Source organism: Caretta caretta, chromosome 13 (genome assembly GCF_965140235.1).
Source record: "Caretta caretta isolate rCarCar2 chromosome 13, rCarCar1.hap1, whole genome shotgun sequence".
Lineage (NCBI taxonomy): Eukaryota > Metazoa > Chordata > Testudines > Cheloniidae > Caretta > Caretta caretta.
Genome location: NC_134218.1, coordinates 35919893 through 36062305, shown reverse-complemented (window position 1 = coordinate 36062305; position 142413 = coordinate 35919893). Strand labels below are relative to the sequence as shown.

Here is a 142413-nt window from a genome sequence, read left to right as displayed (position 1 = left end):
TGCAATACGACTGCTAGCAATCCTCATCTCTTGCCTGCCTGGCAGAAGATGGTACAGTACGACTGCTAGCAGTCCGTATCGCCTGCCCTCTCACCATAAGACGGTTCAATAGGACTGACTGCAGGACTAAAGAGAATGACCTGGTCAAGTCACTCCAAATTTAGTCCCTGCGCCCATGTCTGCCCAGGCGCTCCCAGCCGACGCGGCCAGGAGCACCTCGGACACGATGAGGACGACTACCAGTCGTATTGCACCGTCTGCTGCCAGAAGGCAAGGGGTTGCTGCTACTGTGCAGCAAAGCCGTACCGCATCTGCCAGCACCCAGGAGACATAGGGTGACGGTTACCTGAGCGGGCTCCATGCTTGCTGTGGTATGGCGTCTGCACAGGTAACTCAGGAAAAAAGGCGCGAAATGATTGTCTGCCCTTGCTTTCACGGAGGGAGGGTGGGAACGGGGGCCTGATGACACGTACCCAGAACCACCCGCGACAATGTTTTAGCCCCATCAGGCATTGGGATCTCAACCCAGAATTCCAATGGGCAGCGGAGACTGCGGGAACTGTGGGATAGCTACCCACAGTGCAACGCTCCGGAAGTCGACGCTTGCCTCGGTACTGTGGAAGCGCTCCGCCGAGTTAATGCACTTAATGCACTTAGAGCATTTTCTGTGGGGACACACACACTCGAATTTATAAAACCGATTTCTAAAAAACCGACTTCTACAAATTCGACCTTATTCCGTAGTGTAGACATACCCTTACAAATATAACTAGGAAAGAGCCCACTTGGAAATGTCTTTTCCCCCTAAAATCCCCCCAAGCCCTACACCCCCTTTCCTGGGGAAGGCTTGATAAAAATCCTCACCAATTTGCATAGGTGAACACAGATGCAAACCCTTGTATCTTAAGAACAAGGAAAAAGCAATCAGGGTCTTAAAAGAGAATTTTAAATGAAGAAAAAGTAAAAGAATCACCTCTGTAAAATCAGGATGGTAAATTCCTTACAGGGTAATCAGATTCAAAACATAGAGAATCCCTCTAGGCAAAACCTTAAGTTACAAAAAGACACAAAAACAGGAAAATACATTCCACTCAGCACAACTTATTTTATCAGCCATTTAAACAAAAACAGAATCTAACGCATATCTAATTAGATTGCTTACTGACATTTTATAGGAGTTCTGACCTGCATTCCTGCTCTGGTCCTGGCAAAACCAACACACAGACAGAGAGACCCTTTTGTTCCCCCCCCAGCTTTGAAAGTATCTTGTCTCCTCATTGGTCATTTTGGTCAGGTGCCAGCGAGGTTATCTTTAGCTTCTTAACCCTTTACAGGTGAAAATGTTTTTCCTCTGGCCAGGAGGGATTTAAAGGTGGTTAGCCTTCCCTTTATATTTATGACAGAAGGGACCTCAGGAGGTCATCTAGTCCAACCCCCTGCACAAAATAGGACCAATCCCCAATTAAATCATCCCAGCCAGGGCTTTGTCAAGCCTGACCTTTAAAACCTCTAAGGATGGGTAACCCACGGGTACCTCCCTAGGTAACGCATTCCAGTGTTTCACCACCCTCTTAGTGAAAAAGTTTTTCCTAATATCCAACCTAAACCTCCCCCACTGCAACTTGAGACCATTACTCCTTGTTCTGTCACCTGGCACCACTGAGAACAGCCTAGATCCATCCTCTTTGGAACCCTCTTTGAGTTCGTTGAAAGCAGCTATCAAATCCACCCTCATTCTTCTCTATCCAACAGATCCACAAGCTTTCATCAGAGTTTGCCAAGGTTTCACTGTGCTCACAGGCCACTGCTTGGCTTTGTTGCCTCTGCCTCTCTCTCTGTTCTTGTCTGGTCTCATTTTCTGTGTGTTCTCTCACAGGCTAGGTCACAATACCCAGTACAATCCTGAATGCCCACATGGTGCTACTTTCTGGGTAGAGCTTGTTGGCCTCTTGTCTCTTACAACTATCTTAAATGAAGAGCCCATTGACACATCAGTTTGAATGAGGTTTCACTCAACCTGTAACAAGTTTTCACCCAGCTCATAGCAATATAGTAGGAGTAACCATAGTTAGCAGGAATCATAGAATCATAGAATATCAGAGTTGGAAGGGACCTCTGGAGGTCATCTAATCCAACCCCCTGTCCAGAGCAGGACCAATCCCCAACTAAATCATCCCAGCCAGGGCTTTGTCAAGCCTGACCTTAAAAACTTCTAAGGAAGGGGATTCCACCACCTCCTTAGGTAACGCATTCCAGTGTTTCACCAACCTCCTAGTGAAAAAGTTTTTCCTAATATCCAACCTAAATCTTCCCCACTGCAGCTTGAGACCATTACTCCTTGTCCTGTCATCTGCTATCACTGAAAATAGTCTAGATCCATCCTCCTTGGATCCACCTTTCAGGTAGCTGAAAGCAGCTATCAAATCCCCCCTCATTCTTCTCTTCTGTAGACTAAACAATCCCAGGTCCCTCAGCCTCTCCTCATAAGTCATGAGTTCCAGACCCCTAATAATTTTTGTTGCCCTTCGCTGGACTCTCTCCAATTTTACCACAGGAGTGCTGTACTGCTGGATGTATCTTTTTGATGGATGTAAAATGAAGTCCTGGCCAATTGCTCTCATTAATAAGCTCAGTAATGGACAAAATACAAACATATAAAGGATTCTTTTTTAATGCTGGTCCCCCAAGGCATGTACTTAAGTTCAAAAAAATGCTAAAAATGCACAATATTGTAATGATTCCCTTTGGAAGAGATTTTCACAAGATCACTCAGAGGAGGTTTGCGCCTCCTATAAAGAGAATAGGGAAAGGGTAACATAATTTCTAGTGCTGTTTTTCCAGAATGACACAGGTTCTGGCCAGTGGCTGGTCTCCTTCCAACCAAACTCTGGACCACTTGAAAAAAGACTTGATGAACTGAAGACAGAGATGAATTGACACGATCCCATCAGCTGCTATCTGCATCATGACGATCCTACATTCCTGGTGAAGGAAAAAGGTAACATTTATGGTATATTAAACTACAATCATTTCCTTCGCCCTTCAGGCTTCCACGGTGCACTGAAAATGCATAGTGAGACAGAGGGTAAAATGTTCAAAAGTGCCTAAGTCCCTTCATCGGGGGTTCCTAAGTGAATAAGGTGCTTTTGAAAATGGGACTTAGGAGCTTTAAAACATTTTAACCAGAACCCCTTACTACTCTATAGGTGACGGAATGGATCACTTGATGATTGCCTTTCTGTTCATTCCCTCTGAAGCACCTGGCATTGGCCACCATCAGAAGACAGGATACTAGGCTAGATGGACCTTTGGTCTGACCCAGTATGGCCTTATGTTCTTATCTGTATATGCAAAAAATATCAGTTGGATAAGGCCAAGATTTTCAGACTTAACTCGTGATTTTGTAAGCCTCCTTTTTTCAGTGCCCAACAGGAGACATTTTACAAGGGCTTGATTTTCAGAAAGTGCTGAGTACCTACCCTCTGAAAATCACTAGTCATTTGCTACTTGGCATAAATTATTCAGTGAAGAACAGCAACATTTGCTGAAGAATTTTTGTTATCAAAGAGCATCCAACCAACTCCGTTTCTAACTGTGGTTGCTGCATTTGCTGTACATTGTTGAGAGGTTTTTTCCCAATTTTCTGCTCTGAGTGGCTCCTTCAGGGAGCAGTATGGCTGGGGATTGTCGTGTGGCCATGTGGATAGTCTTTAAAGAAGAATGGATGCCAGTGATAGGAAAAAACCTACTGGACTATTATTTGTCAAATAAATATTTGCCAGGATTTTAGGGAGCCCAATTGGAGACACTTTAAAAGGGCCTGATTTCCAGAAAGAGCGTGAGAGGCAGAAAGAAGCAGAAAGCAAGAGAGGCAGGGTGTCAAGGTTCCTTCCCCACTCTGAACTCTAGGGTACAGATGTGGGGACCTGCATGAAAGACCCCCTAAGCTTATTCTTACCAGCTTAGGTTAAATGCTGCCACCACCAAAGTGTCTAACAATAATAACAGGGGAAGTGCCCACTTGGAAACATCTCCCCCAAAAAATATCCCTCTAGGCAAAACCTTAAGTTACAAAAAGACACAAAAACAGGAATATACATTCCATTCAGCACAACTTATTTTATCAGCTATTTAAACAAAGCAGAATCTAATGCACATCTTACTAGATTGCTTACTAACTCTTTACAGGAGTTCTGACCTGCATTCCTGCTCTGGTGCCGGCAAAAGCATCACACAGACAGAGAGAACCCTTTGTTCCCCGCCCCCCTTCAGCTTTGAAAGTATCTTGTCTCCGCATTGGTCATTTTGGTCAGCTGCCAGCGAGGTTATCTTTAGCTTCTTAACCCTTTACAGGTGAAAGGGTTTTTCCTCTGGCCAGGAGGGATTTAAAGGTGTTTACCCTTCCCTTTATATTTATGACACTGGGGTTAGCATAGCCTTGGGATAAAACCAAGAGACAGAGCTACTTTTGGACACAGGACCCAATGGAAAGGCAGACTTGGATTGCTGAATGAGGAAAGTGCCCTCTGCACATTCTTTGTGAATAAACAGGATTCCCTACAAACATCTCTGACTTTTATCATTGATCTCTGCTACCTGTGCAGGCCAAGGGACAATGGTGTTTACATTTATTTCCCCATGTTAACTGCTGAAGCCTCCCTGCCCCACTTGTGATAAAGATTTCCCCCTGTTGGGGTATGACCCTATGCCCAGTGAAGACCCTTCACATTGTAAACTGTCCAGGGAAAGGACTTAGTTCATCCCTGTGTCTTGTACTTAATAAATAACAAAAGTGAGGTACAGAGAGGTTAAGGGACATACTCAAGGTCACCAGCAAGTCAGAGGCAAAGGCCAAAATTGAGCCTTTTGATACGAGAGGCCTATCCTGGCACACAGTCCCATGCTTTTACCTTGACATAGTGCTACCTATCATCAGTTATTATCCACAGTGTCCCGAATCCTCAGGGTTCACAGCAAAGGTTGGGCCTGGAGTTGTTCCACAATTTGCTGAACGACCAGTTTTCCTCTCAGTTTGCTGATTCAACAAAATGTAAATGTTTCATGGGAACATACCGATTTTGGCACATTTTTATGACAAATAACTGCTGTATTTTATTTCTGTAACTTCAAAGCATGGAGATTCGACTATCATCTCAAGTTTAATAGACTAGATAGAACAGAGTTGAAATGATAAAGTAAAAAGGAAGTGCTCCCAACAAAGCACGTCAACATTTTGATAAGGTTCTTTAACTGTCTCTGAAATGAAATTTGTCAGAATTTTGTTGGAAATGTTGCTGTTTCATTATGATCTGGGATGAAAGGCAATTTCAGAATGTCAGGATTGCCCATGGAATGGAAATTCTGAGTTTTGACCAGGTCACATTGTTGAAAGAAGAGAAATAAATGAAGCAAGCTTCAAGATACTTCCTCTTATTCACAATAGGGGTGGAGGGCCAATACTTTCCCTCTACCTTGCTAAACCCCATTGCCCTTCCAGACATAGGATAGAACCCAGGAGTCCTGATGCTAAGACCCCCTTCTCTAACCCACTAGATCTCAGGCCTTTCTCAGAGTTAAGATATAATCCAGGAGTCCTGACTCCTGGCCTCCATTGCTCTAACCATTAGACTGCACTCCTCTCCTTCACAGCTATAATCACTAGACAGCACTACTTCCCACAAAGACACATAGCTGCAGGTTTTATGGATAGTTTTCTCATTGTCTTATAATTATCTGCTGACTCTCTTTCCCCCAGACCCTCCCTATGCAGGAGATAGGCAGTGGAAACCTCACCACCATCTCCCACATCCTACTCCTGGGATTTGGGGACCTCAAGGAACTGTGGATCCTGCTCTTTACTGGCTTCCTAGCTGTCTATATCATATCCATGGCTGCCAACCTCCTCCTGATGGTGCTGGTGCTACTGGACCCCCATCTCCAGACCCCTGTGTATTTCTTCCTCTCCAGCCTCTCCTGCCTGGAGATGGTCTCCACCTCCAACATCTCCCCTGTGATGCTCGCTGGTCTCCAGACAGGCAATGTGATGATATATCTGGGTGGTTGCCTTGCGCAGCTCTATCTCTTTGACGCCCTGGCCACCGTGGAGTGCTTCCTGCTGGAAGCCATGTCTTATGACTGGTATTTGGCTGTGTGCCGCCTGCTCCACTACCCTTCCCTCATGGACGGCAGGGTCTGCGGGCAGCCGGTGGTTGGGTCCTGGGTGGGCAGGTTCCTGTTTATGGGGATTGTGTAGCTGTTGCATATAGCCTTGAGCTTCTGCGGGCCCTGCGAGATAGACCACTACTTCTGTGATTTCCAGCCCCTCCTGGAGCTCTCCTGCACCGACACCTCCGTGGTCCAGATGATCACGTTCTTCCTGTCCTTCATCCCAGCCTCCCCATTCCTCCTGACAGTCGCTTCTTACGTTTGCATCAGCTGGGCTGTGCTGAGGGTCCCCTCCGCCTCGGGGAGGCGCAAAGCCTTCTCCACCTGCTCCTCCCACCTCACCGTGGTGACGCTGTTCTATGGAATGCTGGTGGCTGTGTACATGTCCCCAGGGACGGCACGGGGCTGAACTCCAGCAAGGCCCTCTCCCTGCTCTACACAGTGCTCACCCCACTCCTCAATCCCCTCGTCTACAGCCTAAGGAACCAGGAGGTGAGCAAGGCCTGTGGGAGAGTTGCCAGGATAATGTAATCGGGGGGATTATGCCACTGGCCAGTCTCCAGCTTTGGCCCACTCAATAGCTGCTACTGCATGAGGGAGGCTTGGGGACACCACTACTGGGAATTCTAACAGGCTGCATTATCCTTATTCCACTGCTCCCTGATCATCATCCTCTGGGCTCTTCTGACCCTGTAGGACTGTAATAGTCTCTGATGGTCTCTACTGCTCTGTGTTGGAGTCTTTTGGCCTTCTGGTCTCCCTCCACCCCTGCTGCTCTCTTTTGGCTGCAGTGGGGTTCTACCAGCCCCTGCTGGTCCTACTGCCCAGCACTGGGTTCTACTAGCCTTTGCTGATCTGTGCTCGCCCCTGTTTCTCTCCATTGTCCACTGCTGGGATCTTCTGGCCTCTGTTGAGCTCTGATTGCTTCTACCTGCCTATGTTTGTAGCACTGGAGCCACTAAGTTCACTAGATCCATTGCTCCCTTCCAAAATCTGGCTGCCAGCTGGAAGCAGTTGAATTTCTTCCACTCGGATGGGGAGAGGGTGAACAGAGTGCATTCCTATTCATAGTGCATCCAAGCAGGAAGCTACTGTAATCCACTGCTCATGCACCCATTATGAGGTGCTTCATAGCCCAAAAGGGGCATGTTTAGGTGTGCAGGAGGTATAGCTAGGACTCCCCCAGTCCTGCATATTCACAAGCAGTGGAAGGGAGGTCCCGTACAGGGCAAGCTGACCTTCTGCTGTAGTTGTAGAAATTGCTGCTGCACCTGATTTTTTTCCCCAATGCCCTTAGAAGGATTTGTCCTTCACAAGCACATGTCAAAATTTGAGCTGGTTGAAAAATTTCTGATGGGCCATTTCACTGAAATCCACAGAAGTGTAAATTCTGATAAACATTTATTTAAAAAAAGAAAAACGTTTTGCAATTTGTTTTATTTTCTATTCTACTCTAAATTCGCCTCTGTGTTCCATTGACCTGAAACAAAGTTATTTCAAAAATTTCATTTCCAGGAAATGTCAAAATTCGATGGTTTGTTCCAATGCGAAACAAAAGCAGATTCAAAATCACAGGACTTTATGCAAAATGGAAATGCCAGGCATAGCCGTCGACTATTATTTTTCCCTGTGGGTGCTCCACCCCCACTCTGCCCGGAGGCTCCACCCCCACTCCACCCTTTCCCCCAGGGCCCCTGCTCACCCATCGCTCGCTGTTCCCCCCTCCCCCAACCCCCCCCTCAAGCTGCCAAACAGCTGTTTGGTGGCGGCACCAATCAGGTGTTTGGTGGCACCACCAATTAGCTGTGATTTTTTTCCATCAGTGCTCCAGCCCCGGAGTAACCATGGAGTCGGCACCTATAATTCCAGGTCCTGCACAGACTAGTCAGAATGCTTTAAATTGTCATCTGATTTTGGTTAACTTCTTTTTCTGAGTGCCAAAACTGTTGCACTGAAACTGTGCACGTTCACCATCTTTCAAAACCAGGCCTGACATTTTCCAGTTAGGGGCCTAAATTTAAAGCCCTAAATATAGGGCCTGATTTTCAGAGGGCCACTTCATTCAATGGGAGCGGTGGGTGCTCAGCACTTCTGAAAATCAGTATATACCTGGCCAATCAGTATTTAGCGCTCGGCACTGAAGTTAGATACTTCCTCACCAGGAGCCAAAATGTAGCCCTACATGAAGCCCCACAATGTGAACATAGGATCACGTCTGGGGCCTCCAGAGTTGAAAGTTCAAGCCCCAAATATATGAACTCAAGGTGTTGATGTAATAAATCCTCCAGAAGACTCCCAGACAGCTGCTACTGTGAAGAATGATCAGCCAGTGGCAGAGAGACTGAACAGGCATGTTAACGCTCTGAGTCATAGATACAGTGCTAGGGCAAGCTCCTTGTCTTCACTTTCATGGCCTAGCCCTGCCAGACCAGTTATCTTTAATTTGCTGTTGAGATGTTGACTCCCATCTCCGATTGGCCCAGGATGTCCGCCTCCATCACCTGCTTGTTACATCTTCAAATGAGACCCTTTGTGCTGTCTCTTGTGTTGCTACTCATGCTTGGGAGAAGCGCCTGGTAAACAGCTGAAAACTACTTCATTATCATCTTTCAAATCCCTCCTTGAAGCTCTTTTTTCCCGTGATATCTACAAAAAATGTGACAATGGTTAGGCCACTGGTTTGCCAAGACCACTGCCTGTCATGCTGACCAATACTGTCTCACAGTTGCCTTGCATTCTCCCATCTGTCTGTATCCATCTGTTCTCTCATCTTATATTTAGATTGTAAGCTCTCTGGGACAGGGATCATTCTTTTGTTTTGTGTTTGTACAGTGCCTAACACCAGGGAGTCCTGGTCCATGAATGGGGCTCCTAGTTGCTACTGTAATTCAAATAAATAATACCTGATCAGGATTGTGTGACACAAAGAAAGAAGGACCTCTTGCGACTCTGAGTCCAGGGGGAATTCACACTTGGCATGGTCAGACGGAATAGCGTGTAAGGCCAACCTGAGAGGATCATTTATGGTGGATCAGTGACATTATGGAACCTGATGTGAAAACAAGAGAGAGACTCGCCTTTGGGAAACAGATGTGTTGGCATAATAGTTGTGATTTAGTGTCCAGGAACCTCCAAAGCCTGGGAGATCTTCAAAGAGACTTAGGCGCCTAACTCCCATTGGTACTTTTGGCACCAGTGGTGTCCATATTTCTGGGGGCCCAAATTGAGATGACTTAGAGGCCAGATTTTCAGAGGTGTTGAGTGCCCGCAACTCCAGTTCAAGCCAATGGGAGCTGTAGGTGCTCATCACTTGACCAACGTCATAGAGTGAGTTAGGGACTGATCTGGGTATAAAACCCACGAACTCTGGTGCCAAGCACCTTCTGTACTCTCCAGACCTCCCATCCCTTCTGAGCCACAACCGGAACTCAGGAAACCTGCCCCTCAGTCCCATCCTGTAACCCAGTAGACTACACTCAATTCTCCAAGCTGGAACAAACTCAAGTATCCTGACTCCCTAGTCCCTCACGCTAACCACTAGACTACGTTCCTGTCACAGCCAGGAACATAACTCAGGAGAGTTGACTGTCAGTCCCCCTATTCAATAGGCAAATTCCCTCCCAAAATCACAACTAGAATCCAGAGCTATGTAGAAAGTTCAGTGAGCTTAGAGATGAAATGGAGGTGGGGAAAAAAGGACTGTTTGCTGGCAGGCTGAGAGACATAGGTATGAATGTCATCTAGCTGTCTGAGCCTGAATGGGTCATTAAAAGGACGAACGGAGGCAAGCCCCATATCAATGAAAAATTGGAGGAGACAATATCAAAGCCAATCTCTCCAGGACATTGACACCTAGCAGGCAACAACCCAGAGGGAGGAGATTTCCTCACCTCTCAGCAGGGAAGCTGAGCAAAGATCCCAGCTGGCGAACAAAGGACTGGGAAGGGAAGAGGGTGGGAGAGTCATAAGAGTTGGCTATTGCAAGGAGTCTGGGCTTGAACTGATCAAGGAGGTCAGACTTAGGCTGTGTCTACACTGCCCCTTTCAGCACTAAAACTTTAGTTGTTCAGGAGTGTGAAAAAAACACTCCCCTGAGCAATAAAAGTTTTAGTGCTGAAAAGTGCCAGTATAGTCAGTGTTTAATCGCCAGGTGCCGTGCTCCTGGTGATAAGTGACTTCCCCTCATTTGGGGTGGGTGTTTTTTACCGCTGGGAGAGTCTCCCTGTGACTACATTGCCCACGTCACAGCACTGCTGTGGCCGCGCTATATCATGGGCAGCGTAGACATACCCTGAGATAGACAGAGCCTGAACACCGGGTTTACTACAGCTTGGCTGGGCTCTGGGCTAGTGTCATAAATATAAACGGAAGGGTAACCACCTTTCTGTATACAGTGCTATAAAATCCCTCCTGGCCAGAGGCAAAATCCTTTCACCTGTAAAGGGTTAAGAAGATCACGTAACCTCACTGACACCTGACCCAAAATGACCAATGAGGGGACAAGATACTTTCAAATCTGGATGGGGGGACAAAGGGGTCTGGCTGTCTGTGTGATACCTTTGCCGGGAACAGATCAAGGATGCAAGCCTTCCAACTCCTGTAAAGTTAGTAAGTAATCTAGCTACAAAATGCATTAGATTTTCTTTTGTTTTTTGGCTTGTAAAATTCGCTGTGCTGGAGGGAATGTGTATTCCTGTTTTTATGTCTTTTTGTAACTTAAGGTTTTGCCTAGAGGGATTCTCTATGTTTTGAATCTGATTACCCTGTAAATTATTTACCATCCTGATTTTACAGAGGTGATTCTTTTATCTTTTCTTTAAATTAAATTCTTCTTTTAAGAACCTGATTGATTTGTCATTGTTCTTAAGATCCAAGGGTTTGGGTCTGTGTTCACCTGTACCAATTGGTGAGGCTCTTATTACCAAGCCTTCCCCAGAAAAGGGGGTATAGGGCTTGGGGGGATATTTTGGGGGAAGACATCTCCAAGTGGTCTCTTTCCCTGTTCTTTGTTTAAATCGCTTGGTGGTGGCAGCGTATCAGGTTTTTAACCTAAGCTGGTTCCCAAGGCAAGAAAGAAATCTGTGCCTTGGGGAAGTTTTTAACCTAAACTGGTAAGAATAAGCTTAGGGGGTCTTTCATGCAGGTCTCCACATCTGTACCCAAGAGTTCAGAGTGGGGAAGGAACCTTGACAGCTAGCTAGAATGGTCTTGGACTATGCTTTAACCTTCATATCTCTGTGCCAACCCAAGGGCTCTCTGTGTACCAGGTAACTAATACACCTGACACTGAGGGCATGTCTACACTACGAAATTAGGTTGATTTTATAGAAGTCAAACTTTAGTAAGCGATTTTATACAGTCAATTGTGCATGTCCTTACTAAGTGCATTAGGTTGGCAGAGTGCGTCCTCAATACCGTGGCAAGCATCGACTCATGGAGTGGTGCACTGTGGGTAGCTATCCCACAGTCCCACTGCCCAATGGAATTCTGGGTTAAGCTCCCAATGCCTGATGGGGCAAAAACATTGTTGTGGGTGGTCTTGGGTACGTGTCATCAGTCTCACCTCCCTCCCTCCCTGAAAGCAATGGCAAATAATCTTTTTGCGCCTTTTTTCCTGGGTTATCTGTGGAGATGCCATAGCATGGCAAGCATGGAGCCCGCTCAGCTGCGCACTGCTTTTGTGAGCATTGTAAACATCTCGCACATTATCCTGCAATATGTGCAGAGCCTGGCTAGGAGCTGCCAGCACCAGAAAGATTGTGAGGAGGACATGGACACAGATGTTCCTGAAAGCACAGGATGTGGCAATTGGGATATCATGGCGGCATCGGGGCATGTTGATACTGTGGAACTCTGATTCTGGGCCTGGCAAACAAGCACAGACTGGTGGGACTGCATAGTGTTGCAGGTATGGGATGATTCCCAGTGGCTGTGAAACTTTTGCATGTGTAAGGCCACTTTCATGGAACTTTGTGAGTTGCTTCCCCCTCCCTGAAGCACAGGAATACCAAGATGAGACCTGCCCTGACAGCTGAGAAGCGAGTGCTAATAGCCCTGTGGAAGCTTGCAATGCCTGACTGCTACCGGTCAGTCGGGACTGAATTTGCAGTGGGCAAATCTACCATGGGGGCTGCTGTGATCCAAGTAGCCAGGGCAATCAATACCCTTCTGCTAAGAAGGGTAGTGACTCTGGGAAATGTGCAGGTCATAGTGGAAGGCTTTGCTGCAATGGGGTTCCCTAACTGGGGTGGGGCGATAGACGGAACGCATATCCCTATCTTTGGCACCTTGCAAAATAATACATAAACCACAAGGGGTACTTCTCAATGGTGTTGCAAGCACTGGTGGATCACAAGGGCCATTTCACCGACATCAGCGTGGGAGGGTCAGAAAAGGTGTATGATGCTCGCATCTTTAGGAACTCTGGGCTGTTCGGAAAGCTGCAAGAAGGGACTTTCTTCCCAGACCAGAAAATTACCCTTGGGGATGTTGAAATGCCAGTAGTTATCCTTGAGGACCCAGCCTTCTCCTTGCTCCCATGGCTCATGAAGCCGTACACAGGCAGCCTGGACAGCAGTAAGGAGCAGTTCAACTATAGGCTGAGCAAGTGCAGAATGGTGGTAGAATGTGCCTTTGGATGTTTAAAGGGGCACTGGTGCAGTTTGCTGAGTAGCTTAGACCATTATTACTGCTTGCTGTGTGTTCCATAATATCTGTGAGAGTAAGGGGGAGACGTTTATGGCGGGGTGGGAGGTTGAGACAAATCGCCTGGTGGTCAATTTTGAACAGCCAGACACCAGGGCAATTAGAAGAGCACACTGCGGCGCGCTGCGCGTCAGAGAGGCTTTAAAAAAGTTTCATTACTGACCAGGCTATGGTGTGACAGTTGTGTGTGTTTGCCCTTGATGCAAACCAGCCCCCTTTGGTGAATGTACTTTCCTGTAATCCAATCTCCCCTCCGCCCCGCCCGTGTTCTTGGGCATCTGGGTGAGAAGGATATGGAACTTGGCGAGGAGGGCAAACAGTTACACAATGAATGCAGTGGGGGTCTGTACTCTAGTTGCCTTTCCTGCAGCTTCACCAGACACCTCATCATGTCTGTTTGCTCCCCCATTAGCCTCATTAGCATCTCCTCCTGCATGTTCCAATCATGCTCACTGTATGCTTTCCTGACCTCTGCCACTGAATGCCTCCATGCATTCAGCTGTGCCCTATCAGTGCTGGAGGACTGAATGAGCTTGGAAAACATGTCATCGCGAATGCGTTTTTTTCGCCTTCTAATCTGCGATAACCTCAGGGACAGGGTTGATGCGGGGAGCATAGAAACATTTGCAGCTGCAGGGGGGAAAAAAGGGAGAGTAGATTTTAAGAAGATACATTTCTGAGAGAAAAAGGGAGACTCTTTCACAGTCAATCAAGCAATTCACAGCAGACAGCACATGTGTTTTAGATACAAGTTCGCATTTTGCCTTTTATATTGAGTGCCTGCAGGTATGCGACCCATCACACACGACAAGCAACAGAATTTGGTTTCCAGGCAGCCATGGTAAGCCAAAGGTTACGCGGGGTTGGCTTCTTCTGCATTCATAACATATGGGAATGGTTTCAAACTGCAGCACGCTCCTTTCCCATAGGAACCAATGCCGGTTGGGTTTGCCATTTAAAAGGAGAGGCTGCAGTTGCCGTTTAAAAGAAGGGGCTGCAGTTTTGGTGTGAATGTGCAGCACACCCCTCCTCCCCGCCCCCATGGCTATTCTCCAGGATGATCCCTTTTAGCCAAGTGCAAACAGCCCAGCATGACCAGGGTCTAAAGTGTTGGGGATCACCAAACAGAGGGGATTACTGGTCCCTTACAAAAATTCTCCTATTTCAACCAGGTGACCATGAATGATATCACTCTCCTGAAGCTGACACAGAAAGATAAAGACCAAATGTTGCATGAATGTGACCAAAACCCAGGACCATTCACTGCCATGCTTTGTGCTGCAATGATCCCAGGCCACTTGCTACTGGCTTGGCATGGTAAAGTGTCCTCCATGGAGGACACAATAAGGCAGTCCCCCCGCAGAAACCTTCTGCAAAGACTTTCAGGGTACCTCAGGAGAGCTTCCTGGAGATGTCCCTGGAGGATTCCCGCTCCATCCCCAGACACATTAACAGACTTTTCCAGTAGCTGTACTGGCCGCGAATGCCTGCCAATTGTTCAGGGTCCAGGAACAATACGCCCTGGGAGGGTATTGCCTCCAGGGTGAGGAAAAGGTCCTGGCTGCTGGGGAGAATGGATTTGCCGGTTGCCTGCTGCGCATTCTCCTCCTCTTCCTCCTCCTCTTCCTCATCCACAAAATCCTCATCCATGTTGCAGGTATCCATGGAGAGTTGTGGGGTACCGGTAAGGACCGCTCCTAGAATGGCATCCAGCTGATCATAGAAGCGGCACGTCTCGGGCTCTGACCCGGAGTGATCGTTTGCCTCCTTTGTCTTTTGGTAGGTTTGCCTGAGCTCCTTAATTTTCATGTGGCACTGCTCTGTGTCCCTGGTGTAGCCTCTGTCCACCATGCCCTGTGTGATTTTAGCATATATATCAGCATTTCATAAAATCATAGACTATCAGGGTTGGAAGGGACCTCAGGAGGTCATCTTGTCCAACCCCCTGCTCAACGCAGGACCAATCCCCAACTAAATCATCCCAGCCAGGGCTTTGGGATGACAAAGCCCTGGCTGGGATGATTTAACTGGGAATTGGTCCTGCTTCGAGCAGGGGGTTGGACTAGATGACCTTCTGGGGTCTCTTCCAACCCTTATATTCTATGATTCTATGATTCTATGATTTGTCAAGCCTGTCCTTAAAAACCTCTAAGGATGGAGATTCCACCACCTCCCTAGGTAACCCATTCCAGTGCTTCACCACCCTCCTAGTGAAAAAGTTTTTCCTAATATCCAACCTAAATCTCCCCCACTGCAACTTGAGACCATTACTCCTTGTTCTGTCATCTGCTACGACTGAGAACAGTCTAGATCCATCCTCTTTGGAACCCCCTTTCAGGTAGTTGAAAGCAGCTATCAAATCCCCCCTCATTCTTCTCTTCTGCTAACTAAATAATCACAGTTCCCTCAGCCTCTCCTCGTAAGTCATGTGATCCAGCCCCCTAACCATTTTTGTTGCCCTCTGTGGGACTCTTTCCAATTTTTCCACATCCTTCTTGTAGTGTGGGGCCCAAAACTGGACAGATTACTCCAGATGAGGCCTCACCAATGCCGAATAGAGGGGAATGATCACGTCCCTCGATCTGCTGGCAATGCTTCTACTTATAGAGCCCAAAATGCCGTTAGCCTTCTTGGCAACAAGGGCACACTGTTGACTCATATCCACCTTCTCGTCCACTGTAACCCCTAGGTCCTTTTCTGCAGAACTGCTGCCTAGCCACTCGGTCCCTAGTCTGTAGCAGTGCATGGGATTCTTCTGTCCTAAGTGCAGGACTCTGCACTTGTCCTTGTTGAACCTCATCAGATTTCTTTTGGCCCAATCCTCCAATTTGTCTAGGTCCCTCTGTATCCTCCAGTGTATCTACCACTCCAGCGTATCTACCTCTCCTCCCAGTTTAGTGTCTTCTTCAAACCTGCTGAGGGTACAATTTACGCTACTCTCCAGATCATTAATAAAGATATTGAACAAAACCGGCCCCAGGACTGACCCTTGGGGCACTCCTCTTGATACTGGCTGCCAACTAGACATGGAGTCATTGATCACTACCCGTTGAGCCCAACGATCTAGCCAGCTTTCTATCCACCTTATAGTCCATTCATCCAGCCCATACTTCTTTAACTTGCTGGCAAGAATACTGTGAGAGACCGTATCAAAAGCTTTGCAAAAGTCAAGGAATAACACATCCACTGCTTTCTCTTCATCCACAGAGCCAGTTATCTCATCATAGAAGGCAATTGGGTTCGTCAGGCATGACTTGTCCTTGGTGAATCCATGCTGACTGTTCCTGATCACTTTCCTCTCCTCTAAGTGCTTCAGAATTGATTCCTTGAGGACCTGCTCCATGATTTTTCCAGGGACTGAGGTGAAGCTGACTGGCCTGTATTTCCCCAGATCCTCCTTCTTCCCTTTTTAAAAGATGGGCACTACATTAGCCTTTTTCCAGTCATCCGGGACCTCCTCCGATCGCCATGAGTTTTCAAAGATAATGGCCAATGGCTCTGCAATCACATCCGCCAACGCCTTTAGCACTCTTGAATGCAGCACATCCGGCCCCATGGACTTGTGCTCGTCCAGCTTTTCTAAATAGTCCTGAACCACTTCTTTCTCCACAGAGGGCTGGTCACCTCCTCCCCATGCTGTGCTGCCCATTGCAGTAGTCTGGGAAGTGACCTTTTTCGTGAAGACAGAGACAAAAAAAGCATTGAGTACATTAGCTCTTTCCACATCCTCTGTCACTAGGTTGCCTCCCTCATTCAATAAGGGGCCCACACTTTCCTTGACCCTCTTCTTGTTGCTAACATACCTGAAGAAACCCTTCTTGTTACTCTTAACATTTCTTCTGCTGGAGTGGAGTTCTGCCTGCACAGATTCTTCTCCCCACACAGCAATCAGATCCAGTGTCTCCCGTTCGCTCCATGCTGGAGCTCATTTGCGATTCTGGGACTGCATGGACACCTGTTCTGCTCAGCTCACCACGCTGACCAAACAGGAAATTAAATTCAAAAGTTCCCGGTGCTTTTCCTGTGTACCTGGCGAGTGCATCGGAGTTGAAAATGCTGTCCAGAGTGGTCGCATTGGAACTCTCTGGGATAGCTCCCAGAGGCCAATACCATCAAATTGCACAGTGCTGCATCTACACTACCCCAAATTCAACCCAGGAAGGTCGATTTTAGCGCTACTCCCCTCGTCAGGGAGGAGTACAGCAGTCGATTTTAGGAGCCCATTAGGTTGGCGGAACGGGGTTGGTTGTGTAGACGCATTTATTATAAAATCGACCTAACATGGCTTAATTCCACCTAACTTCATAGTGTAGACCAGGCCCTGAGTGTCACTGCAAATACTGGGTGAGATGCTGAAGAGTGGACAAATCTCTAACAGGAGTCTGTCTCGGTTGAACTTGCTGAACAGAGCTCAGCAGGAGAGCTGAAGCCCTCGAGGTTCAGTCAAGGCTGCATGACCTACCCTGGAGGAGGAGTGAGACTCCGTGGGGGAGTGGCACACTGAAGGGATTCCTCCTAGAGACCATTCCAAAGGTGGGAGCATAGCACAATTCCTGTTCCTCCATGACAAATTGTGCAAAGAAGGTTAATAGGGAAGTGTTAATAACCCCTTCACATAACACAAGAACCAGGGGTCACCTGATAAAATGAATAGGCATCAGGTTTAAAACAAACATGTGGGAGCACTTCATTACACAATGCACAATAAACCTGTGAAACTCATTGCCAGGGGATGTTATTGTAACCCTTCTGCCTGTCAGAGTTGGCAGCAACAAGGGCCGGGTTCAATATCTAGGGGATTCATTCCAATAACACAATGCAAACCGGCTCGAGCCCCCACCCAGTGACCTGGGACAAATATATACCACCCCCGCTGAGCGCCTCCAAGAGGCAATACTTCCCCTCTCGCAAGCACATAGTCTGAGTGTAGCAAAAAGCCTTTTAATAACAGAGAGAAACAATGTGGCATTATGTTGGGGAAACACCACCAACAGGATTCGTAACACAACCCATGAGCAAAAAAAAACCACCCCAAGCAAATTGGGGCGTGTCCTTTCCCTTTGGTTCTTGAATCCAGCAACCCCAAATCACCCAAAGTCCCAAAAGTCCAATGACCCAAAAGTCTCTGTCCCTGGTCAGAGCAGCCCCAGAGTTCAAAAGTTTATCTGCAGAGCTTTACCTCCCAACCTGGGTGGAGATGGGGGGTGGGGCGGGAAGAGGTAAGGGGCACCTTACATGATCTGAAGCTGACCGCCCCACAGCTCCATAGGCCTTCGCTCCGCCCCGCCAGCCACCCCAAGAACTGCTTCGCTTTGCTCGGCTCCGCTGCTCTACCAGCAGTCCCACAAACTGCTCCACAATATATCTTCAGGCTCCCCCACTACTTAACACAATGCCCAGTGATTTCAGCTCTTAGTCAGTTCAGCTCTTTGGTGAATTCAGCTTGTAGTAGGGGAGCCTCAGTGCTGGGGCACTATTAGCCCAAAGTGAGCTCAGCAGCTTGTAACTAGACTCCTAATGGAATCAAAATTAGCTCTGATATTCCACAGTGGAGAAAGGAGGAATTGCAATTAGCATGTAAGACCCTCACCCAGGGGCCCATACCACTAAGTATTAATACTTGTCCCCAGCCTCTCTCCATTCACACAGTTTTGGAACCCATGACCCTTGCCTAGCAAGTGCTACTTAGTTGATGGTGAATCCCTCTATCATAACAAAAGGCCAAGTACAGTTCCAAGCACAGTTCCCATAATCAGGGTAATAACAATTTATTCTTCCTGCCCCAATAACAGAGACACTGGGGATCCCACAGCGCCAAAGTGACCATTTGGGCAGCTATGGCCTCATTCTAGGTGGGGTGGGTGTGTCTATGCAAATGAGATCGGCCCCTGAAGTTCTTTTCCACAACTTGCCACACCTCACCACCAGATGTCAGGGTGGAGCTCATCCTGACACTGCCTACATTATGAAGACCAAAAATACAAAAAAAGTTCAAAAACAAATTAGATCAATTCATGGAGGATAGGTCCATCAGTGCCTACTAGCCAAGATGGGCAAGGCTGCATGCAACCCCATGCTCCGGGTGTCCCTAAGCCTCTGACTGCCTGAAGCAGAAACTGGACCAGAGGCGATGGATCTCATGATAAGTGCCCTAGTTCTATTCATTCCCTCTGATGTATCTGGACACTGTCAGAAGACAGGATACTGGACTGGACGGATCATTGGTCTGATCCAGTATGGCCGTTCTTATGTTCTTATTGTGAGTGGAAATAGCAAAAGGAGAGTGAGAGGCAAAGGAGAAGAGTGTGGGAGGGGATAAGAGTGGGTGCGAGGGAGATCGAGGGATGGGATTACTAGGGCAAGTGGAGGGGTTAGAGGAGGATAGCAGACAAGAAACTTCTGCATTTATGATGGGAGAAGGAGGACAGAGTTGTGAGGGAGAGGGGGGAAAGGAAGGCAGGCCAAGCGGAGGGGGAATATCACCTCTCAGCTTGTCGATTTTTGCGGTTCACACACAGTCAACAAAACAGTTGTCAAGCTGTTGCCCTTCCCATATTGCTAATTGGTACAGGGTGGACCTGTCTAGATCTCAGCTAGTGAGGTGCCGGAGTGGTATTGATGCAAACAGGAGATCACAGCGTGGAAAAGGAGAACCTATTGGTCCACAGCATATCTAATGTCTCCATCATTGTAGCATGTAGATGCCAGTCTGCAAGGCACCTCCCACTGCTCTGTCCTTCACTGGAGAGAGATGCTACCAAACTCCATCAGAACATCCTGGCCTCCCCATTTCATGGAAAGATCACTGATTTTCCCAGAGGAAGGCTGGGACCAAATTGCACCATCTGTTCAGAGGCCCCTGCAAGAAAAATCAGAAAACTCTTGGTGAATTCAGAGGGGAGCAGCAGCTGGTTACATAGCAGAGGAGAGAGAGGCTGCAGGCCAGTGCAAGGCAGATCCCGCACCCATCAGGAACGTTTCTAACCAATCCCTTGTCACCACAAGCTGTCACTCAAGCTCCTAACTTTACATACCTGATCAAATAGTATTTTATAGTGACTTTTCTTTCCTAAGCTACAGCTATATTATGCAACTACTGAGGAGAGCTGTGGGACAGGTAACTTTTTTGGGGAAAACACCTCTTCTTAACAACAGAATAGAGTTAGCCAGGCAGCCGCTGTGTGAGGGTCCTCTGAACTGCACACCTCTCGATGCACCTTGATCCTCAGCCTGCAGTGCCCCTGTAACTCCAAGCCTGTAGTGCGGTGTGTATGATTTGCACTAGTAGTATCTATCAGTCATCTATCAGTGGCTGGGAGTAGAAAGGGAGGGGGGTTATCCACACTATTCTTCTGGTCATGACCTCTGCCTCAACTTACCCAGCTCTGCACAAGGAATCAGCTTAGCCTGCAGCCCCCACTGCTATTCCTGTCGCTGACTCTCCATGCACACACCTCAGACCTGCCTCTCAGACCCCTACTATCTGAGACCTGGGCTCTCCTCCACCCCATAGCTCTGCTGACATCCCTGAACCATAGCAATGTAGGGCTGGAAGGGACCCCGAGAAGTCATCAGGCCCAGCCCTCTGTGCTGAGGCAGGATCAAGACAACCTGGACCATCCCTAACAGGGGTTTGTCCAGCCTGTTCTTAAAAACCTCCAATGATGGGGATTCAACAACCTCCCTTGGAAGCCTGTTTCTGAGCTTAACCACCCTTAGAGTTAGGGCTTCTCTACATATAAACTGCTGCAGTGGCATCCAGTGAAGATGCTACCTATGCCAATGGAAGGGCTTCTTCAGTTTTCTAAACTTTTGATCATTTATGTTGCTCTCCTCTGGCATCTCTCATTTTGTCCACATCTCTCTTAAAGTGCGGCGCCCAGAACTGGACACATGACTCCAGCTGAGGCCTCACCAATGCTGAGTAAAGCAGGACATATTACCTCCCACATCTTACATACCACACTCCTATTAATACACCCCAGAATGATATTGGCCTTCTTCGCAACTGCATCACATTGTTGGTTCCTATTCAATTTGCAAACCACTATAATAACCCCCAGATCAGTACTGCTGCCTAGCCAGTCATTCTCCAGTTTCATAGAACCATAGAATATTAGGGTTGGAAGAGACCTCAAAAGATCATCTAGTCCAACCCCCTGCTCAAAGCAGAACCAACACCAACTAAATCATCCCAGCCTGGGCCTTAAAAATCTCTAAGGATTGAGATTCCACCACCTCCTTAGGGAACCTATTCTAGTGCTTCACCACCCTCCCAGTGAAATAGTGTTTCCTAATATCTAACCTAGACCTCCCCCACTGCAACTTGAGACCATTGCTTCTTGATCTGTCATCTGCCACCACTGAGAACAGCCTAGCTCCATCTTCTTTGGAACCCCCCTTCAGGTAGTTGAAGGCTGTTATCAAATCCCCCCTCACTCTTCTCTTCTGCAGACTAAATAACCCCAGTTCCCTCAGCCTCTCCTCGTAAATCATGTGCCCCAGCCCCCTAATCATTTTCGTTACCCTCCGCTGGAATCTCTCCAATTTGTCCACATCCCTTCTATAGTGGGGGGACCAAAACTGGATGCAATACTCGAGGTGTGGCTTCTCCAGTGCCGAATAGAGAGGAATAATCACTTCCCTCGATCTGCTGGCCGGGGAGCTGATCCGGGGGCAAGGAAGCCCAGTTTGTAGCTGTATATTTAATTTTTCCTTCCTAAGTGAAGTACTTTGCACTTGTCTTTATTGAATTTCACCGCTCCCTTCCCTGACCCCCGATCAGCCCCTCAGGCCAGCCAGCCTGGTCTTCCTGCTCCCTTCCCTGCCCCCAGATTAGCCCCTTGGCCCAGCCAGCCTGGTCTTCCTGCTCCTTTCCCTGCCCCAGATAAGCCCTTTGGCCCAGCCTAACTATTCTCCCCGCTCCCTGCCCTACCCCCGGATCAGCCCCTCGGCCCAGCCAGACCAGTCTCCCTGCTTCCTGCCCTACCCCAGGATCAACCCCTTCGTAGGAGCAGGACTTTATAATTGTACTATAAGAATTGATGTAAATTGATGTAAACTTTGTTTTATACTACCAGCCACCCTTTTTGAATAACAGAAAGGAATGACCCTTTAAGACTATGGAATCCTGTTTCCCATATGTATTACAATTAGGACCTGGTAGGCCCTTTTAGTTTTTGTTATAAAGTTTGGTTAGTAAGAGACAGGATTTTGTATTGTGTCTATGATAAATAGATTAGAGAAATGTCGAGGGCCTGAAGACCCAATGTGGATTGTTTTAGTTATAAGATTTAGCAAGGCATGATGACCCTGAGGTGGAGGCTGGCACCCCTAAAGACAATTGATTAAATCAAGCCAGGACAGGATGACCCTCTCGGAGGTGTTTTGGAATGTTAACATCAAATGTTAACACCAATTAAGGAGTAACCTGTCATAAACTGACAGAGCAAAATCTATAGACTTCAATGGAGAAAAAGGACTATAAGAACAGAGTGCTTTGCCATGAAACTTTGGGTTCAGTCCTGCAAAGCCTCGGAGCATTGGGTCGTGACTGACAGAGCCAAGCTCCTCACTCGTGCTCAATCTAACTGGCCATTGGATTGACTTGAGCTACAACAGACTGGTAACTATAAAGACCATCTGCAGGACTTGTGTGTGTGTGTGTGTGTGTGTGTGTGTGTGTGTTGTGTAATTGAATGCATATGCTAACTGCTGTATTCTCAATAAATGCGGCATGCCCCTGGATCAGACCTTCGGCCCAGCCAGCCTAGTGTCCCCGCTCCCTGCCCTGCCTCCAGATCAGCCCCTCGGCCCAGGTAGCCTGGTCTCCCCACTCCCTTCCCTCAGGGCCAGCCCACAACATTTTGGAGCTCAAATGACGCCCCCATACCCCCTTGCTTGGGCCAAAACTTTCAAATTCAATTCTCAATTCTGCCTTCTTCCTATTCTATTCCTCTCATGGTGTTGCTCTGTTACCTACCCCAATAAAGGAGAACTAACAATTTAAAATGCCTTGTTCAAAAATGTTAAGTAACACTCAACTTTCAAACGCCTGAACAGCAAATGTAACTTTTCTTGTCTTCATAGCAAACACTGGCATTTTTATCTGTTTGAATAATCAAAGTGATGCTTTCCGTGCCTTCTTGGTTGCAAAGATTTGAACTGCTTCCTGAAGGTCCACCGGCTGGGCCAGCTCATGCTCTATTGAGATGGTTGCAAGGCCAACCAGCTCTCCTGTGTCACTGTGAAGCATAGATGTGTTTTTATCAACTTCAGCTTGGAGAAGCTGTGTTCTCCACTGGCAACTGTTACAGGAAGAGTTAGAAGTATGCGCAGAGCAACAAAAGCATTTGGAAAGAGGGTGGTCATCTTATTTGTGTACGTACATTCCAGAACAGCCTTTGGAGTTGATCCTGCTGAAATGTATCTTGAAAGGGCTTTCAGTTCATCACCGAAATCACTCGCATCAATATTGCGCATGTCATTATGTGTCAACACTGTCTCTAGTGCCCTGCATTGCTGGTGTAGGTCTTCTTCAGGTATAGTGAGGAGTTTTGGAATATCATACAACATCCCAAATATACTGCTGTGTTCCTTGAGCTGCATGAAACGTTCTTCAACTGACTGTATTGCACAGTCTAGCACCTGGTTAAAAAATTCAACTTTGAATTGTTGTTTGGGGTCTCGTATGGGATTATCCCGTGCCTCGTAATCAAAATGCCTTCTTCTCAAATAAATTGGTTAGTCTCTAAGGTGCCACAAGTACTCCTTTTCTTTTTGCGAATACAGACTAACACGGCTGTTACTCTGAAACCTGTCATTCTTCTTCAATGACTCTTGTATTCTTGAATGGGTGGGAAAATAGCTTCAGTGTGAAGTTCCTCTGCCAACTTCTGTGCACTCTTCAGAATGTTTTGAAATCCCTAATCTGAGTGGTAAAAATGTAGGTATGACTTTGCATTGTCCAGTTGGTCCACTGCTCCAGATATATCAAGGTCAACACCTTGGAGTCGCTTGCTTACAACATTTATTTCAAACGGTATGTCAGGCCACAACACTAAGCCACACAGAAATTTGAAGTTATGTATGTTTCTGGTGATTCCATTTCCCTCTGCCACTGTTCTCCCATGAACAGTTCCTGTCATAGCATTGTTCTCCATAATGGCAACTATGGCATCATCTATCTTCCCAATTTGGGTTTGATAGGCTTTATCGCTCCACTCAAATTTCCCATTGTGTGGCACTCAGTGGTTTCAGTGTCAGAGAGGATGTTCCCAGTTGTTGCTTCAAAATTTGCCATTGATGAGTTGAGGCAGAGAAAAATACATAGATGCTTTGAATTACATTAAAAAATTCAGCAGCCTCACTAGAAGCTGATGCTGCATCACTGACCACCAAGTTCAATGAATGAGAACTGCATGGTACAAAAAAAGTGCGAGGGTTTAACGGTTGGGTCCGTGTCTGCACTCCTCTGTTCTTTCCTCTCATATGAGCACCATTATCGTAGTCCTGACCTCTCGTGTCAGCTATCGCAATTCCCGTATCTTCCAGCTTTTTAAGAAGCACATTTGTCATACCAGCTCCTGTAGTATCATTGTTAAGGAAAAGTTAGCACATGTGACTCCATTTTGGTTTGGGGCCCACCATTGTTTAAATGCCAGCACATCATACACCAGGAGGAGTAATCCTTAGATATTGAATCCCTGTGAAAATCCTCCTCCTTGTCTCCAGCCTGCCTTGACTCCCAGTATCTGGTTTTTGTCAGTCTCTAACTCCCTGTCTCTTGGCCTTGATGTGAGGCCTCCCATCCTGATAATAAAAGTTACTGATGCATAGCTTTAGGACCATGCTGTGTAATTAACATACTGGTATAGCACGAGGAATGCACCAAGCAGGGATAGGTGGTAGATAAGACAAGGGTTTGTTTATTGGCTAAGGTTTCCGATGCACGAGGGCAACATGCTTTGCTAAAAGGTATATAACCTTTGTATAATCTGCATTCAGGGTCCCCTCCTGGCTAGCAGGGGCGCACCACGCTCAAGCGTAATAAACTTAGTGTCTTTTGGGAACTCTGCAGTTGTGGACTTTGTTTCTGTGCCTCAGCCTAGATTCGAACTGTGCGTGTCCTATCAGGTATAATTCGCAGCATTTGTGTGCGTGTCCTATCAGGTATAATTCGCAGCATTTGTGTGCGTGTCCTACAAGGTGTAATTCGTAGCATTTGTGTGCGTGTCCTACAAGGTGTAATTCGTAGCATTTGTGTGCGTGTCCTACCAGGTGTAATTCGTAGCACTTGTGTGCGTGTCCTACCAGGTGTAATTCGCAGCAGTTGTGTGCGTGTCCTACAAGGTGTAATTCGTAACATCATCAATGTCAATAAATTCTAGAAAATGCTCTCTGACAGTCACCATCGCAGAGACATTTTCACTAGGTTCTGTTGTTGTTACAAAACGCACTATTAAAGTCATTTATTCCATATGGCTGATGTCAGGTGTGCAGTCCAGAATAACAGAGTAATATCTTTCAGAGTAACAGCCGTGTTAGTCTGTATTCGCAAAAAGAAAAGGAGTACTTGTGGCACCTTAGAGACTAACCAATTTATTTGAGCATGAGCTTTCGTGAGCTACAGCTCACTTCATCAGATGCATACCGTGGAAGCTGCATGCTCAAATAAATTGGTTAGTATATTTGAGCTGCATGCTGCATGCTCAAATAAATTGGTTAGTCTCTAAGGTGCCACAAGTACTCCTTTTCTTTTTTTGAGAGTAATATCTTGCTGACTTCAGATCTGCCACAATCTTCTGTTTGACTTTTGTTGCCAGTAACTGTATGATCTCATTTTGAATTGTTTTTCCAAGGTAGTGGTGTGTGTACATTTCTTGGGTGGTGACTCTTCTTAGATGCTCCTAGTGTACAGCATCAAACTCAGCCATCAGCTCCACAATTTTAAGGACGTTTCCACTGTTTGGCACATACAGCTGATCTGAAGAGCCACGCAGTGCTAGGTTTTGGGTAGCAAGCATTCTCACAATGGCAATGAACCTTTTTCAGAACATTTTACTAGTAACGAGACTCTGATGCAATCTTCTCTTGATGCTGATCATCTGTGGTGGCCTTTAACCTTAGTCTCATCTCAACTATGGAATACTTGCCACTATGGAATGCTCTCTGGTGATTTGCTGCCTTCTCATGGCTCCTCCTCCTCTCTCTCCCTGAAGCTCCTGCTGCTTTCTGTTATTCCCTCTCACCTTTTCTCCTGTCTACCTGTTATGTCTCTTGTGCCCTCTTTCCTCCAGCACAGCACTCCACCATCTCTGTGCATCTAGAGCAGAGAGAATACATACGCACCAGCAGCAGCCACAATTTTCTACACTCTGGGTCCTAGCGGCGCCCCACACAGTCTGCCACCTAAGGCGGCCGCCTCAGTTCATCTCATGGTAAGGCCAGCCGTGCCTTCCCTGCCCCTGATCAGTCCCTCGGCCCACGCAGCCTGGTCTCCCTGCTCCCTTCCCTACCCCCGGATCAGCCCCTCAGCCCATCCAGCCTGGTCTTCCCACCTCCTTCCATGCCCCACAGATCAACTAGCTGGGCTGAGGGCCTGATTTGGAGGCAGGGAATGGATGAGGGGGACCAGGGTGGCTGTGCCGAGGTGCTGATCTGGGGCAGGGGGCTGGATGACAATTGTTTTTCCTTACCTCTCCACTCCCTCCTGCGCAGGACAGAAAACCCAGGCCTTTTCACTCTCACCCACTCCTCTGTTAGCCCCTGTGATAAATGAAGAGGCGGTGAGTAGCTCCCTTTTATGGACTCTCAACCAGCCAGTTAGCTGTATAATCTCTCTTGGTAGCTGTTCTCTGCTTGTTTTACCTGTAAAGGGTTAAAAAAGTCCCCCAGGTAAAGAAAAGGGGCACGTGACCAAAAGAACCAATGAGAAGGCTAGAACTTTTTAAAATTGGGAAGGAAGCTTTCCCTTTGTGTAGAACTGGTCAATGAAATTGTTTTTAATGGCTCACTTTATTAATATAACTTCATAAGTAAAATGAATGAAACTACATTCATTCATAAAACCAGGTACCCCAATAACTGGCTAATTGAGTTTCACTTTCAATCCAATTGCTGCTTAAATCACTGAAACTTGCACTATTTCAACATTGTAACTTCTGTTCTCTATTTGCCATTCCTTACACTTGTCCATATTGTAACCCAAACTCCATTTTAACTTGTCCCAAACTCCATTTTGAAATGCTCACTCCATTTTGTAAAAGCTTGTTGCAACCTTCATTTTTGCAAAACCCTGCTGTAATCTTATTAGTTTAGTTTAAACGTGTGAATGAGGTATGTAGGGATGATGGAATCAACCTCCAGCCCCAGCCTGTCCTGATGAAATAAAGTTCAAACACCAACGGCTGAAGATGCAGACAACAGCCCTAAACAAGTAAGAAGGGTCCACCCTAAAAAGAAAAGAACAACACAAGTACAATGGAAGGAAGATCAAAGTCAGGTTTCAGGCTGAAAGTCATGTCTGCAATTGACGGGTGATCAATCACACCGAACCCAGAGGCAGCGTGACACAGCAAAACCTATAGACTTTGGATTCAAACTAAAAATCTATAAAAAAGATGGGTGAGAGTGAAGACTTTGGGTAACATTCTGCCTCCAGCATCAAGGGGCATCGGTGCGCGCCCGACAGAGACCCAGCCCTTCCTCGTGCCTGGCTTTCCTGGCCAGTTAGCCACCACGAGCTACGATCCCAAGCTGCGAAACCAAGCCACACACTCAAGCTACATTCAGGACTGGTAACTATCTAGCAGCTGCAGAACATTTGATGTGTGATGTGTGTGTGTGTATACATAGGTATTAGATATTAGTTATTCGTCTTAAATCAAATTGTGTTATTATAATAAACACGACATCTTGTCTTGTCCCCTGAAACGATCCTGTGTAATTTTATCTGTGTAACATTTGTGTCTGTGGCTGTTCACTGGAGAGCGGGGAACAGAGCAAAGCAAGGGCATAACTACGCTATAATCAGCTTTAAACCACGTGTGAGAAATCATCAGATTATACCTAAAATTACTTATTTGAAACCTCCCAAATATGTAAGTAAATTAGGAATGTTTAGAAAGACGTGATTAGGTTTATTTCTGTTTACTTTTTTAAGGCTTGTGGACTTCTCTGTGCTAACCCCAGATGCTTTTTGTTTGTTTGTGACCTTTAAACTGAACCCCCAAGAAAGCTATTTTGGGTGGTTAATTTTTGGAATAGCTCTTTTAAAAATCTAGAAAAAGCCTAAGTTCCAGATGTATTTTCTTTCTTTTTATTTTTAATAAAATTTACCTTTTTAAAGAACAGAATTGGCTATTTGGTGTCCTAAGAGGTTTGTGCATATTGTTTGATTAGCTGGTAGCAACAGCTAATTTTCTTTGTTTTCTTTCTCAGCTCTTCCCCATTGGGGAACAGGAGGACCTGGGAGTCAGGACCCCTGGGTTATATACTGGGCTTTGGAAGGTGAGTGAGCGAGTGGTTACTACAAGGGAGCAGGAATCAGGACACCTGGGTTCTATTCTCAGCTGGGCCAGGGACTCAGACAAGTCACTTGGGCCCAGATCTCACAGATATTTAGGTGCTTAATTCCCAGTGGGAGTTATATGCCTCATTACCTTTGAGGATCTGCACCTTCACCTCTTTCTGAGCCTGTTTCTCCACCTGTAAAATGGCGACAATGATGCCTACCTTTGGGCTACCCACGGAAAGGAAAATTCTGCTGTGAAATACACCAGTTTAAACCTGGAGCAACTCCACTGAAGTTAACGGGGTTATGTCAGTGTAAGTGAGAGCACAGTCTGGTAGGAAGCATGGTACACAATGGATTTTATTATTTTCCTTTGCAGATTTTTCCAAGATTTCCCACATTTATGTTACCCATAAATGTTATCCAAGTCCTGCATTGCTGATGCCTCCCACAGCCTTTGTTGACTCTGAATCTGGATCTAGATTAGGATTGTCAAAGGCATGTGAGGGAATTAGGTGCCTATGGAAGTTAGGGTGCCTAGGTATTTTTGAAATCCCACTAGGTCAGTGGTTCCCAAACTTTAACAACCTGTGAACCCCTTTCACTAAAATGTCAAGTCTCACAAACCCCCTCCTAAAAATGAATATTTCCAGGGATTTTCTCCTTTACCTGAATATAAATTACAAAAGCAGTGATCTTCGAAATATAAAAATTGTTTTTATGACATGCTTATTACACACTATTTATTATTATTTATCATTACAGTATTTTTATTATGTTATGAAAATGGCAACACTCTTCCAAGATCTCACTTTCGTTGCTTGTATCACTTTGAATAAGCCTGTTATAAGACAAGGCTCCTATGTTTCATCAAGGACTATCAGATGTGAAATAGCATGAAGGTATTTAAGAAGGCAACTCAGAGAGTTCCTCCTACACAAGCATTCACGTCTCGAGCAATCCAGAAAAACAACGCATGTTACAACAAAGCTTAAACTTGTTCTTCATAATCATTTTAAAAACAATACTAGCTGTCTATTTAATTTTAAACATAGCAGAAAATATCCACCCCCCTTTCCATTTCTTATAAGGAGTCTTGAAGTTTAAATCTCCTCAGTGTGACAGATATGCTTGCTTTGATCTGGTTAGCTCTGGGAAGTCCAGGGGCTCAGGGCGGCTGGTCCTGTGCTGCCCGGGGTCCCTAGAGACAGCTCTGTCTGCCATTAGGGAATATTTTCCTGAGAACCCCCTGTAACATTTTGCGAACCCCCAGGGGTTCACAAACCCATTTGGGAACCACTGCACTAGGTGCTTTTCAGCACCTTAGGCTCCTAAACAACCTTTAGAAACTTGGCTCTCTCCTCCCAGTATCTTTCTGTATTTTCCAGTCCTGGAATTCAGAATGAGGAAAATCCAAAGTGCTATATAAATGTGAAATAGGTTTATTGATATTACACTATTTGTAAGGGATTTGGGGATCAAAATGACCCCAAAATTCCAAGGCTAAATTTTCAAAACCAGAAGCCTTAAATTTAGATTCTGAAATCCTGATTTAGCCTCCTAAATAAGTGGGCTGACTTCTAGAAATGGTAAACATGTCTGCTAGGCAGTTTTGAATATCATAAAATATCAGGGTTGGAAGGGAGGTCATCTAGTCCAAACCCTTGCTCAAAGCAGGACCAATCCCCCATAGTTGCCCCACATCCCTAAATGGCCCCCTCAAGGATTGAATTCACAACCCTGGGTTTAGCAGGCCAATGCTCAAACCACTGAACTATCCCTCTCCACCATTTAGCCTGCATCTGGTCTTGATTCAGGGAAATGAGAGAAGGACTGGCGTATGCTCTCAGCCAATTGCAAAAGCTGCTTTCTTTCCTGTCCCACCTACCACATCCTCTCATTTTGTTTCTGTCTCTTTCATCATCATTCACCCACAGTGCTTGCTGTTCCTGTACTCCCAGACCGGCATGCTTGGTAAGTTGCAAGATCTTTAGCTCGTTTTGAATCCTTTGCTAATCTGAATTTAATTTTTGCCATCCACCCATGTGTTAGGTTTGGAATAAATGTTAAACTATATGTGGTGCAGAAAGGCTTTTCCTTAGTCCTCCCCCCCGCATGATTTGGTGACTTGTTTCAGGGCAGGCAGGGAGTGTGCTGCAGAGCTCGGAAGCGACCCCAGGAGTTCTGACGCTTAGTTTTGCCCTTTAATCCAGTAGACTCTACTCCCAGCTCCGGGAGGGAGAGCAAAGTCCTGAGACCCGCTCCTCCTGCTATAACCAAACCATAATAAACAGCAAGAGTTTTATGTACAAGTGTGTGTCCCTTTAAGAGGAAAAAGCACATGGTGGGGGAGCCGGTGAAGGCTGAACAAAGGACGTCCTTGCTGCGGCGGGGGCAGGGTTCGGAAGGTGCCTTCCGCTGTGTGTTCTAGGACTAGCAGCCTCTTTCGGGGTGCGGAATGAGCTGGGAGCGGGTTTGACTTGGGGTTCAGAAATGCTGCTGCTGGTGGTAATGGTGAAGCTGACCACTCCGTGTGTGGTGGATGTGTTGGGGGAAAGGGTGGGAGTTGAACGTCGCTCCAGGCCTCAATTTTGCTCTGGCTTTTCTCCCCACTTTATAATTTGCCGGTGAAACTCCACTGAAGGAAGTATATGGAAGTTTAGTTACAAGAGAAGAAAGTTGAGTGGGCTCTGCTGGCTTTGAAACACACCGTGCAATTCAGAGGCTATCTTGAGCCCAATGTGGCTCTCGTGGTAAAACGCCTGTCTGCTTGTATAGTGCCTTTGCTGAAGCTCGGGTGCTCTCCAGACCCCATTTTAAAAATGGGTTTCATGATGGATGGGCTGGGAGTCAGACTCCTGGGTTCTACCCCAGCACTGGGAGGGTAGAGGGGCCTTATGGTAGGTGAGCTGGGAGTCAGGACTCCTATTACTGGCTCTGAAGATGACCCAGGGGTGACCTTGAGCAAGCTACTTTGCCTGTGCCTCTCTGTACCTCAGTTTCCCCAACTGTACAATGTGAATAGTACTTCATAAGGAAGCATGATTCATTAATGATTATGATTATAAAAAACACTCCAATCTGGAATGGGAGTTACTAGAAAAAGAGAAAATTATTAAATATTGTTGTTTCTGCATCTGTTTTGACCCCTTATTAGCTACAGGTGGTTGGGTACTTCATAGCCTTTGAGCCATCCCTGTCAGCAACCTTTACCTGATCTGTAGCATCTTAAGACTCTTTGCATCTACCAAGGTAAAGGAAGCCAATCACTTTTATACAGGTCAGAAAGATACTCCTTGAGCCCAGGATCTATGAAGCCTCAAAGGATGTCAGATACAGAATGCAAACACCATAGGCTGCAAGCAGCCAGGCTTTCCCAGAAAGATTCTGTGCCTTGCTCTGGGGGGTTGGATCTGCAAATGAGGCAATGGGATAAAGTCTGGAGGCTGATTCAGGGCAGCAATGGGTTCAATTAAGGATTGTTCTAACACAGAAGATTGGAGCTACATAGGATGGGTGGCCTAACAGGCCTGTTTTCTTGGGGTCAATGTAGGATTGTTCCCTATAGTCTGCTTTCTGTCCCTGTGTTCACTCTGGTTTTAAAAGCCATAAAGTCAGTCAGGAAGAGCTGAGACTAGAAGTGTAAATGCGGAAGAGGCTGAGAGGAAGGAGGACTCAGCAGACTTGAGAGACATGGGCTTAATTTCTGGCTCCACCACAAATTTCTTGTGTGACCATGTGCCAGTCTTAGTCTCTCTGTGCCAGATTTTTACAGGTACTTGGGCACTAAAGATACAGATAGATATGTAGTGGAATGTTCAGAAACATGTAGGTTCCTAACACCTACTGATTTCATTCTGTGTCTTTAGGTGCCCACAGACATTTTAAAAACTGGCCCAATGCCTCAATTCTTTAGCTGTAAAATTTGGAGAATAGCAGTGCCCTACATCACCAGGAAGAGATTGTGAGGTGGCGCCATGTAAGACTGACCTTCATTTGGTTATATTCATGGCTCTGCCACTTGCTGGTGACCTGAGGGTAGTCATTTGCCACTCTGTGCCTCAGTTTCCCCATCTATACAATGGGGATGATATTGACTTCGCAGGGCGGATGAGAATTAATATTTGTAAAGCACTTGGCATTGGATTGTTGGAGCCTAAGGGGGGGTAAGGTACCTAACTTCCTTAGGGTCCTCTGAAAGCCTCACTGTTCAACATTTTTGGAAGGAAGGATCTAGAGAAGGACAAACAATTGTCAGGGACTTGAACCCCAGACGGCACGGTTCGTTGTCTGACCGCAGAGAGACAGGCAACACCAGCAAAGTCCAAGTATAAGCTCTTCATTGAAGAGTGCACACAACAATAGAGAGCAGCCCATCTCCAAAGAGAACCAGCTACCTCTTAGGCAAAACTAATAGGTTTTTATAGACAGGTCCGTCGTGGCACAGATTATTCATGAAATAGCCCAAACTCCGCTCCCCTTTGTTAGTTAAAAGTTCTTTATCATGCACGCATACCTATCCCCTATTGTATATAGCTTTTTGCAAGTCGTTATGCCTCCCCAACTTTCTTATCAATCCAGTTGTCAAACAGGGGACAAGGAGTTAAGAGCATACATGAAACAGAAACAGGGAGTGGAGACAGTGTGTCTCCTTCTCATTCTCAGAACATCTGGCGCGATAATGCAGGTCTCCTCCTTAATTCACTCCTTGCAACTTAACAAGCATTCTTTCATCCTGCCTATCTCATTCAGGAACTTTCCTAGCATTCCTGCATTGGCCTAACTTTGGTTCGGTTGACATAACTGCTTCGTGTTAAAATTTTCCTAACACCCCTCATTACTGTATTAATTTTAGAGAGTGTAGCTTCTGCATTATTGGGACTTGCTGCTGCTTACCCCTAAAGGTGGGAATATCCTGTTGTAGAAGCTTTTACACTCTTGTCTCTAATGTAACCTCTTTTCTGACATAGCTGTGGTGGAGTTGCCAGGTTTTGGTCTGTGTATCCTAAACCACTGTTTGTATCCCTTCATTTTAGGCTGAAAATTGAACTGTTGAGCTGGGAGGAAACAATTGCTTTGGACCAGTGCCATGTTCCAGATACGGGGAGCAATGAGCTGGTATGAGATAGGCTTTTTACAGAGGAAGGGAAATCCCTTTCCCAGGGAACTAAACTCAACATAACAGCAAAACTGTCGAAATCTAGGGGCAACTATAGTGGGTTAGGACAGGGGGGCTGGGAGTCAGAACCCCAGAAGTCTATTCCCAACTCTGGGGGAGTGTGAACTAGTGGTTAGAGCAGGGGTGGCCAACCTGAGCCTGAGAAGGAGCCAGAATTTACCAGTGTACATTGCCAAAGAGCCACAGTAATAGGTCAGCAGTCCCCCATCAGCCCCCCCCCCCTACTCCCCGCTCGGGCCTCCCAACCACTGGCAGCCCTGCAGCGCCTGCCTCTCCTCTTCCTCCTCCCCCCCCCCAGCCAAATCAGCTGTTTCATGGCATGCAGGAAGCTCTGGGGGGGGAGGGAGGAGGAGCCAGGGCACGGCAGGCTCGGGAAGGGGTGGAGTCGGGACAGGGCCTGTGGCAGAGCCAGGGGTTGAGCAGTGAGCACCCCCAAACATGCTGGAAAGTTGGCGCCTGTAGCTCCAGCCCTAGAGTCTGTGCCTATACAAGGAGCCGCATATTAACTTCTGAAGAGCCGCATCTGGCTCCCGAGCCTCAGATTGGCCACCCCTGGGTGAGAGCAAGGAAGTCCAGTCTAGCTGTAGAGAAGGGGGACTGGGAGTCCTGGGTTTTATTTGCCTACCTCTCTTTAAGGGCTGTACCAAGACTATAATTTCCAACCTGGAGAGAGGATTCCAGAGTATTCCTGTTAGGTAGATCAGGGCAGGATTAGGCCTGTGTCACAGAGTCCCCGGGCGATGCTCTGGAACTGCTCCCTACAAAGCCAGTCAGGACTCTGGCGGAGCCTCCTCTCTCTGAGCATACTGTCTCCAGGGCAAGAAGCTTACACAGCTTCAACTTTCCTGGGTCTGACCTAGGAGCATTCAGCATCCCCTTCCACAGCATGTGCTTCCCGCAGCGAGTCCGCCAGGCGGGGCTCCTGGGAAAACCAGAGGGCCCTGCACCCCAACTCCGCAGTCAGACATGACTCTCAGCCAGCCGGTAACACAGAAGGTTTATTCATCGACAGGAACACAGCGTAGAACAGAACTTGTTAGCGCACAAATCAATGACTTTCAGCCAAGTCCATCTCCTGTGCCCCAAGCCAGCAGAGAGCAACTAGCTTCCAGCTGCCTGGCCCCTGCACTGCCCATTGCTCCTCCTCCAGCCTTTGTCTCCTTCCCAGTCCAAGAGTCACCTGGTCGCATCCCCCTCCTGGGTCTCAGGTTATGAAGGGGTGGCCATAGCATCCGTGCAGGCAGCTGGAGCAACCCCCACAAAAGTCTCACATGCTTATACCCACCACCTAGACATGGGTGCAATACAAAGGGAAAGTGAGGCGCGCACAGCATTCATGCAAAACAGTAAGACTCACATACAACATAACAAGGGGAAATCTCCACTTCATCACAGCCTGCCAGACTGTCTCCCTTCCCCCAATTAGTGCAGGCTGAGCCGTGTCAAATCTTCAGTTCTGGCCTTTGGATTGTAGCAGATGTTTTTCAGCTCTGACTTTATACAAGTGTCTGTTACGAGTTGTGTTGACGGATCCAGCATTCAGCTACGATCATGGAGTGTAGTAGGAATGACTTGTGGCTTTTGGGCCTTGCTAACCTACTAGCCTGTGCGAGTCTCCAGGCCTTCACACTGGTGTTGCCTTAGTGATGTAAACATCAGGTTTTAAATCCTCAGTGTCCAGGATTGGTTCATCTCTTTCCCCTTCCACTGCAGATAAATTAACGCTATTGGTCTGAAGCTGTTCAGGTCTCTTGCTTGAGGCCTTAACAAAATTTGAGATCCTGTCTGCTCACTGTGGACATTAAAAGGGCCATGGGATCTTTTGTTAGCATAGGTGCATAGGGAGCTTGGCCAGTTGTCTGCTAAAAAAGGATTCTCAACCTTTTTTTTTTTTTTGAGGTCCCCACAACATGTTATAAAAACTCCAGGGCCCAGCAGGGGTTGGGGGGGCTGGGCTTCAGTGGAGCGGGAGTGGCTTCTGCCCAACAGGGTGTTAGCTCTGTGGGGCTTGAGGCTCCGAGTTTTCTGTCCTGGGCCCCAGCCAGCCTAGTGCCAGCCCTGCTTAATGGACCAGCCGCGCGCCCCCAGTTGAGAACCACTGTGCTAAAATATTCCCCTCCCTTCTCCTGTTGCACTTTGCTCTGACTGTCTCTCTTCACCCTAGAAGTGACTTCGTTTTAGTCCTGCTGTCTTCTCCTCCATGTACAGTGCTAGCTCTTCCTGCCTAGATGTGCCCAGGTAGAACTGGCCTGTGGTGTGCTGGGGAATTCAGTTTAGATGGGTCCAGAAGCAACTCTGATCTCTGGTATAGCTGCAGCAGCAGGGCAGAGGAAGAGGCTTTGTGGATCATGGTCTTATGAATGTTTCTTTGCCTGTTTCAGGTGGTGGAGAGGCTGGAGACTGACACCCCAACCCCACGAAACGATTGGGGCTGAAGTGGACAAATGAAGTTACTGAATCTTGAAAATGGGCTGAAATGAAACACCCCGGATCTGAGCACCAAGTACAGTAGGGTAAGGGTTTTCTGCTGAGTAGGGCCTTAAAGAAAAGAGACTGAGTGCTTTTACAGCCTACATGAGCTGAGATAAGGATAATCAGCTCCTGTGCTTTCAGGGCTTGCTCTGATCTCTGTGAGGGGTAGCGGGGAGTAGCCAGAGGTGTGTTGCTGGAGGCAGGATGCTTCACTTGATGGGGCCCATCCACTGTTTTATTATTAGTTATGTTACACTGTTGCCTAGAGGCCCTTCTGTGTTGGGGGTTGTACAGACGCTTAGCAACCATCCCTGTTACAAAGATTTTTGTTGACTTTGTCTGCTTAGGTTATAAAGGATGGAAGACAGGAAGCATCAGCATTACAGATGGGGAACTGAGGTACAGAGAGCTGACGGCTGAGATTTTTCAAAGGAGCCCAGTGGAGTTAGGCACCAAAATCAGAGATTTAAAAGGACTTGTTTGAGGTTCCCAGGGAGTCTGTGGCGGAGCTGAGAACTGATCCCAGATGTCCTAGTCCAGAACTTTAACCACACAACTATCTTGAGAGTGGGTGTTGAGGGCCGGCTCTCCCCTCAAGGCATTTCTTCTCGGACCCATGAGACCGCTCTGTGCTTTGCCATTGGTGGTGTCACAGCTGGGTTTGAGGGCATGGGTGGAGTCTGCCATGAGTATGTTAAGTCCATCTTTCACCTGATGACACGTGCCCTGAACAGACCCAACTACATCAAGGATGGAGAGAAGCATTAATTCCCTCTCCCATTTTGTGCCTGCAATGAAATCTAGTAGATGGGGGTCAATATTTAAGGCCAGGAGGGAACATTATGACTATCTAGACTGACTTCCTGCATCGCAGGGGGCATAGAAAGTCACCTAGTAATTCCCTATGACTCCCTGACTCCTTCCCATTTCTAAAACTCAACCATTAGCCCCCCGTCTCCACGTATGCTGCTTTAAAATAGTTCCCTGCATGAGCCCTTCTCACCCCACTGCGTCTCGAGTTAACTTCACTGCGCCATTTCCCTGGCTGGAACGGCTATGCCCTTAGAAGCTGCTCGTATGGCCTTATTGAAAAGCCAGATCTTCATAGGCCAGATGGAACCTCTAGATTGCCTAGTCTGATCTCCAGTTTAATACCAGCTGGAGAATTTCACCTAGCAATCCCACTGATTGTGTTTGCGTAAAGCATCCCTCCTAGAAAGGTATCCGTCTCCAATTTTTCAGCGTCCGTATTAAAATTGGGACACCAGAACTGGATGCGGTATTCCAGTATTAGACTCACCAGTGCCATATACATGGGTAAAATCACCTCCCTGCTTCTACTGGATACTCCCCTGTTTATGCATGCAGGGATTTTATCCGTCTTCTTTTTGTAGGTAGAGTTGGGGAGCTCATGTTGGAACACGAGGAAGTTGGGTGAGGAAGCAGCTAAAATTCTCAACCACTTGAGGTTTCAGAGTCCTGGGTGGAGGTTTGTGTGTGGGAGGGGCAACCACATCGCCACTTGTAGGACTAGGAGGGGTCTGCTGTGATGAACCGCATGTTCAGTCCGTGTTTCACCTGATCTACCCTGATTGTACACATGCCCTGAGCAGACTAATGAAACAAACACCTGCAGCTGACATCTGATTTGGGGGAAAGCTGATGTTCTAATGGTCTCCAATGGATAAAGTCCCAGGCAGTGAGAAGAATAAGTAGCAGATCCATGCAAACTCTTCAGAAACATGGATCTGGTTTTTGTGCAAATGAAGGAGGGGCATAGATGCAAGGAAAAGTTTTCCATGCAGTTGGTAGCTCTTCCCCCTCCCCCTTCTTCTCTCTCTCTCTCTCCGTTGACCTGGAAACATTTCCTCCTTGTATCTGTAGGGGCAGGAACTCTGAAAACAAAATTGGCTGGTTTCTCTTCTCCCTCCTCGCTCTGGATCCCTTATAGGAATCACAGATGTAAGTGCTGTTGGAAGTTCGTATCCATCCAGTTGGTTAGCATGGCCCCATATTGGCACCCCCCGCCAATGTCACCATGGGGGCAGGTATGGGGCAAGAAAGAGGTACTGTGGCAGACACGGCAGTTAACAAATGTCCCGCATAGAGTATAACATGCGTTCCGCATTCAGTGACAGTCTTTGAACTAAAAAGAAAAGGAGTACTTGTGGCACCTTAGAGATATAAATAAATACATTTTGTTAGTCTCTAAAGTGCCACAAGTACTCCTTTTCTTTTTGCGGATACAGACTAACATGGCTGCTACTCTGAAACCAGTCTCTGAACTGATCTTCCAAACATTGCCAGGCCGTCTTTCAGTACCTGAAGCTGCAGATGCTTTCAGAAAGCTGTATCTTTCTGCACACATGAACAGGAACTCCTTTCTGCAGGATTTTAGTAAGGAAACTGCTTAGTAAAGGTTTGCTCTTTAGAGAAATTCATGGTGTATCTCTCTAGAGAATCCTGTTGCTTTCAGAGCTGCTCATTTAAGGGAGAGTGGCCGCGATGACTGTTCCTCTTGCTGCCATGAGCCATGGGCAGTGGGATTTTGTGTCATCGCAGATGAAACTTGGCCTTTCTTCACTCAGAGTGCTCTTGGATGGGTTTGGCCGTCCGTTGGCACCTTCTGAATTTTGCGGGGTCAGACACTCAAAGAGGCAGAAGGGGACTGGACTTTTAGGGAAAGAAATGGGGTTGAAAAACCACCTGCTCTGTACCTATTTCTCTGTAAACTTTAGGCAGTTGGCTACGGTAACCAGACTGTAAAATTACTATGTGAGCTGAAAGATTGCCTGAGCTGAAGCAGTAGGAGCTATGCTGGCCTCAGCTGGGAGGAGTTAGTACAGTTAAGCTATCTAGTTTTCTAAGAGGCAGTTGTGTGCTGCATTCTGCATCTTTAATACTGAGATTCCTTATCTTTACAGGGATGATTTGAGATGAACCTTCAAGGAAAATGTATCTTTCTCTCCACCAGCATCAACTGTAAGAGAGAATTTGGGGCCTGAAGATTAAAAGATTTGCCCTGTCTCTGATCTGTATTACAAGGACTCTTTGAAGTTATGTCCAGGAAAGGCTGTACTAAAACCAGGATAATTAAACTAGAATGGATGTGTAAGAGTTGGGTATTTTTTGTACAAACGGACAGTGGTAGAACTGAGGGGGAAATGGAGCTTTCTCAACTCTAATCCACTGGTCTGAATTCAGCCCAGGTCAGTCGTGGCTGTGGTTGGGATTTTCACAGGAGGCTTAAGGGAGTTAGATGATATGCTGTTTTAGGCACCTTTTGAAAATCCCATCCCTAATCCATTGCTATCTGAAGGCTTTTCAGTTGCCCTTTCTGTAAAGTGAGTTAGGGTTTGACCTCATGTCTGAGATACAATGTCTGCCCAGATATTTTTAAAGTTCCTAGTCATTGTAATATCCATGGGCTTGTACAAAATTGAGGATCCGGATGATTATCAACATCGGTCTATTTACTGCTGGGTCCAAAATTACTTTCCACTCTTCTGTGAATTTACTCTCCCGTGTCCACTGTCTGTTTTCTACTACCAACACCGTTTAGGTTACGCTGAGATTTTCAAATGTGCTCAGGATTTGGACACTCGGTTCCCATTCAAAAAATTAATGGGAATTTAACAGGCAAATGCCATAGATTTGAAAATCCTTAACTTAAGCGTATTTAAACTATGTCTCCCTCACCCTGTAGGTGCAGACTCGTCTGACACTAGCTCAGACCCTTATTTTGTGCTCCCAATGTTGGCTTCCTCTATCATTCTCTTTTCTCTCCGCCCCAAATAAACAGATGTAGATCCTTTCCCACTGAGTGGGCAGCCACCACTGCAGGTCTTCTACATATTACAGTTCTTGTGCTGAACAGCTGGGAGGCAGTGAGAGAGATGGAGTTGAATGCTAGGGCTGTGTGAACTGAATTCAGCAACGTGTGGTTTTGAGTTTAGACGGTCCTGGGTTATATGGGACTCTGAACTCTGGAGTACAGATGTGGGGATCTGCATGCATGATACCCCCTAAGCTTATTTTTACCAGTTTAGGTTAAAAACTTTCCCAAGGCACAAATTCCACCTTGTCCTTGAACAGTATGCTGCTACCACCAAGTGATTTATACTATCAGGGAAAGGACCACTTGGAGTTCCTCTTCCCCCAAAATATCCCCCCAAACGCTTACACCCCCTTTCCTGCGGAGGCTTGAGAATAATATCCTAACCAATTGGTTACAAAGTGAACACAGACCCAAATTCCTGAATCTTTGGACACTGAAATAAAATCAATCAGTTCTTAAAAGAAGAATTTTATTTTTTAAAAAAGAAAAGGTAAAAATCCCCTCTGTAAAATCAGGTTAGAAGATAACTGTACAGGGTAACAAAAGATGCAGAAAACACAGATGAACCCCCTCTAGCCTTAGTTTCAAAGTTACAACAAAACAGGGATAAACCTCCCTCGAGGAAAGGGAAAATTCACAAGTTGAGAAAACAAAGATAAACTAATTCGCCTTGCCTGGCTGTACTTCCAATTTCTGTAATATGAGAGACTGGTTAAGAATGGTTTGGAGGACATGGATTGATGCCCCGTCCCTCTTAGTCCCAAGAGCGAACGAACACAGAAACAAAGAACCCAAAACAAAGCCTCTCCTCCCGCCCCCAGATTTGAAAGTATCTTTTGTCCCCATTGGTTCCTTTGGTCAGGTGCCAACCAGGTTATTTGAGCTTCTTAACCCCTTACAGGTAAGGAGGAATTTTAGGCTATCCTTATGGTTATGACACCCCATAACAATGTCCCTGTCTAATTTGTGTGTCCTACCAACAGAATTTAACATTTGGCACCCTGAATAGCACACAGCCCACAGTATTGGGAGGAAGGGAGAAGAACTGGGAGTGCACAGAATCTAGGGAGCAGCTGCTGGCATCGTGGGAGGTGCAGGGAGCCCCTGAATTAGAGGGAGATGGGAGGGTGGCATACAGGGTGCTCATGGAGAAATGCAGAGTCCCTGATGTGTACAATAAGCTCAGCCTACAGAAGCAATGAAATGTGCAAACCAGCAAGTTAAATCCAAATTAACAAAATAGTCCAATATAACAGCATCGAACCCTCCAAACCAGATGGTAAGGTTTGCAGTTATCAGGTTGTGTGGCTGATTGAATCCACGTGGAGTTATTTTATGACCTGGTCATTTTTGGGGCAGGGAATGGGGGAGGTGAGACCAGGACAAATGGGGATGTCTTATAGCATCCTGGGAAATTGAATCTGAAATCACCCGCTGTCACATGTTCAAACCTGGCCCTTTCCAGAAGCAGCAGCTCCATCCAAAAGTTGGAGGCAGGGTCCCATTGTTTCATGTTCTCTATGTATATAAATCTCCCCACTGTATTTTCCACTGAATACATCCGATGAAGTGAGCTGTAGCTCACGAAAGCTTATGCTCAAATAAATTTGTTAGTCTCTAAGGTGCCACAAGTCCTCCTTTTCTTTTTGCGAATGCAGACTAACACGGCTGCTACTCTGAAACCTGTCAATAAAGAAATGGTTGCTCATGTATTGCCCATATCATGCAGAAGAGCACCATTTTGACATGGCTCTTAGTAGGATCCTATAGGTGCTGTTTTGATGGTTGAGAGGGCAGTGTGTGGCTGGGTGCCATTTTGATAAGGTTTTTATGGGGGACCATGGATGCAGTTTTGATGTGGGTTCGGGGGGGCGCTCTGTGTGAGTGCTATTTTGATATGCATTTCGGCTCTGTGTGCCATTTTGATGTGGGTTAGGGAGCGGATGTATGTGTGCTGTTTTCACTGGGATCCCATTTTGATGTGGGTCAGGAGCTGGCATGTGGTGCCCTGTTGACGTGGAATGGGGAGTAGGTGTGGGGGGCCATTTACACTGGGAACCCATGGGTGCCATTTTCATGTGGATGACGAGTGGGTGGGCGGGTGCCCTGTTGACGTTGTTGGGGACACTGGGGCATGGCCACTAGGTAACTCGAGGGGATGGAAGACCACGAGTGTCGATGAAGCCCCCTCGCACTAGGCCAGGTGTCCTTGGCCCCCCCTCCTGCCTGGAGGCACTCGCAGCAGCTCTGCGTACTAGGCCCAAGTGTCCTTGGTCCCCCCGCCTGGAGGCACACACAGCAGTTATGCTGAGAATCTGCAACAATATGTTGCAGAGTCAGACTGCCTGAAACTAAGCAAGGCCAAACAGGGGAGATATGGAAGAACAATGCTGAATAAAGCAGCTTTATGTATAGTTTAACAAATGATACAGAGAATCAGGGAACTAGCTGGGAACTGGATTGGCTGGCTATATGGATACTTGGGGCAGCTTGCTATTGGATAAGTATGCTGGGAAAAAGGATGTATAAAAGCCTGTGTAACTTCCTGCTCTGTGTGCAGGATTTGAGATTTTATTCTCCCTGTACCTTTTTGGGATAGCTCAGTGGTTTGAGCCTTGGCCTACTAAACTCAGGGTTGTGAGCTCAATCCTTGAGGGGGCCATTTAGGGGTCTGGGGCAAAAATTGGGGATTGGTCCTGCTTTGAGCAGGGGGTTGGACTAGATGACCTCCTGAGGTCCCTTCCAACCCTGATATTCTATGATTCTCAGCAGCTGCAAATAAACTTTTCTGCTTCTCCACCCCATTGTGATTATTGGGTGTAGCACACCGGGTAACGAACCAACTCAAGCTGTTTTCAGCCTCTCGGCACTGGGTGCCGGCAGCAACGTGGAAGGGGAGCAAGCATGTAGGTGCTCTGTTGAAGTGGGGCTTGGGTGCCAGCTCAGCAGCACTCTCTGCACAGGGGCTGCCTGTCTGTGCTTGTCAGCAGGGAAGGTTGCATGCTGCTGGGGCTCAGTTTGCCATATCATGCCCCCTCCCCCGCACCTGTCACCCTCTTCCCACAGTGACTGGGCAGAAGCCAGGGAGGAACTTTCAGACCAAACCATTTCCGTAGAAGGGGATTATTTTGTTTAAACAGCAAACTGAGACACTTTGGCACGTTTTGGGATACCAGCCTCTAGCTAAAGTATTTTGCAGCAAATTCTGAAGAGCTAGATGGATTTTGCGCACCTGCTCCTCTTCCCCCCCTTCTCTACAATGGTACGTCCCACTCCTCCTCCGCCCCCTCCCGTCCTCCTACGAAGGACATTTTGGGCAGTTGACGGGAGGAGCTGCCATTGGCGGGTGCGAGGGGGAGGGAGTGGGGGTGGGGCCGCAATGCTCCTGGGCGAGGGGGAAGTGCAGTGAAGCAGCGGCGTACGCGCAGAGGCCTTACCCGCCAAGGGCAGTTGCTCGTTTTCCCGCCACTTCCTGCCTCCAACCGCTTTTAACTGCTGCGTGGTTTAAAAAAGCCGGTTTAATGAGAGACTAGCCCCCATATTATTTGGGGTGATACTAACTCTGCCCCATGTCAGTCTTGCCACCAAATATCAACGTGTGTGAAATTCACCTCACGCGGCGCCAAGGTACAGCCACCATTTTGTGAGGGGCCATTTGTGACTCAGTGGCGCTGTCAAACCCAATGGAGCAACTCCCCCGTCTACCCTATACACACACACGCTCCTAAAATCACCAGGGAGCTTACCCACAAACCCCCATTGTGTCAAATCAAGGATGAGCGAGGTACCCGTTTTGGTGCATGGCATGCTTATACTATGCCAAATTTGGCGATGTTGGCTCATGCCAAGCCATTGTAGATGGATGCCCTAAAGAGGCCACTTCATGGACCAAGAAAGACACTGGTGTCAGCCACTGGTGTCACATTAACATACACAAGTCCCAATATTGCCATGGGATGAAACCCTGTTGGACATATAAAAATCCACCATATGGACTCATGCCTGTAGTCCACTGGCAAACACCAAATGCTCAACAGGAGGAAAACATTGTCTCCCAGCCACCTTGACCCTGCCGCCTTCACAGAAGAGGGGATAGAAACTAAGAGTCCTTACCCCTAAGCTCCATTTCTCTCCCACACTTGGAACAGAACCCAGGAGTCCTAACTGAGCCCCACCCTGCTCTAACACCTTGGTATTAGTACAGGCTAAACCTGCATTGGTACACTACAGCAAGGGCTCTCAACCTTTGCAGATTACTGTACCCCTTTCAGGAGTCTGATTTGTCCTGCATATCCTCAAGTGTCACCGCACTTATAAACTCCTTGTGTACAAAATCAACTAAAAATACAAAAGTGTCACAGCATGCTATTACTGAAAAAATGGGGAGGAGAATTGACGCTTAGGTTAGTTCAAAGGCTATTTGGGGAAACTCTGTGCCCATTTTAGTGGCCAAATGGGGGATTTTGGTTGCCACCACTTTTGAAAATTGGGTCATTTTCTCATCACAGAGGCAAGAGGCTTCTGAAGAAAATATCTAACTGGTGATTTTGATGTTGCATAAAAGTGTCAGTGTTTCCTCTTCAGACTATAGAGTGGAATTTTCAAAGCAGCCTAAGGGAATTAGATGCCTGAATCCCATAATTCCATGGGAGTTGGACACCTAACTCTCTTAAGCCCCTTTGAGAATCCCAGCCTGCATATTTATTTTGCTCTATAGGTTTGCCGTGTTGAGTGGCAGATTCTTGTCCACCAGGTGGTGAATGTTTTGGAGGCAAGACCGTTGCTGTTGGCTCCATTAAAATGTCCATGTGTGAGGACATGTTGCTGTGCAATTACCGCAAGTGCCGTGTCAAGCTCTCCGGCTACGCCTGGGTCACAGCTTGTTCACACATCTTCTGCGACCAGCACGGCAGTGGGGAATTCAGCCGTTCACCAGCAGTCTGTCCCGCCTGCAACAGCACCCTCTCTGGCAAGCTGGACATTGTTCGCACTGAGCTAAGTCCCTCTGAGGAATACAAGGCCATGGTGTTGGCTGGACTGCGGCCAGAGATTGTGCTGGACATCAGCTCCCGCGCATTAGCCTTCTGGACATACCAGGTAAACCCATCTCAGATGATGTCCTAAATTAGGTAGATACCTTCAAATCTGTCTTTGAAAATATAATTGGGAAGAAATTTTGTTTACTAAAGAAATGAAAGAGCCAATAATCAGTCTTTATGGATGTCTATATATCATATGTGGAGGGCAGAATTGACACCTAGGTGATTCCAAAGGGCCACCATGTTATATTTTTTGGCCTGAAAATGTGGAAAGAAACCAAAGGGAATGGAATAGGATTAAGGAATCATAAAATATCAGTATTGGAAAGGACCTCAGAAGGTCATCTAGTCCAACCCCCTGCTCAAAGCAGGACTGATCCCCAATTTTTGGCTCAGATCCCTAAATGGCCCCCTCAAGGATTGAACTCACAACCCTGAGTTTAGTAGGCTAATACTCAAACCACTGAGCTATCCCTTCCTGACCCCCTGCATTGTTTGATTTTGTCGTGTGGCCTACGGACCACTGAGACGGTTGCCACTCACACTCTGGTTCAGAATCACCAGTGTGGCATTTGCACTTCTCCCTCCCTCCTTCTCTATTCAACAGTCAGTATAAAACGTTATTGCTCTGTTAGCCATGCCGTTCTTTCTCATCTGTCACTGTGGAAGGTTCCCTCCATGTTTGCTGATGATTTTTGTTACACGTTCCTCTTTTCTTTCCTCTCACCACAACAGTGTAAAAGCACCTCACAAGCATTCATGAATTATCCTCAACCCCTATGAGCAGTAGGCCAGTATTACTATCTCCATTTCACATGTAGGGAACTGAGGTATAGACATTAAAGCAACATAAGTGTCCACTCATTTTTAGGTGCCTCACGTTTGAATACTCAAAATGAGAGCTATATGACCTGATTTTCTGAGATGCTGTGCACCCCACAGCTCTTATCAGCTTCAGCTGGTGTGTGGAGTGCTCAGTACATCTGAAAATCAGTCTATAGGTGTCTTATGTTGGCCACCTTAATTAGTGGTCCCTATTGAGAATATTGACTTAAGTGACTTATCCAAAGTCACTAGTCTGGAGCAGCAGTGGGAACTGAACCCAGATTTCCTAAGTCCCAGTCCAGTGCCTTAACTCCAGACCATCCTTCCTTTGTTGCACTGTAGTCATGCCACTATATCTGAAATAGAGTGACTTGACTTTCCTCTGACAATCAGTGGTCAAAGAAGCCTGTCACACCTGCCATAACCTCCGCATTGCAGGTTCACCAGGAGCGCCTGTACCAGGAATACACCTACAGCAAGGCCGAGGGACACCTGAAGCAGATGGAGAAGGTGTACACTCAGCAGCTGCAGAGCAAGGACATGGAACTGACTTCTATGAAGAGTGAGGTCTCCTCCCTGAAGAAGGTGCTGGAGGAATACAAGAAGAAGTTCAGCGAGCTCTCGGAGAAGCTCATGGAGCGCAACCGCCAATACCAGAAGCTCCAGGGCCTCTATGACAGCCTCCGCCTGCGCAACATTGCCGTGGCTAATCAGGAGGCTGCCCACGAGCCTCCCATGATGCCTCAGCCTGTGATCTTTGGCTTCCCATTGGGTAAGACCTGTGGGGGGTTCTCATTCCACTACTCACAGAGAACGCAAAAGCTGGCATAAGGAGTCACTACACTGACACTGTTAGTGGAGGGGACAAGGATTTAGTGGGCTAGAAAGACTGAACTTTTCTTCCATGCCATAGGGCTGGAGGAGGCACATATGTGTGTGTATGTGTTTGGAGGAGGAGGACTTCACACAGAGCAGTCAGTCTCCAAATGCTACCATATCAGCAACTTCCAAATGCTGTGAAATATTTGATTAGACACTTTTGTGTGAGACAAGTTGATAGGGTCCCAGCTGGGACAGTTGTCCACCTTACAAACCTCTCTCACACTAACAGGCCCCCTCCTTGGCAGCCTCTGCAGAGATGCCAAGGACTGAATGGGCCACGGAGATTAAGCTCCTTTTCCGACCCCTTAGAGAGATTTCTCCAGAAAATGGGTTAATTCATGTTCTGAATCCCAAAGCTTTGAACATCCCTTGTAACTTCTCCAACCTTAGCTAGCTGTGTGGTGTCACCAACCCATAAACTTTACTGTGAGTCTCTGGATATTTGATGTGTTTTAAAAAAAGGATAAGTTTCTCATGGTTGCACAGAAAAGAGGGAAATTGTGACCAATAAATGCTACAGAACCAGAAGGAAAATTTCTATAGAACCTCATGATTTTGTAAGCAAATCTCATGAATTTTGGGGACTGGACTCTTGAGCATTGGCATTTGTCTCTCTCTAGTGGCTGCTATCTTACCATCAAAAGGTTTACGAATCCAGGCTAGTGAATTAAGGCTTAAGTGAGTCAGGCCTACAAATCCCACCATTTCCTGTGACAATCCCAACCTTCGCCCCTGCACTTAAATCAAGCTGTGGCCACTCATGGTCTTAGATTTGGAGATTCTATGTTCAATCCCCAGATTGTCTCACTAGTGTAGTCACTAATGTGTATCCTAATAGAGAATCCAGCATCTAACTGACCTTGTAACTCCCCTTTCCTAGGTAATGCTGCCAGGTTCCCCGGGGACACCACGCCGGTCCGGGGCAGGTGTGGGGAGGGAGACTTCCACTTCAAACCCTTCTTTGCCACATCCCCACCTGCGGGCGAATCTGGCAACAGCTTCTTCACCTTCTCCTCTCCCAGCAATGAGCTGGAGCCTCACCCTGGAGCCAGCAGGACCTACAAGATGAAGAGGATGTAACTGGTAATGCACCTTTCACACCTGCCTCTTGGAAATTTAGCCCATATGTCGGTGGGGGAAAAAGCAAAAATGCTTATTGTCTGGGACTGGGATTCTCCTCAGACTTGGGCTATTTCTTTTAGGTATTGTAATGTAATCACCCTCTGATTGTCACCTGCAGATTGTCTTGCCCTCTCATCCTAGTCTGTAATGTCCTGTCACTTCTGATTGTCAATTTCATTGTCACAACCTCTCACCAACAGACTGTCGCCCTCAGACTGTAAACCTCTCTCACCCTTGGATTGTCCCTCTCAGACTGTAAAATTGACACCCTCTGACAGTAGTATCCCATCACTCTTGGACCAAGATGATCCTCAAAGACACCTAAATACCTTTGAGGATCTGGGCCTGCTTCCATTGTACTCTGCTTCATGGCTTACACATTTATCACTGTTGTCTCTGTGTGTGAGAGAATGTATTTGTGTGTGTGAGTTTGTCTCTAAGTGTGTACCCTGCTGTGTGTGTTTGCCTCCGTGTATGTATGTGGGTCAAACTATTCATGGATGTGTTTGTACAAGTCTAGATAGTTGTGTGTTGTCAGTGTGTATAAATCAATATGTGTGTTTAAATCTGTGTGTACACAGCTGTGTCTTTTGCTTTTGTGTGTGCATGCAGACATACATGTGGGTAGGTGCCTCTTGCTGTGTGTGTATCTCTGAATGTCATAGAGTGCATAGCTCTATGGGTGTGTACATGCATAGCTTTGTGTAGGTGTGTTTTTGCTTCTATATCTATGCTTGTGTTTCTCCTATGTGTGTGTGTTTCTTGGTGTTATCCAGTGTGTTCCATTGGGTACATTCCATTCCATCCTACCTTTGCAGTTATTTCTCCCCCACTTAAAGTTCATCCGTGTTAATTTCACATTCATTATTTACTCCTCACTTTCACCAGGATTTAAAATCTTTCAGCCCCGCAATGGGAGAAGCAGGGTCAGTTTTGACATCTCACAGCCAATGGATTTGTGCACTGTATAAAGTCACCTCTGTAAATAGGTTGTTCACCCTCTTAAAAATACGATTAGCAAAAAAAGAAAGGGGGAAAAAATGATGTTTTGCATCTTGGTTTCTAGTTGGATCAAGGATCTCTGCAGCAGGGGCGGCGGATAGCACGGGTAGGGTGGGTTGTGTGAGATCAGGGAAGGATCACAGGAGGGAGGGAGGTGGGTGGCTTGGGGAGCACAGGCCAGGTTGCAGGGGAGTGGATGTAAATCAGGGGGAGGTGAATGGCAGGGTGTGCACAACCTGGGGTTACCAGGTGTCCAGTGTTCGACCAGAAAATCTGGTCTGACAGTGTCCAGTCTGAAAACACAGATCAGACTCCAAGAGTCCAGTTACCACCTGCAGGGGCACCAGAACAGCTGGGGCCAAGGAGGCGGGCTGGTGGGCAGGGAGGCGCTGCAAGGGGATCGAGGCACAGAGCCAGCAGCGGGGAGCAGCAGCCAGCAGCCATGCCCCCCATTACTTCCCACAGTGCATGCCCATGACAGAGTCTCCCTCTCCAGCAGGCCACATCCTCTAGTGGCAGCAGCATCAGCCCCGCTGCCAGATCCTGTCTTGCACAGGCGAGTGGCCGGGGCAGGACGCGTTTCCCCCCCTTCCCGCCCCCCCAGCCTCCATGGCGCTCAGGGGAGACTGCAGGGAAGGGGGTTCACGCTCAGCCCCAGTGGGAGGATCCCTGCTCCCCAAGGTGGAGGGGCTCTGCTGGCCCCCCTGGTGGTGGGAGAGGGCTGCAAGTAGCATTTCACTTTGCTGCCAACCCCCTCCCACCCTCCGCATACACAGCCCAGAACCAAGGTGTACCCAGCCAGCCCCTTCAGCGGCTGGCTCTGAGCCTAACTCTCCTTCTCGGGCATGTACCCCGTCCCCTCCCTGCAGGACCTAGAGCCAACTCCCCTCCCAGGAGAAACACGGAGACCATAATCCGCCCCCATCTCCGGATTCCAACACTGTGGAATTACTATATGCTGCATCCTCACCTCTCATGTATATGTGTGTTGGGGGTGGGGGGGGAGGGGGCGCTGGAGGTTTAGCTCAGTAGAGTCAGTATCTCTATTTCTCCCTACATTTTTCCCCACAATCATGTCTTAAAGAGGGTGCTCAATACCCCCTGCTTTGTTGGGGTTATTATGGGAATTGCCTAGTTGAGCTGTGGAACTTTTTCTCTGTACAGCACAGAGATCTCTGTGGAGAGGAATGTTTCACCTAATCTAAATGTGATTTTGGTGAAGGTAAGGTTAAGATTGAAAGAGGGGGTAGGAAACATGCCACTTCAATAATTCCTGCTTTGGGGTTTAGGTGTTTTTGTTTTGATTGGAGAGGAGAGGAGTGGGGGGGGGGGGGGTAGAACCTTGGGGAGGAGGTAGAGCCTCAGGGGGAGTGGGCGGAGGCAGGAGTGTACTGTTTTCAGAAATTGGAAAGTTGGCAGCCCTAGGTGGGCAGCGCAGCCTGGGGTAGGGTCATGTCAGAGAGCTTATTCCTTTGCTCTCCCACTTCCCTCGTCCTTCTCGCATGAACAGAGAGCAACAATACCCGAAGTCTGAAGGTGCAAACAATTCAATGTTTATTGTGGTGAACTTCCAGCAAGCTTAAATCCAAGTTCCTTTTTCCTCATTTTCGAATCCCAACTTACTTCCTGTTTGCCCCTAATTTATATATTAATATTCTTAGCTATACCTTAACCAATCATTCTACTGAAATTTACCTAACCAATCCTAACATATAACATGATTATGTAATCAATTATATCCCACCACCTTAATTAGTTTACACCCAGCAAAATTAATTATACAGCAGACAGAAACAATCACAGAACCAGACAGAGACCATGCAAACAAACAGTAGCAAAGTGGGAACTATAATGACAAAACAATACAGAAGTGAGGATTTCACAACTACATCCCAGCTGTGTCTGTTGATAAGTGAATTCTTACCAGACAGAAAACTATCAATCTAAATTTCCTTTTACATGTTCTAGGCTCTTCCCTTTTTCTGGAGGTGATAGATTGGATCACCTTCCGAACAGCCCTATATTGACTAGTTTGGAATGTGAGGATGTGACGAAATGCTTCCCAGCTTATGGCTGCCTCTGCTGGTTGGCTAAAGGCCTTAGCCTAAGAACAGGGCCTCAGACTGTCACAGTGAGAGAAGGCCCTTACACAGATTCTTTGTATACCTCTATACAAATATATTGGGGGTTGGACTAGATGACCTTCTGGGGTCCCTTCCAACCCTGATATTCTATGATATTCTATGATTCTATTACTAGCTAAATGATAAACATATACCTAAATTCTTAAAGTATAGGCCTTTACAGGCAGGTCTGAATATCTATATCCTAACACATCATACCTGCTAATATTTCAAGTGGCTGAAGTTGGATGGGTGCTGCTTGCAGGGGAAAGGAGGCCTGGGGATGTGGGGGCTAGGTGCTGCCTGGGGGTGGGAGCTGCCCCCAGAGCGGGTGGGTGGCTGGTGGGGTGGGGTGGGGAGGTTGCAGGGGAACTGCATACTTCCCTACAGTGACAACTCCTGTCCTGTGGGGGATGGCTGGACTAGGCTCCTCAGTCCAGGTGTTGTGCTCTGGCTCCTGCTGTATGGAGTCACAGCAATGTTCATGTTTGGCCTGGCTGTGTCCCCACTCCCCCGTCGACGGGGCCAGGCTAAATATGAGCATTGGTTCCATGACACTACACCCCATATTCATCATGAGGGGATGATTATCATATAAAATGACATAATTACGATCTTGGCTGTAGCCTCTCTGTTGTTGTTGGTTCATGCAGCGGTTGGTCACCCTGCATGTAACTGAGTGTCCCTGCCTGTTCAAATGCTGGTGAGAGTGTAAATCTGGGAGTGGTCTACAGCTTGTCATAGCAGCATAGTGTAAGAGGGAGCCCAGGCTGGTGGGTCAGAGGGCTCAGTGGCACCCCAGAGGGAACTCACCACAGCTTCAACCCCATGCACCAGGAGTTAGGGCACAACGCCTGGAGCGGGAAACTGAGCCCAGCAAGCCCCACAGGACAGGAGCTGCTTCAAATGGGACATGGGGGTAGGTGTCAAAGCAGGACAGTCCCACAAAACCCAGGACTGTTGGGAGGTCTGTAGGGCTGCCACCTCTGAGATACAAAAACATGGGACAGCCGCAATGGTCCTGAGACCGTCACACTGGACAGCTGGCAGCACGTACCAGGCTCCCAGACCATTGGCGCTGACCACAAGTTACCTTGGCCTATTGTCACAGAATAGTTCAGGGGGAGCTAGTCGTGAACTGACTTTTACAGGCCAGGCTGGCTTGCAGCCACTCAACTGGATAAACAAGTAAAGAGAGAAGGAAGGCCAGAGAGTGTTGAGTGTGGGAATAGAGTGCAATAGTGTTTCCTGCCAGAGCTTGCTTGTGGGTGAATACAACACCCCCCCCCCCCCCCCCCCGAGAAAGAGATGGTGATAAAAATGACTATGTAAATTGCTTTAGATGAACAGTCTCACCTGCAGACCCTGGTCTTGTGGGTGCCCAGGAATTCCCCACGTTGGAGCAGCGCTTGCTACGAGCCCTCAAGGACAAGGCTGGAAGGTCCGGGACCGTCCATAGCAGAAGGGGCGTAAGCATTGATTCTTGCTTGCTTGGTGGAAAGCACGTATTTAGTAACACATGAAGGCTTATTATACTTTGGCAATAAAACCGGTTATACTTACACACCTGGTGTGGCTTCATTGAGTGTATCTGAACCCCCCCCCCCCCCATATTTTGGCTCGACACAGAGAGACTTCCCAGGGGAGCTATGAAGGGATGATCCTGGGAAAAAATGGGCAGGTGGCAACCCTAGCAGGGCATGGAATTAAAAAGGGATCCCAGGAGGGGTTATGTGTGTATGGGGGGAAGGAATGCAGGGGCTGTGTAGGATGTTCCAATACAGGAGCTGTGGGGGGGAGGGAGAAATCAGGGCTGTGTGTGTGTGCGTGCAGAGCAATGCAGGGACTGTGTGGGGAGTGCAGGAGCTGTGTGTGTTCAGAGCAATGCAGGGGTTGTGGGGGAGTGCAGTGCAGGAGCTCGCTCTGCGTGCAGAGCAATGAAGGGACTGTGGAGGGGGTGTGTGCAGTGCGGGAGCTGGGTGCATGTGTGCAAAACAGTGCAGAGGCTGTATTTGTGTGTGTGTGGGGGGGGGAGGGGGTGTTTTGCCCTCAGACACCAGAGTCCTTGGGAGTCACTGACAACAAAGTTTGCAGCATAAACAAGTTTCCAGGTGCTGTTCATTAGTTGAGGCTCCTAAGGGCACTCAGACAAGCAGCCATTAAAGGTGGGGGAGGAAATTGGGGTCAAGTATTGGCACCATCAGCATGGCTGGCTGAGCTCCTCTGCAGGGCTTTTCTTTCACAGGTTCAAAGGCAGGAGTGTGTTGCCATCCCCAGATTACAAACTGGGAAACAGAACTCTTTCTAATAGCCATTTACTAGCAGGTGGTGTGTGTGAGATGGAGGCTTTACGGAGTAGAAAGCTACTTCACTGCCTTGCCCTGTTTGCTTTTCTTTTTCAATAGCCTTCTCCCTAGGGCAAAGCATGCAGATGCTCTGTAAGGACAGAAAATCGCTTGTTTCATAGTAAATCTACAAATATGTGGCCAGAAATCCTCCTTATTTAGTATAATATGGAAACTGACCCTTGAAATTAAAATGAAGACACTGGGTTTGATTGTCAGTTATTTCTGCCTCCAGTAATATAGCTTCCAGGTGGTTAAAAAAGCCCCGCCCCCGCGAAAGACAAAAGTTTTGCCAATGCAAGAGGCAATGTGAACGCGGCTTTGTCGCGCCTGCCAACAGAGCTTATGTCACTCGCAGGGCTGACAAAATACCGCAAAAAAGCATTCACACACGCTGACTTTTAGCGACAAGGCTGTGTCGACACAGCCTTGTCACTAAAAGCTGCATAGTGTAGAAAAGTCCTCAGTGTCTCTTTGGGTGGGGGAAGCAGAGGAGAACCTCGATGATGTCACTCCCCTGCCTTATATAGTTCTTGTGTATGGCAGGAACCCTTTGTCTCCCAGTGGAAGAACATTGGCATTCCAAGTGGTGGGTCCAGTACCAGGTGACTCAGACCCATGTTTCTGCAGGGCTGTGGCAGCCATACTTCGCAGGCTTTCTGGAGAGTCCACAGGAAGACTGAACTCTTTCAAAAAGAAAAGGAGTACTTGTGGCACCTTAGAGACTAACCAATTTATTTGAGCATAAGCTCACGAAAGCTTATGCTCAAATAAATTGGTTAGTCTCTAAGGTGCCACAAGTACTCCTTTTCTTTTTGCGAATACAGACTAATATGGCTGCTACTCTGAAACCTGAACTCTTTCACAGTCCACTGTCATTGCTAATGGCCCATTAGCCCTGTCTGGCTTTTCTATTGTTGTACCTGAAGGGCTGGTTGCGGTGACACCCAAAGTAACATATTTGAAATACAGATAAATAGTTTATATTCCTAAACTTTGGATACAGAAATGATACAGGCATACGTATTGGATAATCACATTCAGTAAATCATAACCTTTCCAATGATACCTCACATGAGCCAGCTTGCATAAAGTATATCTCAGTTATGTCATTCATATCATAAGCATATTTTCACAAAGAATCTGGAGTAAAATGTCACAGCCTCCATCACACACACCACCTGCTAGTAAACGGCTGTTAGAAAAAATGAGGAGTCCTTGTGGCACACTAACAAATGTATTTGGGCATAAGCTTTCGTGAGCTAGAAGCTTATGCTCAAATAAATTTGTTAGTCTCTAAACTGCCACAAGGACTCCTTGTTTTTGCTGATACAGATTAACACAGCTACCACTCTGAAGGCTATTAGAAAGAGTTCTCGGTTTCCCAGTTTCTAATCCAGGGATGACAACACACTCCTGCCTTTGAACCTGTGAAGGAAAAGCCCCGCAGAGGAACTCAGCGAGCCATGCTGATGCCAACACTTGACCCCAATTCCCCACCATGCCTTTGAGGACTGCTTGTCTTGGTGCAATTAGGAGCTGTCATAAATATAAGGGGGAGGGTAACAACCTTTATGTATGCAGTAATATAAAATCCCTCTTGGCCAGAGGTACAGAATCACTTACCTGGAAGCAGTTAATCAGTTCAATTAACCTAGTTGGCATCTGACCAGAAGGACCAATGGGGAAAGAAGATACTTTCAAATCTGGAAGGGGGGGGGGGGGTTGTTTTGTGCTCTTTTGTGTGTGTTCCTTCTTGAGACAGAGAGAGTCCAAGCAGGTAATCCAGATCCTACTAAAATGATACCTCTAAAATTCCAGAAATTGTAAGTAATAGCAAGGAAATACGTTAGATTATCTTTTGTTTTAGCTTGTGAATTTTACCTATGCTAAGAGGGAGTTTTATTCTTGTTTTGTCACTTTAAAGTTAAGCCTAGAGGGGAATCCTTTGTGTTTTAAGTCTTTTTATTACTCTGTAAAATTACCTTCCGTCCTGAGGTGCTTCTTTTACTTTTTTTTTTTTTTTAATATAATAAAATTCTTCTTTTAAGAACCTGATGGGTTTTTAGTGTCCTAAAAACCCAAGGGTCTGGTCTGTGCTCACCTTGTTAACCTATTTGGTTGGTATATTATTCTCAAGCCTCCCCAGAAAAGGGGGTAAGGGGCTTGGGGGGGGGGGGGGGAGATAGGGCTCCAAATGGCTCCTCCCTGAATGTTTGTCTAAATCATTTGGTGGTGGCAGCAATACCATCCAAGGACAAGGAATTTGTGCCTTGGGGAAGTTTTTAACCTAAGCTGGGGGAATATAAATTTAGGGGGTCTTTCGTGCGGGTCCCCACATCTGTACCCTAGAGTGGGGAGGGAACCCTGACAGGAGCCTCAACTGCTAATTAACAGCGCCTCGATACTTGTTTATGCTGCAGACTTTGTTGTCAGGGATTCCCAAGGACTCTGGTGTCTGAGGACAGAACACCCACCCACACACACACAGCCCCTGCATTTTTCTGCACACACACACACAGAGCTCCTGCATTGCTCTGCACACACACAGCCCCTGTATTGCACACCCCCTCCCCCCAATAACTCCTGTGTCCGGTGTCTAAGGGCAGAACTGTGGCCTTTACATGATTTGCTGGGCTGGTGCAAATCCTGGTGCACTTGAGCAGTGCTACCCACAGGCGCTGGGTGTTCCCAGGCCAGGATGTGCCCTAGCCCCTGGGGAACAGGCAGCAGAGGCATTACAGCTGGATGGGCCCCCGGATTGCTCCCTGGTGGGGCTGGGCAGCAGCTGTGGGGTCTAGGGCAACCCTCAGGCCCTGCCCAGATTATGCCAATCCCTCAAGACCACCAAACCCTCTCTCCTGGCAGAGCAGCACCTGCCAGTGGCAGTGTGGGCATCTCCCTTTCCTGGCTGCCCCCAGGCTTGCAGTGGGAGATGCCTGATGGGGAACAGGGAGCGGAAGTTAATTTGACCCCATGCCACCATAATAGGGTCCTATGGGGGCACAATGACCGGAAGTTATATTGCCCTGGTGAGCGCGGTATTAGAATCCATCCAGAAACAGTGACCAGAAGTTTTATTGCCCCAGTGCGCGCTCCATTAGAGTCCGAACGGGATAGTGACTGAAATTGACATCACCCAATAATCTCTCTAATGGATTTCCACCAGGAACAGTGGGTGGAGGTTGCCCCACTTCCATAACAGGGGGATGAGAAGCTAGTGGAGAATGGAAGAGCTGGCCAGGGCTGGAGGCTTTGAGACGAGGGGCACTTGGCAGCTATTGGGGGGAAGGGGAGGGAGGAGGGGCAGGGCTGTGGGGTCCCTGCTGCAGTGCAGCAAGCTGGAGCCTACACTCCCGCGGTGCACTGGGGCTGGTGCAGAGAGGCCCACAGGGCGGGGCAGGGAGACAACATCTCCCATAGGGAGAGGGCCCTTCCAAGCAAGGTTGGCACCTCCCGAAGCAGCACGGACCCTTTCCCAGCATCACAGCAGCTTCTGCTTCTGGCCTCGCACCACCGACCCCTTGTCCTAGAAATGAGATGGTGGGGCCAGACTGGCAGCAGCTAATGGAAGATGGAGACAGGGGAGACACTATATCTACCATGATGCTCCAGGGCTAGGATTGCCAACTTTCTATTCCCACAAAATTGAACACCCTTGTCCCACCCCCTGCCTCCATCTCCCATCAGCCTGGTCAGTTCGTATCTCTGATGTTCATAACTCTGAGGTTCCACTGTATCCCCCTATTGACTGGGTACATGTCACCTCAGGTCATGATGCTGAGATAAAGTTTCTAGACACCATAAATAACTGCTTCTTGGAGTAGCTAGTCCTGGAGCCCACAAGTGGGGAGGCCACCCTTGATTTAGTCCAAAGTGAAGCAAAAGATGTGGTCCAGAAGGTGAATATAGCTGAAACACTCAGTAATAGCAACCATGATATAATTAAATGTTAACATCCTTGGCTGGGGGGGGTATGGGGGGGAAAAAGGGGGAACAACACCAAAGAAACCCACCACAGTAGCATTTAATTTCAGAAAGGGAAAACTACAAAAAAAAATGAGAAAGCTAGTTAAATGGAAATTAAAAGGTATAGTCACAAAAATGAAATGCCTACAAGCTGCATGGAAACTTTTAAAAACATCATAGTAGAGGTTCAATTTAAATGTATACCCCAAGTTAAAAAAAAACATAGTAAGAGGACCATTAAAGTGCCACCATGGTTCAACAAAATTAAAGAGGCAGTTAGAGGCATTAAGGCATCTTTTAAAAATTGGAAGTTAAATCTTATTGAGGAAAATAGAAAGAAACAAACACCGGCAGGTCAAGGGTAAAAGTTTAATTAGGCAGGTCAAAAAAGAATTTGAAGAGCAACTTGTGTGGCAAAATACCTTGTTTGCCTCAGTCCTTTTTAGCCTTGGAGACTCAGGTTTGGGGCAAAGCAAATCCTTATAGGTGGCACAGGGTCCTGCTACTCCTCTCCTCAGTTAGCCCCTTGTGCTTATTTTCCTTCCCTCCTGGGGAGCAAATGTAGCCTCCCTACTGGGAAGGTTTGGTTTCTGGCTGCAAACAGCCTACTAACAGTTTCCCTACTCCTTCACTCTCCCCCTCCTACCACCCAGGGGAGGGTTTAAAAAGGTCCCAAGTAGTTGGAGTCAGCTGAACCTAATTGATTCCCTAGCAACCCCTTTTCCAGCTGAACCTTATTGCCCCCTGGTTCTCTCTCCTCAGTGGATAGGGAGGGGCCTTTTAAACCCCTGGGACTAATTACTACCCCCTTTTTGTAGCTGTTTGTCCTGGGTTTACCACACTAGCCAAAGTCTCAAAAAACAACAGCAAAAAAATGTTTAAGTACATCTGAAGCAGGATCTTCAAGTACATTTGTTCAAGTTTAAGTACATCTGAAGCAGGATCTTGTGTTTAAGTACATCTGAAGCCTGCCAAACAATCAGTGGAGTCACTAGACAATCAAGGTGCTAAAGGAGCAGTCAAGGAAGACTAGGCCACTGCAGAGAAGCTAAATAAATTCTTTGCATCTGGCTTTACTGCTGAGGATGAAAGGGAGGTTGAAAATCCAGACTCCTAGGTTTTATTCCCAATTTTGGGAGAAGAATGAATCAGGACACCTGGGTTCTATTCTCAGCTGGGCCAGTGACTCAGACAAGTCACTTGGGCCCAGATCTCATAGATATTTAGGGCATGGCTACACTTGCAGATGTAGAGCTCTGTGAATTAAACCAGCCCTTGGAGAGCACAGTAGGGAAAGCTCTGCAGTGTGTTCACACTGTCAGCTGCAAGTGCACTGGCGTGGCCACATTTGCAGCACTTGCAGCAGCATTGTGAGTGGTGCATTATGGGCAGCTATCCCACAGAGCACCTCTTCCCATTCTGGTGCTGTGGCTTGTGGGAAGGGGGTGGAGGGCTGCAGGGCATTCTGGGTCCTGTCCCAATGCCCCGAGATGCATCACTTCGCATCCCAGAAATCTCCCTGCTTCCGTCCACATTTGGCACCATCTTTCAACCTTTTTTGTACTGTGCACTCTGTATTCCCTTTTGGTCTGTGGGAATGGAACCCAAAGTGCTAAGGAATATGCTGATGAGTCTCGCCAGCACATCTGTCATAAATATAAAGGGAAGGGTAACCACCTTTCTGTACATAGTGCTATAAAATCCCTCCTGGCCAGAGGCAAAGTCCTTTTACCTGTAAAGGGTTAAGAAGCTCAGGTAGCCTGGCTGGCACCTGACCCAAAATGACCAATGAGGGGACAAGATACTTTCAAATCTGGAGTGTGGGGAAAGGCTTTTGTCTGTCTGTGTGATACCTTTGCCGGGAACAGATCAAGGATACAAGCCCTCCAACTCCTGTAAAGTTAGTAAGTAATCTAGCTAGAAAATGCATTAGGTTTTCTTTGTTTTGGCTTGTGAAATTCGATGTGCTGGAGGGAATGTGTATTCCTGTTTTTGTGTCTTTCTGTAACTTAAGGTTTTGCCTACAGGGATTCTTTGTTTGGAATCTGACTGCCTGTAAGATTATCTTCCATTCTGATCTTACAGAGGTGATTCTTTCACCTTTTCTTTAAATGAAATTCTTCTTTTAAGAACCTGATTGATTTTTCATTGTTCTTAAGATCCAAGGGTCTGTGTTCACCTGTACCAGTTGGTGAGGATATTATTATCAAGTCTTCCCCAGGAAAGGGGGTGTAGGCTTGGGGGAATATTTGCGGGGAATAGGACTCCAAGTGGTCCTTTCCCTGTTCTTTGTCTAAATCACTTGGTGGTGGCAGCAGCAGCATACTGTTCAAAGACAAGACGGAATTTGTGCCTTGGGAAAGTTTTTAACCTAAGCTGGTAAGAATAAGCTTAGGGGGTCTTTCATGCGGGTCCCCACATCTGTACCTTAGAGTTCAGAGTGGGGAGGGAACCCTGACAACATCACATTTGGCAGTCAAGTTACTCCTTAAGCTACAAACTGACAGTAAGGAGTCCGACGATGTCGACTCGCTTAACGCATATGACACGAGATTGCTTGTGGCATTTATGGACATGCTCACTGCCATGGAACACCGCTTTTGGGCTCAGGAAACACGCACTGAGTGGTGGGATCACATCATCATGCAAGTCTGGGGTGACGAGCAGTGGCTGCAGAACTTTCGGTTGAGAAAAGCCATTTTCATGGGACTGTGTGATGACCTCGCCCCCACCCTGCGGCGCAAGTACACGAGATTGAGAGCTGCCCTGCCGGTGGAGAAGTGGGTGGCTATTGTAATCTGGAAGCCAGTTTGGAGTGGGAAAGTTGACCGTTGGAATCATGTTGATGCAAGTTTGCAGGGCCATTAATCGCATCCTGCTCAGAAGAACCGTGACTCTGGGTAACGTGCATGACATTGTGGCTGGCTTTGCACAAATGGGTTTCCCTAACTGCGGAGGGGCGATAGATAGGACGCATATTCCAATTCTGACACCAGCCCACCTAGCCTCCGAGTACGTTAATCAGAAGGGGTATTTCTCTATGGTTCTCCAGGCACTTGTGGATCACTGTGGACATTTCATTGACATTAATGCAGGCTGGCCCGGAAAGGTGCATGATGCACGCATCTTTCGGAACACTGGCCTGTTCAGGAAGCTGCAAGCCAGGACTTTCTTCCCAGACCAGAAGATCACCGTATGGGAAGTTGCCCATTGTGATCCTTGGAGACCCCACTTACCCTTTAATGCCATGGCTCATGAAACCCTACACGGGGAGCCTTGACAGCAGCAAGGAGCGGTTCAACAGCAGGCTGAGTCAGTGCAGAATGACTGTGGACTGTGCTTTTGGCCATTTAAATGGCTGCTGGCACTGTCTGTATGGGAAGCTGGACCTGGCCGATGACAACATCCCTGTGATCATATCCGTGTGCTGTACCCTCCATAACATTTGTGAAGGGAAGGGTGAAAGATTCACTCAGGCATGGAACTTGGAGGTTCAACACCTGGAAGCTGAATGTGAACAGCCAGAGAGAAGGGCTATTAGAGGAGCTCAGTGCGGGACTGCAAGGATTGGGGATGCCTTGAGGGAGCCGTTTGAGGCTGAAAGTCACCAGTAATGTTTGGTGCCCTGCACGGGAGTGAAAGGTGGTGGTTCCAGTGTTAGTAGGAATCTGTGTTTGCTACACTGACTTGCAGTGCCTGTTGCTTTCCTGGGCTAAGGTATCTTTTACTTAATGCAATAATAAAGAATGTTTTCAAAGCCAGAAAATCCATTTATTGAAAAGAAAATTCATTTATTGAAAAGAAACACAACTGCTTGGGAAACAGAAAGGGCAAAGAGGTGGGGTGGTGAATGGTTCAATCACAGATTTGTGTATGTCCTGTTATCATACTCTGCCTTCCTGTCTGGAGTGCTGTGCAATGAGTGCTGCACTTCAGGATGGCTAAAATGCATGGTGTTGGGGGTTGAGTGCAGTGGGTAAGGGTCGTAGTTTTCAGGGCTGGGTGGTGAAGCTACAGGTGTTGGAGGCAGCTGGTGTCGATAAGAACTCGGATGTGGGGAAAGTGGGTTGGAGGTGACATGGGGGCACAAGGGAAAGAGTTTTGGGACAAGGGCTGCAGTGGGGGGGGGGGGGTGGGCACGGTAGTGCTCCACCTGCGTGGCTACGAGCGCCTGTATCGGGTCCTCTTGGTGCTCCATAATGCTTAGCAGCCGCTCCATGCTTTGGTGCCAGCGATCCACATTCTGCCGGCAGACCCTCCTTTCACTCTCCCGCCACTCCTGCGCTTTTTGATTTTCATTATGGGACTGCTGCATTACTTCATGCAGCATGTTGTCTTTGCTTCTACATGGCCTCTTCCTAATTCTTTGGAGTCTTTCAGCCAGTGATAACACGGACTGCTGACATCTCAAGGTTGCACCTGTAAAGGCAAAATGCAACACTTAACAGAGGCAGCATTGTTCATATCAGACAGAGCAATGATTCGCCCATACTTAAAGACAAGCAGAGGCTATACAATAGCAGAATTTGCCCATCCCTAAATGAGCGCATATAACCCACAGGAGCCCCAAAATGGTGAGTAAGCACAGAGACAAGGGGGACGGATTGTTTCACGGCCATACCGTCCTCTGGGTTTCTGTGCCTTGGGGAGAGCTAACAGCTGCAAGAGGTCCCTATACTGAACACTGTCCCCACATTTTCCACAGGAGTTCATCCTGGAAGATATCTCGCTGATGAGGGTGACCTGGGAAGCAAGGGAGGGTCTTCTACTATAATGTGGCTTCTCCCCTGGTCCATATGCAGTTTGCCTCTGTGCAGCAATGGTCCCCCCCGCTCCTCATGGTGCAGTGGCATGGACATGTTAGCCTTACTGGGACAAGAAATACAGTAGCTCTCCCAAGGAACCTGCGCAAGTGCATTGCCCAGCTTCTGCATGAGACCTTTGAAGAGATCACTGAGGTATATTACCGCGATGCGAGAGAGCATATCAACACCCTATTCCGCATCTAGGCATGCTTGCAGCCCTAGCCCTCCTCGCCCCAAGAACCCGCACAGAAAAACATTCGTCCCAAAATAAAAGCCGCTTACCAAGCACCTCCTTTGGTGTTTGTCCTTCCCCAAGCACTGGCCACTGCGATTGGCTACCTTCTTCCTGGCTTGAGAACAGCTCCTGGCTGCATGCATCTAGGGGTGTCTCCCTCCTCCTCAGCACCCGCACTCCCCTTTCCTCCTCCTCCTCCTCCTGCCTTGTTAAACTGGGCTCTGAAGTATCCATGGTGGTCCTCAGAGTGGAGGTAGGGTCACCCCCAAGTATTGCGTCCAGCTCTTTGTAGAAATGGTAGGTCCCGGGGGCAGCACTGGAGTGGCATTCCACAGCTCCTTCACTTTAACCCTGCACTGCTGTGCGTCTTGGTCATGGCCCCTTTCCATCATGTCCCTTGATATCTGCCCGAAGGTATCGTAATTCCTACGGTTGGAGCACAGCTGGGACTGGACAGCTTCCTCCCCACAAACACTGATGAAGTCCAGCACCTCTCCATTTCTCCATACTGGGGATCACCTGGTGCGTGGAGGCATGGTCACCTGGAAAGATTTGCTAAGAGCACTCCACGCCTTGCTGAGCAAACAGGAAAGGGATTTTCAAAATTCCTAGAGAATTTAAAGGGTGGGTCTGATGGTTGGTCACCTGAGGGCAGGGCAGTAGAGTTCAAAGTGATGACCAGAGTGGCTAGAACAGGCATTGTGGGATACTTCTGGAGGCCGATCAGAGCGCAATAACAGACCAGGGTGTCCACACTGGCACCGTGGCCCTCCAGCCGGGACACAGCAAGTGTAATGCCTCTCATCGAGGTGGATTACCAGAAGCGCTCCAGCCGCAGAGTCCAAGCGCTGTATGTGCCTTGCCAGTGTGGACACTTCATGAGTTAGTGTGCCCGGGGATGCTTTAATGCACTCTAATTCACAAGTGTAGCCAAACTCTTAGGTGCTTAATTCCCAGTGCGAGTTATATGCCTCTATACCTTTGGGGATCTGCGCCTTCACCTCTTTCTGAGCCTGTTTCTCCACCTGTAAAATGGCGACCTTTGGACTACACACGGAAAGGAAAATTCTGCTGTGAAATACACCAGTTTAAACCTGGAGCAAGCAACTCCACTGAAGTTAATGGGGTTATGTCACTGTAAGTGAGAGCACAGTCTGGTAGGAAGCATGGTACACAAGGGATTTTATTATTTTCCTTTGCAGATTTTGCCAAGATTTCCCACATTTATTTTACTCACAAATGTTATTGAAGTCCCGCATTGCAGATGCCTCCTACAGCCTTTGACTCTGAATCTGGATATATATTAGGATTGTCAAAGGCATTTAAATGAATTAGGTGCCTAACTCCTACGGAAGTTAGGGTGCCTAGGTACTTTTGAAATACTTTAGATACTTTTCAGCATCTTTAGGTGCCTAAACAACCTTTAGAAATTTGGCTCTCTACTGCCAGTACCTTTCTGTATTTTCCAGTCCTGGGACTTCAGAATGAGGAAAATCCAAAGTGCTATATAAATGTGAAATATGTTTATTGATATTACATTTTTTGTAAGGGGTTTGGAGATCAAAATGATCCCAAAATTCCAGGGCTACATTTTTCAAAACTAGGACCCTAAATTCAGATTCCTAAACTCTGATTTAGTCTCCTAAATAAGTGACTTTCAGAAATGTTGAGCAGGGTTGCTCTGTACTTTTGAATATCAGCCCAATCTACTCCCCACATAAGGATTTCTGGACAGTGCCTCCAAAAACTCCAGGCTAGTTTTTCAAATTTTGGCCCAAGATTGCATTCTTATAACAGACTGAAAAATCTTTGAGATTTCACAGAAAACCATGGATTTCTGTCACACGAATTTTCCTAAAACCAGCTCTGTAAAAATCTTTAGACACATGCTTTGAAGCCATGGGTTAAAGTTTCTGCATCTCATTCACCTCATTCAGAGAAATAACACTGACTGCTTTATGTTCTCAGCCAATTGCAAAGCCGCTCTCTTCCCTGTCCCACCTACCACTTCCTCTTATCTGTCTCTCTTTCATCATCACTATACTTCCTGTATCCTTGTTTCTATACTCCGAGTCCTAGGCCAGTGTGGTTGGTAAGTTGCAAGATCTCTAATTCGGTTTGAATCCTTTGCCATTCTGGGTTTAATTTTTGCCATCCACCCATGTGTTAAGATTAGAATACGTGTCCTTAAGACTTTATGTGGGGAGAGCAGTGTTCCCGTGGATGGAATTTGGCACTGGGACTGGTGAATTCAGAATGTGTAGGTCACCCCGTTAAGTGGGGCCAAAGGCAGGAGGTTATTGGGAAAGTGGTCTGTTAAACTGTGAGATTGTGCTGTGTGATCTTCAGCGACACCCCTGAAATTCCCACTGAATTCGCAGTATCTGGGCGAAACAGATGACATGATTTGTCCCTGCGTTTTAATAAATTACTATACTATGTGTCTGTCTGCAGTGTCCTCTTCAGGCCTGCACGAAGGCACGCATGCGGTGGAAAGAGTTGGTTATCTCTCTCTCTCTCTCCCCCCCCGCATGATTTGGTGACTTGTTTCAGGGCAGGCAGGGAGTGTGCTGCAGAGCTCGGAAGCGACCCCAGGAGTTCTGACGCTTAGTTTTGCCCTTTAATCCAGTAGACTCTACTCCCAGCTCCGGGAGGGAGAGCAAAGTCCTGAGACCCGCTCCTCCTGCTATAACCAAACCATAATAAACAGCAAGAGTTTTATGTACAAGTGTGTGTCCCTTTAAGAGGAAAAAGCACATGGTGGGGGAGCCGGTGAAGGCTGAACAAAGGACGTCCTTGCTGCGGCGGGGGCAGGGTTCGGAAGGTGCCTTCCGCTGTGTGTTCTAGGACTAGCAGCCTCTTTCGGGGTGCGGAATGAGCTGGGAGCGGGTTTGACTTGGGGTTCAGAAATGCTGCTGCTGGTGGTAATGGTGAAGCTGACCACTCCGTGTGTGGTGGATGTGTTGGGGGAAAGGGTGGGAGTTGAACGTCGCTCCAGGCCTCAATTTTGCTCTGGCTTTTCTCCCCACTTTATAATTTGCCGGTGAAACTCCACTGAAGGAAGTATATGGAAGTTTAGTTACAAGAGAAGAAAGTTGAGTGGGCTCTGCTGGCTTTGAAACACACCGTGCAATTCAGAGGCTATCTTGAGCCCAATGTGGCTCTCGTGGTAAAACGCCTGTCTGCTTGTATAGTGCCTTTGCTGAAGCTCGGGTGCTCTCCAGACCCCATTTTAAAAATGGGTTTCATGATGGATGGGCTGGGAGTCAGACTCCTGGGTTCTACCCCAGCACTGGGAGGGTAGAGGGGCCTTATGGTAGGTGAGCTGGGAGTCAGGACTCCTATTACTGGCTCTGAAGATGACCCAGGGGTGACCTTGAGCAAGCCACTTTGCCTGTGCCTCTCTGTACCTCAGTTTCCCCAACTGTACAATGTGAATAGTACTTCATAAGGAAGCATGATTCATTAATGATTATGATTATAAAAAACACTCCAATCTGGAATGGGAGTTACTAGAAAAAGAGAAAATTATTAAATATTGTTGTTTCTGCATCTGTTTTGACCCCTTATTAGCTACAGGTGGTTGGGTACTTCATAGCCTTTGAGCCATCCCTGTCAGCAACCTTTACCTGATCTGTAGCATCTTAAGACTCTTTGCATCTACCAAGGTAAAGGAAGCCAATCACTTTTATACAGGTCAGAAAGATACTCCTTGAGCCCAGGATCTATGAAGCCTCAAAGGATGTCAGATACAGAATGCAAACACCATAGGCTGCAAGCAGCCAGGCTTTCCCAGAAAGATTCTGTGCCTTGCTCTGGGGGGTTGGATCTGCAAATGAGGCAGTGGGATAAAGTCTGGAGGCTGATTCAGGGCAGCAATGGGTTCAATTAAGGATTGTTCTAACACAGAAGATTGGAGCTACATAGGATGGGTGGCCTAACAGGCCTGTTTTCTTGGGGTCAATGTAGGATTGTTCCCTATAGTCTGCTTTCTGTCCCTTTGTTCACTCTGGTTTTAAAAGCCATAAAGTCAGTCAGGAAGAGCTGAGACTAGAAGTGTAAATGCGGAAGAGGCTGAGAGGAAGGAGGACTCAGCAGACTTGAGAGACATGGGCTTAATTTCTGGCTCCACCACAAATTTCTTGTGTGACCATGTGCCAGTCTTAGTCTCTCTGTGCCAGATTTTTACAGGTACTTGGGCACTAAAGATACAGATAGATATGTAGTGGAATGTTCAGAAACATGTAGGTTCCTAACACCTACTGATTTCATTCTGTGTCTTTAGGTGCCCACAGACATTTTAAAAACTGGCCCAATGCCTCAATTCTTTAGCTGTAAAATTTGGAGAATAGCAGTGCCCTACATCACCAGGAAGAGATTGTGAGGTGGCGCCATGTAAGACTGACCTTCATTTGGTTATATTCATGGCTCTGCCACTTGCTGGTGATCTGGGGCAAGTCATTTGCCACTCTGTGCCTCAGTTTCCCCATCTATACAATGAAGATGATATTGACTTCGCAGGGCGGATGAGAATTAATGTTTGTAAAGCAGTCGGACTGGGATTGTTGGAGCAGCCTAAGAGGGGGTAAGGTACCTAACTCCCGTAGGCTCCTCTGAAAGCCTCAGTGTTGAAGACGTTCGGAAGAAAGGAGCTAGAGAAGGCCAAACCCTTGTTACTGTATTAATTTTAGTGAGTGTAGCTTCTGCATTATTGGTAAGTTGCTACTTACCCCTGTAGGCGGGAACGTCCTTGTGTCATGGAGTCCCCGTGCGATGCTCTGGAACTGTTCCCTACAAAGCCAGTCAGGACTCTGGGGAAGTCTCTTCTCTCTGAGCAGACTGTCTTCAGGACACACAGCTTCCACGTTCCTGGGTCTGACCTTGGAGCATTCAGCATCCTCCGCCCCTCAGTGCGCTTCCCACAGTGAGTCCGTCCAGGCGGGCTCCTGGGGAAGCCAGAGGGTCCTGCACCCCAACTTCGCAGTCAGATGTGACTCTCAGCCAGCCAGTAAAACAGAAGGTTTATTAGACGACAGGAACATGTTCTAAAACAGAGCTTGTAGGTGCAGAGAACAGGACCCCTCAGCTGGGTCCATTTTGGGGGGCAGTGAGGCAGACAACCAAGTCTGCACTTCACTCCATGTCCCCAGCCAGCCCCAAACTGAAACTCTCTCCCGCCCCTCCTCCTCTGGGCTTTGTCCCTTTCCTGGGACAGGAGGTCACCTGATTCCTTTGTTGTCCAACCCTTTAGCTCTCACCTTGCAGGAGGGAAGGGCCAGGCCATCAGTTGCCAGGAAACAGGGTGTTGGCTATTCTCTGTGTCCAGACCCCTACACACACCTGCCCTCTAGGGCTCTGCAATGATCATACACCCTTATCCCATCACCTAGATACTTAAGAACTGCATAGGGGAAACTGAGGCACCCCCACAATATTCAGAGGAAACATTAAGAACAGTCCCGCTTTGTCACACCTTGTAGTGGCTTTTACACTCCAGTCTCTATTGTAATCTTTAAAAACCTCTTTTCTAACATAGCTGTGGTGATGTTGGATTCTGTTTTGCCAGGTTTTGGTCTGTGTATCCTAAACCACTGTTTGTATCCCTTCATTTTAGGCTGAAAATGGAATTGATGAGCTGGAAGGAAACAATTGCTTTGGACCAATGCCATATTCCAGATATGGGGAGCAATGAGCTGGTATGAGATTGGCTTCTTACAGAGGAAGGGAAATCCCTTGCCTAGGGAACTAAACTCGCCCTAGAGTTCAATGGTTTTGCTGTTATGTCAACTGTAGTGGGTTAGAACGGGGGGGGGGGGGGGGGGGCTGGGAGTCAGGACCCCTGAGTTTTATTCCCAACTCTGGGGGAGTGTGAACTAGTGGTTAGAGCAAGGGAGTCCAGTCTAGTTGTAGAGAAGGGGGACTGAGAGTCAGGACTCCTGGGTTTTATTTGCCTACCTCTCTTTAAGGGCTTTACCAAGACCTGTAATTTCCAACCTGGAGAGAGGACTCCAGAGTATTCCTGTTAGATCATGGTCCCACCTGCCAGATCACCTATCTCCCTTCCCCCAATTAGTGCAGGCTGAGGTGTGTCAAACCTTCAGCTCTGGCTTTTGGATTGTAGCAGATGTTTTTCAGCTTTATTCAAGTGTCTGTTACGAGTTGTGTTGACCGATCCAGCGTTCAGCTACGATCATGGAGTGTAGTAGGAATGACTTGTGGCTTTTGGGCCTTGCTAACCTACTAGCCTGTGTGTCTTGAGGCCTTCAGGCTGGTGTTGCCTTAGTGATGTAAACATCAGATTTTAAATCCTCAGTGTCCAGGATTGGTTCGTCTCTTCCCCCTTCTACTGCAGATAAATTAATGCTATTGGTCTGAAGCTGTTTGGGTCTCTTGCTTGAGGGTCTCTTGCTTAAGGTCTTAACAAAATTTGAGATCCTGTCTGCTCACTGTGGACATTAAAAGGGCCATGGGATCTTTTGTTAGCATAGCAGGGAGCTTGGCCAGTTGTCCGCTAAAAAAGGATTCTCAACCTTGTTCTTTGAGGTCACCACAACATGCTATTAAAACTCCAGGGTCCAGCAGGGCTGGGGAGGTCTGGGCTTCAGGGGAGCTGGAGGGGCTTCTGCCCGGCAGGGCTGCGGTGGTTAGGTCTGCGGGGCTCGAGGCTCCAAGTCTTCTGTCCTGGGCCCCTTTCAAGGCTGATTCCCCACTCTGGCACTTTGAATGCAGAAGGTGGGGGCCCACAAGGATTCTAAATATTAATACTGGCCACTTCAGGCTTGTATTAAAGTCCCACGGTTACAGTTTTTCTCTGACCTTGGATTGGTAGGTGCTGCCACCACCCAAGTGCAGAACCCCTTTGAGGCCCAGGAAGGTGCACTTGGGAATTCCTTCCTGTGGGGTGCCCTTTACCCCCCTACCCCCTTCCGGGGAAGAGCTGGGGGGAGGGAGGAAGGGAAATCAGCTGTTGCCACCATGTAATTAAACAACATGCACAAACCTCTTAAGACACACAAATCCAATTCTACTCTTAAAAAAGGTACATTTTTTTAATTTTAAAAAGAGAGAAATTATATCTGTGAATTTAGGCTTTTGCTAGATGTAAAAAAACAAACAAACAAAAAAATACAAGGATTAAGCATCAAGAATATCTTTCTTGAGATCCAGCTTAAAGGTTACAAGCAAAACAAAAGCACCTGGGGTTAGCACAGAGGAGTCCACAAGCCATAAACAAATAAAAAGAGATAAACCTAAATGCTTCTTCCTGAACATTTCCTAATCTACTTACATACCTGGGGTTTAAAATGAGTAGTTTCAAGGTATGATACTGAGGATTTTTCATACCTGGCCCCAAGCTTCTTACACCATAACTCTGCCCTGCCCCCTCTCTCTGGGAGAACAACCACAGAGGGAGAAAAGGGGAATCTTTGTTTCAAAATTAAAAATTCTAGCCTTCCCATTGGTTCTTTTGGTCAGGTGCCCACTCAGTTCCTTTTACCTATGCATAGCAGTGAGACTTTTTAACCCTTTACAGGTAGAGCAATTAGAGAACAGCTACTAAGAGGGATTTTATAGCTACTGGCTGGGTGTCCATAAAAGGGAGCTCTTCCCCCCCCCCCCCTTCATTTATCACAGCCCCAACCAGCCTAATGCTGGCCCTACTTCATGGACCAGCCGCGGGCCCCCAGTTGAGAATCGTTGTGCTAAAATATTTCCCTCCCTTCTCCTGTTGCACTTTGCTCTGGCTGTCTCTCTCCACCCCAGAAGTGACTTCATTTTAGTCCTGCTGTCTTCCCCTCCATGTACAGTGCTAGCTCTTCCTGCCTAGATGTGCCCAGGTAGAACTGGCCTGTGGTGTGCTGGGGAATTCAGTTTAGATGGGTCCAGAAGCAACTCTGATCTCTGGTATAGCTGCAGCAGCAGGGCAGAGGAAGAGGCTTTGTGGGTTATAGTTTTATGAATGTTTCTTTGCCTGTTTCAGGTGGTGGAGAGGCTGGAGACTGACACCCCAACCCCATGAAACGATTGGGGTGAAGTGGACAAATGAAGTAACTGAATCTTGAAAATGGGCTGAAATGAAACACCCCGGATCTGAGCACCAAGTACAGTAGGGTAAGGGTTTTCTGCTGAGTAGGGCCTTAAAGAAAAGAGACTGAGTGCTTTTACAGCCTACATGAGCTGAGATAAGGATAATCAGCTCCTGTGCTTTCAGGGCTTGCTCTGATCTCTGTGAGGGGTAGCGGGGAGTAGCCAGAGGTGTGTTGCTGGAGGCAGGATGCTTCACTTGATGGGGCCCATCCACTGTTTTATTATTAGTTATGTTACACTGTTGCCTAGAGGCCCTTCTGTGTTGGGGGTTGTACAGACGCTTAGCAACCATCCCTGTTACAAAGATTTTTGTTGACTTTGTCTGCTTAGGTTATAAAGGATGGAAGACAGGAAGCATCAGCATTACAGATGGGGAACTGAGGTACAGAGAGCTGACGGCTGAGATTTTTTTCAAAGGAGCCCAGTGGAGTTAGGCACCAAAATCAGAGATTTAAAAGGACTTGTTTGAGGTCACCCAGGGTGTCTGTGGCGGAGCTGAGAACTGATCCCAGATGTCCTAGTCCAGAACTTTAACCACACAACTATCTTGAGGGTGGGTGTTGAGGGCCGGCTCTCCCCTCAAGGCATTTCTTCTCGGACCCATGAGACCGCTCTGTGCTTTGCCATTGGTGGTGTCACAGCTGGGTTTGAGGGCATGGGTGGAGTCTGCCATGAGTATGTTAAGTCCATCTTTCACCTGATGACACGTGCCCTGAACAGACCCAACTACATCAAGGATGGAGAGAAGCATTAATTCCCTCTCCCATTTTGTGCCTGCAATGAAATCTAGTAGATGGGGGTCAATATTTAAGGCCAGGAGGGAACATTATGACTATCTAGACTGACTTCCTGCATCGCAGGGGGCATAGAAAGTCACCTAGTAATTCCCTATGACTCCCTGACTCCTTCCCATTTCTAAAACTCAACCATTAGCCCCCCGTCTCCACGTATGCTGCTTTAAAATAGTTCCCTGCATGAGCCCTTCTCACCCCACTGCGTCTCGAGTTAACTTCACTGCGCCATTTCCCTGGCTGGAACGGCTATGCCCTTAGAAGCTGCTCGTATGGCCTTATTGAAAAGCCAGATCTTCATAGGCCAGATGGAACCTCTAGATTGCCTAGTCTGATCTCCAGTTTAATACCAGCTGGAGAATTTCACCTAGCAATCCCACTGATTGTGTTTGCGTAAAGCATCCCTCCTAGAAAGGTATCCGTCTCCAATTTTTCAGCGTCCGTATTAAAATTGGGACACCAGAACTGGATGCGGTATTCCAGTATTAGACTCACCAGTGCCATATACATGGGTAAAATCACCTCCCTGCTTCTACTGGATACTCCCCTGTTTATGCATGCAGGGATTTTATCCGTCTTCTTTTTGTAGGTAGAGTTGGGGAGCTCATGTTGGAACACGAGGAAGTTGGGTGAGGAAGCAGCTAAAATTCTCAACCACTTGAGGTTTCAGAGTCCTGGGTGGAGGTTTGTGTGTGGGAGGGGCAACCACATCGCCACTTGTAGGACTAGGAGGGGTCTGCTGTGATGAACCGCATGTTCAGTCCGTGTTTCACCTGATCTACCCTGATTGTACACATGCCCTGAGCAGACTAATGAAACAAACACCTGCAGCTGACATCTGATTTGGGGGAAAGCTGATGTTCTAATGGTCTCCAATGGATAAAGTCCCAGGCAGTGAGAAGAATAAGTAGCAGATCCATGCAAACTCTTCAGAAACATGGATCTGGTTTTTGTGCAAATGAAGGAGGGGCATAGATGCAAGGAAAAGTTTTCCATGCAGTTGGTAGCTCTTCCCCCTCCCCCTTCTTCTCTCTCTCTCTCTCCGTTGACCTGGAAACATTTCCTCCTTGTATCTGTAGGGGCAGGAACTCTGAAAACAAAATTGGCTGGTTTCTCTTCTCCCTCCTCGCTCTGGATCCCTTATAGGAATCACAGATGTAAGTGCTGTTGGAAGTTCGTATCCATCCAGTTGGTTAGCATGGCCCCATATTGGCACCCCCCGCCAATGTCACCATGGGGGCAGGTATGGGGCAAGAAAGAGGTACTGTGGCAGACACGGCAGTTAACAAATGTCCCGCATAGAGTATAACATGCGTTCCGCATTCAGTGACAGTCTTTGAACTAAAAAGAAAAGGAGTACTTGTGGCACCTTAGAGATATAAATAAATACATTTTGTTAGTCTCTAAAGTGCCACAAGTACTCCTTTTCTTTTTGCGGATACAGACTAACATGGCTGCTACTCTGAAACCAGTCTCTGAACTGATCTTCCAAACATTGCCAGGCCGTCTTTCAGTACCTGAAGCTGCAGATGCTTTCAGAAAGCTGTATCTTTCTGCACACATGAACAGGAACTCCTTTCTGCAGGATTTTAGTAAGGAAACTGCTTAGTAAAGGTTTGCTCTTTAGAGAAATTCATGGTGTATCTCTCTAGAGAATCCTGTTGCTTTCAGAGCTGCTCATTTAAGGGAGAGTGGCCGCGATGACTGTTCCTCTTGCTGCCATGAGCCATGGGCAGTGGGATTTTGTGTCATCGCAGATGAAACTTGGCCTTTCTTCACTCAGAGTGCTCTTGGATGGGTTTGGCCGTCCGTTGGCACCTTCTGAATTTTGCGGGGTCAGACACTCAAAGAGGCAGAAGGGGACTGGACTTTTAGGGAAAGAAATGGGGTTGAAAAACCACCTGCTCTGTACCTATTTCTCTGTAAACTTTAGGCAGTTGGCTACGGTAACCAGACTGTAAAATTACTATGTGAGCTGAAAGATTGCCTGAGCTGAAGCAGTAGGAGCTATGCTGGCCTCAGCTGGGAGGAGTTAGTACAGTTAAGCTATCTAGTTTTCTAAGAGGCAGTTGTGTGCTGCATTCTGCATCTTTAATACTGAGATTCCTTATCTTTACAGGGATGATTTGAGATGAACCTTCAAGGAAAATGTATCTTTCTCTCCACCAGCATCAACTGTAAGAGAGAATTTGGGGCCTGAAGATTAAAAGATTTGCCCTGTCTCTGATCTGTATTACAAGGACTCTTTGAAGTTATGTCCAGGAAAGGCTGTACTAAAACCAGGATAATTAAACTAGAATGGATGTGTAAGAGTTGGGTATTTTTTGTACAAACGGACAGTGGTAGAACTGAGGGGGAAATGGAGCTTTCTCAACTCTAATCCACTGGTCTGAATTCAGCCCAGGTCAGTCGTGGCTGTGGTTGGGATTTTCACAGGAGGCTTAAGGGAGTTAGATGATATGCTGTTTTAGGCACCTTTTGAAAATCCCATCCCTAATCCATTGCTATCTGAAGGCTTTTCAGTTGCCCTTTCTGTAAAGTGAGTTAGGGTTTGACCTCATGTCTGAGATACAATGTCTGCCCAGATATTTTTAAAGTTCCTAGTCATTGTAATATCCATGGGCTTGTACAAAATTGAGGATCCGGATGATTATCAACATCGGTCTATTTACTGCTGGGTCCAAAATTACTTTCCACTCTTCTGTGAATTTACTCTCCCGTGTCCACTGTCTGTTTTCTACTACCAACACCGTTTAGGTTACGCTGAGATTTTCAAATGTGCTCAGGATTTGGACACTCGGTTCCCATTCAAAAAATTAATGGGAATTTAACAGGCAAATGCCATAGATTTGAAAATCCTTAACTTAAGCGTATTTAAACTATGTCTCCCTCACCCTGTAGGTGCAGACTCGTCTGACACTAGCTCAGACCCTTATTTTGTGCTCCCAATGTTGGCTTCCTCTATCATTCTCTTTTCTCTCCGCCCCAAATAAACAGATGTAGATCCTTTCCCACTGAGTGGGCAGCCACCACTGCAGGTCTTCTACATATTACAGTTCTTGTGCTGAACAGCTGGGAGGCAGTGAGAGAGATGGAGTTGAACGCTAGGGCTGTGTGAACTGAATTCAGCAATGTGTGGTTTTGAGTTTAGACGGTCCTGGGTTATATGGGAGTCAGGACAGATTCTCAATGTCATGAGCAGAGATGCCATGCTGGACCCTCAAAACCAGGGCCATCCCAGAAAACGTGAGGCATTTGATCCTCAAGAGTTTGAACTAGCTTGTGGGGATTCAGCTGAACACAAGAAACAAGCATTTCCCCAAAATCATGTCTTTAAATTTAAACCAGGATGAATCTAAAAATTTTGTAATTCTCCAAAAAAATTTTGAACTCCTTATTATGGCAGAAGTTGCAGTTTTATTCTTCTAACGAGATTGCCTTTTTACTGTGTGTGACAGTCTCGCTCAATTTGATAGCATTTCCGTGTATTTGTCTGTACATGTGTAATGTGATCACTTTTGAACACTGCACGCCTTTCCAATTTTTCAGGGAATGTTTGAGTTTCTGAGGGCTAAGAACCTGTTTATTTGGGAGAAAATTGGAAAACAGAAAGGGAAAATGCAGGGGAGAGAGAGATGGGTGGACACATGGAGCCTTTGCCAGCTGTGTAGCACAACTGCAGATTCAGGCAACTCTGCAGTTGACGATAGACTCAAGAACTGGTTGATGGCAGCCATTAACCCCTTCCCCTATAACAGTGCCCCTATCTAATTTGTGTGTCCTACCAACAGAATTTAACATTTGGCACCCTGAATAGCTTCTAGACCAATAATGGGGTGAGGAAGAGGGGGACATGCACATCTCCCCTCCTCCTCCTTCGCCATGCTGGGGCAAAGAACTGGGAGTGCACAGACTCTGGTGGGGGAAATAGTTTGGGGGAAGGAGGCACACAGCTCCTGGCCTAGAGAGGAATAGAGTGCAGAAAGAGCCCTTGACATGAGGGGAGGGAAAGAATGGGGAATTGGGGCACACACACACACAGCTCCTGCCATTGAACGGGGAGACTGGGGGACTCTGATGTAGACGGATGTGGGAATGGGGCATACCGAGCACCTGCCACAGCATAATTTAGTATCCCATCGCTCTTGGACCAAGATGATCCTCAAAGGCACTTTAATACTTCTGAGGATCTGGGCCTGGTTCCATTGTACTCTGCTCAATGGGTTACACTTACATCATTGTCTCCGTGTGTGAGAATGTATTTGTGTGTGTGTGTGTTTGTCTCTATGTATGCATGCAAATCTATGCAAGTGTGTACCCTGTTGTGTATTGCCTCTGTGTATGTATGTGGGTCAAGTTATTCATGGGTGCGTTTGTATAAATCTAGATAGTTGTGTGTTGTGTGTGTAAGACAATGTGTGTTTAAATCTGTGTGTATACTGGTGTGTCTTTTGCTTTTGTGTGTCCGATGAAGTGAGCTGTAGCTCACGAAAGCTCATGCTCAAATAAATTGGTTAGTCTCTAAGGTGCCACAAGTCCTCCTTTTCTTTTTGCGAATACAGACTAACACGGCTGTTACTCTGAAACACACGGGCAGGGTCTTTTGCTGTGTGTGTTTATCTCTGAATGTCATAGAGTGCGTAGCTCTATGGGTGTGTACGTGCATAGCTTTGTGTAGGTGTGTTTTTGCTTCTATATCTATGCTTGTGTTCCTCCTGTGTGTGTGTTTCTCGGTGTTATCCAGCATGTTCCTCTGGGTACATTTCATTTGCAGTTATTTCTCCCCCACTTAAAGTTCATCTGTGTTAATTTCACATTCATTATTTACCCTTCACTTTCACCAGGATTTAAAATCTTTCAGCCCCAGAATGGTAGAAGCAGGGTCAGTTTTGACATCTCACAGCCGATGGATTTGTGCACTGTATAAAGTCACCTTTGTAAATAGGTTGTTCACCCTCTTAGAAATAAGATTAGCAAAAATAGAAAGGGAAAAAAATTGATCTTTTGCATCTTCGTTTCTAATTGGATCAAGGGTCTCTGCAGTGTGGGAGGCGGGCAGCACGGGTAAGGTGGGTTGTGTGAGATCAAGGAAGGATCACGGGAGGGAGGGAGGTGGGTGGCTTGGGGAGCACAGGCCAGGTTGCAGGGGAGTGGATGTAAATCATCGGAGGTGAATGGCAGGGTGTGCACATCATGGGGAGGGGGGTAGGGTTACCAGGTGTCCAGTGTTCGACCAGAAAATCTGGTCTGACAGTGTCCAGTCTGAAACACAAATCAGACACCAAAAGTCCGGTTGCCACCTGCAGGGGCACCGGAACAGCTGGGGCCAAGGAGACGGGCTGGTGGGCAGGAGGCGCTGCAAGGGGATCATGGCACAGAGCCGGCAGCCATGCCCCCTCCATTGCTTCCCCCAGCACGTGCCCATGACAGAGTCTCCCTTGCCACCAGGCCACATCCTCCAGCGGAAGCAGCATCAGCAACGGGCAGCAACAGCTGCGGCGATAGGCAGTGAGAGCGCACCCAGAGCAGTGTGGGCTCTGCCACTCCTCCCGTTCCCACTGCTGCTCCTGCCCTGCCCCACCCCACCCTGGGCAGGAACCCTCCAGCTCCCGTCTTGCACAGGTGAGTGGCCGGGGTAGGACGCGTTCCCCACCCTCCGCCTATCAGCAAGCTCCTGCCCAGCGCCCGGGGCAGACCACGGGGAAGGAGGCTCCCGCTCAGCCCCAGCGGGAGGATCCCTTCTTCCGAAGGCGGAGGGGCTCCGCTGGCCCCCTGGTGTGGGGAGAGGGCTGCAAGTAGCATTTCACTTCGCTGCAAACCCCTTCCCACACCCTGCGCACACAGCCCAGAACCAACATGTCCCCAGCCAGCCCCTTCAGCTGCTGGCTCTGAGGCTCACTCCCCTTCTCGAGCGTGGACCCTGCCCCCTCCCCGCAGGACCTAGAGTCAGTTCCCCTCGCAGGAGAAACACAGAGACCACAATCTGACCCTGGATCCCAACACCCTGGAATTACTATATGTTGCATCCTCGCCTCCAGTGTGTATATGTGTGTTTGGGGGGGTGGTCATTGTGTCAGTATTAGAGCTTATTTAAAGGTCTTTAACTTTTTTAGGAACCTTTTTTTTGGAGGGGCGGGGTGCGCTGGAGGTTTAGCTCAGTAGAGTCAGTATCTCTCCTTCTCCCTACATTTTTTCCTTAGTGATGTGTTTTAAAGAGGGTCCTAAATACCCACTGCCTGTTTGTGGTTATTACAGGACTTGCGTAGCTGAGCCATGGAACTTTTTCTGTGTATAGCACAGAGATCTCTGTAGAGAGGAGTGTTTCACCTAATCTAAATGTGATTCTGGTGAAGGTAAGGCTAGGGTGCTGTCTCTTTGGACAGAGGAGAGGGCAAGAATTAACTTTTCAGCCAAAATGAAAATACAGCAAGCAAAAGTCCATGTTTTGCTTTCATTGTATAGAGGAGAGAGGGAGAATCATAGCAGGTTTCTGTTGCTGAAATGCATTTTCTTTTTTTATATTTCATGTTGATACACAGTACCTTGTGTAGTAACTATCAGTATCCCAGCTGTTCTCTGTTGAAGGGTTATTATGGCAGCAGTCTTTTCCCTCTTCTTTTCTATAGCATCTCTGGTTCGGTGCAGTGTTAGGGATATAGGTAATGGTACCTATTGCAAGAGTAATGAGCAACTCCTTGACACTTCCCAGAGCACCCTGACAAATATGAGTATAGGTATTGTAGCAAATTTTCAAACACCCCCTTTTCCTCAGAACATGTGATAAAGGTTAAGATTGAAAGAGGGGGTAGGAAACATGCCATTTTCTGCAATAATTCCTGCTTTGGGATTTCGGTGTTTTTGTTTTGATTGGAGGGGAGAGGAGTGAGTTTGGGGGAGAGCCTTGGGGAGGGGGCGGAGCAGGGGACAGGGCCTCAAGGAAGAGGGCGGAGCAGGGGTGTCCTGTTTTCAGAAATCGGAAAGTCAGCAACCCTAGGTGAGCAGCACAGGCTGGGGTAGGGTCATATTTCCAATATGCCAATATTTCAAGTGGCTAAAGTTGGATGGGTGCTGCCTCCAGGGGAAAGGAGGCCTGGGGATGTGAGGGGCTAGGTGCTGCCTGGGGGTGGGAGGCCTCTGGGGGGGTCAGGTGCTGCCCCCAGGGTGGGTGGCTGGCGGGGTGGCGGGGGGAGTTGCAGAGCAAGCCTGTTCCATGCTCGCCCTATGGTGGCAACTCCTGTCCTGCAGGGATGGCTGGGCTAGGCTCCCCGGTCCAGGTGTTGTGCTCTGTCTCCTGGTGTACAGAGTCACAACGATGTCCATGTATGGCCTGGCTGTGTCCCCACTCGACGGGGCCAGGCTAAATACAAGCATTGCTTCTGTGACACTGCACCCCATATTCATCATGGGGAGACGATTATGATCATTATGACATAATTATAATGCAATTTGTACAAGATGAATCCTGTGAGGTGTCATTGGAAAAGTTATGATTTGCTGAATATTATTATCCTATGTGAATATTATTATCCTATCCTATTACCATTTTTGTGTCTAAAGTTATGGATATTGACTATGTATCTGTATTTCAAATGTAGTTACACCTGGGTGACACCCACTCCGGAAGATGCTTCCAGTCTAGATAGTTGGGAAGGGCCTATTCAGGGTAATGGGCCATTAGGAAAAACAACAGGCCTTAGGAGAAGTTTATTTCCCACCTGGTGAGCCTTCCTGAGAACGCTCCAGACAACCTGTAAGTAATGGCTGCTATGACTCTGCAAGGGTATGTGACCAGGCCACATGACTCTGACCTCCATTTGGGTACCTGTATTTTTCCACAAACTGGTCTGAGACCCAAGTTTGAAACAAAGGGTTCCCGCTATATGGAAAATCTATATAAGACAGGGAGTGACATCTATGGTTCTTCACTCCCCCACAACTCAACACCTGAGAGAAGCTCTGGAAGAAAAGGACTTGGAGTGGGGTTCGGGAGCCCAAGCTGCAAAGCAAGTGCAGCTTGTGCCTTGACAACTGCAGCTTGTGCCTTGACAACTGCAAGCCTGCTTGTATCATCAGTCATGGTGAGAAATAGCTAATTCATATCCAGTCTTTCTAGTATCTTAGGATCAGTTTGCATTTTTATTTATTTACTAGGTAATCTGCTTTGATCTTTTGCTATCCCTTATAATCACTCAATCTATCTTTTTGTAGTTAATAAACTTGTTTTATGTTTTAATCTAAACCAATGAGCCTTTAACTAAATGTCTGGGGAAAAATTTCAACTTGGTTAACACAAGTTTGTTGCATATTCCTCTCCACATCCTCTCCAGGTAATAAATTCATACTGGTCGGAGTTTTGACCAGGGCACAGCAGTACAGCTCTGGCGTCCTAAGTTGGGAAGCTGAGGGTACCTTGGCTGTAGCCTCTCTATTGTTTGGTCAGCCTGCATGTAACTGCAGCTGGGTGTGTCCCTGCCTGTGCAAATGCTGGTAAGAGTGTAAGTCTGGGAGTGGTCTACAGTTTATCACAGCAGCATAGTGTGAGAGGGAGCCCAGGCTGGTGGGTCAGAGGGTTCAGTGGAACCCCACTTCCAGGTGGCACCACAGGGGGAACCAGTCACAACTTCAACCCCATGCACCAGGAGTCAGGGCACAATGCCTGGAGCAGGGAACCGAGCCCAGCCAGCCCCAGGACAGGAGCTGCTTCAACTGGGACATGGGGCTTGGCATCAAAGCAGGACAGTCCCACAAAACCCAACACTATTGGGAGGTTTGTAGGGCTGCCACCTCTGAGATGCAAAAACATGGGACAGCCGCAATGGTCCTGAGACCGTCACACTGGACAGCTGGCAGCACGTACCAGGCTCCCAGACCGACTTCCCAGGGCAGCTACGAAGGGATGATCCTGGAGAAACATGGATATTGGCAACCCTAGCAGGGCATGGAATTAAAAAGAGATCCCTGGAGTGGGCGAGGTGGGCAGTGTGGAGACCCCAGGCTCGGCTGTAGAGGGCTGGTAAATGGGGGGAGGTGTGGGGACCAATGCCAGAACTGTGTGTGAGTGTGTGTGTGTGAATGTAGGGGTTGTGTGTGGAAGGGGGGGGGGGGAGGAATACAGGAGCTGTGGGGGGAGGGAGCAATCGGCTGTGTATGTTTGTGCAGAGCAATACAGGGGTAGTGGCGGTGGTGGTGTGCAGTACAGGAGCCCTCTGTGTGCAGAGCAATGCAGGAGTTGTGGGGAGTGCAGTGCAAGAGCTGGGTGTGTGCAGAGCAATGCAAGGGCTCTGGGCGGAGGGTGCAGAAGAGAGACTGGGGGTGTGTGTGCAGTGCAGGAACTGTGTGTGCAGAGTAATGCAGGGGCTGTGTGTGTGGGGGGGTGTAGTGCAGGAGCTATGTGAGTGCAGATGAATGTAGGGGCTGTGGGGGGTGCAGGAGCTGTGTGTGTGTGCAGATCAATGTGGGTCTGTGGGGGGTGCAGTGCAGGAGCTGGGTGTGTGTTTGTGCAGATCAATGCGGGGCTGTGGGGGGTGCAGTGTAAAAACTGTGTGTGCAGATCAATGTAGGAGCTGTGGGGGGGTGCAGGAGCTGTGTGTGTGTGTGCGCAGAGCAATGCAGGGGCTGTGGGGGGTGCAGTGTAAGAGCTGGGTGTGGAGGGGTGCAGGAGCTGTGTGTGCGTGCAGAGCAATGCAGGGGCTGTGGGGGGTGCAGTGTAAGAGCTGGGTGTGGAGGGGTGCAGGAGCTGTGTGTGTGTGCAGAGCAATGCGGGTCTGTGGGGGGTGCAGTGTAAGAGCTGGGTGTGGAGGGGTGCAGGAGCTGTGTGTGTGTGTGCAGAGCAATGCGGGTCTGTGGGGGGTGCAGTGTAAGAGCTGGGTGTGGAGGGGTGCAGGAGCTGTGTGTGTGTGTGCAGAGCAATGCGGGTCTGTGGGGGGTGCAGTGTAAGAGCTGGGTGTGTGTGCAGAGCAATCATAGAATCATAGAATATAAGGGTTGGAAGGGACCCCAGAAGGTCATCTAGTCCAACCCCCTGCTCGAAGGAGGACCAATTCCCAGTTAAATCATCCCAGCCAGGGCTTTGTCAAGCCTGACCTTAAAAACCTCTAAGGAAGGAGATTCTACCACCTCCCTAGGTAACGCATTCCAGTGTTTCACCACCCTCTTAGTGAAAAAGTTTTTCCTAATATCCAATCTAAACCTCCCCCACTGCAGCTTGAGACCATTACTCCTCGTTCTGTCATCTGCTACCATTGAGAACAGTCTAGAGCCATCCTCTTTGGAACCCCCTTTCAGGTAGTTGAAAGCAGCTATCAAATCCCCCCTCATTCTTCTCTTCTGCAGGCTAAACAATCCCAGCTCCCTCAGCCTCTCCTCATAACTCATGTGTTCCAGACCCCTAATCATTTTTGTTGCCCTTTGCTGGACTCTCTCCAATTTATCCACATCCTTCTTGAAGTGTGGGGCCCAAAACTGGACACAGTACTCCAGATGAGGCCTCACCAATGTCGAATAGAGGGGAACGATCACGTCCCTCGATCTGCTCGCTATGCCCCTACTTATACATCCCAAAATGCCATTGCCCTTCTTGGCAACAAGGGCACACCGCTGACTCATATCCAGCTTCTCGTCCACTGTCACCCCTAGGTCCTTTTCCGCAGAACTGCTGCCTAGCCATTCGGTCCCTAGTCTGTAGCTGTGCATTGGGTTCTTCCGTCCTAAGTGCAGGACCCTGCACTTATCCTTATTGAACCTCATCAGATTTCTTTTGGCCCAATCCTCCAATTTGTCTAGGTCCTTCTGTATCCTATCCCTCCCCTCCAGCGTATCTACCACTCCTCCCAGTTTAGTATCATCTGCAAATTTGCTGAGAGTGCAATCCACACCATCCTCCAGATCATTTATGAAGATATTGAACAAAACCGGCCCCAGGACCGACCCTTGGGGCTCTCCACTTGATACCGGCTGCCAACTAGACATGGAGCCATTGATCACTACCCGTTCAGCCCGACAATCTAGCCAGCTTTCTACCCACCTTGTAGTGCATTCATCCAGCCCATACTTCCTTAACTTGCTGACAAGAATACTGTGGGAGACTGTGTCAAAAGCTTTGCTAAAGTCAAGGAACAACACGTCCACTGCTTTCCCTTCATCCACAGAACCAGTAATTTCATCATAGAAGGCGATTAGATTAGTCAGGCATGACCTTCCCTTGGTGAATCCATGCTGACTGTTCCTGATCACTTTCCTCTCATGCAAGTGCTTCAGGATTGATTCTTTGAGGACCTGCTCCATGATTTTTCCAGGGACTGAGGTGAGGCTGACTGGCCTGTAGTTCCCAGGATCCTCCTTCTTCCCTTTTTTAAAGATTGCAGGGGCTGTGTGTCTGGGGGGTGTTGCGATGCAGGGGCTGGTGTGGGGGGTGTGTGGCAAGGGCGTGGTTGCGGGTGCGGGGGGAGGGAGAGCCAGCGGCGCTGTGCAGCGTTCCCCCGCCGACCCTGTAGATGTCCCTGCTCGGTCCGCAGCCCAGCCCGGAGCGCGCGGAGGCGCCGAGGTGGAGGGAGGGGCGGAGCTCGCAAACATGGCTGAGGAGGGAGCAGGAGGAAGCCGCCAGGCCTTGCAAACCCTGCAGGTACCGGGGGGGCTGCTGCCTGGCTGAGTGGCCACGGCCGGGGGGGCGAACTCTGCGTCTGCCGGCTCCTGCGGGCTGTGAGACACACACACAGCAAGGCACAGACACACCGATCGCCCGATACGCACACAGATATGCACACACATACAGACACACAAAGCAGTGTGCACACACGAGCAAAGCACAGACACACACCGATGCACGTGCACTGATCCCTGCGTGCGCACACACACACACAATGAAACACGACTCACATTCTGATCCCTGCACAAAAACACACACTGTTCCCTGAACACACACACACACACACCCCGTCACTCATCCCTGCGCACACACTGATCCCTGCTCGCACACGATGCACCCACACAATGACACACACACTGATCACTGCGCATCCACTCGGATACACACACTGATTCCTGCACAAACACAAAGAGGTGCACACACACAAATCCTTTTGTTACATGCACAGACACACACACAGAGCCTTGCCCTATATCTCCCTTACAGTGCCTTCTGCTTTTGCAATCCCTGTGTGTGAATTAACCTCTTCCCTTTGTCATGTGTTTTTCCCTGCACCCTCTCTCTCAGCATCTGGGTGGGTTTAGCCATTTTCCTTTTGCTCTTTAAAGTCCCCAGCCCAAGATGGGTGCAAATAACAGGCCTGTAATGGGAAACAGCCTGTAAAATGCCCTGGGATGTAACATTTGTACACTGCCTTTATCAACTGTGTATTGGGTTTGTAATTAAAATCATTAGCAGATGGAGGGGGGAGGAATCTGACTGTGTTAGGGTCACTGAGATTTGGGGCTTTAAGAGGCCATCTGGGGCACTAGACTTGGGTCCCATTTCCACTTCCACCATTGAGCTTGGGGAGGTCACTTCCCCCTCTGTGCCTCACTTTCCCTGTTTATAAAATGGGGAGATGGTCATTCCTTTGCCTGTTTAGACAGGGGAGCTTTTCAGAGCAGGGTCTGTCTCCCATTGTGTCTGTGCAGTGCCCAGCACAATAGGGGGCCTCTGTCAGGGTCTGTGCAGTGCCCGGCACAATGGGGGCCCTGATCTTGGTCGGGGTCTGTGCAGCGCCCGGCACAGTGGGGGCCCTGATCTCGGTCGGGGGTCTGTGCAGCGCCCGGCACAGTGGGGGCCCTGATCTCGGTCGGGGGTCTGTGCAGCGCCCGGCACAGTGGGGGCCCTGATCTCGGTCGGGGGTCTGTGCAGCGCCCGGCACAGTGGGGGCCCTGATCTCGGTCGGGGGTCTGTGCAGCGCCCGGCACAGTGGGGGCCCTGATTTCGGTCGGGGTCTGTGCAGCGCCTGGCACAATGTGCGCTCTGACGTTGGACAAGAGCTACCATAAGACATATTATTAATAATAACCGTGGTGAAAGCCATGAGAGGCTGCAGTATGCGAGGCCTGTACGTCTGGTGATAGGGCTCATATCTACAGATTGATCCTCTGGGCACTTAGAATGATACCCAAGTGTGATCATGGCCTCGCTGTGCAGGTACCGCACAGACCTCTAATAAGATCGGAATCCTGTTGTGCCAGGTGCTGCCAAGACCCTGACTGAAGTGAGGGTCCATTGTGCCGGATGCTGCACAGACCCACAGTGAGACAATGCCTCCCTGAAGAGCTTGTCATCTAAAATTGATGAGATCAGAACAGCGTATTGGATTGGGAAGCCCAGTTCCCAGGAATTAGCTCTCTGGAGCTGGGACAGCCATTTTGTTCTGTGTTTGTACAGGTTTCAGAAGCTTATGCTCAAATAAATTGGTTAGTCTCTAAGGTGCCACAAGTCCTCCTTTTCTTTTTTGTGTTTGTACAGCATCTAGCACAAAGGAGCCCTGGGCCATGACTGGGCTCCTAGGCGCTATGGTAATACATATAATAATGGGAACTGATTTCCAGATTCCTTAGCCAGCTTTGAAAATCCCAACCTAGGCATGGAGAGATTCAGTTACAGGGATTTGCAAATGAGGCCAAAGGAGTTAGGAGCTCAGTTGGCTTTCAGTGTCATTTGGGGGCCTCATTCCTTTAGGCTCCTTTGAAATTCCTAGCCTACTGACTTACCCAAGGTTACAGGCATAGTCTCCGGTAAAACTGGGCTTTGAACGCAGGTTTCTTGAGTGCTAGTCCAGTGCCTTAACTGCCAGGCTACATGCCCCCTTAGGCAGCTGCTGCTAGGGTGTAGTTTACTGATGTGCTCCTTCCCACCCCTGCCTCTCTCATCCACCTGTCCCTCATCCTCACAGGAATTGGTCGATGGCCTGTACTATTTCCGGGATCACTACTTTGAAAGCCACAGCATGGAGGATGCTGGGAGAAAGCAGCAGGACGTGGTGGAGGAAATGGAGAAAACACTACAGCAGATGGGCGAGATAGATGGTAACCGGGTATAAGAGGGAAATGCAAGCCCTCCCCTAGAGGGGAAAACCTGGTATCCCATTCCCCACCCCCATGAGCCAGCCAGACCTAGGGCCCCCTGGGGCTGGATTGGAGCTGGCACTCCCTAGAAGGGAAAGGCCTCATGCCACATTCCTCACTCCCTGACCCAGCCAGCCCAATGCCCTGGGGCCGGAGGGGATTTGAGCCACAGGCTATGCCCTCCCTTTGCTGCTCTATCTCTCCAGGCTGTTCCCAGGGCCGGGCTCAGGCGTTGATGCTGAAGGGGAAGGCTCTGAACATTACACCTGACTACAATCCCGAGGCTGAGGAGCTGCTGGCCAAGGCTGTGAAGCTGGACCCGGAGCTGGTGGAGGCCTGGAACCAGCTGGGCGAGGCCTACTGGAAAAAGGGTGACATCACAGCAGCCCACACCTGCTTCTCTGGGGCCCTGGGGCATGTGAGTTCCACCTCCATGCATACCGGTGGGCTGGGGTGGCCAATACCAGGGGTAGAAAGGGGAGAGACCCAGCTGCCCATTGGAGGGCTGGGTAGCTGGGGCCAAGGGGCCGATCTGGGGGGAGAGGTGGGGGCTGGGCTGAGGGACTGATCCTGGGAAGGGGAGACAGGGCTGGCTGGGCCGAAGGGCCGATTGAGGGGTGCGGAGGGAAGGAGAGACCAGGCTGGCTGATCTGAAGGCAGAGGAGGGGAGGTGAGAAGCCGGGCTGAGTCGCTGACCCTGGCTCCGTGTCTCCTCCACAGCGGAAGAACAAGGTCTCGCTGCAGAATCTGTCGATGGTGCTGCGGCAGCTGCGAGCCGAGAGCACAGAGCAGCACGCCCAGAATGTCATGGACAGTGTCCGGCAGGCCAAGCTGGCTGTCCAGATGGATATGCGGGATGGCCGCTCGTGGTGTGAGTGACAGCTCCTTTCCCGCCCCCAGGCACCGCTCCTGTTAACTCCCTGCTTCAAGGGACACTGGGACCCAACATTGTACCAGTTGGGAAGGGCTCAGGCTTCTCAGTATGCTCTGCAACTTCCTGCCCTTCACCTGACTCTGGGGGGAGGATAATGTACCCCAGCAATATCCCTACATTCAATCCTCCATTTTCAGCTATGTCTCACCATCCCTCCATTCAACCCACCATCCTCAGCTATATCCATCCCTCCATCCATTCAACCTCCATCCTCAATGTCCCGCCATCCCTCCATCCTGAGCTGTAGCCATCCATTCCCCTCAGCTATATGCCTCAGTCTGTCCATCCTCAGCTATAACCATCTCTCCACCCATCCTCAGCTGTAGTCATCCATTTAATCCTCTATTCACAGCTATATGCCTCCAACCAGCCAGCTGTTCATCTTCTTTGATGTCCGTGTGTTCTCCGTGCTAACCTCTGTGTCTCTCTGCCGCAGACATCTTGGGAAATGCCTACCTCTCGCTGTTTTTCAACACCGGCCAGAACCCCAGTATCTCCCAGCAGGCCCTAAGTGCCTATGCCCAGGCGGTAGGTACTGCCCTGTCTTCTGCTGGTTGCAAGGGAGCCCTGTGCTGCAGGGAGCAGGGCAGAAGGCTCAGCAGGGGGCGCTCTGATGTTGATTTCCTCTCCACACTAGGAAAAGGTGGATCCTACAGCATCCTGTAACCCGGACCTGCACCTCAACAGAGCTACGGTGAGAAGGTGGGAGGGAGGGGAGTGGAAGGTGTTACTGAAAGGTGTCAGGGGCTCAGGAGGGGCACTCTCCCCTGGGAGGCAGTGCCAGCATCAGTGTCCCAGTGTGATTTTAGGGGGCTCTGTGTCCCTGTGCCTGCTGCCCCCTGCTGGAAGGAATGAGCCCTGCTCAGTGTGTGTGCGTCACTGCTACTTTCTGGCTAACCACTAGACCCCACTCTCCTCCCAGAGCCAGGAATTGAACCCAGGAATCCTGATTCCCTGCACACGCTGCTCTAACCCAGTAGGGGCTTCTCCCTACTCCCCTCACACTTTGAGCCAGGAATGGAAACCAGGAGTCCTTGCTCCCAGCCCCCTCACTCTAACCCACTAGACCCCCTCAGGCCTGCAACAGAACCCAGGAGTCCTGGTGCCAAGCCCCACTGCTGTAACAGTAGCACTATGCTGTGTTTCACTTGGGTTAGCTGCATAAATATGAGGAGAATTACACGGAGGCCCTGGAGGGGTTTTCCCATGCTGCGGCCCTTGATCCAACCTGGCCCGAACCCCAGCAGCGCCACCAGCAGCTTCTGGATTTCCTGGAGCGACTCACCAGTCTCCTGGAGAACAAGGTAGAGCATCTCCCCTGCTCCCTGCCCTTCCCTGGCTGGCCTACAGGGAGACATGTCTCAGTCAGTGACCCTGCTCTCCTTCCTCCCCCTGCAGGGCAAAGTGAAGGTTAAGAAGCTGCAGAGCATGTTGGGAAGCCTGCGCCCATCCCAGCTGGGCCCCTGTGGGGATGGGCGGTACCAGGGGTCCTCAGGCCAGAAGGTGGCACTGGAGCATCGGCTTCTGAGTGCCCTACAGCCAGGTGTGAACACGGGGGCCGTAGTGCTGGGAAGGGTGATCTTCAGCCTCACCACGGATGAGAAGGTGCCCTTGTGAGTACCATCTGTCCATCCCTCCAACTTTAGTGCTTTCTGTTGATGTTGCCTATTCTCCTGCTACACATCTGTGAGTCCTGAGCTCTGTCCATTCTGAGCTCTGTCCATCTGTGTGTCCTGAACTCCATCCATCCGTTTCCTCAGTTCCGTACACCCATCCAGCCATTCTCATAGCCATCCATGTGGCTTTCCATCTATGCATCCTCAGCACCATCCATCCATCCCCTCACCTCCTGTCCCATCACCTTACTCACACTCTCGCCTGGTTTTCTGGCAGCACATTCGGCCTGGCTGACTCCAAGGGCCCCTGTTTTGCTGTCACTGTTTATAACATGGTCCAGAGCTGGGGTGTGCTCATCGGCGACTCAGTGGCCATCCCTGAGCCGCATCTCCGGCATCACCACGTCCAGCACCAGGGCAAGGTGAGTGTGGCTCGGTCCTCCCTGCCCCTGGCTTAGTGCTGGTGGGATTCCTAGCCCTGGCCCTGTGGGTGGAGGGATATGGGAAGACACCAGAGATAGCAGGTTGATATAGGACTGTAGCTCTTCGTCAGTTTAAAGGTTAATCCCCACCCTTTCCTCATGCCCCTCCCTCCACCTGTTGTATCTTCCCACCCCCACTGTGGTGGCGGAAGGCATGAATGAACTCGAGACTTCCTGTCTGCTACGTGCATCACTTCCTATGTGAGCTGTTAGACCTCAGTTACAGGGCCACAGACGCCAGAGTGATGGGGCCTTTGTCACAGTATGATGGGGGCGATGTGTCTTTCCCAGCCCCCTTGTTATGGGGTAGAGGAAATGCCTTTGAATTGGGGGAGGGGGGTTGCAATTCCCTACCCCAATAATCACTCCCACGTCCAGGGAAGCAGAAGCCCACTAACTGCCCAGCAAGGAAAGAGTTAATTTTCACACCGTTGCTGGGAGACTGGGCACCTCCTCCCTCACTAGAACACATCTCAGTCTTCTGCTGGAAGGTGGGAGGACGACACACTGGCTCTTCAGGTTTTTTGCAGCTGCCTAGGGAATTTGGGCTCTTGACACTTGTTAAATTTGGGCACCCAGATCCCTTAGGCAGGTTTAAAAACCTCAGCACATGAAATGAAAATCACCATCAGTAGGAGTTAACAGTGGAATTTGCCCTGCCTCATAGATGGGTGGGGAATTTTTCAACCCATAATGTGCAAACAGTCATCAGTAGGATTCAGAGTTAACCACCCTTCTGACTGACTTCTCTGTCTTCACGGTACCCCCAGAGCTTCTCCTTCCCTGGGATCCGTCTGGATACCCCACTCCTGCTGGTGGTGAACGGCAAGATGCAGGGACCTGGCAACCAGGCGGCAGCTACTGTGGCATACCGAGCACAGAGTGAATGATGCTGTGGGGAGGGAATGTGCAAAGATAGCTCCTTGCCCTCCATGCTGCTGCTGGAGGGGTTGGACTTGTCCTGTTTTCTGCTGCCCCCTAGTGGGTCCCATGAGTATAATGGCTTTGAGAGGCTTGTGGGGCAGCAGGGGATTTACAACTGGGTATGGAGGCAAAGGATGGGGACTGAGTGATTTCTCCCTCCCCCCCCCCCCAAAAGAGGGACAGAGGTCCCTCTTTTCCCACTCTCTCTCCACTCAACTTTGTCCAATCTCCCATAGCAATGAGCTCTACCCAGGCTCTGCCCCTGGTACCCCAATAAATCACTCCAATGAGCTGATCCCAGGTGTGAAGAAATTGCACTGGGACTAGGAGACCTCTACCAAGGCCACCAATGGCTCTTCCATCTGCACCTGTGCCCTGCCTTTTCTCCTTTTCCACACTCCCCCTTCCTGTTTCCTTCCCATGGGCTGGAATCACTGGCCCTGACCCCCCTTGGTTTGTCTGGCTTATGACATGGGGACGTTCAAAGGTTATTAAGGGGTGTTGTAGCTGCCTAGTCCCTGTAGGTTTGGGGGTCGGACTTCCTTAGGGCCCTTTCACAGTGGGTGTGGCCCAGGGCCCTGCTGAGTGTGTGTGTGTGTACAGAGCGGTGGTATATTTTTTTTGGAAGGTTCTTTTTGTTTTATCATATGTTTAAAGGTTGTTGTTTTTCTTTTGTAATAAATAAATAATGAATAAAATCTGTTGTCGATGAGGTCCATGGTCGGTGAGTGGTGTCAGTCGGTCCCTCCCCCTACACAACCACCTGTCTGTCTGTCTCTTTAACTACTGTTTGATGGTCACAATGTGTCAAGTATTTCTCTCAGGAAGGCAAATGGAGATGCAGCCCTGGTCAGCTCTGACTCTGAGCAGCTGATCAGTCCCCCGGGACTAAGGCAGCCCCACAGTGCAGAGGGAAAACTACTCAGATAGCAGAGGTGACTCGGGCAGATCCATTGAGAGTTTACACAGTGAGTAGGCACCAGCAGTTGGCCCGTGTCAGTCGACTCAGGCTTCTGGGGCTCAGGCTGCGGAGCTGTTTCACTGCTGTGTAGATGTCAGGGCTCTAGGACCCTGCGAAGTTGGAGGTTCCCAGCTATCTAGTTGCTGTGTAGACATACACTTATCCTCCAAATCCCACTCAGCTGCTGCCTAACCTGGTGCGTTCCTAAATTGCGGTCAGTGGGCCAGCGTCAGCCCCCTCAGCCCTGACCCCTGGCTCAGTCTAAGCCCTGGAGGAGGAGGGGACGCTTCTGCATACTCCAGAGCAGCGGTTCTCAACCTTTTTTCATTGGCGGGCTCCTAAAAAGTTTTGAATGGCGATGCAGACTTCTTTGGAAATTTTGAGTGGCAGCATGGAGCCATTGGAAATCTACGTCTCTACATATAGCTGGATTCTGGTCAGTCCGTTTTCAGTCTGAGTCTTTCGCAGACCCTGGAGCACTGGTTGAGAACCACTGCTCTAGAGCTCTGTGGTTGGAGCACTTACCTGGGATGGAGGAGACCCCAGTTGAGATCCTTATTATAGGGTCCTGCCTGGTGGGAGGACACATTCTGATCCAGGTCTTTTCTAAGCCTCATATGGGTGTCAGATAACCAAACAGCCACGAGCTGGTGGGACTGACTGTGGGCCAGTGGTCAGGGCACCTAGCCGGGAGGGGGAAAGTCAGGCTCAAGTCTCTGAGCCAAGGACAGCATCATACGAAGTGGAACAACAGAGACCAAGGGCCAGCCCCACTGCACGTCCCAGTGCCCCTGCACGGTAGGAGACCTGCAGACAAATATCCTGGAAGTTCCCCCTTATTGGGCTGGCCCCAGGGATCCACCCAGCTCCACAGGGCCAGGCTTCCCCATCTTGGCCTGGGGGCACCAGTGATCCCTGTCTCTCTCTGGGGTTCCCCGGCTGGGCCAAACTCCTGGGGGACGCTTGTTCCATCCCTGCAGGGCGCAGTGTCCTCAGGCCGGATCTGCAGCAACACCAAACAGCCTTTTCAACCCAAGGGGACCCTTTATCAGTCCTCTGGCTGCAGGCTGCCAGGCTTTGGGTTGGTAGGAGGGAGGCAGACTTGGGTTACAGTTCCTGTTGGTGAGAGCTGGGGCCTGTCCATGCCCTGCTCCCCCACGCCCCATTCTGCTGTCTTTGGCCCTCAGTCCCCAGCACGCAAGTTACCTGGGTGAGCCCAGCTCTCATTGACAGAGTTACCTCCCCCCCCCCCCCCCCCGCCATGTCTTTGTCTTCCAGATACAGCCACCAACACGTTCAGCTGGCTCTGCAGCTAGGGGTTTGTCTTCGGTCCCTGAGGTTCCCCGCATCTCTCTAGGGTCTTCCATCCTAACGTGCAATCCAGAAGGTCCTAGTGGCTCTGTGAATACCTGGCCTGGTCTGTCGTGGCCTAGGGAGAGATCCGATTCCTTCCCCCAGGGGGCAAGGGCCGCCAAGGGGATCAGCCCAGAGCCGTACGGATGGTTCATAAAAGGATTTAGGGAAATTCACAGGTTCATCCTAGGTCCCACAGAGGGGTCCCAGTTGTGATAGGTGCCTGCGACCCTTTGAAGGGTCAGACTTTGGCCCCACCCCTCCCTCGGCATTTCCCTTTGGTTAGTTTTGGTGGCTCCGGGCTGTAGTTACCCGTCTATCCCTATGCATGGTCTGTGGAGCCTGGGCACTTACCTAGGGGCTCTGGATTGCATGGGGCAGCAGGAACCTAAACGTTACACTGGGTGTAAGTTCCCTGTGTGGATCTAGCCCCTTATGTCTTCGGACGTGGGAGGGAGCCTGGTAACTAGAGGGGTGGAGCGTGCACGGGTGCATGGGAACTTTTCAAGTGACTTCCCCCCCCGCTCCTCTCCGTGGGCTGTCAGGTGCAGAGTTCATCCCCCCTGGAGCTCCCATTCATTTCTGCACTAGGTCTGTTCTACCGTGCCTGAGTGTGGAGCGTGGTCCTAGGACAGGGGTCTCTCATCCCAACCGCCTTGTGTTGGACCGTGATGAACTAGACCCCCTTTCAGTAGTGACACCCGCCTGCTCTGTGCAGTGGGGTCCATGTGTAATGAGTGGGCTTGTTCCCAGCATTGCATGGGTCCATGTGAACCTGAGACTGAATAGCTCTGCTCATTGCCAGAGACCAAGAGCTGAATGGACCCTGGAGACACAGCTCCCTTTTCCGCCTGGGACTCCCAGTCCTGACCCACAGCCCCAACCCCTCTCCCAGGACTTGGATCTCCCCTCAGCTCTCTCAGCAAATCAGGTAACTTTTCCTTTTAATTGCCTGGCTCCAACTTTTCAAGCAGGAACCAGCAGCAAATTCAGCTCAGTTCTTTAATTGACTCCGCCAGCAGCCCAAATCATCAATACCCAGAGCGAGAAGAGTTCAGACATCAAAACAAGCTAATTACGCCAAGGGATTTGCAGTCTGGTCCGTGTGATTTATTAAGTGGCTCAAACTCCCTTGAAAGATAACGGATGGACGCCCCTCAGAGACGGACAGCCTCCGTTAATGCCTAAAATTGATATGGTGTGTGGGTCTAGTGGTCAGGACTCTGGGGCTCTTTTACCAGTTCTCAGAGGGCAGTGGGTCCAGCGGCTTACAGCGGGGAGTGAAGGGTAGTCAGCACTCTTGGGATCTGTCCATCGTTCTTGGAGAGGAGTGGGAAAGTGGGATCCAGTGGGTTAGAGCAGAGTCTGGAAGTCTGGACTCCTGGGTTAGAGTTTAAGGCTACAAGGGACCACCAGATCACCTTGTCTGACCTCTGTAGATCACAGGCCACCAAGACCACCCCATGGCTGAAATTAGACCAAAGTAGGAGAGCCCTCGGGAAGCTAAACTGTTTTGTGCCACAGGCAGAGAATAGAAGGGACTGATGGGCACCAGAGCCCCAGCAATAGCAGGGAAAGCGTTAAGTGAGATACACCCAGATAACCCTGATGAATGAGATACATCCCACGCTGCAGAAGAAGGAGCAAAACCCCCAAGGTCACTGCCAATCTGATCTGGGGGAAAATTCCTTCCCCACCCCACACAGAGCGATCAGTTAGACCCAGAGCATGTGAGCAAGAACCAGCCAGCTGAGCATCCGAGACAGAGAATGCTGGGTGCCACCTCAGAGCCCTGGTCCACCCCACCCAATGTCCCATCTCCAGCATTGGCCATCCCTGATGCTTTGAGGAAGAGACAACAACACAAACAACCCCTCCCATAAAAAAACCCAAACTCAAACCAAAACTTTTTTTGGGGGGTGGATTTCCCTTCCTGACCCCCACAGGTGACTAGCTGAAACCTGGAAGCATGAGCTTCTAGGAACATCAGACATGAACCAGAAAGGAGCTTCAGGGCTGCCAAGCCCTGCCCTCCTCCCCATCACAAGCAATCCCACTCATCTATTTGCCTAGTTCTCCCTTAAAATTAATGGTTTACCCCACCCACCCCCATTGGAAAGCTGTTCCTGATGGTTAGAGACCTTCTCATTTCTGTCCAATGCAATGGGATGGGAGTGAGGACTAATGGGTTAGACGAGGGGGGCTTGGACTCCTAGGTTCTATCCCTGGCTGTGGGAGGCGATTGGGGTTGAGTGGGTTAGATCAGTGGCTCTCAACCTTTCCAGACTACTATACCCCTTTCAGGAGTCTTATTTGTCTTGCGTACTCTCAAGTTTCACCTCACTTAAAAACTACTTGCTTACAAAATCAGACATAAAAATAAAAAAGTGTCCCAGCACACTATTGCTGGAAAATTGCTGACTCTCATTTTTACTGTATAATTATAAAATAAATCAATTGGATTATAAATTTTGTGCTTACATTTCAGTGCATAGTATATAGAGCAGTATAAACAAGTCATTGTCTGACATTTTAGGTTGTACCAACTTTGCAAGTGCTTTTTTATGTAGCCTGTTGTAAAACTAGGCAAATATTTAGATGAGTTGATGTACCCCCAGAAGACCTCTCCATACCCCCAGGGGTACACATACCCCTGGTTGAGAACTACTCAGTTAGATCAGGGTGCTAGGACTCCTGGGTTGTATCCCTGGCTATGAGTGGCAAGTGGGGTTGAGTGGGTTAGATTGGGGTGTCACCGTGTGGAGGGACACCAGAGCACAAGTGTCAGCTATCCATGCTTCCTTAGTGGACCCCAATTTAATCGACCCAGAGATCCAAGTGACGATTCAACCCTTCAAGTCCAACTCTTTCAGTTTGCCTACAGCCAAGTTGCCTGTCCAGTCAGTACAAGGACTGGTCAGGAACAGGGACTTCTACTGTCTATGATGATTATCCCATCCCCACGCTGTTGGGGAAAGACTTGGCCAATTATGTGAAGCAGGCCAAGAGGGTGGGAATGGTCACCTGCAGCCAGGCTAAGCAAGCTGTGACGCCTAGCTCTATTCTGGAAACTTCTACCAGGACCCAGTCAGAGGTGATGAAACCGGACCCCATGCCAACATCAGCAACAGCAGTAGTGAATCCAGTCCCAGAGACCCAGACAGAGCCAGCCCCAGAACCGAAACTGGCAGAACAACTAGCACCAGACCCATTGCCAGCACTGAATCCAGTACTTGAAACCCCAACACGAGAGGGCCCCACCGAACCTGAACCGACAGCAGCCAATAACCCTACACAAGAGGCTCAGCCAGAGCCTGAACCCCAACATAGTGTCCCAGTGGAGAGCGGTTCACAGTCAACGGAAACAGCCCCATCCCCTACATCGCTTCCAGAGGGACCAAGCATAGGTCCACAATCCAATGAGGAACTGATATCTCCAGCATCAAGAGAACAGTTCCAGACCAAACAGGAAGCAGATGAAAGCCTCCAGAGAGCTTGGATGGCAGCACGGAGCAACCCACCGCCTCTCAGATCTTCTAATCGATCCAGGTTTCTTGTAGAAAGAGGACTTTTGTACAAGGAAACTCTTTTCAGTGAACACCAGGACAACTGGCATCCTCAGAGACAGTTGGTAGTTCCAACTAAATACCGGGTCAAGCTCTTGAGCTTAGCCCACGATCATCCTAGTGGCCATGCTGGGGTGAACAGGACCAAAGACCGTTTGGGGGGGTCATTCCACTGGGAGGAAATGGGCAAGGATGTTTCTACCTATGTCCGGTCTTGTGAACTATGCCAAAGAGTGGGAAAACTCCAAGACCAGGTCAAAGCCCCTCTCCAGCCACTCCCCATCATTGAAGTTCCATTTCAGCGAGTAGCTGTGGATATTCTGGGTCCTTTTCCGAAAAAGACACCCAGACGGAAGCAGTACATCCTGACTTTCATGGATTTTGCCACCCGATGACCGGAAGCAGTAGCTCTAAGCAACACCAGGGCTAAAAGTGTGTGCCAGGCACTAGCAGACATTTTTGCCAGGGTAGGTTGGCCCTCCGACATCCTCACAGATGCAGGGACTAATTTCCTGGCAGGAACTATGGAAAGCCTTTCGGAAGCTCATGGGGTAAATCACTTGGTTGCCACTCCTTACCACCATCAAACAAATGGCATGGTGGAGAAGTTTAATGGAACTTTGGGGGCCATGATATGTAAATTCGTAAATGAGTACTCCAGTGACTGGGACCTAGTGTTGCAGCAGTTGCTTTTTGCCTACAGAGCTGTACCACATCCTAGTTTAGGGTTTTCTCCATTTGAACTTGTATATGGCCGCGATGTTAAGGGGCCATTACAGTTGGTGAAGCGGCAATGGGAGGGATTTACACCTTCTGCAGGAACTAATGTTCTGGACTTTGTAACCAACCTACAAAACACCCTCCGAACCTCTCCAGCCCTTGCGAAAGAAAACCTACAGGATGCTCAAAAAGAGCAAAAAGCCTGGTATGATAAACATGCCAGAGAGCGTTCCTTCAAAGTAGGGGACCAGGTCATGGTTTTAACCTAAGCTGGTAAAAGTAAGCTTAGGAGGTTTTCATGCAGGTCCCCACATCTGTACCCTAGAGTTCAGAGTGGGGGAGGAACCTTGACAGTACCATATTAATTCTCTAAAGCCCTTTTATTCCAGAGAATTAAAGGTTTGTCAGTTTACAGCTCAGGGAGGAGATGACGCTGAGTGGCCTGAAGGTGTCTACTACGAAGGGAAAAGTGCTGGTGGTGTGGAAGAGGTGAACCTCTCCATGACCCTTGGGCGTATGCAGTGACAGCAGATCTAGGAGCTGTGCGCCAATGTTCTCAGCCACCCCAGGACTGACTGTACGGGCATACCACTCCACTGACACAGGTAATGCTCACCCAATTAAAGTCCAACCTTACCAGGTGTCTCCTCAAGCTAAAACTGCTATAGAACGGGAGATCCAGGATATGCTACAGATGGGGGTAATCCGCCCCTCTGGAAGTGCATGGGCATCTCCAGTGGTTCTGGTTCCCAAACCAGATGGGGAGATACGTTTTTGCATGGACTACCGTAAGCTAAATGCTGTAACTCGCCCAGACAACTATCCAATGCCACACACAGATGAACTATTAGAGAAACTGGGATGGGCCCAGTTCATCTCTACTTTGGACTTAACCAAGGGGTACTGGCAGGTACAGCTAGATGAATCCGCCAAGGAAAGGTCAGCCTTCACCACCCATGTCGGGCTGTATGAATTTAATGTACTCCCTTTTGGGCTGCGGAATGCACCCGCCACCTTCCAAAGATTTGTAGATGGTCTCCTAGTGGGATTAGGAGAATATGCAGTCGCCTACCTTGACGATGTGGCCATATTTTTGGATTCCTGGGCAGAACACCTGGAACATCTACAAAAAGTCTTCGAGCGCATAAGGGAGGCAGGACTAACTGTTAAGGCTAAGAAGTGTCAAATAGGCATCAACAGAGTGACTTACCTTGGACACCAGCTGGGTCAAGGAACTATCAGCCCCCTACAGTAGCTGTGGATATTCTGGGTGTGTGCCAGGCACAAAGTGGATGTTATCCAAAAGTGACCTGTCCCAAGGTCAAAGAAACAGGTCCAATCATTCTTAGGTTTGGCCAGTTATTACAGGCGATTTGTACCGCAATACAGCCAAATCGCCGCCCCACTGACACACCTAACCAAAAAGATTCATAGATACTAAGGTCAAGAAGGGACCATTATGATCATCTAGTCTGACCTTCTGCACAATGCAGGCCACAGAATTTCACCCACCCAGTCCTGCGAAAAACCTCTCATCTATGTCTGAGCTATTGAAGTCTTCAAATCGTGGTTTAAAGACTTCAAGGAGCAGAGAATCCTCCAGTAAGTGACCCATGTCCCCATGCTACAGAGGAAGGCGAAAAACCTCCAGGGCCTCTTCCAATCTGCCCTGGAGGAAAATTCCTTCCCGACCCCAAATATGGCGATCAGCTAAACCCTGAGCATATGGGCAAGATTCACCAGCCAGATACGAGGCTGAGTTATGAGGAGAGGCTGAGGGAGCTGGGATTGTTTAGCCTGCAGAAAAGAAGAATGAGGGGGGATTTGATAGCTGCTTTCAACTACCTGAAAGGGGGTTCCAAAGAGGATGGCTCTAGACTGTTCTCAATGGTAGCAGATGACAGAACGAGGAGTAATGGTCTCAAGTTGCAGTGGGGGAGGTTTAGATTGGATATTAGGAAAAACTTTTTCACTAAGAGGGTGGTGAAACACTGGAATGCGTTACCTAGGGAGGTGGTAGAATCTCCTTCCTTAGCAGTTTTTAAGGTCAGGCTTGACAAAGCCCTGGCTGGGATGATTTAACTGGGAATTGGTCCTGCTTTGAGCAGGGGGTTGGACTAGATGACCTTCTGGGGTCCCTTCCAACCCTGATATTCTATGATTCTATGATACTACAGAAAATTCTTTCCTGGGTAACTCAGATCGCACCCCATCTAATATCCCATCACAGGCCATTGGGCCTATTTACCATGAATATTTAATTACCAAAACCATGTTATCCCATCATACCATCTCCTTCATAAACTTATCAAGTTTAATCTTAAAGCCAGATAGATCTTTTGCCCCACTGCTTCCCTTGGAAGGCTATTCCAAAACTTCACTCCTCTGATGGTTAGAAACCTTCATCTAATTTCAAGTCTAAACTTCCTGGTGGCCAGTTTATATCCATTTGTTCTTGTGTCCACATTGACACTGAGCTTAAATAATTCCTCTCCCTCCCTGGTATTTATCCCTCTGATATATTTATAGAGAGCAATCATATCTCCCCTCAACCTTCTTTTGGTTTGGCTAAACAAGCCAAGCTCCTTGAGTCTCCTTTCATAAGACAGGTTTTCCATTCCTCGGATCATCCTAGTAGCCCTTCTCTGTACCTGTTCCAGTTTGAATTCATTCTTCTTAAACATGGGAGACCAGAACTGCACACAGTATTCCAGGTGAGGTCTCACCAGTGCCTTGTATAACGATACTAAAACCTCCTTATCCCTACTGGAAATACCTCTCCTGATGCATCCCAAGACCGCATTAGCTTTTTTCACAGCCATATCACATTGGCAGCTCATAGTCATTCTATGATCAACCAATACTCCAAGGTCCTTCTCCTCCTCCGTTACTTCTAATTGATGCATCCCCAGCTTATAACTAAAATTCTTGTTATTAATCCCTAAATGCATGACCTTACACTTCTCACTAATAAATTTCATCCTATTACTATTACTCCAGTTTTCAAGGTCATCCTGTATGACATCCTGTCCTTCTCTAAATTGGCAATACCTCCTAGCTTTGTATCATCCGCAAACTTTATTAGCACACTCCCACTTTTTGTGCCGAGGTCAGTAATAAAAAGATTAAATAAGATTGGTCCCAAAACCGATCCTTGAGGAACTCCACTGGTAACCTCCCTCCAGCCTGACAGTTCACCTTTCAGTAGGACCCATTGTAGTCTCCCCTTTAACCAATTCCTTATCCACCTTTCAATTTTCATATTGATCCCCATCTTTTCCAATTTAACTAATAATTCCCCATGTGGCACGGTATCAAATGCCTTACTGAAATCTAGGTAAATTAGATCCACTGAGTTTCCTTTGTCTAAAAAATCTGTTACTTTCTCAAAGAAGGAGATCAGGTTGGTTTGGCACGATCTACCTTTTGTAAAACCATGTTGTATTTTGTCCCATTTACCATTGACCTCAAATGTCCTTAACTATCTTCTCCTTCAAAATTTTTTCCAAGACGTTGCATACTACAGATGTCAAACTAACAGGCCTATAGTTACCTGGATCACCTTTCCCCCCCTCTCTTAAAAATAGGAACTATGTTAGCAATTCTCCAATCATACGGTACAGCCCCTGAGTTTACAGATTCATTAAAAATTCTTTCTAATGGGCTTGCAATTTCATGTGCCAATTCCTTTAATATTCTTGGATGAAGATTATCTGGGCCCCCTGATTTAGTCCCATTAAGCTGTTTGAGTTTTGCTTCTACCTCAGATATGGTAATATCTACCTCCATATCCTCATTCCCATTTGTCATGCTACCATTATCCCTAAGATCCTCTTTAGCCTTATTAAAGACTGAGGCAAAGTATTTGTTTAGATATTGGGCCATGCCTAGATTATCCTTGACCTCCACTCCATCCTCAGTATTTAGCGGTCCCACTTCTTTCTTTGTTTTCTTCTTATTTATATGGCTATAGAACCTTTTACTGTTGGTTTTAATTCCCTTTGCAAGGTCCAACTCAACTTGACTTTTAGCCTTTCTCACTTTATCCCTACATGTTCTCACCTCAATAAGGTAGCTTTCCTTGCTGATCCCTCCCATCTTCCACTCCCTGTATGCTTTCTGCTTTTTCTTAATCACCTCTCTGAGATGCTTGCTCATCCAGCTTGGTCTACAACTCCTGCCTATGAATTTTTTCCCCTTTCTTGGGCTGCAGGCTTCCGATAGCTTCTGCAGCTTTGATTTAAAATAATCCCAGGCCTCTACTACCTTTAGATCCTTAAGTTCTTCAGTCCAATCCACTTCCCTAACTAATTTCCTTAATTTTTGAAAGTCAGCCCTTTTGAAATCAAAAACCCTAGTTGCAGATTTATTTTTGTTAATCCTTCCATTCAGTTTGAACTGAATTAGCTCATGATCAGTTGAACCAAGATTATCCTCTACAACCATTTCTTCTATGAGGTCCTCACTACTCACCAAAACCAAATCTAAAATGGCATCCCCTGTAGTCGGTTCAGCAACTACTTGATGAAGGAATCCATCAGCTATTGCATCTAGGAAAATCTGAGCCCTATTATTATTACTAGCACTCGTCTTCCAGTCTATGTCTGGGAGGCTAAAGTGTCCCATGATCACACAGTTTCCATTAGTATTTACTTTATTAAAAACATTAAAAAGGGCTCTATCCATATCCAAATTAGACCCCGGCGGTCTATAGCACACCCCAAGCACTATCCCAGGGGAGGCTCTAATAGTTTTCTTCCCCAGTGTAAGTTTTGCCCAGACAGACTCTGTCTTATCCATTCCATTGCTTCTTATTTCTTTACAGTCTACCTCATCATTGATATACAATGCTACTCCACCACCTTTACCTTTATTTCGATCTTTCCTAAACAGCACATACCCTTCAATACCTGTAGTTCAGTCATGACTACTATTCCACCATGTTTCTGTTATCCCTATAATATCTGGTTTCACTTCCTGCACCAGTAGCTCTAGTTCCTCCATTTTGTTACCTAGGCTCCTCGCATTGCTGTACAAACATCTTAATTTTTGCTGTTTGGTCTCACTCACATTCTGTACCCGATTAGGCACGGTCATTCTACAGCCAGTATAACCTATTAGACTGGAATCCACACTGCCCTTCCTCCTTATATACATTCTCCTACCCATGGCTGTATCCTTTCTTACTTCGTTTTCTTCCCTCTCAATGCTAAAATCCGGCATGGAGATTACCTGGACATCTCCCAAACATCTCCCCCAAATTCCTAGTTTAAAGCTCTCTTAATCAGTTGTGCCAGCCTCCATAGAAATCTGTTTCCTTCCCTACTCAGATGAAGTCCATCCTGAGAGAACAGTCCTCTGTCCATGAATGCCTCCCAGTGGCCATACATCCCAAAGCCCTCCTTATAGCACAACTGCCTAAGCCATCTGTTGATAGTCATAATCTTGTCACACCTTTGTTGCCCTTCTCTAGGAACAGGCAGGATCCCACTAAAGATTACCTGAGCCTCAATTTCCTTAAGCGTCTTCCCCAGCCTAGCATAGTCTCCCTTAATACTTTCCAGCGAGAATCTAGCCGTATCATTTGTTCCCACATGAAGGATAATTAGGGGATTCTTTCCTGCTCCCTTTAGGATCCTTTTCAACCTCAGGTCTACATCCTGTATCTTAACACCTGGAAGGCAGCATACCCTTCTATTCTCTGGATCAGCTCTGGTTACAGGCCTGACTATTCTTCTCAGTAAAGAGTCCCCGATCACATAGACCTGCCTTTTCCTAGTGACGGTGCTATTCTCCAGTCTATCCCCTGTTCCCTCTGGCTGCAAGTTCTTTCCAGTCCTATTCTCCCTTGTAATCCTCTTCAACCCATCCTGTATCCTCCTGGGGCTCATATTTGGTGTAGTCTCCATTAACTCTTCCCCGTTTCCTATAGGACTAGCCGCTCTTTTCTTCTTCCTTGCCTTTCCACCTTCAGTGATTACCTACTGAGCCCCTTCTTCATTTTCCAACTCTGCAAACCTATTCTTGAGCTCTGTTTCTCCTGCACTAGCCCGTCTTTTCTTCTGCCTGGTTCTTTTAGTCACATGCTTCCACTGACCACTTTCCTCACCAAGCCTCTCCTCAGAATTCCCCAGTCCTGCTTCCATCTGCAAGTCTGAGCTTTTCCCTTCAGATACCTCATGTCTTTGCTCCATAATCTGCTCAAACCCCTTCCTAAAATCAAACAGACTTTCCACCTGCATCTCCAAACCTCAGATCTTTTCCTCCAACAGCTCCATCAGACGGCATTTCGTGCAGACAAAACTCTTACCAGGTACCCCCTCCAGGATCATGTACATACCGCAGCTTCCACATCCAGTCATCTTCATTGTGTCTTCCACGACATGGGTCACTCCTACTGCTGCCTCTGTATCTGTCACAGCCTTTCCACCTAAACCCTGTTAATCTGGGAAACAAACCACAACAAAACACCACCCCCCACAGCAAAAACAAACCCCAAACAAGCACCACAAGACAAACTCCCCTTTCAAACTCCCCTGTTTACAGCTGTTTGCTGGCTCCTGTGCCATTGCAGCTGTCTGTGAAGAAACAGCCAAATGCCGTTCAGTGGACAGAAGAGTGTCAGAAGGCCTTTAACCAGCTTAAAGTGACCCTCATGTCTGACCCTGTGCTAAAGGCCCCAGACTTTGACAAACCGTTCCTAGTAACCACAGATGTGTCCGAGTGTGGTGTGGGAGCAGTTTTAATGCAGGAAGGACCGGATCAAGAATTCCACCCTGTTGTGTTTCTCAGCAAGAAACTGTCTGAGAGGGAAAGCCACTGGTCAGCCATTGAAAAAGAATGTTACGCCATTGTCTACGCTCTGGAAAAGCTACACCCATATGTTTGGGGACGGCGTTTCCACCTGCAAACCGACCATGCTGCGCTACGGTGGCTTCATACCGCCATGGGAAATAACAAAAAACTTATTCGGTGGAGTTTAGCTCTCCAAGATTTTGATTTCCACATCCAACACATCTCAGGAGCTTATAACAAAGTGGCTGATGCACTCTCTTGTGAAAGTTTCCCAGAATCAACTGGTTAAAATCATCCTTGAGATGTGGGAAAATATTGTTAGTCTTTATATACTTGGTAGTATATTTACAGGTGCATGTGTCTTATTAACTCTGTTTTTTCCTAGAGCTCCAGGAAGAAATCACAGCCAGCATTTCACCCTATCTATGATTTGGGGGGCGTGTCATAAATATAAAGGGAAGGGTAAACACTTTTAAAATCCCTCCCGGCCGGAGGAAAAACCCTTTCACCTGTAAAGGGTTAAGAAGCTAGGATAACCTTGCTGGCACCTGACCAAAATGACCAATGAGGAGACAAGATACTTTCAAAGCTGGAGGGGGGGAGAAACAAAGGTTCTCTCTGTCTGTGTGATGCTTTTGCTGGGAACAGAAAAGGAATGGAGTCTTAGAACTTAGTAAGTAATCTAGCTAGATATGCATTAGATTCTGTTTTGTTTAAATGACTGATAAAATAAGCTGTGCTGAATGGAATGTATATTCCTGTTTTTGTGTCTTTTTGTAACTTAAAGTTTTGCCTAGAGGGATTCTCTATGTTTTGAATCTGATTACCCTGTAAGGTATTTACCAGAAGGAATATCCAAGTGCACCTTCCTGGATCCTCAAAGGGGTTTTGCACTTGGGTTGTGGCAGCATCTACCCATCTAAGGTCAGAGAAAAACTGTAACCTCTGGAGTTTAATACCAGCCTGGAGTGGCCAGTATTAATTTTTAGAATCCTTTTGGCCCCCCAACTTATGCACTCAAAGTGCCAGAGTGGGGAATCCGCTTTGACAATCCCATTGACTCCAAGGGAGCTACAATTGATTTGCACCAGATGGGGATCTGACCCTTCATATTTGTTCAGTCTCTCTGACATACCTACAATTAGTGTGAATTAAACAGCTAGAAGATATCATGTGGCTTTGCACCTGCAGCCTCATGAGCCTTTTATTTTAGTGTTGTCTGCAGAAAGAAAACATTTAATGGCTGAGAAAGAAAGAAAGAAAGAAAGAAAGAGAAAGAAAGAAAGAAAGAAAGTTGGTTCATTCATCCTAGTAGAAATTGAAAATCAGATACAGAAAATCTTAGCAACACTGAATTCCTCCAAAGTTCTGTCCCCAGTGGGAATGAATCTCTCTGTAGCCATTAAAAGTTACACTCAATCCCATTGGGCAGATTACTAAGAAAGTGCAGACTGGTTTGGAACTTTTGTCTCATCTTCAGTTCAGATTCAGAGGCAAAGAATATGGATCAGAAAGTGTGTAATGGACTAGATTCCCAGTCGGTGTAAATCAGACATAGCTCCATTGGAGTTAATGAGGCCAGATTTCCAGCTGGTCATAACTGACATGGCTCTATGGCAGTTTTAGGGTCAGATCACCAGCTAATGGAAATCCAAGTTGCGCCAATGAAATCAAAGAGCCAAATCTCCACTTGGTGTAAACAGCCCTAATTACTCAGAACTGAATGGAACTGTATCAATTTACACCAGTTTAGGATGTTGCACTGAGCTTTTAGTGTTTGCCTCTGGCTGCTTCTTAGTGACCAACATCAAACAGCCAGAGCAGCCTGGGCTGTGGGTTCCTCTGGTGGCTCTATCTCAAGAGCTGCTGGTGCAACACAGGGGAAAAAAATCTCTGCTCTCTCAGAGCTGATTATATGATGTTAATGAAGAAACCAGCTCTGGTCACATTGGACTCCAAGCTACTGTAGGCCACATGTCTGTGCTACAAATATATAGTTCATTCTGTAGTTTCCTTCACACACACTTTGGGCCTCAGCCCTTGCCTTGTTTTTAGCCACTCATCCATCCATGGTTGCTGCCATTGTGTGAGAGCAGGGGCAAATGCTGATCCCGCACTGTAGAATTAGGGTCAGCTAGGGCAGGTGTCAGGGTGGTTTGCTCCAGAGGTGAGATCAGAGCTGTGACCCTGTCTTGAAGCCTGCACAAGCCAGGATATGTTTCAGAGCTGGGAGTGGCTTTCTGCCCCAATCCTATTTAGTTCTTCACTTCTCACAAGCCTGCCTGAAGAAGGGAGCGCCTATCTCTGGAATGGATCCCTGTCTGCAAGGAACTGCAGAGAGACCCAGCAACTCAGAAAATATGATGAAGAGGCAGGGAAATGGATGTTGGATAATACAGAGATGGGAGCATTATTTACAGATCTATAGATAGACAATGGCTGAAGGGATCTGGCAGTGGACTGTCAAATGCATCACAGGCTGGGAAACATTTCACAAAGACCAACTTTGTAAGTTTGCTATTTCAGTTAAATATTTTGGGATATTATTATGTTGCAGAAATTTAATTCTAGAACTACAAATTACAACTGAAACTCTTTAAATCTTTTACTATCATTTAATCCCACATCTAGAGCTCCTCTTTTTTTCTGCAGCAGAAAAAAACCACAATTTTCATAGAAATTGTGAAAACCAAACATTTTTTGTTTTTAACTGAGAACCAAACAATTGCTGGTAAAAATTGTGTGAAACTGGAAAATTTTCACTGAAGTAATTGAATTTTTTTTCCAATATATAACGCTATTTTTAATGATAGCAGAGAATGCCTATGAAAATATCTTCAGCTGAAATCCCAGTTTTCCTGGAAAGTGGAAATCAGGCAACATTAGCTTTTTAGTATTTTAGCTTCATCCCCAAGTTTGCAGCCTGGTGTCTGGACCAATAGGGGAATTATCTTGTCTAGATCATTGGGGTTGAATGTGCTTTGCTCCATCCTTCATACTGTATTTTATCAATCCACATCCTGAGCCAGATCTTCAGATGGTGTCAACAGATGCAGCTCCATTGACTTTAAGGGAGCTGTGCGAATTTACACTCGTGAGTTAACTCACCACTTCTTGTTAATGGCAATGACGAGTGCTGGGCACAATTGACACTTTTATCAAGAGATATTAATGAGGGGAATCAGGGCCATTTTCTCTGTAGCTCTAATCCTGACCTCCTTCCTTCCACAGCCATCACACAATGAACTGAGAAAGAAAATGTCCAACCAAACCATCCTGACCGAGTTCCTTCTCCTGGGATTCTCTGATGTTCAGGAGCTGCAGATTTTGCACTTTGTGGTGTTTCTGCTGATTTACCTGGCAGCCCTGATGGGGAATCTTCTCATTCTCATGGTTGTAGCCCTGAACCACCACCTTCACACCCCCATGTACTTCTTCCTGATGAATCTGTCTATCCTAGACCTTGGCTCCATCTCTGTCACCATCCCCAAATCCATGGCCAATTCCTTCACAAACACCAGGGTGATTTCTTATCCTGGATGTGTCGCCCAAGTGTTTCTCTTTTTCCTCTTCACTGCAGCTGATTTTGCCTTACTCACTATCATGGCATATGACAGATATGTCGCCATCTGCCAACCACTGCACTACGAGAGCATAATGAACAGGGGAGCTTGTGTCCAAATGGCAGCCAGTGCCTGGATTACTGGTATTGTCTACACTTCACTGCACACTGGGAACACCTTCAGGTTACACTTCTGCCAGTCCAATGTCATCAACCAGTTCTTCTGTGAAATCCCGCAGCTACTCAAGCTCGCCTGCTCTGACTCATACCTCAGTGAAATTGGGCTTCTTGCCTTTAGTGTGTTTTTAAGTTTAAACCGCTTTTTGTTTTTATAATTGTGTCTTATGTTCAGATCTTCAAAACCGTGCTGAGAATCCCCTCTGAGCAGGGCCGGCATAAAGCCTTCTCCACCTGCCTCCCTCACCTCACTGTGGTCTCTTTGTTACTTTCCACTGGCTTCTTTGCCTACCTGAAATCCACCTCCAACTCAGCATCAGGGCTGGATCTCATGGTGGCTGTTCTCTATTCTGTGGTGCCTCCAGTGATGAATCCAATCATCTACAGCATGAGGAATACGGAGATCAAAGCTGCATTAAAGAAACTGATTGTGTGGAGGTTATTCACCAACAAAAAAATTGTCCGTCATTGATCCTTGGCTGTGATTTCATTCTGGGCTTCTTTATAGTAATAATCAATTGCTTCCTTGAGAAATAAGGTGCAATCTGTTTATGATGTCATAAAATCTGCACTAATTCCATGGAAGTCAAATGAGTAAGTTTAGGATTACACCATGTACATAATATCAGAATCTATATGTCTATCCATAAATCTACATAGACACGTATCTATCTGTCTTGGGGATTTATACTGTGACCATCACCATGCTGCACAGAATATCTATAGCTATTGCTAACTCACTAGTGGGCTTTGTGATGTCTCTTCCTCTTCTCTCTTTTTGGGATGAAAACTCTGCTTGGGTATGAGAGGTTTGGCTTGTGTGTTTGCTTGATTTTTTTCTTTTTCATGTTGCTGATTCATTGGTTGACTTGTTTCTTTGTTCAAAGTGGCTTTTTGGGGTAGGAATTTGCAGGGTGGATCATGTTGGATGAAATGGGGGTATGTTACATGGGGGGGGGGGAGGAAGCTCCCTTTTATGGACACCCAGCCAGCCAGTTAGCTATAGAATCCCTCTTGGTAGCTGTTCTCGACTTGCTTTACCTGTAAAGAGTTAAAAAGTCTGACTGCATGCATAGGTAAAGGGAAGGGAGAGGGAACCTGACCAAAAGAGCCAATGGGAGGACTAGAACGTTTTAAAATTGGGAAAAAAAACCTTTCCCTTTGTCTGTCTATTGTTGTTCTCTGGAGAGAGGAGACACATAGCAGCAATGTTATAAGAAGCTTTAAGCCAGGTATGGAAAATCATCAGATCATACCTAGAACTACTTATTTGAACCCCAGATATGTAAGTAAATCAGGGAATGTCTAGGAAGACGTGATTAGAATTATTTCTTTTATTTCTTATTGATTTGTGGACTTGTCATAAATATAAAGGGATAAATTTCAACCAGTATGTTCCACCCTGCAAAACCACCTTCCTCTATACAATACTATAAAATCCCTGAGGCTGGCACCTGACCCAAAGGACCAATAAGGGGACAAGATACTTTCAAATCTCGGAGGGGGGAAGGCTTTTTTGTTTGTGCTCTTTGTTTACACGGTTATTCTCTCTTGCAACTGAGAGAGGCCAGACATAAATCCATCTTCTCCAACCCATCCTAATCCAAGTCTCCAATATTGCAACCAGTATAAGTAAGCCAGGCAAGGCGGATCAGTTTATCTTTTGTTTTATGTGAATTTTCCCTGTGTTAAGAGGGAGGTTTGTTCCTGTTTTCTGTAAACTTTAAGGTTTTGCCCAGAGGGGGATCCTCTGTGTTTTGAATCTGAATACCCTGTAAAGTATTTTCCAACCTGATTTTACAGAGATGATTTTTACCTTTCTTTTTTTTAAATAAAATCCTTCTTTTAAGAACCTGACTGATTTTTCCATTGTTCCAAGACCCAGGGGTTTGGGTCTTTGATCATTTTGTAACCAATTGGTTAGGATATTATTCTCAACTCTCCCCAGGAAAGGGGGTGTAGGGCTTGGGGGGATATTCTGGGGGAAGATGTCTCCAAGTGGGCTCTTCCCTGATTCCCTGTTAAATCTCTTGGTGGTGGCAGCATACCAGGTTTTAACCTAAGCTGGTCGCAATAAGCTTTGGGGGCTTTCATGCAGGTCCCCACATCTGTACCCCAGAGTTCAGAGTGGGGAAGGAACCCTGACAGACTCCTCTGTGCTAAGCCCAAATGCTTTAGTTTTGCTTGTAACCTTTAAGCTGAATCTCAAGAGAGCGAACTTGAGGCTTAAATTTTGTAATTGTTTTTTTTAAGATCTAGCAAAAAGCCTAAGTTCCAGATGTATTTTCTTTCTTTTTGTTTTTAATAAAATTAACCTTTTTTAAGAACAGGATTGGATTTTTTGTGTCCTAAGAGGTTTGGGCATATGTTGTTTAAATTGGTGGCAACAGCTGATTTCCTTTGTTTTTCTTTCTCAGCTCTTCCCCGGAGCGGGGGTGAAAGGGGTTGATGGTACCCCACAGGAAGGAATTCCCAAGTGCTCCTTCCTGGATTCTCAAAATGGGGGATGGGGGATTGAACTTGGGTGGTGGCAGCATCTACCCATCCAAGGTCAGAGAAAAGCTGTAACCTTGGGAAGTTTCATACTAGCCTGGAGTGGCCAGTATTAATTTTTAGAATCCTTTTGGGCCCCCACCTTCTGCACTCAAAGTGACAGAGTGGGAAATCAGCCTTGACAGGGGGTATCAGTTCATTTTGTCACTTATTCAAGGTGTCAATGTCATAATCTCTTTGAAGGGGTTTTCTGAGAGACATGAAGCTTCTCTTTCCCAAATGATAAAGAATTGAAAAAAAAGTTTTTTCAGGTGTCTGAATATCTGAGTTCCTGTTCAAATGATTATTTTAATTCTAATGGGATTTTCTTGTCTTATTTATGATGTGGTGGGGCATGTAGAGCCTTATATAGTTATATATATTATTATTTTTTATTTAAAAAAAATTACTTGCTGTGGTGGAGAAGTATTTTGGAAGGGAAAGCTATTGCAATGTTTCAAAAAGACAAACTGAGTCAGAGTAATAAAGCCAACTTTTTATCCTGCCAAACTACTGTAGTGATTGATCTAGAATTGCTCATATTTTCTCTTATGTTATGCTTTGTTCCTACAGTGGTAAATAAATCATACTTTGTATGGTGAAGGTTGGCTAGTCACTCAACTTACTACGGGTCACAACTCCTGTGGGAAGAACTGCAGGTACCAAACATGGTTGGAGAACTCATTTGTTGGTGCACAAGTTGCTAGAGCCTGGGACCCAGCTGGAGAGTGGGAGAATCACATGATTCCACCCTAAGAGAGGGACAGGCACAAAGCTGAGACATGAGGTTTTCCACTAAGAGACCAGACCAAGGAGAAGAGGTTCAGCTACCCTTGTAACCATAATAACTGAGATATAGTCATTCACTTCAAAGGTGTATTTGGCCAATTATCTCTCATCCACACAAGGATCCAAATGTGTCTAGATCACAGAAGTTGGCTGTTGTCATTATTTATTATTATTAATTTATGATTATTATTAAACCATGTTTGTGCATGGTTGTGTATATTACATATACAATAGATAAAAGAAGAGCATGTGGATAGATAGATAGATCATGAATAATCAATGTCAATTTATTTTGCCTCTTTTTCTGTCTATGACTCTTGATTTCCAAATCATGATTTTCCTCAGAGTATGTATTATTCATTGTTATTTCTGTGAAGATTTCTTACTCCGTAGCTTTTTAACAAGAATTTCATCGCATGCATTGTCTGTGAGCTTTGAGCCATTTTGACTAGATATATTTTAATGTGCTCTGTTTCTTTTGCCTTATTGGATACATTGGATTATTATAATAGGAATTTTCTTAAAAACAAAAGGAGTACTTGTGGCACCTTAGAGACTAACAAATTTATTAACAAAGGAACAACTCCTCATATGGTGTAAAGCATCATTGCTTCTTGTCCAAACACTCAGTGATTATGAATTTAAAACTCAATTCCTTTGAATATTCTGAACCAAGACACTGATCTGGAAAAACAATTAAGCCAGAAGTCCCATTAAAGTTTTACAGCTGATTAATGCTTAAGTGCTTTCACTCCCCCCTTTGCATTGGGGGGGGGAAGGATGTGATTTTCAGCTGGACCTACAGCAATTAGTCATCCAACTCTTATTGACTTTCGGTGACAGTTGAACACTCAAATCCCTTGGGCCCCATTTGTAAAAATCCTATCCCAATTGGTTCAAATTCACTGTTACCATGCATTTGACTAGGAGGGTGGTGAAGCACTGGAATGGGTTACCTAGGGAGAATCATAGAATATCAGGGTTGGAAGGGACCTCAGGAGGTCATCTAGTCCAACCCCCTGCTCAAAGTAGGACCGATCCCCAATTAAATCATCCCAGCCAGGGCTTTGTCAAGCTTGACCTTAAAAATATCTAAGGAAGGAGATTCCACCACCTCCCTAGGTAACGCATTCCAGTGATTCACCACTCTCCTAGTGAAAAAGTTTTTCCTAATATCCTAATCTCCCCCACTTCAACTTGAGACCATTACTCCTTGTTCTGTCATCTGCTACCACTGAGAACAGTCTAGAGCCATCCTCTTTGGAACCCCCTTTCAGGTAGTTGAAAGCAGCTATCAAATCACCCCTCATTCTTCTCTTCCGTAGACTAAACATCCCCAGTTCCCTCAGCCTCTCCTCATAAGTCATGTGTTCCAGTCCCCTAATCATTTTTGTTGCCCTCCACTGGACTCTTTCCAATTTTTCCACATCCTTCTTGTAGTGTGGGGCCCAAAACTGGACACAGTACTCCAGATGAGGCCTCACCAATGTCGAATAGAGGGGAACGATCACATCCCTCGATCTTCTGGCAATGCCCCTACTTATACATCCCAAAATGCCATTGGCCTTCTTGGCAACAAGGGCACACTGTTGACTCATATCCAGCTTCTCGTCCACTGTAACCCCTAGGCCCTTTTCTGCAGAACTGCTGCCGAGCCATTCGGTCCCTAGTCTGTAGCGGTGCATTGGATTCTTCCATCCTAAGTGCAGGACTCTGCGCTTGTCCTTGTTGATCCTCATCAGATTTCTTTTGGACCAATCCTCCAATTTGTCTAGGTCCCTCTGTATCCTATCCCTACCCTCCAGCGAATCTACCTCTCCTCCCAGGTTAGTCTCATCTGCAAACTTGCTGAGGGTGAAATCCACACCATCCTCCAGATCATTTATGAAGATATTGAACAAAACCGGCCCCAGGACCGGTCCTTGAGGCACTCCACTTGATACCGGTTGCCAACTAGACATGGAGCCATTGATCACTACCCGTTGAGCCTGACAATCTAGCCAACTTTCTATCCACCTTATAGTCCATTCATCCAGCCCATACTTCTTTAACTTGCTGGCAAGAATACTGTGGGAGACAGTGTCAAAAGCTATGCTAAAGTCAAGGAACACCACGTCCACTGCTTTCCCTTCATCCACAGAACCAGTTATCTCATCATAGAAGGCAATTAGATTAGTCAGGCATGACTTGCCCTTGGTGAATCCATGCTGACTGTTCCGGATCACTTTCCTCTCCTCTAAGTGCTTCAGAATTGATTCCTTGAGGACCTGCTCCATGATTTTTCCAGGGACTGCGGTGAGGCTGACTGGCCTGTAGTTCCCAGGATCCTCCTTCTTCCCTTTTTTAAAGATGGGCACTACATTAGCCTTTTTCCACTCGTCCGGGACTTCCCCTGATCGCCATTGTCAAGGTTCCTCCCCCACTCTGAACTCTAGGGTACAGATGTGGGGACCTGCATGAAAAACCTCCTAAGCTTATCTTTACCAGCTTAGGTCAAAAACTTCCCCAAGGTACAAAATATTACACCCGTTATCCTTGGAATGGCCGCTACCACCACCAAACTAATACTGGTTACTGGGGAAGAGCTGTTTGGACGCGTCTTTCCCCCCAAAATACTTCCCAAAACCTTGCACCCCACTTCCTGGACAAGGTTTGGTAAAAAGCCTCACCAATTTGCCTAGGTGACTACAGACCCAGACCCTTGGATCTTAAGAACAATGAACAATCCTCCCAACACTTGCACCCCCCCTTTCCTGGGAAATGTTGGATAAAAAGCCTCACCAATTTGCATAGGTGACCACAGACCCAAACCCTTGGATCTGAGAACAATGAAAAAGCATTCAGTTTTTACAAGAAGACTTTTAATAAAAAATAGAAGTAAATAGAAATAAAGAAATCCCCCCTGTAAAATCAGGATGGTAGATATCTTACAGGGTAATTAGATTCAAAAACATAGAGAACCCCTCTAGGCAAAACCTTAAGTTACAAAAAAGATACACAGACAGAAATAGTTATTCTATTCAGCACAATTCTTTTCTCAGCCATTTAAAGAAATCATAATCTAACACATACCTAGCTAGATTACTTACTAAAAGTTCTAAGACTCCATTCCTGTTCTGTCCCTGGCAAGAAGCACACAGACAGACCCAAACCCTTTGTTTGTCTCCCTCCTCCCAGCTTTTGAAAGTATCTTGTCTCCTCATTGGTCATTTTGGTCAGGTGCCAGCGAGGTTACCTTTAGCTTCTTAACCCTTTACAGGTGAGAGGAGCTTTCCCCTGGCCAGGAGGGATTTCAAAGGGTTTTACCCTTCCCTTTATATTTATGACACGCCCCCCAAATCTCAGCTAGGGTGAAACACTGGCTGGGATTTCTTCCTGGAGCTCTAGGAAAAACAGAGTTAATAAGACACATGCATCTCTAAATATACTACCAAGTACATAAAGACTAGCAATATTTTCCACATCTCAAGGACGATTTTAACCAGTTGATTCTGGGAAACTTTCACGGGAGAGTGCATCAGCCACTTTGTTAGAAGCTCCTGAGATGTGTTGGACGTCGAAATCAAAATCTTGGAGAGCTAAACTCCACCGAAGAAGTTTTTTGTTAGTTTCCTTGACGGTGTGAAGCCACTTCAGTGCAGCATGGTCGGTTTGCAGGTGGAAACGCCGTCCCCAAACATATGGGCGTAGCTTTTCCAGAGCGTAGACAATGGCATAACATTCTTTTTCAGTGACTGACCAGTTGCTTTCCCTCTCAGACAGTTTTTTGCTGAGAAACACTACAGGGTGGAATTCTTGATCAGGTCCTTTCTGCATTAAAACTGCTCCCACACCACGCTCGGATGCATCTGTGGTTACTAGGAACGGTTTGTCAAAGTCTGGGGCCCTTAGTACAGGGTCAGACATGAGTGTCGCTTTAAGCTTGTTAAAGGCCTTCTGACACTTTCCGGTCCACTGAACAGCATTTGGCTGTTTCTTTTTGGTTAGGTCTGTCAGTGGGGCAGCGATTTGGCTGTAGTGCGGTACAAATCGTCTGTAATAACCGGCCAAGCCTAAGAAGGATTGAACCTGTTTCTTTGACTTTGGGACAGGCCACTTTTGGATAGCATCCACTTTGGCCTGTAGGGGGCTGATAGTTCCTTGACCCACCTGGTGTCCAAGGTAAGTCACTCTGTTTAGGCCTATTTGACACTTCTTAGCCTTAACAGTTAGTCCTGCCTCCCTTATGCGCTTAAGGACTTTTTGTAGATGTTCCAGGTGGTCTGCCCAGGAATCCGAAAATATGGCCACATCGTCAAGGTAGGCGACTGCATATTCTCCTAATCCCGCTAGGAGACCATCTACAAGTCTTTGGAAAAGGCGGGTGCATTTCGCAGCCCGAAAGGGAGTACATTAAATTCATACAGCCCGAGATGTGTGATGAAGGCTGACCTTTCCTTGGCAGATTCGTCTAGCGGTACCTGCCAGTACCCCTTGGTTAAGTCCAAGGTAGAGATGAACTGGGCCCGTCCCAGTTTCTCTAATAGTTCATCTGTGCGTGGCATGGGATAGTTGTCTGGGCGAGTTACAGCATTTATCTTACGGTAGTCCACGCAAAAACGTATTTCCCCATCTGGTTTGGGAACTAGAACCACTGGAGATGCCCATGCACTTTCAGAGGGGCGGATTACACCCATCTGTAACATATCCTGGATCTCCCGTTCTATAGCAGTTTTAGCTTGAGGAGACACCCGGTAAGGTTGAACCCTAATTGGGTGAGCATTACCTGTGTCAATGGAGTGGTATGCCCGTTCAGTCAGTCCTGAGGTGGCTGAGAACGTTGGCGCATAGCTAGTGCACAGCTCCTGGATCTGCTGTCGCTGCATACGCCCAAGGGTCATGGAGAGGTTCACCTCTTCCACACCACCAGCACATTTCCCTTCGTAGTAAACACCTTCAGGCCACTCAGCGTCGTCTCCTCCCTGGGCTGTAAACTGACAAACCTTTAATTCTCTGGAATAAAAGGGCTTTAGAGAATTAATATGGTACACCTTAGGCTTTCGGTTGGAGGTGGGGAATGCTATGAGATAATTAACAGCTCCCAGGCGCTCCTGGACCGTGAATGGCCCTTCCCACGATGCTTCCATTTTATGGGCCTGGAGCGCCTTTAAGACCATGACCTGGTCTCCTACTTTGAAGGAACGCTCTCTGGCATGTTTATTATACCAGGCTTTTTGCTCTTTTTGAGCATCCTGTAAGTTTTCTCTAGCAAGGGCTAAAGAGGTTCGGAGGATGTTCTGTAGGTTGGTTACAAAGTCCAGAATGTTAGTTCCTGGAGAAGGTGTAAATCCCTCCCATTGCTGCTTCACCAACTGCAATGGCCCCTTAACCTCACGGCCATATACAAGTTCAAATGGGGAAAACCCTAAACTGGGATGTGGTACAGCTCTGTAGGCAAAGAGCAACTGCTGCAACACTAGGTCCCAATCATTGGAGTGCTCATTTACAAATTTACGTATCATGGCCCCCAAAGTTCCATTAAACTTCTCCACCATGCCATTTGTTTGATGGTGGTAAGGAGTGGCAACCAAGTGATTTACCCCATGAGCTTCCCAAAGGTTTTCCATAGTTCCTGCCAGGAAATTAGTCCCTGCATCTGTGAGGATGTCGGAGGGCCAACCTACCCTGGCAAAAATGTCTGCTAGTGCCTGGCACACACTTTTAGCCCTGGTGTTGCTTAGAGCTACTGCTTCTGGCCATCGGGTGGCAAAATCCATGAAAGTCAGGATGTACTGCTTTCCTCTGGGTGTCTTTTTCGGAAAAGGACCCAGAATATCCACAGCTACTCGCTGAAATGGAACTTCAATGATGGGGAGGGGTTGTAGAGGGGCTTTGACCTGGTCTTGGGGTTTTCCCACTCTTTGGCACACCTCACAAGACTGGACATAGGTAGAAACATCCTTGCCCATTCCCTCCCAGTGGAATGACCCCCCCAAACGGTCTTTGGTCCTGTTCACCCCAGCATGGCCACTAGGGTGATCATGGGCTAAGCTCAAGAGCGTGGCCCGGTATTTAGTTGGAACTACCAACTGTCTCTGAGGATGCCAGTCTTCCTGGTGTCCACCAGAAAGAGTTTCCTTGTATAAAAGTCCTCTTTCTATAACAAACCTGGATCGATTAGAAGAGCTGAGAGGCGGTGGGTTGCTCCGTGCCGCCGTCCAAGCTCTCTGGAGGCTTTCATCTGCTTCCTGTTCGGTCTGGAACTCTTCCCTTGATGCTGGAGACATCAGTTCCTCATGGGATTGTGGACCTAGGCTTGGTCCCTCTGGAAGCGATATAGGGGATGGAGCTGTTTCTGTTGACTGTGAACCGCTCTCCGCTGGTGCACTATGTTGGGATTCAGGCTCCGGCTGAGCCTCTTGTGTAGGGTTATCGGCTGCTGCCAGTTCAGGTTCAGTGGGGCCCTCTGGTGTTGAGGTTGCAAGTACTGGATTCAGTGCTGGCACGGGGTCTGGTGTTGTTTGTTTGGCTGGTTCCGGTTCTGGGACTGGTTCCGTCTGGGTCTCTGGGACTGGATCCACTACTGCTGTTGCAGACATTGGTCTGGGGTCCAGGTCCATCACCTCTGACTGGGTCCTGATAGAAGTTTCCGGAACAGAGCTAGGCCTCACGGCTTGTTTAGCCTGGCTGCGGGTGACCATTCCCACCCTCTTGGCCTGCTTCACATGATTGGCCAAGTCTTCCCCCAACAGCATGGGGATGGGATAATCATCATAGACTGCAAAAGTCCACATTCCTGACCAGCCCTTGTACTGGACAGGCAACTTGGCTGTAGGCAAATTGAAAGAGTTGGACTTGAAGGGTTGAATCGTCACTTGGATCTCTGGGTTGATTAAATTGGGGTCCACTAAGGAAGCATGGATAGCTGACACTTGTGCTCCGGTGTCCCTCCACGCGGTGACCTTCTTCCCGCCCACACTCACAGTTTCCCTCCGCTCCAAGGGTATCTGGGAGGTATCTGGGCCTGTGGACCTCTGGTGTGATTCTGGTGCAATGAACTGTAATCTGTTGGGGTTCTTGGGGCAGTTGGCCTTTACATGCCCCAGCTCGTTACATTTAAAACATCGTCCAGCTGATGGGTCACTGGGGCGAGGAGGGTTGCTGGAGAACGGGGTGGTGGGACGATAAGGGGTCTGGAGGGTTCTTTGGGAGGTAGGTGGGGCTTTGGGCGGCCCCCGGTAATAGGGTGTGGTCTGGGGTGGTCCTTTCTGGTCTCCGCTCCAACTGCGACCAGTTTTCTTCTTCTCTGCCATCTCCACCCATCTGGCTCCAATCTCTCCTGCCTCAATTACAGTTTTGGGTTTCCCATCTAGGATGTATCTTTCTATTTCCTCAGGAACACCCTCTAAGAATTGTTCCATTTGCATTAGGAAGGGCAAATTTACTGGAGATTCAACACTTGCTCCTGATATCCAGGCATCCCAATGTTTCACAATGTGGTAGGCATGTCGGGTAAATGACATGTCTGGTTTCCACCTTAGGGCTCTGAACCTCCGACGAGACTGCTCGGGTGTTATCCCCATTCTGACTCTCGCCTTGGATTTAAACAGTTCATACTTGTTCATGTGTTCTTTAGGCATTTCAGCTGCCACCTCAGCTAAGGGTCCACTGAGCTGCGGCCTCAGCTCTACCATGTATTGGTCAGTAGAGATGTTGTACCCAAGGCAGGCCCTTTCAAAGTTTTCTAAGAAGGCCTCAGTATCATCACCTGCCTTGTAGGTGGGGAACTTTCTGGGATGGGAAGTGGTACCTGGAGAAGGATTGCTAGGGTTTGTTGGTATATTCTGCTGGGCCTTTATCCTCTCCACCTCCTCCACATGCTTCCTCTCTTTTTCCTTCTCCTCCTCCACATGCTTCCTCTCTTTTTCCTTCTCCTCCTCCACATGCTTCCTTGCCTCCATTTCCCTCTTGTGGGCAGCCTCCTGTACCTCCTTCTCCAGCCGCATGAGTTCTATCTGTCTTTCATGTTCCCTTTGTCTTTCCTCAGCCTGAAATTTGGCTAATTCCAGCTGTAGTTGAGCTGAGGATTTGGTCATTCTAACCTCTCTGTTTTTAACTAACTTTACACCTGAGGTTTAGAAATAAACAAACAAAACTTGGCTGTAAAATTTTGCTGTGCTGCAATAGAATACCTATTCTCTGATAGTGATTGTCAGCCTACAGAAAAAGACAATTCCCTTGTCTCTGCTCTGGGCCCAAATTAAAGCAAAAAACCTCCAACTACTTGGAAACCTGCTTACCCAGCCCAAAGAAAAAGCAAATGGGTAGAACACACACCCCCTATTTACTTTTAGGAAGAAAAGAAAAAAAAACCTCTGGATTGGAAGATTTCCCTGCAGGAGTTAAGTACCCTGCCTCCAGGCAAAAAAAACCTGCAATTCACAAGATAATCCCCTTTTGTCTCTGCTTGGCCACAAAGCAGAGAGAAACCAAGCTGCTTTCAGTTTCAAAGCTGCTTTCTGGACTTTCTTTCCAAAGAAAAAAAAATTTCCTTTTTAAAATCTGTATTTCTAGTTCAAAAAATCTCAACTGGATCTCAAATGATTTCAGGTTAATCCCACCACTGTGCCACCATGTCAAGGTTCCTCCCCCACTCTGAACTCTAGGGTACAGATGTGGGGACCTGCATGAAAAACCTCCTAAGCTTATCTTTACCAGCTTAGGTCAAAAACTTCCCCAAGGTACAAAATATTACACCCGTTATCCTTGGAATGGCCGCTACCACCACCAAACTAATACTGGTTACTGGGGAAGAGCTGTTTGGACGCGTCTTTCCCCCCAAAATACTTCCCAAAACCTTGCACCCCACTTCCTGGACAAGGTTTGGTAAAAAGCCTCACCAATTTGCCTAGGTGACTACAGACCCAGACCCTTGGATCTTAAGAACAATGAACAATCCTCCCAACACTTGCACCCCCCCTTTCCTGGGAAATGTTGGATAAAAAGCCTCACCAATTTGCATAGGTGACCACAGACCCAAACCCTTGGATCTGAGAACAATGAAAAAGCATTCAGTTTTTACAAGAAGACTTTTAATAAAAAATAGAAGTAAATAGAAATAAAGAAATCCCCCCTGTAAAATCAGGATGGTAGATATCTTACAGGGTAATTAGATTCAAAAACATAGAGAACCCCTCTAGGCAAAACCTTAAGTTACAAAAAAGATACACAGACAGAAATAGTTATTCTATTCAGCACAATTCTTTTCTCAGCCATTTAAAGAAATCATAATCTAACACATACCTAGCTAGATTACTTACTAAAAGTTCTAAGACTCCATTCCTGTTCTGTCCCTGGCAAGAAGCACACAGACAGACCCAAACCCTTTGTTTGTCTCCCTCCTCCCAGCTTTTGAAAGTATCTTGTCTCCTCATTGGTCATTTTGGTCAGGTGCCAGCGAGGTTACCTTTAGCTTCTTAACCCTTTACAGGTGAGAGGAGCTTTCCCCTGGCCAGGAGGGATTTCAAGGGTTTTACCCTTCCCTTTATATTTATGACAGCCATGCATTTTCAAAGATAATGGCCAATGGCTCTGCAATCACATCCGCCAACTCCTTTAGCACTTTCGGATGCAACGCATCCGGCCCCATGGACTTGTGCACGTCCAGCTTTTCTAAATAGTCCCGAACCACTTCTTTCTCCACAGAGGGCTGGTCACCTTCTCCCCATGCTGTGCTGCCCAGGGCACTAGTCTGGGAGCTGACCTTGTTCGTGAAGACAGAGGCAAAAAAAAGCATTGAGTACATTAGCTTTTTCCACATCCTCTCTCACTAGGTTGCCTCCCTCATTCAGTAAGAGGCCCATACTTTCCTTGACTTTCTTCCTGTTGCTAACATACCTGAAGAAACCCTTCTTGTTACTCTTAACATCTCTTGCTAGCTGCAACACCAGGTGTGATTTAGCCTTCCTGATTTCACTCCTGCATGCCCGAGCAATATTTTTATACTCATCCCTGGTCATTTGTCCAATCTTCCACTTCTTGTAAGCTTCTTTTTTGTATTTAAGATCAGCAAGGATTTCACTGTTAAGCCAAGGGAGGTGGTGGAATCTCCATCCTTTGAGTCTTTTAAGGCCTGGATGGGATGATTTAGTTGAGGTTGGTCCTGCTTTGATCAGGGGGTTGGTTTAGATGACCTCCTGAGGTCTCTTCCAACCCTAATCTTCTATGACTCTATGATAACCCACCACAATATTTGATTGGCAATAATTGTCCATTTTGATGGCTTCACAGTCTTCATGGAAAGAACATGATGTGACTGGCACTAGGAGACAGAACTACCCTCTCCCATTTCTGAGGTGGTCCCTTCGGATTAGGACTGGTCCTTGGTCTCTGCTGAGGCTGCTCACATAGGTTTGATTGGGTCCAGTTTGGATGGTTGGGATGTTTGTTGAGTACGCGCATGACATGTCCAAGGAGTTGAGTCACAACACCAATCTTTTTATTTGTATTTCTAGTTCTTCCTTTTTATTCCCCTTACCTCTTGCATTAAGAAACATGCATCTAAGGCCTTGTCTCACCACACGGTTTTGTCAACAAAAGTCAAGTTTCATCAATAAAACAGTGGAGGTGTACACACTACAATTAACCTTTGGCCAACTGCTTTGCTGACAAAATAAAACCACCTCAACAAGAGGTGTAGAGCTCTTGGGGGTAAAAGTTATATTGACAAAGTGCCATTATAGACACCATGCTTGGTTATGTTGCTGTTAATGGCCTCCAGGATGTGTCCCACAATGCCCATCTTGAGTGCTCTGGTGAGAAGTTTGAACTCTGCATCCCTGCACCCAGGTAAACAGACATCCGCCCCTTCCCCTTTAAAGGCCAAGGAATTTTTGAATTTCCAGTTCCTATTTTCTCAGTGTGGAGAGCTCACATTGCATCTTCCCAGCATGGAGCAAACGTTCTCCCGCTTGGAGCTCACCTGAGTTGTTGGATCTGCTGGCACTGTGGGCAGAGGAGGCTGTCCAGTCCCAGCTCTGCTCCAGCAGTAGAAACTTCAGTACCTACCGTCAGATTTTTCGTGGCTTGTTGGAGAAGGGTTACGAACAGGACCCACAGCAGTGCTGAGCTGCGATAGGCATACAATAAGGCAAAGGAGGCACACTGTCACTCTGGTGCTGTGCCAAAGAGCTGCCGTTTCTACAAGGCGCTGGACACTATCCTCAGCAATGACACCACCTCCACTGTCAAGAGCCCCAGGCATACTTTGGCAGGACTGGTGGTGGCAGACAGGAGACTCGACCCCAAGGACAAAGTTGTGGATGAGGAGGTTGAGTTGGAGGATGGTGCGGAGCACATGGCAGTGTCATCTAGTGGTGAGGTGAGTCAGGAACTCTTCCACTGCGGAGAGGTCTAGCCAGTACCAGAAGCCCGTCTCTGCCACACATGATGCAGGAGAGGAGAGCCCTGGTAAGTGATCTTTTTGAGTTGATGCTCCTCAGTGATATGAGGTAGAGCTGTCCTTTGTATATTGTAGAAGTGGGTGAAGGGATAGAAATGTATACGACTAGCTGTGTTTGCATGTGTTCCATATTCCCTTGTGAAGCTATGCAGTGCAGTGGAACAGTGTGTTAATGCACACTGAGATTTCATGGGAATCCTTTTGAGAGACCTCTAGGAAGCTTTCATGGAGGTACTTGCCAATCCTCTGCTGAAGATTCCTTGGCAGAGCTGCTCTGTTCCTTCCTTCACTGTAGAAAACTTTCCTGTGCCAATCAGCAATCACTTGTGCAGGGACCAAAGCAGCACACAGGGGAGCAATGTAGGGACTGGGTCTGAAGCTGCACACGTGCAGCAGATTCACCCTCAGAAGTACCCAGAAGTCACCTACTACAGGACAGGCCCAACAAGGAAAATAACAGAACACCACTGGCCACCACATACAGCCCCCAGCTAAAACCTCTCCAGTGCATCATCAGCGATCTACAACCTATCCTGGAAAATGATCCCCCACTCTCACAGGCCTTCGGAGGCAGGCCAATCCTCGCTTACAGACAAACCCCACCAATCTGAAGCAAATACCAGCAACTACACACTACACCACAGAAACAATAACCCAGGAACCAATCCCTGTAACAAACCTCATTCATAGAATCATAGAATATCAGGGTTGGAAGGGACCTCAGGAGGTCATCTAGTCCAACGCCCTACTCAAAGTAGGACCAATCCCCAATTTTTGCCCCAGATCCCAAATGGCCCCCTCAAGGATTGAACTCACAACCCTGGGTTTAGCAGGCCAATGCTCAAACCACTGAGCTATTCCACCCCCTCATTGCCTTCTCTGTCCCAACATCTACTCTAGCGACACCATCATCAGACCCAACCACACCAGCCACTCCATCAGGGGCTCATTCACCTGCACATCTACTAACGTGATATAAGCCATCATGTGCCAGCAATGCCCCTCTGCCATGTACATTGGCCAAACCAGATAGTCTCTACGTAAAAGGATAAATGGACACAAATCAGACATCAGGAATGGTAACACACAAAAGCCAGTAGGAGAACACTTCAATCTTCCCGGACACTCAACAACAGATTTAAAAGTAGCTGTTCTTCAACAAAATAACTTCAAAAACAGACTTCAAAGAGAAACTGCTGAGCTACAATTCTTTTGCAAACTTAACACCATCAATTTGGGCTTGAATAGGGACTGGGAGTGACTGGCTCACCTCAAAAGCAATTTTCCCTCTTTTGGTATTGACACCTCCTCATCAATTATTGGGAGTGGACAACATCCACCCTGATTAAATTGGAATTCAACATTGGTTCTCCACTTGTAAGGTAACTCCCTTCCCTGCCAATATATATTTATGCCTGTATCTGTAATTTTCACTCCGTGCATCTGAAGTGGGTTTTTTACCCACGAAAGCTTATGCTCAAATAAATCTGTTAGTCTTTAAGGTGCCACCGGACTCCTCTTTGTTTTTGTGAAATATAAATAAAGACAATAATTAACCATGCAGTCTTTAAGTGGCATGAATTTAGCAGTAGACAATTGACCCATGGCCAAAATTCCTTCCTTGTTTTAGCACAACTAATACAAGTGATGATCATCTCCTGAGTATTAATTATTCTTAACCAGGACTAGCACCATATTCAGATATAAAATAGAATGAGTTAATTTCTTCTCTCAGTTATAGTAGTGTAAACTCTGGAGTTACTCCATAGATAGTCCACAGATCTCCTATTGATACTACACATTCATTATATAGTTACTCCATAGAAAGTACGGAGTAAACCCATACACTCTGTAGAATGACTGCATTTAACCACAGGCTCCCTCCACAGCTACTGGAGACTTACTCATGCAAGTTACTGCATAGATGCTACAGATTTACTAATTACTCAACAGACTGTACATGGATTTCAATATATACTTGTCAAGGTTCCTTCCCCACTCTGAACTTTAGGGTACTGATGTGGGGACCTGCATGAAAACCTCCTAAGCTTATTTTTAACAGCTTAGGTTAAAACTTCCCCAAGGTACAAACTATTTTACCCTTTGCCTTTGGACTTCCACTGCCACCACCAAACATTTATCTGGGTTTATTGGGAAAACGTTGTTTGGAAACGTCTTTCCCCCCAAAATTCTCCCAACCCTTGCACCCCATGTCCTGGGGAAGGTTTGGTAAAAATCCTCACCAATTTGCATAGATGACCACAGACCCAAACCCTTGGATCTTAAGAACAATGAAAAAGCATTCAGTTTTCTTACAAGAAGATTTTTAATAGAAGTAAAAAAAAGAATCACCTCTGTAAAATCAGGATAGTAAATACCTTACAGGGTAATTAGATTCAAAACATAAAGAATCCCTCTAGGCAAAACCTTAAGTTATAAAAAAGACACACAGACAGGAATAGTCATTCTATTCAACACAGCTATTTTCTCAGCCATTTAAAGAAATCATAATCTAACACATACCTAGATAGATTACTTACAAAAAGTTCTAAGACTCCATTCCTGTTCTGTCCCTGGCAAAAGCACCACACAGACAGCCCCAGACCCTTTGTTTTTCTCCCTCCTCCCAGCTTTTGAAAGTATCTTGTCTCCACGTTGCTCATTTTGGTCAGGAGCCAGCGAAGTTACCTTTAGCTTCTTAACCCTCTACAGGTGAAAGGATTTTTCCTCTGGCCAGGAGGGATTTTAAAGGTGATTACCCTTCCCTTTATATTTATGACAATACTACAGAAATATTCCATAGATACTACAGATTTAGTATAAAGGTATTTAACAGTTTCAAGTTGTTCCATGTCTAGTTGGCACAATGGCTCCATATCTAGTTGGCAGCCGGTATCAAGTGGAGTGCCCTAAGGCTCGGTCCTCGGGCCGGTTTTGTTCAATATCTTCATTAATGATCTGGAGGATTCTGTGGATTGAACCCTCAGCAAGTTTGCAGATGACACTAAACTGGGAGGAGAGGTAGATACGCTGGAGGGTAGGGTTAGGATACAGAGGGCCCTCGACAAATTAGAGGATTGGACCAAAAGAAATCTGATGAGGTTCAACAAGGACAGAATCCTGCACTTAAGATGGAAAAATCCCAGGCACAGCTACAGCCTAGGGACCGAATGGCTAGGCAGCAGTTCTGCAGAAAAGGACCTAGGGGTTACAGTGGATGAGATGCTGGATATAAGTCAACAGTGTGCCCTTGTTGCCAAGAAGGCCAATGGCATTTTGGGATGTATAAGTAGGGGCATTGCCAGCAGATCGAGGGACATGATTGTTCCCCTCTTTTAGACATTGGTGAGGCCTCGTCTGGAGTACTGTGTGCAGTTTTGGGCCCCACACTACAAAATTGGGAAGAGTCCAGCGGAGGGCAACAAAAATGATTAGGGGACTGGAACACATGAGTTATGAGGAGAGGCTGAGGGAACTGGGATTGTTTAGTGTGCGGAAGAGAAGAATGAGGGGGGATTTGATAGCTGCTTTCAACTACCTGAAAGGGGGTTCCAAAGAGGATGGCTCTAGACTGTTCTCAGTGGTAGCAGATGACAGAACAAGGAGTAATGGTGTCAAGTTGCAGTGGGGGAGGTTTAGGTTGGATATTAGAAAAACCTTTTTCACGAGGAGGGTGGTGAAACACTGGAATGTGTTACCTAGGGAGGTGGTGGAATCTCCTTCCTTAGAAGTTTTTAAGGTCAGGCTTGACAAATCCCTGGCTGGGATGATTTAGTTGGGGATTGGTCCTGCTTTGAGCAGGGGGTTGGACTAGATGACCTCCTGAGGTCCCTTCCAACCCTGATATTCTATGATTCTATGCTCAATAGATACTACAGCAAAACTACAGAGTTTCTCCAATCCTGCACATAGAAAAATATTTTGCAGTCTGACACTTCTTTATTCTGGCTTCCATTTACTTCCCACACCTGGACTATGGAGTGCACGAAGCCCCCCACCCACGCAGCCCCCACCAGGGCACAGCAGACCACACTGCTCACAATGCTGGCATAGTGCAGGGGTTTACAAATGGCTACATAATGTTCATAGGCCATAATCATCAGCAGGAAGATCTCAGCTGCCCCCAGGAACTGGATGAAGAAGAACTGGGCTATGCAGCCCCCAGAGGAGATGGTCTTGCGGCGGGAGAAGAAGTCAGCCAGCATCTTTGGCGGGGAGGGGTGGTAACAGAGCAATAGCAGATGTCCAGAAGGCCATGTTGGCCAGCAGGAAGTACATGGGGGAGCCCAGGCGGGGGTCACTCCAGATGGTGAGGATGATGAGGACATTGCCTGGGAGAATGATTATGTAGAAGAGCAGGAAGAGGAAGAAGAGGAAGAGCTGGAGCTTGTGGGTCTAGGGTAGCCCCAACAGCATGAATTCCATCACCCGTGTGAAGTTCCCATGCTCCATCCCATCAGTGTGGATCCCTGTAGCACACACAGGATGGAGAGAGAGGAGGAGATTATAGTGGCCACCATGAATGAGCACTTCCACATACAATAGCACCATGCGCCAAGCCGAAACATGTGGGCCAGGCACGGAGGAGCCTCAATATGGGGAAGGGAGGAGAATGGAGCCTCCACTGAGTTAACTTACACACGCAGAGATAGACTCTGCTTGCAGGTGCTTGGCACCAGGTTCTACTGGGTTGCCCATATGCAGATCTGCAATATAGACGACCAGACTTAACTGAATGGACTGCTGCCAATTCACACACTGACTCCAACGGTGCTACTGCCAATTGACACTAGCTGGGGATCTGGCATTAAGTGTATAAATAGACTTCTGGAGATGGTGGTAGAACATATATACTCATGGTAGCATTCAGATTTTCACTTCAAATATGGAGTTTTGCACTGTGTGAAGAATATAGTGTAATCTCCTCAAATTCACAGCATGAAATTGACGAATAAAGACTGAATTTTCAGATTCTCTCATTTTCTAGACCAGCTTGTGAATCAATTGATTTACAAATTGGCCCCTTCTAAAATTTGAAATGTAGAGTGTGTTGATGTTTGGGGGGCACCCTCCAGCAAATTTTTTACTAATTTTTGAGATTAGCAAAATCATTCACCTTTGGTGCTTTTACTGTAGGTGACTTTTCAAGTTTCATAATCTGTCACTTTTAAGACTGAAAATTAGCCATCAAATCTCTCTCTCTCTCTCTTTTTTTTTTTTAGAGAGAGAATTGGGTTGTTTGTTTTTTTCAATATGGGAAGGGTTTTCTTTCCAATATTTTTTTTTAAAATTAGACTAGAAAACTGAAAACCAAAAATATTTCAAGTTTCTGATGTTTTTGTCTGGATTTTTTTTAACAGTTTTTGCCATTTTTTGGTTTGTTAGTGGCTATTTGTGTTTGAATTTTTTAAAAAGTTTTAATTGGCCAAAAAGAAAAAAAATCTTTTGTTTCTTGACAAAAACCTCAAGTTTTCACCCCCCCACCAAAAAAACCAAACAAAAACAACAAAAAACAAAAACAAACAAACAAAAAGAACAGAAAAAAGTCTGACCACCTGTAGTCATTTAAAATATGTATTTACAATGATATAGAATAACATTCTGTGCTGAAAGGAAGTTATTTATGTTTTAAAGCCAAGCACTTAAAATTTCAGAAATGCCAGAATGTAGGTTGCCCAAGTAACCACATTTCTTACTCATTTATTGATTCATAGATTCCAAGTCCAGAAGAGACCATTCTGATCATCCAGTCTGACCTCCGTGTAACACAGGCCACAGAATAGCCTCAAAATAATCCCTGTTTGAGCTAAAACATATCTTTCAGAAACCCTAAAAACCAAAAAAAAAAAATCTAATCTTAATTTTAAAATTTCCAGACATGGCGAATCCACCATGACTCTTGGTAAATTATTCCAGCAGTTAATTGCCCTAATTGTTAAAAAAACCCTACACCTTATTTCCAGGCTGAATTTGTCTAGTTTCAACTTCCAGCCATTGGATTGTGTTATCATAGCTTTGTCTGTGCGATTGAAGAGCCAATTGTGAAATATTTGTGCCCAGTGTAGGTACTTATAAGACTGAGATCAAGTTTTCCCTTGCCCTTCTCTTTATTAAACTAAACAGATTGAGCTCCTTAAATCTATCACTGTAAGGCATGTTTTCTAATCATTCTTGTGGCTCTTCCTTCAATCCTCTTTAATATACCAACATCCTCCTTGAATTGCGGACACTGGAACTGGAGACAAGATTCCAGCAGCAGTAGCACCCTTGCCAAATACACAGGTAATGTAACCTCTCCACTCCCGCTCTAGGTTCCCCTGTTTATGCATTTCAGGATAATAGCAATAGCTCTTTTTTTCCCCACAGTGTCACACTGGGAGCTCATGTTCAGCTGATTATCCACCATGACCCCCACCCAATCCTGCCTCCCAGGATAGAGGCCCCCATCCTGTGAGTATGGTGCGTTTACGTTTAGCTGTATTAAAATGTGTATTGTTTGCTTTTGCCTAGTTTACCAAGCAACCCAGGGCCAAAACGTAGGGTCAAAAAATGATCCCTGTGGGACCCATAGGTGTAGTTTGATTCCATGTATGCCCAAGGCTTGCAGTTGGGGGAGGGGGTGCAATGCTCCCCCGCTGCCTCCTCCAAACTACACTCATGGAGTAGAATCACACCCACTCAATAATGATTCCCTATTTGCATACAGTTTGGGTATAACTACACTGCAATTGGGATATCTGATTGCAATTTAGACATACCCTTTGAAACCTAGACAGTTTTTACATCATTTAATTTGTCATGTTAATTTTGCAACTTTCTAATTTCTTAATAAAAATATAGTGTGGTTTCTTCTGTCCTGTTCTCTCTTCATTAGAAAGGCAAGGCTCATAACTTTTATTGGACTAACTTCTGTTGTTCAAAGAGACAAGCTTTCAAGCTACACAGAGCTCTTCTTCAGGTCCTTGGACCAATACAACTATAACAATACTGCAAACATTCTTAGGCATTGGCATTATGATACACTGTAATTACATGATCACAAAGGATATTTTCCTGCTTTATTCAGTGCACAGGATGGACAAGAGTATAAATCCCTCTGCTCAGAGCTGTTACCCCCGGTGTTTAAAATTAATGAAATTCCTCTTATCTCTCAGCTGTTCAGCCAGGCCCTAGTGCTGCCTGATGATTGTCTAGGACACAGAAGAAAAACCCAAATTTAGAGCTGCTCAGAAAATGGGATTTCCATCCCATGGAAAATTCCAAAATGTCAACAATAGCTTCCATCATGAATTGGGATGAAAAGTGAAAAGGAAAAGCTCAGAAAGGTTTCAATTCAGAAAGGTCAAAACAAAACATAATACAACGTTAAAATGTTGAAGCAATAGTGCAGATTAGTTGAAGGATACCAGGCCTTTTGCGCTTGCTGAGCATCCTGTAGGTTTTCTCAAGCAAGGGGTAGAGAGTCTTTGAGGGTGTTTTGCAGGTTGGTTACAAAGTCCAAAAAGTTAGTTCCTGAAGAAGATGTAACCCCCTCCCATTGCTGCTTCACCAACTGTAATTCACCCTTAACTTCATGGCCATAAAAGAGTTAAAAGGGTAAAAATCCCAAACTGGGATGTGGTACAGCCCTGCAGGCAAAGAGCAACTGCTGCAACACTAGGTCCTAATCACTGGAGTGCTCATTTATGAATTTACATAACATGGCCCCCAAAGTTCCATTAAACTTTTCCACCAGGCCATTTGTTTGATGGTGGTAAAGGGTGGCAACCAAGTGGTTCACCCCATGAGCTTCCCACAGGATTTTCATGGTCCCTTCCAGGAAGTTAGTTCCTGAATCTGTAAGGATGTCGGAGGGCCAACCTACACTGGCAAAAATGTCTGTTAATGCCTGATTCATGCTTTTAGCCCTGGTGTTCCTTAGAGCTACTGCTTCCTGCCATCGGGTGGCAAAATCCATGAAGGTCAGTATGTACAGCTTTCCTCTGGCTGTCTTCTTAGGGAAAGGACCCAGAATATCCACAGCTACACGCTGAAATGGAACCTCAATGATGGGGAGTGGCTGGACAGGGGACTTGCCCTGGTCTTGGGGCACACCTCACGAGACTGGACAGAGGTAGAAACGTCCTTGCCCATTCCGGGTAGTGATCAATGGCTCCATATCTAGTTGGCAGCCGGTATCAAGTGGAGTACCCCAAGGGTCGGTCCTGGGGCCGGTTTTGTTCAATATCTTCATAAATGATCTGGAGGATGGTGTGGATTGCACTCTCAGCAAATTTGCGGATGATACTAAACTGGGAGGAGTGGTAGATACGCTGGAGGGGAGGGATAGGATACAGAAAGACCTAGACAAATTGGAGGATTGGGCCAAAAGAAATCTGATGAATCATAGAATCATAGAATCATAGAATATAAGGGTTGGAAGGGACCCCAGAAGGTCATCTAGTCCAACCCCCTGCTCGAAGCAGGACCAATTCCCAGTTAAATCATCCCAGCCAGGGCTTTGTCAAGCCTGACCTTAAAAACCTCTAAGGAAGGAGATTCTACCACCTCCCTAGGTAACGCATTCCAGTGTTTCACCACCCTCTTAGTGAAAAAGTTTTTCCTAATATCCAATCTAAACCTCCCCCACTGCAGCTTGAGACCATTACTCCTCGTTCTGTCATCTGCTACCATTGAGAACAGTCTAGAGCCATCCTCTTTGGAACCCCCTTTCAGGTAGTTGAAAGCAGCTATCAAATCCCCCCTCATTCTTCTCTTCTGCAGGCTAAACAATCCCAGCTCCCTCAGCCTCTCCTCATAACTCATGTGTTCCAGACCCCTAATCATTTTTGTTGCCCTTTGCTGGACTCTCTCCAATTTATCCACATCCTTCTTGAAGTGTGGGGCCCAAAACTGGACACAGTACTCCAGATGAGGCCTCACCAATGTCGAATAGAGGGGAACGATCACGTCCCTCGATCTGCTCGCTATGCCCCTACTTATACATCCCAAAATGCCATTGGCCTTCTTGGCAACAAGGGCACACTGCTGACTCATATCCAGCTTCTCGTCCACTGTCACCCCTAGGTCCTTTTCCGCAGAACTGCTGCCTAGCCATTCGGTCCCTAGTCTGTAGTTGTGCATTGGGTTCTTCCGTCCTAAGTGCAGGACCCTGCACTTATCCTTATTGAACCTCATCAGATTTCTTTTGGCCCAATCCTCCAATTTGTCTAGGTCCTTCTGTATCCTATCCCTCCCCTCCAGCGTATCTACCACTCCTCCCAGTTTAGTATCATCCGCAAATTTGCTGAGAGTGCAATCCACACCATCCTCCAGATCATTTATGAAGATATTGAACAAAACCGGCCCCAGGACCGACCCTTGGGGCACTCCACTTGATACCGGCTGCCAACTAGACATGGAGCCATTGATCACTACCCGTTCAGCCCGACAATCTAGCCAGCTTTCTACCCACCTTGTAGTGCATTCATCCAGCCCATACTTCCTTAACTTGCTGACAAGAATACTGTGGGAGACCGTGTCAAAAGCTTTGCTAAAGTCAAGAAACAATACATCCACTGCTTTCCCTTCATCCACAGAACCAGTAATCTCATCATAGAAGGCGATTAGATTAGTCAGGCATGACCTTCCCTTGGTGAATCCATACTGGCTGTTCTTGATCACTTTCCTCTCATGCAAGTGCTTCAGGATTCATTTGAGGACCTGCTCCATGATTTTTCCAGGGACTGAAGTGAGGCTGACTGGCCTGTAGTTCCCAGGATCCTCCTTCTTCCCTTTTTTAAAGATTGGCACTACATTAGCCTTTTTCCAGTCATCCGGGACTTCCCCGGTTCGCCACGAGTTTTCAAAGATAATGGCCAATGGCTCTGCAATCACAGCCGCCAGTTCCTTCAGCACTCTCGGATGCAACTCGTCTGGCCCCATGGACTTGTGCACGTCCAGCTTTTCTAAATAGTCCCTAACCACCTCTATCTCCACAGAGGGCTGTCCATCTCTTCCCCATTTTGTGATGCCCAGCGTAGCAGTCTGGGAGCTGACCTTGTTAGTGAAAACAGAGGCAAAAAAAGCATTGAGTACATTAGGTTTTTCCACATCCTCTGTCACTAGTTTGCCTCCCTCATTCAGTAAGGGGCCCACACATTCCTTGGCTTTCTTCTTGTTGCCAACATACCTGAAGAAACCCTTCTTGTTACTCTTGACATCTCTGGCTAGCTGCAGCTCCAGGTGCGATTTGGCCCTCCTGATAACATTCCTACATGCCCGAGCAATATTTTTATACTCTTCCCTGGTCATATGTCCAACCTTCCACTTCTTGTAAGCTTCTTTTTTATGTTTAAGATCCGCTAAGATTTCACCATTAAGCCAAGCTGGTCGCCTGCCATATTTACTATTCTTTCGACTCATTGGGATGGTTTGTCCCTGTAACCTCAACAGGGATTCCTTGAAATACAGCCAGCTCTCCTGGACTCCTTTCCTCTTCAAGTTAGTCCCCCAGGGGATCCTACCCATCCGTTCCCTGAGGGAGTCGAAGTCTGAGGTTCAATAAGGTTCAATAAGGTTCAATGAGGTTCAATAAGGATAAGTGCAGGGTCCTGCACTTAGGACAGAAGAACCCAATGCACAGCTACAGACTAGGGACCGAATGGTTAGGCAGCAGTTCTGCGGAAAAGGACCTAGGGGTGACAGTGGACGAGAAGCTGGATATGAGTCAGCAGTGTGCCCTTGTTGCCAAGAAGGCCAATGGCATTTTGGGATGTATAAGTAGGGGCATAGCGAGCAGATCGAGGGACGTGATCGTTCCCCTCTATTCGACATTGGTGAGGCCTCATCTGGAGTACTGTGTCCAGTTTTGGGCCCCACACTTCAAGAAGGATGTGGATAAATTGGAGAGAGTCCAGCGAAGGGCAACAAAAATGATTAGGGGACTGGAACACATGAGTTATGAGGAGAGGCTGAGGGAGCTGGGATTGTTTAGCCTGCAGAAGAGAAGAATGAGGGGGGATTTGATAGCTGCTTTCAACTACCTAAAAGGGGGTTCCAAAGAGGATGGCTCTAGACTGTTCTTAATTGTAGCAGATGACAGAACGAGGAGTAATGGTCTCAAGTTGCAGTGGGGGAGGTTTAGATTGGATATTAGGAAAAACTTTTTCACTAAGAGGGTGGTGAAACACTGGAATGCGTTACCTAGGGAGGTGGTAGAATCTCCTTCCTTAGAGGTTTTTAAGGTCAGGCTTGACAAAGCCCTGGCTGGGATGATTTAACTGGGAATTGGTCCAGCTTTGAGCAGGGGGTTGGACTAGATGACCTTCTGGGGTCCCTTCCAACCCTGATATTCTATGATTCTATGATTCTATGATTCCCTCCCAGTGGAATGACTTCCCCAAACAGTCTTTGGTCCTGTTCACCCCAGCCTGGCCATTAGGGTGACTGTGGGCTAAGCTCAAGAGCTTTTCCCCATACTTAGTTGGAACTACCAACTGTCTTTGAGGATGCCAGTCCTCCTTGTGCACACCAGAAAGGGTCTCCTTGTATAAGAGTCCTTCTTTAACAAACCTGGACCTATTAGAAGAGCTAAGTGGTAGTGGGTCACTCCGTGCCACCATCCAAGCTACCTTGAGCTCCCTTTCATTCACTTCCTGCTCTGCCTGGAACTGCTCCCTTGATGCTGAAGACATTAGTTTCTCGCTGGGTGGTGGACTTGGACTTGGTCTCACTGGAAGTGATGCAGGTGATGGGGTTGTTTCTGTGGCCTGTGAACTGCTCTCCACTGGTGCACTAGATTCTATTTCAGGCTCTGGTTGAGCCTCTTGTGCCGGCTTAGCTGCTGCTGCAGGTGCAGGCTCTGTGGCACCCTTTGGTGCTGGTGTGACATTATTGACTTGAACTGGGACCGTATAGAACATTGTTGCAACCAAGGTCCTGTAGTGGCACCAAATCTTGTATAAAGGGGGTCAAATAAGGTGTCTAAGATGAGGTTATGGTTTGCTGGTTATGATTATGCTATCTGTTTGCATGTATCATTTTTGTATTTAAAGATATAAGTATTGGCTCTATACTGTGTGTATTTCAAACTTATGCTATGCTTCTGGGTGACACCCCAGAGAAGTTGGTGTCAGCTCTGCCTAGCCTGCTGGATGGCCCATTAAGGACCATCAGCTATACAAGTGACCCACTGAGAGAAGGCAGACATGCCTTGGGACTCAGCAAGGTGTGTGAGGACCTGCCTATGGACAGAACTCTGAGGTTTTTCCAGGCCATGTGAGGGACAGCTTGTCTTTGGGACAAAGGAAGCAGAGACCACATGGCAAGAGACTATAAAAAGCTGCTGCAGCTTCTCCATCTGGTCTTCAATCCTGCTTCAAACCTTTGGAGGGACTTTGCCACACTGAAGCTTTCAACAAAGGACTGAAAGACCAATCCTGATGCTTTGAGAAGGGGGTTGGACTAGATGACCTCCTGAGGTCCCTTCCAACCCTGATATTCTATGATTCTGCGATCCCAGCAGTGGATGTGCTCCAGAGACTTGATTTGAACCTGCAGTTTATTCTATCACTGCTGCAAGCCTGAACCAAGAACTTTGCCATGACTGTATGTAATTGTTTCCATTTAACCAATTCTAGCTCTCATCTATATCTTTTTCCTTTTCAGATTTTAGATTCTAAAGGATTGGCAACAGCGTGATTTGTGGGTAAGATCTGATTTGTATATTGACCTGGGTCTGGGGCTTGGTCCTTTGGGATCGAGAGAACCTCTTTCCTTTTACTGGGGTATTGGTTTTCATAACCATCTGTCCCCATAACAAGGGGCATTGGTGGTGATACTGGGAAACTGGAGTGTCTAGGGAATTGCTTGTGTGACTTGTGGTTAGCCAGTGGGGTAAAACCAAAGTCTTCTCTGTTTGGCTGGTTTGGTTTGCCTTGGAGTGCATAGAAACCCCAGCCTTGGGCTGTAACTGCCCTGCTGTAAGCAATTTGTCCTGAATTGGCACTCTCAGTTGGGTCCTGCCAGAACCAGCATCGTTACAGCTGGCTCCCCTCACTCTGGAGGGTTTGCAAGCACGGGCTCTGGTGCTGACTGCTCTGCCAGTTTCAATTGTTGGGATGGTTATGACTGGGTCCCAGGAACTGGATCCACAACTGATGCCATAGACTTTAGTTTGGGGTCGGGTTCCCCCACTTCTGGCTGGGTCCCTGTAGGAGGCTCAGGAATGGAGTTAGGTGTGGAGGCCTGTTTAGCCTGGCTGTGGGTGACCGTCCTCACCCTTTCTGTTAGCCCTATATGGTTGGCTAAGTTGTCTCCCAGCAGCATGGGAATGGGATAATCGTCATAGACTGCAAAAGTCCATATTCCTGACCAGCCCTTGTACTGGACAGGAAAACTAGCTGTACGCAAGTTAAAAGAGTTGGCCTTAAAGGGTTGCACCATCACTTGGGCATTTGGGTAGATGAATTTGGAGTCTACCAGGGATTGGTGCATAGCTGACACCTGTGCTCCAGTGCCTCTCCAAGCAGTAATCTTCCTCCCACCCACACTCACAGTTTCCCTTCGTTCTGGGGGTATTTGTGAGGCATCTGGGCCTGAAGGCTCTTGGTGGGATTACAGGTTGATGAGATGCAGTCGGCTGGTGCTCTTGGGGAAGCTGGCCTTCACATGCCCCAGCTCATTACATTTAAAGCATCTCCGAGCTGACTGTGTCCTGCGGCGAGGTGGGTGGTTGGAGAGTGGCGTGGTGGGATGAGAGGGCATCTGGGGTCTCCCTGGCTGTGTGGAGGGCTCCTCCTTGTGAGGTGGGGCTTTGGGCTGACCCCAATGGTGGGGTGTCATCTCAGGTTGCCCCTTCTGGTATTCGCTCCAACTGCTATTAGCTTTCTTCTTCTCCGCCACCTCCAACCATTTGGTTTCGATCTCCCCTGCCTCATTACAGTTTTGGGCTTCCCATCTAGGATGTACCTTTCTATTTCCTCAGGGACACCCTCTAAGAACTGCTCCATTTGCATTAGGAGAGACAGATCTTCCCGAGATTTAACGCTTGCTCCTGATATCCAGGCATCCCAATTTTTCACAATGTGGTCGGCGTGTTGGGAAAATGCCACGTCTGGTTTCCACCTTAGAGCTCTGAACCGCCAACAGGCATGCTCGAGTGTTAGCCCCACTCTAATTCTGGCCTTTTGTTTAAAAAGTCGTACTCATTCATGTGTTCTTTAGGCACCAGCTGCCACTTCTGTTAAGGGTCCACTGAGTTGCAGCCTCAGCCTCACCATATACTGATCTGTAGGGGTACTGTACCCAAGGCAGGCCCTTTCAAAATTTTCTAAGAAGGCCTCTGTATCATCACTTACCTTCTATGTGGGGAATTTCTTGGAATGGGGAGCGGTACCTGGAGAAGCACTGTAAGGGTTACCTAGTAGACCCAGCTTAGCCCTTTCCAGCCCTAAGCGCTTCAGCTCTAACTCCACCTCCAAGCGCTTCACCTCTCTTCTCTCCTCCGCTTCTGCCTCCAAGCACTTTGCCTGCATTTCCGCCTCCAAGCGCTTGTCCTCCGCTTCCAAGCGCATCATCTCTAGGTAGAAATTCCTTTCTGCCTCAGTTAGAACTCGACCGGAGTTAAAGGCAGCCCTCCATCCTGGCACTGGGAGCTCCTGGGAAGTCCCCATTCCCCCATCCTCTCCCTTCATTTCTGTCATGGAGCTGGATATCTAGGATTGATCTGTGTCTGACTTTTCCATGGTGTGCCTGTCATAAATATAAAGGAAAGGGGTTAAGAAGCTCTGATATAGTACTATAAAATCCTCTTACCTGTAAAGGGTTAAGAAGCTCAAGTAACCTGGCTGGCACCTGACCAAAATCATAGAATCATAGTATCATAGAATATCAGGGGTGGAAGGGACCTCAGGAGGTCATCTAGTCCAAACCACTGCTCAAAGCAGGACCAATCCCCAACTAAATCATCCCAGCCAGGGCTTTGTCAAGCCTGACCTTAAAAATATCTAAGGAATGAGATTCCACCACCTCCCTAGGTAACGCATTCCAGTGTTTCATCACCCTCCTAGCGAAAAAAGTTTTTCTAATATCCAACCTAAACCTCCCCCACTGCAACTTGAGATCATTACTCCCTGTTCTGTCATCTGCTACCACTGAGAACAGTCTAGATCCATCCTCTTTGGAACCCCCTTTCAGGTAGTTGAAAGCAGCTGTCAAATCCCCTCTCATTCTTCTCTTCCGCACACTAAACAATCCCAGTTCCCTCAGCCTCTCCTCATAAGTCATGTGTTCCAGTCCCCTAACCATTTTTGTTGCCCTCCGCTGGACTCTTTCCAATTTTTCCACATCCTTCTTGTAGTGTGGGGCCAAAAACTGGACACAGTACTCCAGATGAAGCCTCACCAATGTTGAATAGAGGGGAACGATCACATCCCTCGATCTGCTGGCAATGCCCCTACTTATACATCCCAAAATGCCATTGGCCTTCTTGGCAACAAGGGCACACTGTTGACTCATATTCAGCTTCTCATCCACTGTAACCTCTAGGTCCTTTTCTGCAGAACTGCTGCCTAGCCATTCGGTCCCTAGTCTGTAGCGGTGCATTGGATTCTTCCATCCTAAGTGCAGGACTCTGCACTTGTCCTTGTTGAACCTCATCAGATTTCTTTTGGCCCAATCCTCTAATTTATCTAGGTCCCTCTGTATCCTATCCCTACCCTCCAGCATATCTACCTCTCCTCCCAGTTCAGTGTCATCTGCAAAGTTGCTGAGAGTGCAATCCACACCATCCTCCAGATCAAAATGACCAATAAGGGGACAAGATACTTTCAAATCTGGGCGGGGGGTGGGGGGCGAGGTCTCTTTGTCTGTCTGTCTGATGCCTCTGCCAGGGACAGATCAAGAAAGCAAGCAATCCAATTCCTTTAGAGTTAGTAAGTAATCTAGCTAGAAAATGCGTTAGATTTTCTTTTGTTTTTGGCTTGTGAAATTCGCTGTGCTGGAGGGAATGTGTATCCCTGTTTTTGTGTCTTTTTGTAACTTAAGGTTTTGCCTAGAGGGATTCTCTATGTTTTGAATCTGACTGCCTGTAAGATTATCTTCCATTCTAATCTTACAGAGTTGTTCTTTTACCTTTTTTTGTTTTTCTAATAAAGTTCTGTTTTTTAAGAATCTGATTGGGTTTTTAGGGTCCTAAAAACCTAAGGCTGGTCTGTGCTCATCTGGTTTATTCTCAAGCCTCCCCAGGAAAGGGGGTGTAAGGCTTGGGGGGGTATTTTGGGGGAAGACGTCTCCAAGTGGTCTCTTCCCTGATTCTTTGTTAAACCGCTTGGTGGTGGCAGCATACTGAACCCCAGATATGGGGAATTTTGTCTCTTGGGAAAGATTTAACCTAGGATGGTAGAAATAAGCTTGGGGGGGTCTTTCATGTGGGTCCCCACATCTGTACCCCAGAGTTCAGAGTGGGGAAGGAACCCTGACGTGGTGGTAGCCATGGGATTATTATGAACCAAAGATCATTTTGAAAAAGCACAGAATGAAAAAGATTTTTCTGTTAGCTGGGAACAGCTTCAGGCAAAGGTACCAAAGGCAAAGGTATCAGATTACAGCACAGCGAATTGGGAATCACAAGCAGGTTTTTTCTTTCTTTCCCGCTCTCGGGTAAACTAGGTAAGCAGGAGCTAGGATGGCAAAATGCAGTATCCAACAGCAACTAGAATTACCTATCTTAAAATGCTTGGAGTTGGAAGCAGAGGCGAGGAAAGAGGCAAAAAGCTTGGAGGTGGAGGTGGAGGTGGAGAAGCAACGGTTGGAGACGGAGTTAGCGCTGAAGCGCTTAGATCTGGAAAAGGCTAAGATGAATCTACCGGATAACCCTAACAATCCTTCCCCAACAATCCACAAATGGGAACGACTATGTCCACAGTATGATGAATCCAGAGATATTGCTGAATATTTTCTCACCTTTGAGAGACTGTGCAGACTCCATCAAATTCCTGAAGCTCACAAGATGACCACATTGGTCACAAAATTGACTGGAAGAGCTCTGGACATATTCAATAAGATGCCTATTGAGGAGGCTTCTGACTATAATAAATTCAAGGATTTGGTTTTAAAACAATTTCAAGTTACACCTGAAACTTACAGAGTAAAATTTTGAACCCTTAAGAGAGGGCCTGGACTAAGTAATGTGGCTTATGTAAACCAAATGACCGACCTGTTTGATAAATGGCTCAACGGACGAGCTGTAACTAACTTAGGAGGAATGCAGGATTTGATGATACAGGAGCAATTCCTGAATATGTCCAAGGATGATATAAAACAGTGTTTATGGGATAAGAAAATGGACTCAGCAGAAAGTCTTGCTTCTTATGCTGATCAATACGAGCAGTCCCAGACTGCCAGAGAGGCAGGGCAAACCGGAAGAAAATGGGTGGAGGGAGGAGAGAGGAACAACTCTGTCGCAGTTTGAGTGGATACCAGAAGGGGCACCCTCAGACCATACCCTACTACCGGGGGCAGCCCAAGGCCCCAACTATACCCCAAGGAAAACCCCAGACACTTTATCATCCCACCACACCGTTCTCCAGCAACCCACCTCGCCCCAGTGACCCGTCAGGTGGGCGATGTTTTAAATGTAATGAGCCAGGGCATGTAAAGGCCAACTGCCCCAAGAACCCCAACAGATTACAGTTCATTGCACTGGGGTCACACCGAAGGTCCTCAGGCCCAGATGCCTCCAGATACTCTCAGAGCAGAGGGAAACTGTGAGTGTGGGTGGGAAAAAGGTTACAGCATGGAGGGACACCGGAGCACAAGTGTCGGCTATTCACCAATCCTTAGTGGACCCCAACTTAATCGACCCAGAGATCCAAGTGATGATTCAACCCTTCCAGTCAAACTCTTTTGACTTGCCTACAGCCAGGTTGCCGGTCCAGTACAAGGGCTGGTCAGGAATGTGGACTTTTGAAGTCTATGATGATTATCCCATCCCCATGTTGCTGGAGGAAAACTTGGCCTGACGGTGCCGTTTTGGGAAGACTGGATTTTCTAAGGTTTCGGTGCCTGACCTCAACCTCATCCACAGGGTTAGCTTTGCCACTGCTGCTGTTGTTTGTGCAGTTCTTGCCCAAATTTCTGCCTTGGATCCTTCATCAGTGATGATTGCCCCTGTCAAGGCTGAATCCCTACTCTGTCACACTGAGTGCAGAAGTGGGGGCCCGCAAGGATTTTAAAAATTAATACTTGCCACTCCAGGCTTGTATTACATTCCCAAGGTTACACCTTTTTTCTGAGCTTGGCTTGGTAAACACTGCCATGATCCAAATGCAAAAAAACAAACAAACAAACAAAAAAAAACCCTTAGAACCCTCAAGCCCTTTCACACACACACAAACACACACACCCTCCCGCCCCCGGGAAGAGCTGGGAAAGAAAACAAAGAAAATTAGCTGTTGCTATCAGCTAATCAAACAACATTCATAAACCTCTTAGGACACCAAAAATCCAATCCTGTTCTTAAAAAATATAAATGTTATTAGAAACAAAAAGGAAGAAAATACATCTGGAACTTAGGCTTTTGCTAGATATTAAAAGAGCAATTCCAAAAATTAAGTATCAAGAATAACTTTCTTGGGGTTCAGCTTAAAAGTTACAAGCAAACAAAAGCACCTGGGGTTTAGAACGGAGGAGAGCTACAAGCCAAAATAAAGAAATAAACCTGATCGTGTCTATTTAAACATTCCCTGCCTTCTAGGTATGGAAGATGAAGTTTACACAGCATTCCTGCTTACAGCATTGCTGTTCCGTGTCTCCTTCTCTGGAGAACAACAGACAAAGGGGAAGTTTTTCTTCCCATTTTAAAAAGTGCTAGCCTTCCCATTGACTCTTTTGGTCAGGTGCCCACTCCTTTTCTTTTACCTGTTGGTTTGTTAACCCTTTACAGATAAAGCAAGCAGAGAACAGACACCAAGAGGGATTTTACAGCTAACTGGCTGGCTGGGCGTCCATAAAAGGGAGCTACCCTTCCCCCCTCCCTTTATCACAGGGACCTTGCTCTCCATGTGTACAGAGTGGGTCTGGCCTGGGGCCCCGCTCTCTGTGCGTGTAGAGAGTGGGTCCGGCCCGGAGTCCTGCTCTCTGTTTATATAAAGTGTGTCTGGCCCGTAGACCTGCTCCTCAATGCTCCATTGTCTTTGGCCCTCTGTCCCCAGCACACACGTTGTGTCTGTGTGAGTCCAGCTCTCATTGACAGCCATCTGCCCCCCAGTGTCTTTGTCCTTTGGACACAGCCAGGCTGCGGTCACATGTTCAGCTACCTCTGCAGCTAAGGGTTTGTCTTCAGTCCCTGGGGTTCTCAGTGTCTTGCTAGGGACTTCCATCCCAATGGGTTGGTTCCAGCCCAGATGGTCCTAGTGGCTCTGTGTCTGCAATACCTGGCTTGATCTGTCATGTCCCAGGGAGAGAACTGATTCCTTCCCCAGGGGCAAGCGCTGCCAAGGGGATCGGTACAGAGCCATACAGATCATTCACAGAAGGATTAAGGCAAATTTGCACATTCGGCCCAGATGCCTTACTCCTGGAGAGGGGTCCCGGCTGCGAATCCTGATTACAGATGCCTGCGACCCTTTGAAGGATGGGGCTTTGGCCCCACCCCTCTCCTTGGCATTTCCCTATGGCTAGTTTGGGTAGCTCCCGACCATAGGTGCTTCTTTATCCCCGTGTGTGGTCTGTGGAGCCTGGGCACCTACCTGGGGGCTCTGGATTGCACTGGGCAGCAGGAACCTAAACGTCAGATGCTGCACCACTGGGTGCAAGTTCCTGTGTGGATCTAGCCCCTTATGTCTCTGGACACAGGAGGGAGCCTGGTAACTGTGATCGAGGGGGGTTGGGGGTGGGGCGTGCAGGAATGACAACAGGGTCATGTGAACTTTTCAAGCGCTCCGCCCCCCACTCCCTCCATGGGCTGTCAGGTGCTGGGTTCATCCCCCCTGGAACTCCGATATCAGTTGGGAAGTGGGAGGCTTCCTGCTGCTCAGGACAGTAGCTGAACGTTCATTTCTATGCTGGGTCTGTTCTACAGTGCCTGAGTGTGGAGCATGGTCCAAGGACAGGGGTCTCTCATCCCACCCGCCTTGTGTTGAATCCTGATGAACTAGACCCCCTTTCAGTAGTGATGCCCACCTGCTCTGTGCAGTGGGGCCCATGTGTAATGAGTGGGCTCGTTCCCAGCAGAGCAGGGGTCCATGTGAACCTGAGACTGAATAGCTCTGCTCATTGCCAGAGACCAAGAGCTGAATGGACCCTGGAGACACAGCTGCCCTCTCCACCAGGTGGGGACCCAGTCCTGACCCACCCAGTCCTGACCCACAGCCCCCACCCTTCTCCTAGCACTTGGTTCTGCCCTCAGCTCTCTCAGGAGATCAGATAACTTTTCCTTTTAATTGCCTGACTTCAACTTTTCAAGCAGGAACCAGCGGTAACTTCAGCTCAGCTCTTAAATTGGCTCTGCCAGTGACCCAAATCATCAATACCCAGACCAAGAAATGTTCAGACATTAAAACAAGCTAATTATGCCAAGGGATTTACAGTCTGGTCTGCGTGATTTATTAATCAGGTCTAACTCCCATGAAAGATAACAGATGGACACCCCTCAGGGATGGACAGCCTCCGTTAATGCCTAGAACTGACACAGCACAGGCAGTGGGTATGTGGTGCAGTGGTCAGAGGACTGGACTGGGAGCCAGGACTCTGGATTCTTTTACCAGCTCTCAGAGGGCAGTGGGGTCCAGTGGCTTACAGCAGGGAGGGATGGGTAGTCACCACTCCTGGGATCTATCCATAGCTCTGGGAGGGCAGTGGGCTCTAGTGGGTTAGAGCAGGGGATCTGGGAGTGGGGACTCATTGGTTAGAGTTTAAGCCAGCCCACCAGGGATCGCCACCTCACCTCACCTGACCTTCTGTAAATCACAAGCCACCAACACCACCCAGCAGACCAAAATTTAGACCAAAATAGGACAGTCCATTGGTGACTAAATTATTATGTGCCACAGGCAGAGAATAGCAGGGACTGATGTGAACCAAGAGCCTGACAATAGCAGGGAAAGGGTTAAGTGAGATAAACCCAGATAATCCTGATGAGTGAGCTGCATCCCACGCAGCAGAGGAAGGTGCAAAACCCCCAAGGTCACTGCCAATCTGACCGGGGGGCTAATTCCTTCCCCACCCCACATATGGTGACCAGTTAGACCCAGAGCATGTGAGCAAAAATCAGCAAGCCAAGCACCTGCAACAGAGAATGCTCAGTGCCACCTCCGAGCCATGCCCACCCCCATTCAATTTCCCTTCTCCAGCAGTGGCCATCCCTGATGCTTTGGAGGAAGAAGACAAGAACACAAACAACCCCTCTCAAAAAAAAAATAGAATATTTTTTGGTGC

At 47.4% G+C, this 142413-nt stretch overlaps 3 protein-coding genes, 4 non-coding genes and 2 pseudogenes across 15 annotated transcripts; 8 read left to right on the top strand and 1 right to left on the bottom strand.

Moving 5' to 3' along the window:
• The first annotated feature begins 5764 nt into the window (after positions 1-5764).
• Positions 5765-6574, top strand: LOC125629471 (olfactory receptor 6N1-like). The gene is made up of 2 exons (XM_048834872.1): positions 5765-6220; positions 6320-6574. Exons 1-2 carry the CDS (start codon positions 5765-5767, stop codon positions 6572-6574), a joined length of 711 nt encoding a protein of 236 aa, XP_048690829.1.
• A 23298-nt stretch (positions 6575-29872) lies between these two features.
• Positions 29873-73409, top strand: CCNB1IP1 (cyclin B1 interacting protein 1). 9 transcript variants are annotated; one of them, XR_012664756.1, is made up of 12 exons: positions 29873-30358; positions 33421-33502; positions 35945-36076; positions 37920-37997; positions 38960-39017; positions 44591-44970; positions 46176-46509; positions 47500-47702; positions 67835-67916; positions 70202-70332; positions 72179-72256; positions 73219-73409. XR_012664756.1 is itself a non-coding variant. In XM_048834884.2 (4 exons), the coding sequence occupies exons 1-3, from the start codon at positions 44674-44676 to the stop codon at positions 47697-47699; spliced, it is 831 nt and encodes a 276-aa protein (XP_048690841.1). In that variant the 5' UTR covers positions 44615-44673; the 3' UTR covers positions 47700-47702; positions 52209-52430. The 9 variants fall into 9 exon arrangements, 1 of the variants encoding a protein (XP_048690841.1); XR_007354418.2 differs by lacking the exons at positions 37920-37997; positions 38960-39017 and having other exon boundaries at positions 29879-30358; XR_012664754.1 differs by lacking the exons at positions 29873-30358; positions 33421-33502; positions 35945-36076; positions 37920-37997; positions 38960-39017 and adding an exon at positions 70639-70690 and having other exon boundaries at positions 44615-44970.
• On the top strand, positions 37574-37651 carry LOC125629488 (small nucleolar RNA SNORD126). Its single transcript, XR_007354427.1, has one exon. It is a non-coding gene; the product is annotated as a small nucleolar RNA SNORD126 (small nucleolar RNA).
• Positions 38539-38686, top strand: LOC125629486 (small nucleolar RNA SNORA79). Its single transcript, XR_007354425.1, has one exon. It is a non-coding gene; the product is annotated as a small nucleolar RNA SNORA79 (small nucleolar RNA).
• On the top strand, positions 71833-71910 carry LOC125629487 (small nucleolar RNA SNORD126). The gene has a single exon (XR_007354426.1). It is a non-coding gene; the product is annotated as a small nucleolar RNA SNORD126 (small nucleolar RNA).
• Positions 72798-72945, top strand: LOC125629485 (small nucleolar RNA SNORA79). Its single transcript, XR_007354424.1, has one exon. It is a non-coding gene; the product is annotated as a small nucleolar RNA SNORA79 (small nucleolar RNA).
• Positions 73410-82581: 9172 nt separating the features above from the next.
• On the top strand, positions 82582-89813 carry TTC5 (tetratricopeptide repeat domain 5). Its single transcript, XM_048834879.2, has 10 exons — positions 82582-82719; positions 84974-85106; positions 85352-85563; positions 85866-86016; positions 86516-86607; positions 86717-86773; positions 87237-87383; positions 87478-87692; positions 87973-88117; positions 88948-89813. Exons 1-10 carry the CDS (start codon positions 82669-82671, stop codon positions 89065-89067), a joined length of 1323 nt encoding a protein of 440 aa, XP_048690836.1. The 5' UTR covers positions 82582-82668; the 3' UTR covers positions 89068-89813.
• Positions 89814-105733: 15920 nt separating this feature from the next.
• Positions 105734-106707, top strand: LOC125629470 (olfactory receptor 14A16-like; annotated as a pseudogene).
• An 18161-nt stretch (positions 106708-124868) lies between these two features.
• LOC125629469 (olfactory receptor 4M1-like) lies at positions 124869-125448 on the bottom strand (annotated as a pseudogene).
• Positions 125449-142413: the final 16965 nt, after the last annotated feature.

Coding starts and splice junctions, on each gene's coding strand:
- LOC125629471 (XM_048834872.1), top strand. CDS start 5,765: ATGCAGGAGATAGGCAGTGGAAACCTCACCACCATCTCCCACATCCTA. Junction 6,221..6,319: donor AGCCGGTGGTTGGGTCCTGG/GTGGGCAGGTTC, acceptor TGTGATTTCCAG/CCCCTCCTGGAGCTCTCCTG.
- CCNB1IP1 (XM_048834884.2), top strand. CDS start 44,674: ATGTCCATGTGTGAGGACATGTTGCTGTGCAATTACCGCAAGTGCCGT. Junction 44,971..46,175: donor TAGCCTTCTGGACATACCAG/GTAAACCCATCT, acceptor TCCGCATTGCAG/GTTCACCAGGAGCGCCTGTA. Junction 46,510..47,499: donor GATCTTTGGCTTCCCATTGG/GTAAGACCTGTG, acceptor CCCCTTTCCTAG/GTAATGCTGCCAGGTTCCCC.
- TTC5 (XM_048834879.2), top strand. CDS start 82,669: ATGGCTGAGGAGGGAGCAGGAGGAAGCCGCCAGGCCTTGCAAACCCTG. Junction 82,720..84,973: donor AGGCCTTGCAAACCCTGCAG/GTACCGGGGGGG, acceptor TCATCCTCACAG/GAATTGGTCGATGGCCTGTA. Junction 86,774..87,236: donor TGCACCTCAACAGAGCTACG/GTGAGAAGGTGG, acceptor CACTTGGGTTAG/CTGCATAAATATGAGGAGAA.